General features: G+C 36.6%; 1 protein-coding gene and 4 non-coding genes across 6 annotated transcripts; all 5 read right to left on the bottom strand.

Annotated features, from left to right (window-relative positions):
* Window positions 1-13,991: 13,991 nt before the first annotated feature.
* LOC138692303 (U1 spliceosomal RNA) lies at window positions 13,992-14,153 on the bottom strand. The gene has a single exon (XR_011330056.1). It is a non-coding gene; the product is annotated as a U1 spliceosomal RNA (small nuclear RNA).
* A 30,167-nt stretch (window positions 14,154-44,320) lies between these two features.
* Window positions 44,321-44,482, bottom strand: LOC138692302 (U1 spliceosomal RNA). Its single transcript, XR_011330055.1, has one exon. It is a non-coding gene; the product is annotated as a U1 spliceosomal RNA (small nuclear RNA).
* Window positions 44,483-50,833: 6,351 nt separating this feature from the next.
* LOC138692313 (U1 spliceosomal RNA) lies at window positions 50,834-50,996 on the bottom strand. Its single transcript, XR_011330065.1, has one exon. It is a non-coding gene; the product is annotated as a U1 spliceosomal RNA (small nuclear RNA).
* Window positions 50,997-62,668: 11,672 nt separating this feature from the next.
* Window positions 62,669-62,831, bottom strand: LOC138692308 (U1 spliceosomal RNA). The gene has a single exon (XR_011330060.1). It is a non-coding gene; the product is annotated as a U1 spliceosomal RNA (small nuclear RNA).
* A 7,228-nt stretch (window positions 62,832-70,059) lies between these two features.
* LOC138692268 (ankyrin repeat and protein kinase domain-containing protein 1-like) lies at window positions 70,060-100,931 on the bottom strand. 2 transcript variants are annotated; one of them, XM_069815427.1, is made up of 7 exons: window positions 100,509-100,788; window positions 90,385-90,667; window positions 85,206-85,292; window positions 82,784-82,858; window positions 82,454-82,528; window positions 82,264-82,344; window positions 70,060-72,202 (listed from the first exon to the last, which is right to left on the bottom strand). In XM_069815427.1, the coding sequence occupies exons 2-7, from the start codon at window positions 90,664-90,666 to the stop codon at window positions 71,747-71,749; spliced, it is 1,056 nt and encodes a 351-aa protein (XP_069671528.1). In that variant the 5' UTR covers window position 90,667; window positions 100,509-100,788; the 3' UTR covers window positions 70,060-71,746. The 2 variants fall into 2 exon arrangements, with proteins under 2 accessions (XP_069671528.1, XP_069671529.1); XM_069815428.1 differs by lacking the exon at window positions 82,784-82,858 and having other exon boundaries at window positions 100,509-100,931.
* Window positions 100,932-141,282: the final 40,351 nt, after the last annotated feature.

Raw genomic sequence — 141,282 nt, 5'->3', positions numbered from 1 at the left:
GCCATATTCGAGCGGTTAAAGGAGATAACCAGTGATTAGTAGACCAAGTAAAGCAAAATGGCGGCCAGAGCCACAGGTGATTGTTTCAAAGACGATTATTATTACACAGTACTTGAATTACTTGGATAGAGCGTGAGCGTGAAGTTTCTTTAGTGGAAAGAGAGAATTCTTACGAGGAATTAGGTGTCAGAAAATTTCAGGAGGGATTTCGTTTATCAAAATCTACAAATGGATCACTTGATATAACACAAAAACAGTCATATTTCTCCTATGAATTAGCTGCTTATGTTACGATTCTATGTAACTATTATTTTCTGTATTTTAAGAGGGAATACTCGAATCTTTCTCTATGTCACTGGCTGAAGAAAGAGAAGTTATGGATGGATCTTAGGATAATGCACAATTCCCTGGTGTAAATGGGGTCCTGGATCATACACACATTCCTACTCATCTTTTGCATCCTTTTCCTTTATGGATATTACTTCTTTTTTATATAATATACTTACATCTAGTAAGTAAGTCTATCAATACTTCAACCTCACATTTGGATATAATCATTTTTTCATCCAATTTTCCATTTTGTACGATTTTAACCTAACAACACTGAAAAACAAAGAAATGCAACTCGTAAATATAACAGTGCCGAAAGGCAAACAAATGCAATGCGAAAATGTAGAACGGAGTGAGCGTAGTCGTTTTTAGACGTTGACTATTATCTTTGCAGCGGTATGGATGCTATCCTTCAGTCATTTTGTAGAAACAATGTACCATCATAGACTTTACTCTGGTTAAATGAGGTGTCAGCTAGCCATGTTTAAGTAATCAGTGATTGTGAATGGTGCACAGAAATTACATTTTAACCACGGTTACTGTTTAACCGTCGTTTCGTAATCTATGATTACTGTGTTTTTAACCGATGTTGATGCACTTTGCCATAAGTCCCTTCGGGTGAGCGCGCAGTTCACAACCGTAAACCTCCGTGCGCCGCTTTAGTTCACTCCATAATACAAGGCGCTGATTTGGGCTACCTCCACAGCATGCTTCGAATCTCCGTAGAGAACTTTTTGTTCTTTTCTCTCTTTTATTTTTTACAACTCGTTTTAGTGTAATATAGTCAAATAATTTTGCTTACAGGCTATTCCATCTCAAATCGACCGAAATATAGAGAAAACTGACCTTGAAATTTTTAAATACAATGAAACTTTTTCTGTCCGTTGACAACTGTGATACAATGCTTTGTGCAAAGTCTGAGGCATCAGAACTTCATTGTGTTTACATTAAAAATATTTAAATTTATCGTATTTTCATAAAATTAGCAACTTTAAACTGTTGTGGCTCCGAAACCCTTTCACCCAGTGATCAAAATCATGGTTTATTTTGATGCTGAGAAGTTAAAGTTTATATTGACATCTAAACAGTTTTTCTTACTTTTTATGGAAATGGAGAAATTTCGATTTTTCTTCATTAAGACGCCTTTGCCCACGAAAAAATATTTTTAAAATATATTGTTAGATTCCGCATTGAAAGCACAAATAAACACTTTTTTTTACTGGTGCAACGTTGATAAGAAAGTATCGAAAATATCAAATAAAGAAAATAAATAGTACGCGCGTGAGCTAACCAGCTGACTGTGAGGCGGGAGCTAGCCGAGACAAGCAAGGCCAGGAGACATAAACACGTGATGTTTCGTCTAGTAGCGCATAGCTGGACTAGCTTTATCACACGTTTTCATAAACACAGGAGCAAAATGACGCCCAATGCTCGCTTATCTTCATCTCTCTGCCAGTGCGTGCGGTATTGCGCCGTTCAAGTCCAAGCGTGTGAATATAATTTATTTAATACCCTCGAAACTTATTGCCGAGCCACTAAGCAAACAATGCCGAATCCCTCTTAATAATGAAATGTTTTTTCTCAATATTTTTTACATTTTTACAAATGGGCAAAAAAGCCTAAAAGTAAGTAAAATCAGATTATCTGTCTCTCTGTATACAATAAAAATAAGGATTACTTCTTAACATAACCTACCAAATGCAGCTTCAAAATGAGCTCCCGTTCAATGTTCTGCAGTAAATGGTTCCAGAGTTCTGAGCGCTGAAAGAGGCTTGTTTTGATAAAATACGCTAAATTTGTCGCTCAATAATACGAAAACCGTTTGACTTTCGATAGTAATTATATTTTTGAAAATGCACTCTCCTCAGCACCTTGTATAAATAGGAAAAAAATTAGAGTATTAAAAAAATGCGAGGTTTTTTACTGATCGATTTCATATGGAATAGCCCTTATGTTACTTACAGATAATTACAAAATTGGTGGAAATTTGTGGTTATAATTCCAGGAAATCGGGATATATTTTGTCATCAGAATGATGGTTTTTCTTTTTGTTTACAATTACTACGTTTAGGCCTTGATGATCACGGATTTAGGTTTGAATAATAATCATATTCCCTGTAGCACAACTTGCAAATGAATTATTGCCAATTATTTAACCGTCAACATATTTATTGAATATCCCTTAGGCAAGAGAGTGTAAAGCAGCAGGGATTAATAAAATAATTAACACAGCGTTTTAATATGAAAGCCCTTAATTTATTGTCGTCTTTAGTGTTACTTCCATCTAGCGTCAAAAGTTTCTATTAACACGAAAGAAATAATAAAGCGAAAAGTATTCTAAGGATAAAAAAAATGGCGAAATCCTATTATATTTTCACTGATGCATTTAAAAGGCAAAAAAGAAAAAAAGATTAGTAGTTCCACGAAAACCTGAACTTGCAACCTCACGAACACTTAGCTAACGCTTTACCACTACGCTAATAGTACTACTGCAATAAAAACGGCATTGTAACGAGCAATGGTCATGTTCCACTTGAGAACCTGTTATGCAGTATAATAGTCTTTGTGTTTACAATATTCGCTATTTAAACACTCTAAACGATCGGTCTGTTAAATCTCGTATATGAATTATTATCTCAGAAGATTTTAGTGATTAATAGTTGTGTTCCCCATTATAACTACTAGAAGAATATACGCAATCTTTTGAACAAAGCCTGGCTGTCCCGAGCGCTCACGGAAATACCCGATTCGAACTTAGTCTCTCAGACGTCGACCAGTTTCATTTTGACCAAATGTACAGGTTCTGGGCCTAATATCAGGCGGACATACGGATGTCCAGCGGCGGTTCCTCTATATGGGCACAGGAGCACGTGAACACCTTAAAAACCAACAATAATCATACATATTACTGTATTAATATTATTACATCTATTACTTTCCAATGCACAATGACATTCCTACATTTTTCTCGAGAGAATGTCCCGTTCGTGTGTCGTGTATCTTTAAATCTCCATTGGACAGGTTGACAGCAGCTCGCACAATTTTTCTCTAGCAGGGTGAAATAGCCTGAGGCGAGAATATTTTCTGGTTTGTTACAATGGTTACAATAGCTCTGTTCGCACAGGTCTTAACGTGCTAGTGACAGAGAAACAGAGATACTCCATCTCCCTTGGGCCTGGCATTGTGTTCCTTTCTCCCTCTTTCCTCGTTTTCTCTCTTTACTCTTTCTTTTCAAAATACCGTTACGCACGGGGGCTGATTCTGTTGTCTTTTTGTTCAGCAAAATAAGAAAAATACAAGCTCCATTAGTGCATATTGAAAGTTAAAATAGTAATACTTGAAGTTTGGAGACGGACGTGTGTGAAATTGTGAGTGTATTAAATGAAAAGAGAATTAAAACATTCCTCCGTAACACCATGACAGAAGACAGATTAAGTACATTGACTATGTTGGCAGTGAAAAGAAAAAAAAACTTGTTAACAACATTAGAAACTTCATTAATAGTTATTGATAAGTTTGCATCGTTCGAAACTAGGCCAATGGAGTTTCTCTACAAATAAATCTAGATCTTCAACACCATCTACAACAGCAGTGAAGGTGAGTCCTATGAATTAGTTTTACTCTACTATTGTTTAATGGTTTTAATTTTGGTTTTATATGCGTAGATTTGGTACATGCATATCAGAACTCGTTTATCTCTGTCTGTGACTCAGCTATACGAGAATATATGTGTGTTCATTACTCATATTTTTTTTGTGAACACCCATCCAAGAAAGGCACGAGCCGCCACTGCGGACGTCTCCAATGACGTAGCATCACAAAGACTCGTAACATTTTATTGTGCGAGCATTCTTTATCGTCCGTCGAACGTGGTACATTTTATGTCAGAAATACGGTATTATAATATTGGTAGGTACTTTTTTTTGTATATGAGAAGGTTGTATAGCTGGTCGCACGGCAGTGACGGCTCGTGTTCGACAAATAAGGCAAAGGCTAAAAGAACTCTAGGTAATTTCATAGATTCGATGGGTAACATGACGTCATTGATGACGTCGTGAACATATTTGTAAGCTATATTGCAATATTCGATTGTCTTTATATGCTATCTGGTAGGATGGAAGAGAAGGCCTTGTGGCCTTAATCCTGTCAGATTAAACGGCATCTCCAAAACATTACACACTAAATCGTTTACCTGATGAATTCATGTTTTTATCGTACTAATACACTTGATAACACCTAAACATATTGCTACATTTCTTATCACAAATTAAGTATAGACTAAAAATGAAGTCGTTGGTCAGCTCAGATGCTCGATGTTGAACGTATACCCGCATTATTTGAGATGTAATCACTAATATAGGTGGATAGGTAGGGGTGTGCCAGTTCCATGGCCTTCATGTTCACCTGACTTCAATTCTTTGTATCTGTAAGGACACCTAAAAACCCTTTTTTTTTTTGTAGCGGGCATTGCAAATGTAGAGACGTTTCACAAATCTCATTGCAGGAGCCTGAGAAATCATTCGGAACAGTCTTGGAGTCTTTGAAAGGGTGCGACAGTCATAATCCGACATGTCCATGTGTGTATTAAAGCAGGCGGAAGACATTTTGAACACCGTGAACTAAATAGTTTCAAATTTCATGCCAACTTCTATTATTGAAAAGTAGACTACTCAAGATATTTTAAAGTCTACACAAAACATAATATCCAGTAAATGCTAGCGTCAAGAAATAGAGTTGGGTCGATTCGTGAACGAATCGTTCATTCGAACGACTAATAATAAAGAATCGTAAGAATCGATTCGTGGTATCAACGAATCGTCGTTCAAAAGAATCGTAACGAATCGTCGTTCAAACGAATCGTAACGAATCGTCATTCAAAAGAATATGAAGGAATCGGCATGGTATCGTAACCCACGATTCTATTCGTTGTTTGATGTAACCTGTCAACGGACATTTCCGAACCGTGTCGAATGCTCCGGAGCGAGAGTGAAATCAAAATATGTACTGCATTTGTTAAGTATGGAAAATAATGAACACAAACCTGAAATTTGCATAGTTAAATAGAGATGTAATGCAAAAAATGTACTTCATAATAAGGTTCAGTTGATAAATTATAATTTAGAGACATTATCTTGGGTAATTTTGTAGACTAATGGAGTTCATACTGAATGGTTCCAGCCAATGAGAAAGAGACAATCCAATGTCTCGCCTCTTATGCCATCTATGCGAGAGATGTAGAACGTTTTTGTTCTACGCGTGGTTTACAAAGGAAAGTGTCTTGCGACGATTCAAAAGAATAGTTGGAATCGCAGACTGGGAAGAATCGTGAACTCGTTGACGATTCAAAAGAATAGTTGGAATCGCAGACTGAGAAGAATCGTGAACGAATCGTTAGAATCGATTCGTAATGTGTGATTGAATCGTTGGAATCGACTTCTGAAAAAGAATCGTGTTGCCCAACTCTATCAAGAAATACCGAAATATTTGTGTAATACCCTAAATTTAAATAACATTTAATTTCTTTATACAATTTGTTTTCTTATTTAGTTGCAAAATATTACAGCTTCTCAGCCTGCTCCTATGTTTGTACGACCAAAGATTCTGTTTTCCAAGAAGGAGAAAGCACATTAATGTCGCTTTAGGAGACCTTTGGTCTTTGCTAACTAACTAACCACGTGGCCTGACTGGTGAGACGTTCATCTGAAGTGCGCCAGCAGGCGTTACCGCTGGACGGACCAAGCCGCGCAAGATAGGCCTAGATTAAAAAGTATAGTTTAGTGAGGAATGCCTTTTTTTAATTTATTGATAAAATGTAATTTATTGAAACACGAAAAAGAGGTGAAGGTGATCTTCACCTACTTCGCTTTAATAACCGCCACTGTAATGCATGGATGGTAAGTTTATTTATTTGTATAACTATCTTACTATATACGTTCATATTTAATTTCCTATGGGAGGATAATATTAAAATGGATTTGAGCGAGGTGGGATATGATGATAGAGAGTGGATTAATCTTGCTCAGGATAGGGACCGTTGGTAGGCCTATGTGAGGCCGGCAATGAACCTGCGGGTTCCTTAAAAGCCATTTGTAAGTAAGTAATTTCTTTAACTAATTAAATTTCTTGGAACATGTAATATGATTTAAAAGATTTATCGTTAGGGCTTATAGGACATTATTTTAATACTGCGTGTTCAGTTGAAAGTGTGTCATGGCTCGCTGTATGCCGTCATGTGGCTAGCCGATGAGCCTAGAGAATTCAATCTTCCTACACTTCCACAAAGGCGTATTACCTATGTGCCAGAGAAGTTGCCTGGCAAGTACGGCGTTCATTCTGAAGAGTACGTACCGATACGTACGGTAACGCCGGTAGTGGAAAAAATGTGAACTCTTTGGAAACACGTACTGAGGTGAGTTTTTTCTTACTGTCGGAATATGGGGAGAGGGTTAAGACGATTACTTACGTACAGTATTTGTTGACATTAACTTCGACGGTCAACATGGACACGGAGCATTTGATTTGTATTGTGGAATGTTGCCGTACGCAACCGATGATAACAAATACCCTGCGTACGACTTTCCCGCTCAAAACACAGTTCGAAAGAGGTTATGGTAGCACACAGACCGTACAGACCGCCATCTGTTGCTACGACGTTCAAGTTTTACCGTACACGTTCTCAAGTTCAGATTGAACGCCTTGATTAATAGGCAACTTCTCTGACATAAAAGTTGAAACTCGCTTCAAATCGCTGACTCACAACAGTGACATCATGACACACTTTGAAATGAACACCCGGTATATTAAAAATTACTGTTCTCAATTTATTAAAAAAAATTAAAAATACCCTTTTAAAGTAAATGTACATAATGGCGTACCTATATATTTCAGGTCAATCCAATACAAATGATGAGATGAGATATCTTCTTCAGAGGACGAATATCAAGCGCTGGAAGAAATGCTGAACTCAAACGGCAAGAAGAGCACACGTAATCAGAGAGAATGGATAAGTAATAAAAAGAAGAAAAGTAAGTTAGTTAGTCAGTCAGTTAATTAGTTAGGTTTAAAAAGGATACCGCATCTACTCTGGCTATTTGCGCCCTTATCTAAAATTCTTGAAAAATTAGAAACAAAAACAATGCAACAAGCTGAATGCTAACACTAAAAAAGTTGTCACATTAAAAACAAAATATAAAAAGCGAGAATTAACCAGGTGATTCGTAAAAAAATCATGAAAAAAAAGTTCTCAGATCCTAGTTAGTGTTTGCAAAGACAATAAAATAATAAAACAAACATCACCATAGCCACCATATTGTATATTTCAAGTCGTATTGAATATCTTGCCACCTCTCGTGCCAATAGGCCTCAGAGCCATTCACAGCACCGTCCCTTGCTGCAGCATCCGCGGCTCATTTCCTGGAATTCCCATATGATCTGGAATTCACACTACTCCAGTCTCAGATTCAGAGCTTAGGAGTGTATGGAAAAGTTCCTGGGTTCTCAACACAAGCGGATTATCAGAATTTAAACATTGCAGGGGCTGAATGGCGCTTAAAGAGTCGGAGCAGATAAGGAATCTGCGCCTGGGCTGTCTAATTAAGAACAATAAAGCTCTGTAAAAGGATATAGTTCAATGGCAAAACACTAGTATATTCGCAAAGTTTATGTTTAAATATCTGTTTATTTGCAATGAAAGAACAACCAACACAATTATTTGCCCGTGACCCCTCAGTAAAAACTAATGAGTAATTTGGAAATCGTGATAAAAGGTCACTAAAACGAAATGTACAGGGACATCACTTTATTTTTACAAACATTTTTAACATTAACCTGGCTATACTCGGAAACACTGTTACCCCCCTTCCATTACAGGAGTTTGGTCTTACTAGTGCAATATGTAAACAAATCATTTTACTAGGTATAGGAGGAGAGTAAACTAGTGTATCCACTTATGTTACAGGGAAATACAGTATTACGATTTTCAGTTTGTTTATTAATTTTACGGTATTTTATTAAAATACAGTAGAGTAGTAACACTATTTTTTCACAAACTCAACTCTTCAGGCGGTTGCATTCATTATATAATGGCTACTTTATTCGGCATATTACCGTACTTTCGGTAACTCTAATCTTCACTTCTGCTCGGTCCACACAGATGAGGTTACTCAGTCATGCTACACACCGTACCTGTGCGAAATAAGCTTCAATAATGTAGGCTTTTATCTATAAAAACAACCATATTTCTGAAACACACTATACTCTGTACTGTTTACTTCACTGCTTGAAGACTTCGAATGCAACAGCGGCCGTAAGTTTGTGTGGCTGACGGGAGCAAGGACATTAGTGAAGGTTGAGAGTCAAGTAGGCCTACATTCAGAAACGCAGGTACAATAAAAATGGAAGTAAAAATAAAATGATATTCCGGTATAAACAAAAGCTGCTGTAAAATTCTTAAAACTTCGACTCAGACTTAATATCAAATATAGGACGTCGTATAATCCACGGTGCAGTGGTGGAATATTCCAGTGTGTGAACTGGTGATGGGCGGATTTCAAGCTCAAAGTGCAGTTCACGAAACAGGACACATGCTGGAAGGAGTCCAGTGTTGCCAGGTCTCCGGAAATTTCCGGAGATCTTCGGAATTTTTTAACTTCCCGGAAAAATAGGAAATAATGTTGTAATCTCCGGATTTTTTAATGTAGGAAATTATTTTAGAAAAATCAATCTCTGGCATATATTAAAACTGATAGATGAACATTATATAGTTAAAGTTTTGTTAATATTTTATAACTTGACTATTAAAGTTTCCCTAAATATAAAATATGTAACACGTAAAAATGAACATATCTGGTCTGGAGAAACATCTATGAGGAGAAGGTGGTAACTACTAATCAAATTGGTGATTAAAAAAATTAAAGTAGAAATCTTTTTATTATAGGTTCATGTTTTGTAATAGAAGGTCAAAATAACATTTTATGTGATTTTCGAAAGTGCCTCCGGAAATTGTGGACAAATCTCCGGATTTTTTTCATTACAACGTCCGGAAATATTTTTTAAAGATCTGACAACACTGAAGGAGTCTCCGTGGATTTTCACTGTATCGGCCGTAAAGAGACGAGTGGTGAAATGAGTCGTAAGAATAAACAGCGTATCAGCACAACAAGAAATTACATCGCCGATATAGAGATGGTTCTTCCGCTTCACTATAGCCTACAGCAGTGATGTCAACGAAAGCGCAGGCGTGTCTCATCGCCCGTATTCCCTGTCCAGAGCACGTAGGGCACGCAGGTACAAGTCACTGGTGAACACAAGGGTTGTACATTACACATTGACGATGGAACGGAAGAAGTCGTACAGTAAAGTTTCAGGCTGACTGGACTCTTGAAATATCAAGATCTACTCAGATTTTACAAAGCTTTAAATCCCGAACTATATCCGGCGGTAGGAAAATTTGCGGTGCAAATGATTTCCATATTTCCAGTACGTACGTAAGCAATTTTTCTCTCTTATGAACATCACAAAACCAAGATTGAGATCAGGATTATCAGGTGATAATATGCGGACAATGCTAAGTATTGCTGCAGGAAACAACATTTCGCCGGACATACTAAGAAGATTGGTGTTGGCCAAAAGCAGGAAGAGCGATTCTGAATTAGACGAAAAGTCAGGAATCTAAATTATTTCTGTAAGTGTTATGTAGGCCTACATATAATAAGTAAATGATTATATAACAATTACAGAACAATTAATGAGATAGACTTTATTATCTAAAACTCTTAAGTTAAACAGAATGTATGTTTATTTATTTTAGGCCTATTAAATAATTTTTAGAAATAGTCTATAGAATGTCTTACGATTTCTTTTACATTTGTCCAAGTTTAAAACAGCGAAGCAGGCTTATGTACTAATAAGTACATTATTAGGTAATTACAATAATATAGTATGTAGGCCTAATAATTATTATTTATTTATTAGAGACAACCTGCTGCAAAACATGCTTTGATTTCTTGTTGACTTTTGTGTGAGTATAACACGTTATCTATTAATAATAATAATAATAATAATAATAATAATAATAATAATAATAATAATAATAAAGGAGGAGGAAAAGAATAAGTGCATGATTATGTAACAATTATATAACAATTAATTAGCATAAGTTAAAGATAATTATTTTTATTATTTGTTGTAGGCCTATTATTTAATTTTTACAGGTGCAGAATGTCATATGATTTAGTTTACTTTTATATTAATTTGAAACACAACAACAATGTTTATGCACTAATAATTGCATAATTACATAGGCCTAATCACATAACAATTAATTAGATACTGATTATTATCTGCAACTGTGTAAGTTAAGGCTAGTCTGTGTTTATTATTTATTGTACTATTTTATAATTAATTGTATTTCTTACCGAGGCACCTGCCGAAAAAAAAACATGCTTTGATTTCTTGTTGTCTTTTATGAGTATGACATGTTATCGACTGCTTAATAGAAGCAGTTTCATTCACCTGGCAGTGGAGGCCAATAGAGCTCATTTTGCGCACCCCTTCTTGTTCACCTCTGCTGCCTGCTGAATAGATTCTTTGCAACGAGTCAGCGCTTGATCGCACGTAGAGTCAAGTACGTGCTTTGACCTTGACATCGCTGGCCTACAGGTTCTCTATCCGACTCGTTCGGAAGGCCCCTATAGCGAGTCGTATCCCATGATGGTGAATAGTGTCTAAGAGACGGTAACTTGGATTTACTTGCTGAGCCATAGATAAAACAGCCATAATCCAGCTTTGACCGGATAAGAAAACGATAAAGACGTAAAAGCACTATGCGGTCTGCACACCAGCGAACCTCTGCCAAAAGACGTAAAATATTTAAGGACTTTTCACAACGCCTTCTCAAATCACATGTATGAGTCTCCCACGTTAATTTATAATCAAATATAATGCTCAAAAATCTCGCAGTATCTATATATTGCAACTCCACTCCATTAAGACGCAGTTCAGGGTGTGGATGGAGTCCACGATGGTTGTAGAAGTGGACACACTGCGTTTTCAGATTGGAGAATTTAAATCCATTGCGAAGAGCCCATGCTCATAATACATTATCGACCAGTTTCAATTGTCGACTGATTGAAGGAAGATTGGTTAGTTAGGTTTAAAAAGCGCGTGTCATCTACTATGGATATTTGTATGTATGTATTTATTCACATTGCAAATGGGTATATACCCGGTGGCAGCGGTAACTAATTACACTCAATAATGGCAATTAATAATAAACACAACTAATAAAAATAATAATAATAATAATAATAATAATAATAATAATAATAATAATAATAATAATAATAAAATAATAACAAGGAGCATCCTAAATTAAATGAAGCATGGTCACTTAAAATAGCATTTAAAGTAAATCTAATTTGTACATTTAAAGTAAATCTAATTTGTATCTTAACCCTAAGTTCGAACTAAGACCCACGAGTGTGACAGGTTCATATCTGCACAAGTACCTTTCGGCACTACACTTATTTCGCTGTCAACTCACTCACTGCACTGATTCTATCCTGATTTCACTAACACTTCTAACCATTTCACTGTTCAAATACTTTGCACAGCCACTTCACTGACACCAACACACTTCATTTCCATAATAAACTTCACTGACACAACACACTTCCTCACTGACAGAACACTTCAAATAACAAGGTATCAATTACACCCTTTAAGTAGTGTGTATAATATACTACCGTCTATTAGTAAAGTCCTTAAGCCTATTTTTAAATACATTTTTGGTTATTGGTTAGTAAGTCTGCACGTAAAGCATTCCAGTCCCTGATAGTACGATTGAGAAAAGAAAACTTTCCAGTGTCCGTCCTCTGTCTTCTTTCCCTCAATTTATATGAGTGGTCTTTCCTTGAAGAGTAATTTGGCGGCTGCAACCTATTTTTTATTTCTCTCCAGGCAGGCTCACCTCTGTATGTTTTGAACATTTCGCATAATCGAATTCTCGTTCTCCGGTCCGCCCTTATCTAAAATTCTTCAGAAATCAAAAACACAAACAATACAAGCTCAACGCTAACACGAACTAAAAAAACACAAATGCAGTAGGCCTACTAACAACGTAAAAAATCATAAAGATGAGCAATTCTCACACCGTAGGTAGGGTTTAAAGTGAGTTAGTGAAGTTTAAAAAGAGTGCGTCAGCTCCTATGACTATTTGCGCCCTTATCTAAAATCCTTCAAAATAAAAAATACAAACAATACAACAAGATGAATGCTAACACAAGCTAAAATGCGTTGTCACAATAAAAACGAAGGTGATACGTAAAAAATCTTAAAAATGAACAGCTCTCAGACCCTAGGTAGTGTTTGAAAAGAGATGATAAAATAATAAGACAAACACCACCAAATACAAATTATACGGGGCATTTCAAAACAATAAAATTTTATATAATATTCGGATGTGGATATTTCCGCAAGTGTTACGACTTTAAAAGTTGGTATAGTACTTTGTCTTGTTCTCTAAAACAACCAGAAATATTACGTGCAAAAAAAATGATAATTAGCCAAGAAATAAAAAAAAAAGTTTTTTTTGTATTTTTCTCGAAACTTGTGTAAATGGACTTGAAAATTATTGATCTCACCGCTAAAACAACAAATGAGTAGCCCAGTTGCAAAACCTGCTAACAGTAAAAAAAAAAAAAATAAAATAAAAAAAATAAAATAAAAGTGAGATAGTGGTAACCATAGTTTCAGTTTGTCATTAGCTACGTAATAAGCCATGAATTCGATTGCAAATCCAACTCTAAACCCTTTAAATCTAGTAAATAAAATTGCAAACGGCTGTATTTATTTTGCAAATAATTATTATTATGGTCAGATTAAATGGTAACTTGTCCTTTTTTTTTTACTTTTTTCAACGGGGCCCGAGCCCTACACAGGGGCCCATAAATCCTGTCGGCGGCGATCACAACAATACAAACAATGTATCCCAAAATATATTCAGTAATCATATTACCAGTCAAACAGCAATCTATAAGTACTAAACGTGGAGCCTCTGTTTGCATACACAAAGTTTCCAAAACCAATTCGAATTACAGTTGGGTCGATTCGTGAACGAATCGTTCATCCGAACGACTAATAATAAAGAATCGTAAGAATCGATTTGTCAGCGGACATTTCCGAACCGTGCCGAATGCTCCCGAGCGAGAGTGAAATCAAAATACTGCATTTGTTAAGTGTGAAAAATAATGAACACAAACCTGAAATTTGCATAGTTAAATAGAGATGTAATGCAAAAAATGTACTTCATAATAAGCTTCAGTTGATAAATTATAATTTAGAAACATTATCTTGGATAATTTTGTAGACTAATGGAGGTCATGCTGAATGGTTCCAGCCAACGAGAAAGAGACAATCCAATGTCTCGCCTCTTATGCCATCTATGCGAGAGATGTAGAACGTTTTTGTTCTACGCGTGGTTTGCAAAGAAAAGCGTCCTGCGAGTCGTTCGTTGACGATTCAAAAGAATAGTTGGAATCGCAGACTGGGAAGATTCGTGGACGAATCGTTAGAATAGATTCGTAATGTATGATTGAATCGTTGGAATCGACTTCTGATAAAGAATCGTGTTGCTCAACTCTAATCCGAATGTATGTTTAATTCCGGGACAGCGCGAACGCAGTCCCGACTACCAAAAATTACGCGCCCGAGTTACTCACATTTGGAGCAATCGCAGGGGTCAACCCAACCGCAGTGCAATGGAAGGGTCTCACCCTGGGGGAACCGCCTTCATGATCACGGTAACCCCTACGCCAGGTAAGTATGCCGAGGTATACTCACTCAGCCCTCTTATGTCTACCTTACGTTTAACTACTCACTGGATATCCGTTTACAATTCATTGATATTTAATTAACCGTTATAAATGTAACCAAAAATCCTTCATAAAAGCGTTGTATAAAGTGTAGTTATTGGTTAACGCAATGTACCTTGTCATAATATTTACGCACAGTTCGCGAACTAATTCTTATATCTATAATTTTATATTATTAGTATACATTAAGTAGACACTGCCATCTAGCGGCCAAATACTAGCCTACTGTACGTAGTTTCGAGTTCTACCGCTAGATGTAAAGTCCAAGAAGCGGGAACTGTCCCGGTATTGATCCACTAATCACAGATAGGCCATCTTGTTTACTTGCTGAAAATCTCTAATTGACGTTAGACTCTAAACTTCTGATATTTATTATTATTATTAAATATACTTTTTTCGAAACTAGTCTATTGTCGCTGATCGACAGTTTTCCCGGAGGATAGACTGCCAAGACATGTTGGAATGGATCCCTGAAGGCAGAGGGAAGAGGAGAAGGCCACGGATTATAAGGATGGAGGATATTCATAAAACTGTGCAACAAAGTATTGGGAGAAGGAGACTGGCAAGATAGAGCAGAATGGAAAAGAAAAATTTGGGCATAGGAAGATGGTTAAGCATTGTTAACCTGTTATATACAGGATGTAAGGGGTATAAGTGCCATTATTTAAATTGATTATTCATGTCATAAGGAAAAAAAGTCCTCAATTTTTTTTCTAATTGCAATATTTACTTAATTATAAAAGTTTACAATATTAGACGTTTTGTAACATTTCTGGATGGAGGAGGGGTTTACAAGTACACAGTACAGCTCAAGAGGGTTCAGACATACCGGTACAAAACAGATGCTTTGTTCAGATGTAGGAGCGGACAGGGCAATTGTTTACATAAAACAAGCAGCAAATACAAGCTTAACAATATTTCTCTATTTTTTAATTGTACGTCTAAAAAAGTAAACGGTTGTTTATTGCACAAACTCGCTCTTTTTTTTCTAATGCAACATTTTAATCTCCCCCTTCCGTAAAGTAGTATCATTTTTCAATAAATTCTTGTGTGATTTTCGAAACGGGGTGAGAGACTCCAGTTTCTAATAATCGTTGAGAAACTGCTACAAAAGTTCCCCGATTATGTAACCTTCTTTGCGGTAAACGTTGAAATGACTTGCGATTGAAATCAACAACACAGGCTCGTAGAGAACATCAACCCACGTTGATGTATGTTCATCTAGTGCTTTAGAGTTCAGTAATCAATCGCTGAAATGGAATATTCCTCAGATTTGAACATTTTGAAACTGGCCAACTTTGATGGTCGGTATTAAGAAAATTGTTTTAAGAGTTTGATTATTTTAATCGGAATATGCCTCATTATGCACACCGAGTTTGTTTTTATTTTGCTATAGCCTAGATTTTTTGCAGTAGACAATTGCGGCACTTTAATAATTTTTATTACCAATACAATGGTGCAGGGTAAACTATCTGCGCAGGAATTAGAAATAATTATAATGTCCTGATTTTCACTACGCGTTTGCGCCGTTTATTTCAATCGCAAGTCGTTTTTCCGTGTAGAAAAATTATTTAATTTATTTAGAGTATTAAATATAATTATGCAAAACATGATCTGTATTAGGACTTAATTATGCTACTTCATAATTAAATTATCTAACTAATATTTACAAACCTCACATTCATCCCTGTATGTGTATCATAGCCACAGAAGCGACTAACAAAATCAGTTTATAACCTTACCTACTTTAACACTATATCCTTAGCGTCTTCAATTTTTCCATTTCAAATTCCTTTATCGAGGTGCATCGATGAACAATGCTACCAGAAAGATGGTAAGAAGTGAATATTAAGTGAATGTCTGCTAACTTTCAATCTAAGCAAAGCTTTCCAATTTTAGTTTCATTTTGGAGATGCCGATAAGCTCACTGTATTATAATATCAATTTTTGTTTTCCACCTGTGCTTATCTTAATATTTGGATTTATATTAACGTTTTCGACACTGTCATCTTCAGATATGGGGTCTATGTCATTGTGTTGTGAAGACCTAGCTTCTTAATTATGTTGTGGGTTGTTCACTTGTGTAAGATATCATGAAAGGTCATACACAAGTGAACAACCCACAACATAATTAAGAAGCTAGATCTTCACAACACACAATGACATAGACCCCATATCTGAAGATGACACACACCGAGTGTCGAAAACGTTAATATAAATCCAAATATTAAGATAAGCACAGGTGGAAAACAAAAATTGATATTATTTCCAATTTTACTTAAATCGTGCAATATATCACGGGTAGTTACTTCGTGCTATACGAATTTCAGAAGTCAATACTAGAAATAATTAGTGAAGTGAATCTAGACAGTCTTTTTAATCTTTTATGGGATTTTATTCTCAAAAGACTTCGTATTTATGCATGTTCTATTTCTTATTTATATCTATTAATGAGAATCTTTATCATTAACAAAATTGTATAAAAGCAGCCCAATATTTATAAAGAAATTAAATTTGGAATACATTGTCCATTAGCCTTTCTAATAGTGAGTAGCGAGAACTTTTCATGTTAAGAGACACTCCAATAATAAACTTCCGCATCAAATATTCGAGGGCTTACTGAAAGTAAATTTGTTGTATTGCATTCGCTGCATGTTCGGTTTCTTGTAATTTAACAGACTATCATTTCAAAGGGCCGTATCAAGGACAAGTTTGCTGAAAATATTTTGAAAATTTATTATCACCCTGAATTTTTTTTTAATCTTAGACAAAATTTACTATGAATACTAAAATTTCAGTCCGTTCACATTTATCGTCCAAATGTTCAGACGATAAGTTCCCAAACTAAATTAAATTTGAGCAAGTGGCACGGAGTTCCACAAAAACTCTACACTTTCTTGGGATCTCAATTTTCCAACTTTCATTATCACTGCCAACTCGGCACTCCATTAACATTTGGGCAAGTTCTGCTTATACCAGACTACTGTCCATTTTCAAATGAATTTACTAAATCAGTGTCAACATCGGTTTTCATTTTCCGCACCACATACACAACACTGTCACCGATTTTAGTCGAGATCAGTTTTATCTATAGGAGTTAGAATTTTCAGCAACAGCAGGAAATTGTTTAAGTTTATATATAGATATGAACTTGCCCGAACAGAACGTGGATACCATTAGGGGCTGAAGTCTAATTGATATTACACAAACCAACAATCACGCATTTCATAACAGAACAGGAATTGTCTCGCCTTAGTCAAAGCTAAATCCAGATTCTGGAAAATCTGATAAGTTCAATTTCTACTAGATACATGAATTCATCTGCAAGTGGAATAATTTAAATATGAACTTTTTTATTTTCTTCAAATCACAATATTTACATTGTACGTGAAAATATTACAACATTTTAAGTAATTACATTACAATTGCATGTTCGGTCTTCTTTCCACACTCACGTGAAGAACGTACATGCTGATCTGTCAACTTTCTGACGTTTTGCCTTAAAGCCTGGTCGTTTAGAACTAGCAGCATCGAAAGTTACCTGAAATGGCGTAATATTAGATTACTAATTCGATACATTTCGAAAGTCAAATATTTTCAGATCAAGAAATTATTATATACTAATATAGCCTATAGAAAAACTGAAGTCTATTGTTACATTACGAAATTTCCTATAGCCTTAGGAAGTCTCCTTCCACTGATCTCCACACACATTTTACCTTCTAATTCATCGTGGTTATTTTCAGGAAAGTCAAAATGTTAATCCACACACTTTTGTAGTATTTAAACTCCGCGTACGTTTTAAGCAGTGGCTGCTGATTGACTGAGGCAAGTGAGGCCGGGCCTCAGTCACTTGGCTTAACAGAAATCAAATTTTGTGTTTTTATATAATGTATTAGTTATTTGAAAGAAGCATGTATCGCTGTAGAAGCATTTGAAAACTGATGTATATAGACCTGTTTTGCAGAAAAATTTGTTCCTGAGGCCAGAATCGTTCGTGCCGGGTCTGGCTTAATGCATTTCGTGTCCTTTCGCGGGCTTTGAGTTTACGCTTAAAACGTTGTAGCTGAGGCACAATACGGCTGGCCTGGTCAGGTTTCACTCGTCCCATCCATGGGCCGGCCTCAAGGGTAGAGTGGGGTGGGAATAGCAGTGGTGACTTGTCTTCCTAACTAGGCCATAAATAAAATTCCAGCTCTTTGGCAGGCAGAGACCCACTCGATTCTCTCCCCTTATGTCTCAGTTTATGACATAAGCGAGGGTGTTGTACTATTGTACTTCGTAGTATATACAGTAGTGAATTTGGGCCAATGTTATGTATTTCGGGAAAATATAATCACAAACAAATGAGAGAAATAATGCTGGTGCAGTTAATTCATTGTTAGAGTGTCCTTTTTCGAGAAGAAATAATACTGAAAGAAAGGAAGTTTTAAATAAAGAGAGAGACTACCGAGATACCTACGACATCGCTGATAATTTTTCTGACAATCTTAAAACGCGAGTTTCTATTGCATCCTGGTATGGGCAACATAAATGGTTAAGTGGTAATGTGATGCAAAATAAACTTCTCTTGGCCTTGTTTGTTGCTGTCAAAGGAAAAAATAAAAAGAAAAGAAAGAAAGAGGAATTTCAACACACAATATGGGATGCTTCATCACACTGAAACAATCACTGAAACTCACAGCATAACAGCTTATTTGGCGAGTGAAATTATTATTTTTCATTGATAGTAATAAGAATAGACTAATAATAGTAATAATAATAATAATAATAATAATAATAATAATAATAATAATAATAATAATACAGTAATAATGATATTAATAATATAATAACAATAATAATTAATATCATAAACATTTCCTATCGGAGGCACTTAAACTAGTCGCATCTGGCCTCACCGAGGATTTCGATCACCGGCCGCTACTGAGTTTAAGTCAGCTTACCATGGATAGCAAAGGAGATATTTCAAGTAATGAACATATTGGTTATTGGAGGAACAGTTCGAAGGTATAGTAGTGTATTTCATCGGTAGTTTAGTCTTCAAATTTAGAGGTTCCGGCATTTAATTTAAATGGAAACTTACTCGAAGACGCAGAAAAATGCACATAAGACTAATTTTAAAAAGAGGACATTAATATGAACCGTTTTCCGTGTATTAAATATTGGTGTAAGTGTGAGAGTGGCTAGCCCTGTGAATCAGCGTTACATAGATATGTATTTCATGCTGGAAACAAATGTGTAGCAACGTCAAAACAATATGTACTACTAATTAATATTAAAATATTCCTGAACGCCATAAAGAGGATTTGCCTTCAATTTAGTCTTGAGCGACCATTTAAATATATTTTGAAAAGAAGATTCCTTTATACAAGAAGATAATCTGTTATGAAGTCTTAGTGCAACCGTATCAAAACTGTTTTGATTCGAAAAATCGAAAGAGGAGAATTGGGAGGAAAATTTTAAATTTGCAAGGGGCTGGGGGCTGTACGAAACTAAATATGTTAGCTCCAAGCCTGTTGGCCACTAGTCTCACTCCGGGTTACGCTGCTCCACTGAAGGAGCTCTAGAAAATTTTGAAGGGGAAAACCGAAAATGGACGTAAACTCTTAGGTACCACATACGCGAGGGGGACGGAAATGTGATCAAGTGATCACGGGATGGGGCGAAGAGGAGATGGCTGGTGTTTGCCGTTAGGATGGCAGGTGTTATCTTGCACATTGAAAGGGGCTTAGCCGTTTCGCAGTGCAAGTGGAGTCGTGAAGACTGTCATCTGTTCGATGACAAGGCAACAATTTTACCGTACCTGGGAGCGAACTTACAACCGCTGGAACGAAAGTCAGACATCTTCAACTGGGCCACAAAGCTCAAAGCACGAGGTTGTAGTCAAACGCAGGACCTCATGCACAAGAGATCTGAACGCTAACATTACGCTATCGAATAACACGATTTTGAGTAATACCAAGTTCATTCTTATTAGAATAAATATTTCTATTACGGGTGGAATAATAATGAAGGTAGCAATTAGCGGTTGAATTTGAAACTTTTTTCATGTAAAGGAGGCAGCTCAAAATATAACTGCAAAGTATATCCAACTTGATAAGTGGTTTACGATGCGATATAAAAGGAGATCCACAAATGATCCTTACAGCTCTCTTCTGCAAAATAAGTTTAACATAACATAACAGGGTCCCACAACTAAAGTGACAAAATTATAGTAAATCGTCAAAGTTGAACCAAGACCGTGACTTAATAATCTTAAAATTTCTTCACTAATTTTATTAGCAACAGAATTTATGTGCGTACGCCATTATAAATCAGGATCAATATCAATGCCGAGAAACTAAAGATTTATCAAAATCATACCCTGGACGATTTATGTTGTATTTAATATCAAAGGTTTTCTAATCGTTTAATCTTAACTGATTAGCATTGCACCACTGCAATATTTTACCAGTATAGTCATTAGCGATATACTAGGTTTTCATTAAAAATTCTTTATTCGCACTTCCTAAATTAAAAGTGTCAATTTAAACACGCTTGATAGAATTTTCTCTCATTCATTGATGCAGTTGTCTGATTATTATGCTCATACGAGTAAAGTGTTAGGATATATGCGAATCAAATACTGCATGCAAAGCCAACAAACTAGAGAAGTTAACACGGAACCTAGCCTCTCGGCAGTGGCTGTCGTAGACTACAGGTAGGCACTGCTTACCACCGCTAGTGAAGCAGCCTACTGGCTACGAAGTGCCGATCACACGGGTCTGCTTTACAGTTTCGTGGACCTAAGAAGCTCCACTTTTGCAATCTAATTTTTCAATTTAGCGTAAAACAAGAGAGTGTGTAATGTAATCCCCGCAGCTCGACTTCACGAAATATCAAATTGTCATGTTAGAATTATTACGTTCCATGGCACGGAATGAATTTTGCTAACGAACTTTGAACTTTGAAGACGATTCTGTCCGGCGTCGGGGTTGCATCCGGTGTGGCTTAGTGGATAAAGCATCAGCACGTAGAGCTGAAAACCCGGGTTCAAATCCCGGCGCCGGAGAGAATTTTTCTCCGTTCCATTACTCTTTCATCGTTAAAGATAAAGGCAAAAGACTTACCAAGGTCAACTTGTAAAATTAGACAGCTTGGAAATTTCCTAAACACTTCGAAGTCCTCAGACAACGGGTACAACAGTGCTATGCCAATTCCGGAGATTATTTTAGTCGTAACCGGAGAAAATTATAGTGGTTCAAGGATTACAATCAACAAAGTAATAATTTTGTAAATTTTAAATACAGTGAACGATGAAAAATCACAGACGCGACAAACATTACGAACAAGAAGGCAGACTTTTTCATATCTCAATTTTGCTTATGTATGTCTACTCATGTTCACATATATTTGATATTATATTGTGCTCAAATTAAGGATATTGCATAGCTTGTCAGGTTTCTGTAACCGGAGATTACAAGCCACTCTACCGAAGGGTAAGTTTCTACGGCGCTCCTACTATTCATTCTAATGGAAGCTTTCATTAAAGATTTCAAACTGCAAACTGCATGGAAATAATGTGGGAATGTGAGCCTACTTCCTATACACGAGATTCATGTCAATCTTTCAGTTGATTTATGACGGAACCAGAGAAGTGGGGAAATAGATTCCTCTCAAAATTGCATACATTGTTAGTGGAACCGTTTGAATTTAACTTCATCCTGTCTATTTCACGAAATTTTTCCCCACGCAAAGACACTTGCAAGGAAATTTAAATTCAACTTAATGAACTGTATTATGAAAATCTGTGAGCATTTATAAATGAAGAGGGGAACAATCCAGATTTTGTGGGTGTGCAAGTCCATTCAATTTGTTTAATTCTTATGTATTTTAATAAAGATGAGATTTATTTTCATATAACGAAAGAAAACTCTACGCTAATAGGAACCAACAAAGGAAACCGTATAGTAATAGTGTAAGCCCTCTAAATGTGTGGAGTGACGTAGTAGAAGTAGCTATACCGCAAAATTGGAAGGACGTGAACAAAGCCATAAACCAAGTGACAATTTAAAAAAATCTAATTCCTGAAGCACTAAGACTTACGTTGCAATGATTAAAAATTGAAAAATAAGGACATAGATTTAAGCCAAGGATGCTGCGTAAGTGGGTACGTAGAGTTTCTTCACAACACAGCGTTATTAGACGGTTTATCGTTAGTCACTTCGAATGTGTTTGTAAATAAGCATTCAACTTCGCGGATTTGAAGAATTTTGGTATTTGTGGGCTGAAGATTGAGTAAAGTGTGAAAAATGAACATTTCCAACATTGTTCTGCGAGCTTCATAGAGGAAAGACGGCTAGAAAAGTTTTTGCCCTGAACAGGAACTCCATCAGAAAGGACTGCAAGAAAATGGTTTAGCGTGGTTTGATTTCTTTAACTCCAAACCAGCATTTCTTCAATCTTCCAAACTCCAGCGTTCGCAGAGTTATAGATAATGCTAAATACGAGTATTACTGATTAATTTCGGCCTCTTCGTCTAATAAATACTGTCGCTGCGAAAAAAAAAAAACAGGACCTTTTGCATCAATCCAATACATTAACCGTAGTCAACTCTTAGATCAATGAATTTGGTGAATGAAATGAACTACTAGACCATGCCTGTGCGCGGAACATTTTGCTATGAAACAGCATCTGTAGAAAAAACAATTGCAATGCGCAGTTGTGCCTGAAATTCTATTTTACGATGAGCCACACGTTCCACCCCAAAAAATGAGAATCCGAATACAAACAAGTCGAAAACATTGCTTTCACTAGCATCGCACTTGTAAAGCACTTCAACTCGTTTGCTTACCTTCAATCATGACGTCATTAGGAATGTCGTTATTCAGTACTTAGGACAACAAATGTCAAAGCACGATGTCCAGTACTCACAAGTGGAGACTCCTGGGTAGAAATTTCATCTGCACGTCGTCCATTAAGCCGTTCGAGCAACACCGGTAACCATCTTAAACACGACCTGAAAAGACAACGATACAGATTAAAAAAAATTAATTTCAGTTCTGTAAATTCAAATCAAACTCAATTAGAAGCTACTTAATCACGGCTAGACTACTACTACCATTTCAGGAGCTCACGTTTCTAATCTATTGGCCATGCCCAGTAATAATTCAAACTTCACTACTCTAACAAGGTTTCAAAAACTTTCTCGAGAGCCGAAATAATTCCTCACGAAATAGATAACTCAATCTGAATGACGTTATAAAAGTAAATTTGAATAACCTGATCTTCAATAATATTACAAGGAAAATTATTTCAATGCTACTATACCATTTGAAGCTGAGTGCTATATAATCATTCAACAATTTTGACTTCCGCAACCATTAAAATAATTAAACCTGAGATTTTAGCCACAGGCTGGTTGGAACCTCATAAGTGACACTAATAAGGTATTACTCAAGAGGCAACAGCCAGGAGCTAATGGGGTAGGGAGCCTTTTCTTTCTCCCTTTCCTGCATATACTGTATATCAATGAACAACATTTCAACAATCGTCTCTTGCCGACAACTTCAAGCGAGATACATTGCCCGATAAGATCTGCATCAGTTATAACCTCAAAGATAAGAACGACATTCTTGTAGAAGAGTAGAGTAGCTACTTTTTCACACTGGAAATAGACGCAATGAATAACTGTTTTTGATCGAAATATGAATTTGAAAAATTATTTTTGATACTTTAAAAATTTAATTACTTCTAGTCGCCAACGTTGATCTACTGGAGGATTCTTTATGGTAGCCCATGTTAGGAACTAACTTAGAGGTTCGTCATTGCCCAGTTCATGCTTACATTCTGAGTGGTTATCACGCATGTCCAATGTTCCACAGCATTCCTCAGCTCAAGCTATCTTCAATCTCGAACAAGACAAACACCTGAAATACCCAAATAAGACTCAAATTACCAACAAAATTCCGCAATTGTTAGACAGATCCTGTTTCGCCAAGAAAATGTGCCTCAGAACACGAAAGTTGTACACAACTAGACTAAGGGGTACCATTTTTCTTTCATAATTTCATATTGGGAATAGTTAAAAGTATTAAGCACGTGGTTTTACTTTCCGGCACTCAAATTTTCCACAAAATAACTTTGTATATTTGTTTACATGCACGGTTGCCATGTTGTACGTTTTTCCTGTATTCTTAAGTTTTCTTGATGCTAATGTGGCCTTACGTTTTTATCCCCCCCCCCCCGTACAACATTTTCTTCCTTTATTTAGAATTTCGCGCTGGGTAATAGTAAAATATTGTACAACAGTGCTATTTATTTTATCGCTGCGATTTAGATTTTGAAAATATCTTGACGTTGGTACTAATATTTCCCGACACTCGTTTCATATTGAGCATACCTGGACGGAATGCGTTTGTTTAGAACGAGTGTTTTCAATGATTAACGAATTGACTTGAACACATGCTCACCAGAACTGATAAATTCAGAGCAAGTTAATTTTGACTAACCCTACAAAGATTTTACGTATTAAAAATAAATTACAAACTACTAAATGAAGCTAAATCAAATTCAAACTAAGAAAGTGTTGCTAAAAGATATACTAGAACACAAATGAGTACAATGGTTGTATGTGTAATCCTTTAATACGCAATTTTTCAAACGGTAATTAAGAAAGCATAAATCACTAAGAAATTTCGACAAAATCTTCGTTTCATTTTTATTTTGAAAAGTTGGCAACACTTCATATCAGTCTCAAGAGCTAACGGATCAATTTAAATGTGAATATACATACGACCTCCGACCAAAACAATTATCTCCAGTTACACTAAACGTTCTTGCTGGTACAATCTAGTCCTCCAAAAACACTGTCCAGCAGGAATTTGTACTTCAACCTCTGAAGTACTTCATTACAAGTAAACCAGCACGTGTGATTAGAGGCAATACATTCATTCATTACTACGTGCAAAAGGAATAACTCTAGGTTATTATGTCGAACGTTTTTGGTTCAAGAAAAGGGAAAACACTTCATACCCATCCTTTGGTTCAGTTGTGTACGCAGGATTAACATCTCCTAATCGAGTGTTGTACTTTTACCACATTCATTTTATAATCTCAATGTATGTTATGTATTTAGTTACACCCTAGAGAAAATTTAATACCGTAGTTTAATTCAATTTGACATTTTCATGAAATCCTTTCAGAAATTATTACACGCATCGTTAAGTGTACATTTAAATTCGTGATTCCGGCACATTTCCTTGTTGCCACCCCTTCGACACGTTGAGTCACAGGATCATGAAGGGGAAAGTTAATAATGGTCCGCCACTACTTTCTAGTAATGTTTTAAATTTGGAAGAAATTGGCAATGATGGCTCACGTAGCATCTCCTCACGCCTGAACATGCATCTTCGCACGCCTTCTAACTCTACCTACGGGGGCTGGTTAGCTAAGCGAGAGTCGAAGAACGCGATACAGGCGCGAACACAGATCTCCAGGCCGGAAGATAACTCCGCTCACCGCCCGGCTGCCAGCACACCGGCGAGATCCACAGCAACAGAGCGAGCTGACACGATCGTAAACATGATGTGCACCAGCAATTATCAAACATTGCTTTCTTCATTATTATCAATACTTAATAAAACTACTTCATTACTTTAACATTATACAGTAATTGAATTATATATGAATTCTCAGTTACTTCATTACATTAACATAAGTATATTTCATTTATTATTTAAGTCTGAGTATACTGCAAATATCTTATTCAAGTTAAAGCTTCAATAATTACATTTACTATTAATAATTCACTTTACATTTAATTATGTTCCAATATGTTTACGATCGAAATTTTGCTGCTTCTCTACAAATTGAAGGGGACGAATCCATTGCATGCGTCAATTACACTGTATGGATACCTTCTGTTAATTAATAAATTCATACCACAAATGCCAAGTATTTGTCAGAGTTGCTGATTAATTCGTGTGTAAATTAACCAGATGAATTCTAAGTGTACGTGAAGAGAATTTTGTTTTCAGAAGATATCCAGCTACTCTTAAAATGAACTAGTTAGGTTAGGGTTCAGTGCCATACTCACTCGAGGTCGAATGAAGTGCTTCAGCACCAACCCTACCCCTGACGCATGCCGATAGATTCAGTGAAGAGGTCTTATTTATAGTTTTGCTACTCTTTTCGTCATTAATCATCACAAAGTTCTATTTAATGATTATTACTGTGCAATTACTCATCTCAATACACTTAACTATATACTAGTAAGTGCAAAGTTTTATTAAAGTAACAAACTGATATGGAATAAAAATTTGGAATAAAGTAATGACCTCAAAATGAATTTAATGATATACTAATAAGTGCCGAGTTTGAGTCTGGAAAATCAAATTTATATCAAATTTAAAAAATTTGGAATAAGTTACTGTAGACCTCTTCACTCGATTGCCTCATGTCCGCCTCTGGCTGAACCCGTTGCCAAGTCTCATACAGCCTGCCGATGCGCTGCTCTACCAATGCAACCCAGCACATTGGCACGTCTTACAAGTAACACCCTCAAATAATCGCGAGCCTAACAACCTGACCAACGACGAGAACATCAAACAAAAGCACAACAATGCACTACGGCCTTAATTATGCAGCGACATCTCGAATCAGGCCAGACAACTTGACGCTTACAAACTAAATCCTACAACGGAACTAAAACCACTTTGCCTGGAGTGGTTCGCGAAGATCTGAGGGATTCAGCCAGAGACCCTTACTGAGCATAAGGCAATCAAAAGTGACAACATGTGCAGTCCTACTATTCGTGGAGAACTCTGGAACTGCTGTGGAAACTTCGGGTGAAGTCCAACTTGCGGATGGCAGGCGAAGCTGACCCACCAGCGTTCCTCTGGGCTTGGAGCGATTTTTAAGTCTGCAAAAGAGGCGATAGATACTTTATTCGACAATATTAATCCACATTTCCTTTGAATGTTGCAGATTTGGGGCACAAGTGCTAAGGAGAGTTTGTATTCATTACACGCAAAATAATGGTAAAATAGCCTATCTTCAAGTAATCCTGAAGACAATACTACTTCGCAGCTCATTTTTAGTGATGTCTGTATATATATATCAAGCTTTATAATAAGAAAATGCTTACTTTAGAATGAACTTTTGCCTTATATTTAATTTAAGTAATTTTATAAATTCAATACAATGCCTGATTATGTGCACTATTCGCTTATTATAGCACAATGAATTGAAATATTAGCCACTCACTGCTTATGAATACTAAAACCCTATCAAAATTATTAATGTATCTAATATGGGCTTAGGGCTTATACTAATCTTCAGTCTTTTTTTACGCTGAACATTGCGATAAACCCTATGCCCGTAATATTGCTGATATATTATTAATGTTGGTAGGGTATCTTAGTAATTGTGAGCAGCTTAGTGGCTAAAACTTCAATTCAATGTATGCTATAATAAACAAAAAGAGTGCACCTAATCACAGACGTAGTGAATTTATAAAAAAAAAAAAATTCATGTTTAAATTTAAAAAATATTTTTACGGGGTACATTTACTCTACAGTAACCATTCCTTTTTATTTTGAAATTTAAAGTGTATACACACACACCAACATAATGAATCGGATACATAGTATTACATTTATGACTATAAGATAGGCCATTATTACCATTATTTTACATCCGATAAGCACCAAATCCTCATGTTCTGCATTATTGGAATTTGTATACAGCATTAATTTAACCCGATAATATTTCGGAGACAAATTATTTTACAAGCACGTCTGAATTAAGATGATTTAAGCTTCAGTAAAGCCATGTTATAGAAAGTAGAACCCAACTCACTTCAGAAATCCTCTTCAGAGTTCAGGATCTGTAATAAAGGCTCCATGGAAGTAGAGATCTCTCAGCTTTAGGAAAGACGACTTCCCCATATCCAGAGTCTTGTCAGTTTTCTGAAACAAATGCGATCAAAAGTTGATGAAATAAATTCATTGAGGGCCAAACTTCGATATCTCCCCACAGTACACACGGGACTGAAGTCTGATTTATCTTTTGTTATAGGAGAGTTTGGTTAAAGGAGGAGATAGCTGAATAACGAAGCCGTGGCATGTGAATCTCCCATGTGTAGTGTGTGGTAATACTGAGGTTCAACCACTTCATTGTTCTGGTTTTAACAAATTCTGTTTTAGAGACTACTCATATCTTACCTCAATATTGCAATCTTCTGTTCGATAGTCTCGAGCTCCGAAACGTGCTATGTTCAAACTGCAGGGAGTTCACGGATATATTTGCCGTCAGGATTTATGAACACGAGATATTTAAGTGCTAAGGCCGCAATTTTTAACAAAATTAAAATTAAGAAATTATGTTAAGTTCACCTTCATTGAATTTATATTACGGAGAAGTTAGTTGGCGGTAAGTTACCAATAATTTTAACATTACGTTTCTTAAAAACTTTACGTAAATTCAACACCGATAAAGTTACGCATCTTCTCAAATATACTGTACTTTTGAAATTTCAACATTTCATCGACTTAATACGCATGTTAACTTCAAGTTATTGCGTAGGTCTACGTGTCTTGTACGAATGTTGGATTCATTTTTGTTGAAATTTTGTCAAAACATGTCTAATTTAAAAAAAAAATCATTCAGAATTAGGACAATTTGACCAATATTTAAATGAAACTGCGGTTTTAAAAAGAAATCTGACTAAGTGAAAAATGTATTATTGTAAGCATTATCTGTATGAAATTACGATGTACACATCAAGTAGAGTTTCCTACGTAACCTAAATCTTTGTAGTCAAGTGTAGGTTTGCCATATAAACAAACTCCAATATTTCGAAATGCAGGCAGTGTCAAAAGTACTAGATAAAAAAAAAATAAAGCTTTTTCGACTGCTAGACGAAAGTCTTCTACAGAAATAATGGAATTAATTTTAAATACTTCACGTTCAATGTTCAGTACTTCACCTGTTCAAAATGTCCACCACCAAGTATTATGCGGGTTAAATGCAGTGTGTAATTGAAAACAGATCAACCATTCACCTCAAACTATGCAACTACAGACTAGCAAACTACAAAACTACAACTACTAGACTACTTATAACCAGAGCTACAACACATGGAAGATAGAATTAGTTGTTAGTCTGTGTAAAGTAGTGTCCTTCGTTGAAGTATGAACATGAAACGTGATTTATGTATTTCAAGACTGAAGAATTTCCAGTGGAAGTAAACTGGACTTCATGACCACTAATCGTCTCTCATTCAGAGGAAGTTCAAGTTATAAACTAGAAATCTCAATGATTATTCAAGACATTGCTGAAACCAGAGTAAATTCATTAACAGAAAATTCTTATTGAACGAATTACATCCTACGTGGGTTAATTATGAACAAAGATTCGTTTATACTGTCCGTTACAAATTCACAGACTGAACCATCATATATGGAACGGCTTCTGGTATAATACCTGAAATTTATATTCTAGTTTATAGCCTATTACTGCCAATTATATTAAGTCAAGTAATTGCGAGCAATCTATACTTCGCTTTCATCCAGCGTATTTTAAAGTTAAATTTAAACTGTTTCCGATTTTGTAACTTCCAATTCTTTTTCATTTCGAGACAATTTCAGGAATATTCGTTTTCAATTCCATTAGTTAAATCCAAACTAAGTAAAAATATAAGCATTCATAATATTTTAACTTAATGTTTCATCACAAAAAAGAGACGAAGAAACCCGAAAAAACATTTAATAATTCCTCGTGAAAGTTTTTGTATCGTATCACGGAAATTTTAACATTGCCTTTATGAAGTTCACTTATTTTGTGTCTCTTAACAAGAATACCCAGACAGCAAACATATCGCACTTTGTAGTACCCACACACTGGCTGACTCTTCGTTAGGCTACTCCTTCTCGCTATCGAACTGAACCCTCCAAACTCGAGACCGCAAGTAAACGTACAATACGGACGGCACTGTCCACCTGGACATTATTCGGGTCCCGATGCTCAACTGTCATTATGTCATGTGACTTTCCACCAATCTTAAATGTTCATTGTTTATACAAATTATTTGTAATGTCTTATTTCATGTTTGATAATTGTAAATTAAACTCATTAATTATGCAATGTTATAAATATTAAATATTTGATAACTATAGTTATATACGTCTTCATAAATGTATAAAATATTTAAGCTACTCTTCGCGACAGCAATGCCCTCTGAAGTTACTACGGTACACTACACATTTTTGCTTTCATTTAATTAATGTAATGTTACTGCTGATCATAAATTGAGAAGATTGTGGTTTTATAAGCGAATTTGAAAATTTTGAAGAGAGAGTTTCCTCGTGAATTTCCCCTAATACATTTAATTAAATCGATATAAACAAAATAAACGTCGGGAATATAATGTAACATACAAATATCAACAACATAAGAATTACTGTAGACGTAATAATCTACAGAGTGATTTATATAGAACTGACACATTTCTTTCATTAATTGTTTCAAAACGAATTGTGCTAGCGACAACTTATTATACCTAAAATGTAGAGGAATTTTGGGAGATTAAGTAACCCCATAGAAAGAAGTCCGGCGTTGTCAAATCCGGAGATCTCGGTGGCCACAGGTTCCTGGAAATTATTCGGTCGTCAAAGAAACTTGCAATTACTGTAGTTCCATGGATTCATTTGATGTATGGCATGTAGCGCCATCTTGCTGAAAATATCCTAGACTCAGCTCTACATCGTCCAGTTGCTCAGCAAACTCAAAGACAAACGTCTTAATGATTTTTTGGGTACTGCTCCAGTCGTGCTCTTACGTCAACAACAACTGTGGGAAGCCTAGATGAACGATGCTTGCCCTTTTCACTCACCAGAGATCCAGTTGTTTCCAATTTGTTTACCAGTCCCAGTATTGTGTTTCTTTTGGGAGGATTGCGAACACCAAATTCTCTCTGGTATGCCCTTTGAGTAGCTGTAATTGAATTCGTAATCCAGTATTGCTTCACAAGGAAGAGTCGTTGATTTAATGTGTACTGCATTTTCACGTTGACGCAAAATGTCGAAAACAGCTGCCAACAATAGGAATAAAACATAAACATGTGCGCATCTAGTGCTGCCAACAATAGGAATAAAACATAAACATCTGCGCATCTAGTGATAAGGAATCGAAACTCCAGAACATTCTGCTTAATTTGGTGTTAAAATTGGATCATTGAATGAATTTCCAACGGAATAATTAAAGAAAGAAATGTGTCAGTTCTATATAAATCACTCTGTATTTTAAATTCAATAATTTCTTTAAAATGTAGTCGTGGAACACATAAAATATACAGTAGAGGAGGCGACACCTGTCCTGTGTGTTTATCATGTGCTATGGCTATATTACCAATGGGTATGGAGGGGGAAGATAGGAGCAGATAGAACTTCCTTGTCGGATAGCTCTTTCTGATAGCTCATTCTTTCCCCTCTCACATAGCTCACATGCCAGCCCTCGACTTCTCATCTGTATTATATCGACTGTATGTTGAGATATATCGATAACAATGATAATAATGTATTTATAATTCGTAGTTATTATATAAAACTTTTGTCTCGCACAGTTTTGCATGGTTTAAGATATCATGCATTTGACTATCGTTGCGGAGAGAGCGCTGGTTCGAGTCCCCATTGGGGAAGAATCTTTCTCACATCAGCCAGTGAATAAAGCCGTTGCTTGTGGTGAATTTGGGGAGATACAATAAGTAGCGTTTTTCTAATCCAGTTTTAACGGCTGAGGAGGGAACGTCGTGTTGACCACACATTACTTCTGTACTGGTTGGGTATTGTTTCACCAATGCTTAAGCATGGAACAAGAGTCTTAGTATTCGGCCTTGGCCCTCCATGGGTTACCAGGGCCGTACTCCTTCCTTTTGTGATGACGGAGTTATTGCGTACTTCCGATATGTTAGATATTTTTTCATCGATGACAGGGTGTAAGAAAGTACATCCTCCAAAAAGTAATAAAAAAAATAGTCAATATCTACTGTACATGGAATGACCATGAATAAGCGTTTACTGCGTCAAACACAAAAAATTCCTCCCATATTGAAGTCGAAATCGAAAACTTAATGCATTGTGAGAATATTATGACCTTTAAATACACTACGACAGCCGTGGCGAAAATGTGACTCGCGAGCACATTGTGGCTCGCAATGATAGCTATGCATTTCTCTTGCTTCCTACCTCTCATAACCCCCACCCTCTCACTCACTGGAGTCAAACTCCGTTGCATTTGTATTTGTCTCTGACCTACGAGTGGCGTATCGTCGCATTGTCTCTCTCGAAAACATGTACCTCTTAAAAAAAAAAAACAAAAAAAAAAAACAAAAGGATCGGCGGACGCATATTTTTTTTTTTTTTTTTGCTGCGAATATGATGAGAATATTAAATGTATGATTTTTTCACAAGTATTACGAGTAAAACGGTTGTATAACATAAAACGGCATTATACTACATGTCACCCATGAAACATTAAAAGGTTGTGTTGTTATTATTATTATTATTATTATTATTATTATTATTATTATTATTATTATTATTATCCCTGTACGTCGATCCTTTTTCAGCAGATGTACGAATAATGCGGTTAGATTTTCAATTGAAACGCACAGACTTACAATGTGATGTTTAATGAAAGTTAGATGTAATGATTTAACAAATGTTGAACTTTTCAATTCGTTGCCAAAAAATAAATATCCGAAGCTTCGTTCTTTCGCTTGCTCTGTTGAAGCCATGTTCGCTACAACTTAACATTTGTGAAAAATTACTTTCAACAATGAAAATAGTAAAAACCAAATTTAGATCACGACTGACAGACAAATACCTTCGTGATCAACTACGACTGGCAGTAAGTGACATAATTCTTGATTTTGAAACTCTGTCGCAGAGACATTCTGAAAACAAGTCAATTTTAGGTTGTGATATTGTGTCCTATGTTTTCTTATTCATATCTTTCTTCGTTACACGTATCAAACATTAGTTCGTAGCCTTGTACTGTATAAAATTATATTTAAATGCTTGACGTAAGGAAAATGAAAATCCGTTAATAAGTCAGACAGTTGCTTCACTTCCCCTTCGGGTGTCCGCCTCCCTCCATAGGTGCTATGCACGTTGCAGGTTACACAGCGTTTCGGCGCACGATTACATTTTCGCCCTCGTTTTGGAAATAAGAAAAGATCAGTTATTGCGGTGACGTACAGGACATGATGTCACGAAAATTTTGCTCCACTTTTTTCTCCCTTTATTTCTTACTTCGTCTGCCTTACGTCCACATTTTAATGCTCAGTTACTGTACTATGTCGTTGAAGTGGTATTGCTCTGGATCGATACTAGAGACAGGCTCAAACAACTAGCCTCTCTGGTCGTGTGGTCAGCACGGCATAGGACCAGAGCTGAGTCAACACTGGACAGCATATGAGAAGGAACAAATACGACGGAAGAAGAATCTCTTCCTTTCTCTACGTCATGGATCTAAACCACGGACTGCTTTGAATGCGAAGACGTGTACCTTATCATCAGATCAAAAATGACGGACTCTTTCTCTTTTTGTCATACGTAACTTATTTTATGCTCGACCATGCCGAAATGTAGTAATTATACACCTGGTAGCAGTCCTTTAATGCATGTCATTAAAGTACGCCTATTCATTAAAGTTCAGGCTTCCGATTATCCTCGGATATGCAATCGAAAGACGAGGGAAACGTCACGGAGGCTGGAAATGTAATACTGTCGCAGAAGGTTATGTTCTATTACTATAATAATTAGCGTTAATTGTAAATTATATTGAAATAAATTCAATTTGTCATCTCGTTTTTCAATTCTAAATCAATTTCCAGGTTATACATTCTCTGCATTACATCAAGGTCAATGACATTATTGTTCCTCGGAAAAAATCAATACTTTCGCGTCTGCGCACATCTCACAATTCAAGAGCTATGAACAAGGTCACTTCTGATCTTCTGTCAGATGCAAATAAAATGAATACTTCTGAATAATTTAAAGTTAGAAATATGGTCGAGCATAAAAAGTCGTATGAAACTTGCCTATAATGGTAATTAAGACGCTCGTATGAAAATTATGAAACTCGCTTGCGCTCGTTTCATAAACAAACATACTTGCGTCTTAATTACTATCATTATAGGCTCGTTGCATAATGTACTATTATTATATTTTAGCATTTATAGTAGAGTACAAGAAGAGCTTTCACATTACAATATTATGATCTTAAAATGCGCTACGACATTGTAAATTACGAAGAGTATCCTTATGATAAGGAAGACGAATATAACTAAAAGGGACTAAAATACAGGGACATCATTTTATTTTGACTTCAATTTTTATTGTACCTGAGTTTTTGAATGTACTTCACTCCCACCCCCTCTACTAGTAAACTTCCTATCGTTCTCCGCACAGAAGCAAGGCCGCGTATGCAGTACTGAGTTAGTGAGTATAGTACGTTCCAGAAATATGTTCGCGTTTTCCAGTGACGAAAGAGCTTTCAATATTGAATCATATTTTCGCACAGGTACTGTCGTCCGTTTGCCTACGTCGCATTCCGGTTTCCTCCACATGCTTCTGTTCGCCCCTCTGTAAAGTCTAGTGGCTGGGCTGTCTTAGCTCTTTTCTGAAAACATTATTTCTGTTAGGAATTGGACGTATACGTAATGTTATACAACTGTTTAAAATAACTTAAATAAAAGGGCCTCGTTAAGTAATTAACTGTCACGCGATTTCCCCCCTCCCCTTTCTACGACCCTGCGACAAAACCACTTGAACGGACAGTAGATAGCATTTCTAAGTAATTTTATCTTTTCGGATTGGGCAGAAGTGAAGATTAAATTTACAGTACATAAGGTACTCTTTTATAGAGTAGGTACAGAATTGTTTCAACATGAGTTACTCGTACGAAGGACGAAACTGGTAATTGGAATTAGGTACAATAGTCTATAGTGCGATAATATGCACAAAAGAACTGAAGCGTGTATCGAAATGAACGGCCACCATTTTCAAAAATGTGTTTAAATATCCATATTATGATTATTTTTTAATTTAACTTCATTCTCTAAATTGTACGCTGATGTGCTGTAACAGTACAATATACACTGCATAATGAATATGTCCGAATAAATAGCTCAGTTCGTGAGTAAAAACACTAAGTGTTAATACAGTACTGTATTTTGATTAAACAAAAACCTAATGAAAATTATCAAACTCAAAATTGCGATATTTCCTAGTTTACGTAAATGGATGAACTACTTTTCTTCCCTTCTATACCTAGTAAAGTGATTTGTATTTTACGCCAGTATCATCGAACTCCAGTCTTGGAAGGGGGAGCAAGCGGTGTTTCCGGTTCTAGACCTTAATCCAAAGATATGGCCAGTTAATATTAAAAATGTTAGTAAAAGTAAAATGATGTCCCTGTACAAGTAAAATGGTAAGTACCAGAGATCGTTTCCTACTACTTGATCCATATGAAAACACTCTATAAAAATGGCGGGGATACAGTTACTAGGATCGTTTAAGTGATTGGTGCTCCTGTGTTTTGAGATAATCGTTCGTTACGACTTGTTTTTGATCATCTTAGCATAATGAAACAAAGAATTTTAACTTCTTTTAATGAATATCGTAAACATTTCAAGAACATAAGTACGTATAGCATTTGCTGCTCAAGCGATGTAATACATACAGCATATTATGATCAGACCTCAGTTCAGTGTGTACGAACGCAATGACGACTGTGTTGTGTACATCCAGGGGAATGGGAGGGGAGTGTGCAGCTACACGTTGCCTCAAAATGTATGCATTCAGTCACAGTAGGGCACAAAATAAGTGTTCACTCTTACAGGTATAATATAAAGATTGCATTTCTAGTACAAAAACGAATTGCCTAAAATTATACGTTTCAATTTGCATTGTACTCTACTTGTTTTAACAATCCAAAATGAACATTTTCTGTGTTTGACAATAAAAAAAATATACAGTATATATTTTTTCACAATTCAGTGCATCTAATTACAAGGTACATTCGCAATGTAGCAAAAGAATAGAATCTTCCATAATTCTATTTTTACTCAAAATAAGTTTATATTTAAAGAACCTTCATTCGACGTCACAAGACGTGAGAGGTTCACGAAGACAGAATAGGATATCACAAGAATCTTTTTTCATAGATTCGCATTCACTACTGCACTCCAATAAGACGTCCATTAAGTGTTTCGAAATCAGAGATTTTACAATTTTGATTGCACTACATGCCTCAGAATAAAACGTATTTATTATTATCATTTTATTATTATTATTATTATTATTATTACTATTATTATTATTATTATTATTATTATTATTATTATTATTATTATTATTATAAAGTTATTATTATTTCAAAGAGATGTTCTATGTTCCTGCATCTCAGTACGCCCTGGACAGAATTGCCTAAAATTATACGTTTCAATTTGCATTGTACTCTACTTGTTTTAACAATCCAAAATGAACATTTTCAGTGTTTGAAAATAAAAGAGAAAAGTATACACTAGATAAAATACATTTCACAATTCATTGCAATGAATTACAAGGCCATTCGCAATGTAGGAAAAGAATAGAATCTTCTATTTTCACTCAAAATAAGTTTATATTTAGAGAAACTTCATTCGACGTCACAAGACGTGAGAGGTACATGAAGACAGAATGGGATATCACAAGAATCTATTTTCATAGATTCGCATTCACTACTGCACTCCAATAAGTGAATTCTTAAGTGAGTTTTAAATAATGCCTTTTAGAAACATTTGATAAGTATTAAAAAATTCTGAAAAAAAAAAAATATATATATATATATATTTTGTGTCCCATGATACTGTCGGAATGTCTATCAATATATGCAATTAAAATGTCCTTCCCATTTCGAAATAAATAAAGAAAGACTGAAAAGTGGTACGATATAGGCAACCTTTCCCTATGTAAATTTCTCTCTTAACCGAGTCACAGAAGTATCCTTTTAAATGCTATGGAAGTGTTTGAAGGTATGGTGATACAACTCTGTAAGCTTCAATTGCGTTTTAGTTTGGTACTTTGTTAGCTATCCTACTACCACTCCGAGATTGAACTCAGTGTCTTCCACGCCGTTGCTGGTTACTCTGTCTACTGAACTAATGGACCGCCATTTGCATAGTAAGTAAATCGTGGCATAACAGCCTATGGAGGGCCAAGGCCGACCAGCCACCCACTCCCACATGTCTCAGTAGAAGTGAGCGATTATTTAATCAGTACGGGGGTTAACGTGTGGTCAGTACGATGATCCCCTCAGTCGTTACAGCTCGTTTCCGTAACCGGATTTCTATACCTATCGTAGCACCCCAAATTCATCTCTGTTATAATCGAAATTAGAGACATACTGTAAAAACAAAATGCACGTTAGAGAGATTTCCTTTTCATTCAAAATAAAAGCCAACTCGTAAACCATCCAAATGACTACTTTTAACTTCTGTCAACCATCATCATAACTTAATGTATACTTTATTATATTACAGATTTATTAATTTGTCCTACAGAATAATATCTGTAATATTGACAATTAATATTTGATGAGAAAAATTCGCTCCGGAGCCGGGGATCGAACCCGGGTCCTTGGTTCTACGTACCAAGCGCTCTGACCACTGAGCTACGCCGAATTCAATCCACAGTTGTAGGACAAATTAATAAATCTATAATATTCTCATAGCTAGCAGTGCATATGTCTGTACAGATTACTGTGCACTTAACTGCGGAATCCCGGCCAAACAAGTCACTCAGTTGAGTGCGCTCCTAGTATAATGGCAGTTGACATTGGACATATACGTCAACATATATGCCTAACTTGGAGTCAGGCCACAAAGGGGAACATTGAAGGAGGAGGATTCGGCCCTGGATTGAATTCGGCATAGCTCAGTGGTCAGAGCGCTTGGTACGTACTACGTAGAACCAAGGACCCGGGTTCGATCCCCGGCGCAGGAGAGAGTTTTATATGATAAAAGGATCACCCGAATGGATATTAGTTATTCTTCGCTGTATTCAGAGATCGATTTTGTTCTTGCACGGCACTCTGTGATGTGATATTGTTTGCATCTCTGCCCACACAACTCACACACGCATTCGGCGTTTGGGGTATGGAATGTCTTGTTTCTGCATATTTTGTGGTGAGAGCCGTGTATGACTAGTCTTGTAATGGTATGTCTCTGCTCCTGATTCTCTCTGGTCCAGTTGCGGTCAATCATTGCAGTCGTCCCGTAGAAGTCGATATCTATCTCCGCTCTCTTCGCTCTTCTTCGATCCAGTAATTTGGTGCTGGCTCCAGTAGATGGCAGATTGAGCCTTAGATCTTCCAGAGCAGTGTATATTAGAGAGTACCGCATTCTCGGCGGCGGCAGCCATATTTACTCCTGGCTCGGCACAGATGCATAAGCAGTAATGCTAGAAGGAAGGTCATTAAAGGCGATATCATACATGTTGTTGTGGTTTACTGAATACGGGAGACGAGGATTAATAAACATTATTGTCATAGTGGGATGACTGATTAGAGATAACACTTTATTATTTATATAATGTCCATTTCCATAGGGATAACATCAGCAATTTTCTATGCAGTTCTCGTACCAACACTTCGACTGCCACCATTTAGCAGATTGTTGTAGCGCATTTGCTATAACAGACAATTTTCTTAACAATAAATAGGCCTACATTCTAGTTCTAAAATACAGTGATAAGACTTTTTCAAAAATATTATGACAAGCTGGGAACGTATGAGTTGAAGTGTTAATAATTAAAGACTTCAAATCCTTTACTGTAAACTCATTTTCTACCAACGTTACACATTTTTCTACATTTACAGATTTACAAGGGTATACAAGTGACATATCCTTGTACGACTTGAGAGTCCCTAATGTGCTAATAAAATTTACAGATTCATCCCTGTTATCAGTAATTACTATTAGAGATGAAAAACAGTTTTCACAAATACGATATGCCTATAACTTATTTTGTTTTATTTTGAACAAAACTGATCCCAACAAGTAGTAAAGAGTTTGTTGTTCACTCAAGTTAATATTTCTGTTTTCAATTAAATTACAATTTAGCCTATATCAATTTCCTTTTGCTCACATTCATCTTCACTAGACCTTTCTGCTTCGGGTTTACTTACATCTGTACTTAGAAACTCAACTAATTGTTCAGAATCGCAAACTGCGTAATATCCATGCTCCGTTTATGAGAAAAATTGAGAAATCGTAATGCAGTTTTGAATTATTTTGCATCCGGGATTGGATTTATGGAATGGAAAGTAGAAAATAAATTTTCTAACGCATCCTGCGTGATCTATCTAGCATAAGATATTTGAAGTTCGCTTTATTATGACAACTTACTTGAGAATCAAGAACTATTTTTTGTTACCAGTATTATACCAGTTTGGAATGGTTTCCAAAGTCCGCTTTTGCCCACCTTGATGTTTTCAATTATAAATATTATGTCATTACTTACGGCTTTTAAGGAACTCGGAGGTTCATCGCCGCCCTCACATAAGCTCCACATCGGTCCCTATTCTGTGCAAGAATAATCCAGTCTCTATCATCATATGCCACCTCCCTCAAATCCATTTTAATATTATCCTCCTATCTACGTCTCGGCCTTCCCAAAGATCTTTCCCCTCCGGCTTCCCAACTAACACTCTATAGGCTATGCATTTCTGGATTCGCCCATACGTGCTACATGTCCTGTCCATCTCAAACGTCTGAATTTAATGTTGCTAATTATGTCAGGTGAAGAATACAATGCGTGAAGTTCTCCGTTGTGTAACTTTCTCCATTCTCCTGTAACTTCATTCCTCTTAGCCCCAAATATTTTCCTAATTACCTTATTCTCAAACAACCATATCCTCTGTTCCTCTCTCAAAGTGAGAGTCCAAGTTTCACACCCATACAGAACAACCGGAAATATAAGATTTTTTGACAGCAGACTAGGTGACAAAATATTCTCAACCGAATAATAACAGGCATTTCCCATGCTAATTCTGCGTTTAATTTCCTCCCGAATGTCATTTATATTTGTTACTGGTGCTCCAAAGTTATTTGAATTTTTCTACCTCTTCGAAGGATAAATTTCTAATTTTTATATTGTATTTTCATTTCGAATAATATTCTGGTCACGAGATATAATCATATACTTTGTCTTTTCGGGATTTACTTCCAAACCTATCGCTTTACTTGCTTCAATTCCCGTGTTTTCCCTAATCGTTTGTGGATTTTCTCTAACACATTCATGTCATCCGCATATACAAGAAGCAGTAATCCGTTCAATTCCAAATCCTCTCTGCTATACTGAATTTACCGAATGGCATATTCTAGAGCGAAGTTAAAATGTAAAGGTGATAGTGCATCTCCTTTCTTTAGCCCGCAGTGAAAATATTATGTCGTTGAGAAATTAATCATTGAAGTATATTCCTCCTCTTCTTTGTGACTAAGTGCTAATTTTGTACATCGACAATTTATTACACATTGATTAACTGCACGACAACACGGCATACTTCAAGATAACAATGAAATATCGCACTAGAAACCTCTGTTCCTACGCAAGTCTTGCGTTGTACAGTCTCTCCGCAGGAGTAAATATGGCTGCCGCGGCGGCATTTTTCGGATCAAAAGAATGCGGTACTCTCCAATATACACTGCTCTGTAGATCTTCTATGTAAAAAGTTTCCTTGGCCAATTCGTATGCTAATCTTGATGGTGCATACTTTCCCACTCTGAGGGCACACTTTAGGAACCGTGCTTTCACTTTCTCAATGCATTCTAAGTCATTGACTGTCAGTTTTTCCCATATTAAATCCAGTCCATACGTGACTATTGGGGATATTGCCGTGTCGAAAAGGCTAGTGGCTGTCTTTAGAGATAGTGATGCAATGTTCTTTATCCTATATATGGCTTTCGTGGCGTCTGCTGTCCTCTCCCGGATGTGGCACCTGAACGAGTTCCCTGTCGTTTGTAGGGTTACGCCTAAATATTTGAAACTGTTGACCGTTGTTAAGGGCTCGCTGTGTAGCATCACTATGTCCTTTGTTGAAGTTCTCCCTCCCTTCCTGAATGTCATCAGGCAGGTCTTTTGCATGTTGATGCTCAGTTGGTTTTCCTCTGCCCATCTATCTAGTTCCAGAAGGGTTTCTTGTAGCTCTTCTCGGTTAGGAGATCCTAAGGCCATGTCGTCTGCATACATGATTAATGTGATTGAAGTTTTTCTTTCGAGTATCTCCACAATATCTGCCGTCATTATATTAAACAGTAGCGGGCTTATGGGGTCGCCCTGTAGGACTCCATTTGTCTGTATGATGGTCTTTGATCTGCTGACTCCATCGTCTATTTCGATGTAGTTGTGTTGGAGAGCGTCTTCTATTATGCTGACGAGTGGGTGTTCCGTGCCGATCATGGTCCTTATTTTTTGCATCACTAGTTTTCTATTCAGGGAGTCGAATGCCTTGGTGTAATCTATAAACACAGTGAAATATTTTCCTTTGGGTTTACGTAGGGCTTCTTCTATTTCTCCCATTAGGCACCTGACGGCCTGTATGTGTTTCTGCCTCGAGTGAATCCAAATTGACATTCAGGAATTGTGACTTCTGCTTCTAGCCTGTTCGTAACTATCTTCATATATAGCTTGAAGAGGTTGTTCTCGAGTGCCACACCTCTGTAAGCGTTGGGGTCACTTGTGTCGTTCTTTCCTTTGTAAAGCACTTTAATGATAGATCTCCTCCAGCTGTTTGGTATACCTGAGGTTAGGCATCTGTTGAAGATATTGGTCCATAATGGAAGCAGTACGCTGAGGGACTCTTTGATGTGTTCTGTGCAGACTTGATCCGGGCCTGGTGCTTTTTTTATTTTTTGGCTTTCGTATAATGTCCTCTATTTCCTCTGGGGTTGTCGTGATTATCTTTGTGCCTTGTTATCGTTTCCTCTTTGTTCCTGGTGCAAGCGATGTCTATGTTGTTTCTGTTTAGTAGGTTTTGAAAGTGTGACTCCCATTTACCCATTGGTATTTCTTTGGCTCTTGTAACTGTTTTTTTCCTCAGTGCTATGAAAGGGTCATTCTTCGCTTCTTCGGCCATCTTCTTGGCCTCTTGTTCTATGAAGCTATCTTTCTTCCTCCGTAGAAGCAGCTTGTATTCCTTTCTGTGGTGTGCATATATCTGGTGTTCCCTCTCTGTTTGTGCTATCCTCACTCTGTGTAATGCTGCTAGAGTTTCTTTTCTCTTTTTATAGCACTCTGAATCAAACCACCTTTGTGCTCTTCTGTGTGGTTTTTTCATGGCTGCGTCTAGTATCATTTTCGTGGTGAGTTCGAGGGCTTCGTCTGCTTTTCCTTCCTTGACAAGCTCTTCTGCTTTTGCGGTATTCCATGTCGTTAGTTTCTCCATGTCTAATCTCCGTGATATCCTTGTGTCGCTGGGTTTCGGCAGGAGCCTCAAACATTAATTAATATAATACTTAAACACACGCTCTACTACCACAAAGTAAATGCCCTACCCAATGACATACACAAAATAAAATGCATAGGTTTGAAACTAGAGATGGGTAAAAAATAACACAACAGTTATTTTGGAACTGTTCCGGTCTCGGAACTGTTGCAAAAATGAACAGTAGGTCGGAACCTGCTGTTCCGAAATAACAGTGTTCCGACTCCGAGCTGCTCACTTACCAACTGTTGCGGGCTCGCAGTACCGCGTGGCACAAGGTATGTTCCGACTCCCTCGGAACTGTTGCAAAAATGAACAGTAGGTCGGAACCTCCTGTTCCGAAATAACAGTGTTCCGACTCCGAGCTGCTCACTTGCCCAGCTGTTGCGTTGCACAAGGTATGTTCCGACTCCGAGATAACAGTCGGAACGTCGGAGCTTGTTCCGATGAACCAACGACAGCTGCAGTTACACTGTACTTGAAACTCTCACGTGGTTGGAGGGGGGCGCATGGACATTGAAATCCTTGCGGTGGCGCGAACTTTAATATCAACATTTGTAAGACTGGCCAATCATCTGTAATGTTATAGTAAGTATTCAATAATCTGTAATATTGATTCCCGCTTTATGGTTTATTTCACCATTAGTTGACTAATTCTGTTTTATAAACATTCTACAAAGTCATAAAGTACGCATACTATTATTAATTCATTGATCAGCTGATTCTATACAAAGGTTAAAGACGTAAATGGTAATGAGTGGTTTAGTTACAATGTCTGTATGTCGTTTGTTGAGGTTAAGTCTGACAAGCACAAGTTTTTGTGCTATCTTCTCTGTTATCAAAGAACGACAAAAATGTTGTAGCATTATTTGTTGGAAACTACCCATATAAGTACTGATTTGGAGAGCGAGGTTTAATGCGAAGTTTAAATTACACTTTGGTAAAGATGCGATTCCAACATTTTACTAAACCACTGCGGGGTTTCCAGGTTTCAGTATTGCCAATATATATCTTTTTTATTTATGAAATTGTAATATTTATTATTATTATTATTATAACTGTGCATTAAGAAAAGTAAAAATAAAAATTAATGATTTGTTTTTTTTTATTATGTAATAGAGAGAACAGAAATTACATACCATATGTTTTAAATGTTGTGTTATTTTTTTTTTCGTTGGCTACCATGTCTTTATAACTTTATGTACGAAAACAAAGTGTTGTATTCTGTCCTTGTAGTCAACAGCTGTGTAATTACTAACATTAAGCTTTTGAGTTCTATCCGCATGCACAGCAATTTTCCAAAATCGATTCGAATGTGCATTGCAGTGCCATCTATAGATAAGAATGTGTACTATGTCATGCCTATGAATGCTCCAGTGTGAGCTGCATGGTGTTATTTGTCTATTGTGAAGAGCGAGGGTACTGTACCGCTCGTTTGAACGACTCAACGACTCCGACCACTGGTGACTGTTATTTCGGAACTGTTATTTGGAACATAGTATTTTTTCGGAACCGGAACCGTTGGAACTGTTCCGGGAAAAGAACAACTTCGCCCATCACTATTTGAAACCCTTTCACACACACACCACACTCATCAAAAATCAATCCCGGGACAGCGCGAACGCAGTCCCGACTACCAAAAATTACGCGCCCGAGTTACTCACATTTGGAGCAATCGCAGGGGTCAACCCAACCGCAGTGCAATGGAAGGGTCTCACCCTGGGGGAACCGCCTTCATGATCACGGTAACCCCTACGCCAGGTAAGTATGCCGAGCTATCCTCACTCAGCCCTCTTATGTCTGCCCTACGTTCAACTACTCACTGGATATCAGTTTACAATTCATTCATATTTAATTAACTGTTATAAATGTAACAGAAAGCCCTCAATAAAAGCGTTGTATAAAGTGTAGTTATTGGTTAACGCAATGTAGCTTGTCATAATATTTATGCAGAGTTTGCAATAAAATTGTTACATCTAAACTTTTATGTTATTAGTATGAATTAAATATACACTGCCATCTAGCGGCCTATACTGCTAGCATAGTTTCGTCTCTACCGTTAGATGTGAACATGCGTCCCGGGGTTCGTAAGTGGTAAGGACTGCCCCTGTATTGATCCCAGCTCCCAACTCATCAAAATCTTCCCTCCCAGTATTTTGAATAAGTACCGTAGTTAAAATATCAATCAAGGGTTATATTATGCCGTTACTGAAATTATATGTTTTCCCTAGGATTGGTATTTAATTATATTTTGGGTTAATTAGTCAGAATTGTCCAAATAATTGTGTAAAATTCCCAAAGAGTTTTTCATAACCTGTAAGGTTATCTGCTGTAAAATATTGAAGTTATGTTAAAATCTTCTTAACCCTCTGAATCGTTCCAAGGGCACCAAGATATTTAATATTTTTGTCATTGCTAATAAGTTTTTGATAAAAAAAAATTGTCATTGATGGTGCTGTGTCATAATGTGAACTATACATAGGCCTAGATACCGCAATTACCCTGAATTTAATGTCGTCATAATGAGGAGATGCAGGGAATCTACATTTTAAGTTTTAAAGAGGAGGAAGTTTCAATTTTATGTATAACGAATATAAGCATTTCAGTTTTGTTTTAGGCCTACATGTATATTTGAGAGACATCGTTTCAAAACATGTTTTCTTCATTCTTAAAAAAAAGTTGAACATGTACCATTTTTTTTTTTTCATATTTTATTAACGTAGAATTCAAATCTGCAATGATGACTTAACAAAACGAGTTTTCTCACAACTGAATACTGTATGGTGTTAAAAAAGTGTTGGTACGAGCAGATGTATGTTTTTCACGTCACAAAAAAAAAAGAAATACTAAAACGCGTAAAACTTCCTTTAAAACGAAGCTCCTCTTCTAGCAATGTAGGAATATTGTAATGTTACCGCAGTAGTCAGTCTAAAGTGAATGTATTCCATGCAGAAACACTTAAGTTAGTGTAAAGACAGTTGATACAATGATTGTGAATAAATTATTTAATTGTCTTGTTACCCATGTAAGGAATGTGTCAATGAAAGTTGAGAAATTCCGAATTCTGACATAAATAATTCCAAGTAACTTATAAATATACTAGTTTAACCCGACCAAACTGCATCTCCACAAAATTTCCTTATAAGTGCAACGATTTTCACGTCCGAAATCGCCGAAACTTCTTCAGCCCTAGTTTCACCATCTTATAATAAACGATGTCGTGATTAGAGGATTTAAATAATAACACCATTGGTTACCAGTACTTTATCTTGTGTAAAATCCTGTCTGAACAACTGTTTTTCCGAATACTTATGTTTCGTTAATTTTTATTCTATGACTCAATATTATAATATTATTGCACGACTTAAAATAATTTATCCATTATATTACATACAATAAAAAGGATAACTTTTTAAAATGATTAAGATAATCACATAACCTCAATTTCTCCGTACCCAACCAATGTAACCTCTTAGTACATGTTCAGTTATGTAAGTAATTATTTGTTAATGGTAAATGTACATAATTTCTTTGTTGGATTTTCCCATTTTCACACTGATGTGTGGCGTGTATTGAGAAATCGTATTCACATTTCACTGCTCTTCAATATTTTCTGTTATAATCTGTATATATGTATATATATATATATATATATATATTCTGTTAATTTTTATCGGTGCAAATCAAGCATATTGCGCTCACTTATCGATATAAAAATACGGGTGTGACAAAATCACGATAAAATTCACATTGTCACAATCGTTTTATCTTCTCTCTACCTACCTCACTAACCCTAACATCTAGTGTTGGCTACTGAGTCAATGTTTCGAAACAGTGTGTCGACACACTGAGATGTTCTGTGATTCGACAAACTTGGACTTGAATGTTTCGATACAGTAACTGTTTCGGTTTCGCCAAGGTTTGTCACTGTGTATCGATTGTACTCTACTGTATCGAAAGTCGAGTGTAAGAGAAGAGAACCAATGAAACAGTTAATGTTTCGAAACATTGGTTGAAAGCGAACAAATAAACCGCTTCGCGAAAGGAAGTTTGCCGACATACAGTACTTTCAAATCAAGCCGAGTAGCTATATACGAAGAAATAATAATATTAATAATAATAATAATAATAATAATAATAATAATAATAATATTTGTTCTATATATTGAAATAATTTTAATAATCTGAATATTACTTCCTGCATGAATTGTCTAGGTTTCTCATTTCATAATATATCAACAATGTTATTTAATTTTATGTTATTTTCTCGACGGCCCTGTGAAATTCGATGTTGAATATAACAGAAATAACCAGCATTTGACTGTGGAAGAGGCATTTTAATATTATAGCTGCATGTTTGATAGTATTTATTTTATTGTTTTTTTATATAATTTAACGTCCATTTGTCTAATGTTAATGTAGCCTATGTTTTCCTCCTGGTTGTGAAGGATTAATGTATAAACTTTGATAAATATCGGTCAAAGAGTGTGAATTTGTATAGTTACGACTTATGAGCAAATACATAATGTACATATTAATTATAAACTTATAATCATCGCATTTATTCTGTACTGTTACATTAAACTCATGACTACATTTGGAATCTGATAGTTACTTCAAGATGACGTGTCAGTAGTAGGTATATTTTTAAAGTAGACGTGATTACTAATAATAAAAGTTCCTACTTAAGCTCGAAACATCAAGTACTGTACCGCAAGTTTGTCATGTGTCGTGTATTGTGTACAGAGTTTCCAATCAGCGCATCTGACAGCAAACGAAGCTGCAACACAGAGCCAGTCGGTCTTAGCCTCCCAGTAGATATGTCGTGATTCGACACAGTGTTTCAAAACATTTCACTAAATCGTTCCGAATGTTTCCAAACAACTCGATGTGTTGCTTTTCCCATGTCTAATGTCTACTGTCTACTAGAGTTGGGTCGATTCGTGAACGAATCGTTCATTCGAACGACTAACAATAAAGAATCGTAAGAATCGATTCGTGGTATCAACGAATCGTCGTTCAAACGAATCGTCATTCAAAAGAATATGAAGGAATCGGCATGGTATCGTAACCCACGATTCCATTCGTTGTTTGATGTATCCTGTCAACGGACATTTCCGAACCGTGTCGAATGCTCCCGAGCGAGAGTGAAATCAAAATATGTACTGCATTTGTTAAGTATGGAAAATAATGAACACAAACCTGAAATTTGCATAGTTAAATAGAGATGTAATGCAAAAAATGTACTTCATAATAAGGTTCAGTTGATAAATTATAATTTAGAGACATTACCTTGGGTAATTTTGTAGACTAATGGATGGTTCCAGCCAATGAGAAAGAGACAATCCAATGTCTCGCCTCTTATGCCATCTATGAGAGAGATGTAGAACGTTTTTGTTCTACGCGTGGTTTGCAAAGGAAAGACAGTGTTTTGCGACGATTCAAAAGAATAGTTGGAATCGCAAACTGGGAAGAATCGTGAACTCAACGATTCAAAAGAATAGTTGGAATCGCAGACTGAAAAGAATCGTGAACGAATCGTTGGAATCGACTTCTGAAAAAGAATCGCGTTGCCCGACTCTACTGTCTACTATAGTGGAACACAGGGTTCTGAAGTGTTCAAGGTCGTACGTAGTTTCGCTCGCTTACCCACCCTCCTCATGTACTGTTCCCTTTAGAAGTTACGCTGCAAAAAATATTTTACAAGTGTTGCTCATAGGCAGGTGAATTTATTTAACATAATTTTGTTTTTGACCACCTCTGTGGTGGAGGGGTCAGCATGTTCGTCTCTTACGCACAGGGCCCGGGTTCGATTCCCGGTCGGGTTGAATTTCCTGGTTGAGGTTCTTCAGGGTTTTCCTTCAATCGTAAGGAAAATACCAGGAAATTCGGGCCAAAACATCCCTGAATATCACCGGCCTCATTCACACCAAAAATCATATTCGTAACAAATCAGTAATATATCTACAGACGCCATGTAGTTCACAACAATAGAACCAGTCTCAACAATAGTACACAATAGTTGGATTTCACCCAAAAGATTAACTCGCGATATGATCAGAGATGTTAAAGCGAATACGCGTAACAGCGAAAAAAAAAACAGTTTTAATAGTTAATATTTTGTTTTAATGTGTAATATAATATGTTTAATGTATTTAATAGTGTTTGGATATTATTCTTTTGTTTTTATTTTTATTTCCTATAATTTAAATTGTAAATTTCTTATGCTTTTGTTAAATACGTTATAATATTTAAATAACGATTGTGAACATGAGTGAGATTGAATTTAAATTTAGTAGATAAATAGGCTAATTGCGTCTTTTTAAAAACAAAAAAGAAAAAAAACATGTAGGCCTATTACTTTGAATTTATATTAGTGGTATGACAGAAAATGACTTACGATCTCGTCCTAGACCATTGCTTCTATTCCATCTTCGCGTTCTGCTTCTTCTTCCTCGTCGGTATCCGCACTGCCATCTGATTCACTGCTGTCTGTAAGTGTTACTATAATGCTCTCGAGAACATTGTCTCGTAAGCCTTCTTTCAAGAAATCCTCTTCTTGCAAACGTTCAGCATGTTGCACGCATTTTCTCCAGTTGTCAACACTTACTTTGTCCAGTGCTTCGTGAAGTAATTGTTCAACGTTTGATAACAGGAAAGAACTATTTCCATTAGCTACTTCTTTTTTCACTTGCGCCCATATTAACTCGGCCGGATTATATTGGCAATGGTAGGGTGGAAGTCGAATTACTTCATGGCCCAGCTCTGCAGATATTTTATCCAATTCGTATGTTCTGTACTTCTGCTTATGAAGTCGTACAAGAGCCAATAATTCGTTCCTGGTTTTAGAATTGTCATGAGGAATGGACTTCTCCTCGAGCCACTTTTCTATTTCAGCTTTCCTAGTGTTTGAGGAAGGGGGCTTTTCTGTAAGCACAGAATGGTAGCTTGCGTTATCCATCACTATTACGCATCCTTCCTCCAAACTGTGCAACATGTTAACATACCACTGTTTGAAAACATCGTACGTCATTTCACTGTGATAGTCGTTGTTGCTTGATCCGGATCTAAATACCAGTTTGGCGCCAGAAATGAAACCGAACTTAGCAGATCCCGCATGGTAAACAATAAGACGACCTCCTTTACCCAGAGGAACTTTAAACCACCACAACGATTTTTATCTTGCCAAATGAACGATTTTGTGTGGTTCTGATTAACCCACGTTTCATCTAGATAAACGATAGGTCTTGTGTCTTTATTCACTCTTAAAGAGTGCATCTTTCTTAAAAATGCAATCATAGCCGCAACAATGTCTGATCTCTCCATCAAGAATTTACGACCGTCGTTACATTTCTTGAATGAGAAACCAAGAGATCTTAACAATCTTCGAGTAGACTCTCCCGAACCACTGTAACCTATTTTGTCTCTTAATGCCTCTGAAATCTTAGCACACGTCGGGAACTGTCCAGCATCGTAAAATTCGTGCACTGTTCGACGTAAAATGTCCTTATTAAAATCATCCATACCAGTCACTGGCTTTTTATTGGAAGTTTTCTTCTTCTGGGGAGAACGAAAATATGGGCGTGGTTCATCTTCTTCTAGGGAGGCCGATTCATTCGCTTCAATGCAGATATTTCTTACGGTGTTTAAACTCACACCACAAGCTTTCGCCGTAACTTCTTGTGTTTTACTAAAAATTGAAGAAATAGCAGGCGCCTCACTGGTAGAAAGATGTTTGAAGTATTTGTAAACGTTAAAAATAATCTCTTTTGTCTGGCTGCGTATATTTCGACTGTGAGGCATACTTGAAGTATGTACACATAAAACACAGAATAGGACAATATAAGTTTAGACAAGGCACTTAACTGTGTACGTAGCTGTGCATAAAACGCAGACGAGCACAATGTAAGTTTAGATAGGCACTTAACTATTTACGTATCTAACAAGGAAGAGCGCTGCACAAGGTTAGACAAGACACTGAATTTTGGCTTTTTCTTTATAGTGTAGGAACCTTAGAATTTTACAGTAGAACCGGTCCCCAACCCCTCGCGGTGGCAGGAGGGTGAGTAAGATAGCAGTGAAAAGTGAGTGACCTTGGCAACCATAAATCCTTGTGAACGACTATAACAGCGCGAACGCAGTCCCGACTACCAAAAATTACACGCCCGAGTTACTCACATTTGGAGCAATCGCAGGGGTCAACCCAACCGCAGTGCAATGGAGGGGTCTCACCCTGGGGGAACCGCCTTCATGATCACGGTAACCCCTACGCCAGGTAAGTATGCCGAGGAATCCTCACTCAGCCCTCTTATGACTACCCTACGTTCAACTACTCACAGGATGTCTCTTTACAATTCATTGATATTTAATTAACTGTTATAAATGTAACCGAAAGCCCTCCATAAAAGCGTTGTATAAAGTGTAGTTATTGGTTATCGCAATGTAGCTTGTCATAATATTTACGCAGAGTTCCCAATAAAATTGTTATATCTACATTTTCATATTATTAGTATGAATTAAATAGACACTGCCATCTAGCGGCCACCTAGTTTCGAGTTCTACCGTTAGAAGTGAAGTTGGCCCAAGAGGGGATGACCGCACCGGTATTGATCCACTAATCAGATGTCTACTTGCTGAAAATCTCCAATTCAAGTTAGGTTCTAAGCTTCTGACAGTATTATTATTATTATTATTATTATTATTATTATTATTATTATTATTATTATTATTATTATTATTTAGGAATATTAAATCTAGACATTTGAGATGGGCAGAGCATGTAGCACGTATGGGCGAATCCAGAAATGCATATATAGTGTTAGCTGGAAGGCTGGAGGGAAAAAGACCTTTGGGGAGGGCGAGACGTATATGGAAGGATAATATTAAAATGGATGAGGGAGGTGGGATATGATGGTAGAGACTGGATTAATCTTGCACAGGATAGGGACCGATGGCGGGCTTATGTGAGGGCGGCAATGAACCTCCGGGTCCCTTAAAAGCCATTTATAAGTAAGTATTTTTTCAGTAGGTTATTTTACGACGCTTTATCAACAGCTCAGGTTATTTAGCGTCTGAATGAGATGAAGGTGATAATGCCGGTGAAATGAGTCCGGAGTCCAGCACCGAAAGTTACCCAGCATTTGCTCATATTGGGTTGAGGGAAAACCCCGGAAAAAAACCTCAACCAGGTAACTTGCCCCGACCGGGAATCGAACCCGGGCCACCTGGTTTCGCGGCCAGACGCGCTAGCCGTTACTCCACAGACGTGGATAAAGTATTATTATTATTATTATTATTATTATTATTATTATTATTATTATTATTATTGAATAATTTCGAGGGAAAAATTGTTCCGGAGCCGGGTATCGAACCCGGGACCTTTGGTTTAACGTACCAACGCTCCACCACTGAGCTACCCGGGAACTCTAACCGACACCGATCCAATTTTTCCCTCTATATCCACAGACCTCAAAGTGGGCTGACAACCGTCAAGCAACCAACTTCGAGTGCACACTAACTCTGTGTGACTTAAATTGTGGTTTTCTGTTAACGAACCCGGCTCCGGAACAATTTTTCCCTCGAAATTATTCAAATCAACTTTACAGGGAGTTATACCTGAAATCTTGATTTGTATTATTATTATTATTATTATTATTATTATTATTATTATTATTATTATTATTATTCATCCTTTACGATGTCTTGCCAACGTTTTAACGGTCTGCCCAAGGATCTCTTGCCCACAGGATAGTATTTTAAAATTTGGCGTGGAATTCTAGAACGAGGCATTCTGATGACATGTGATCTCCAGTTTTGTCTGTATTTCTGTAGGTATTCCGTAATAGGCTCAATCTGCAGTTCTTTCATAATGTCAAAATTTCTAATGTGATCCATTCTCGTGAATCCCGCTGTACGACGCATAATCTCATTTCTGCCGCCGTTAATCTTTGTGAATCAATATTACGAATCGTCCAAGCTTCACTACCAAAACAGAGTATAGGTTTGGCCAATGTTTTATAAATTCTGGTGCGCGTGTGTTTTTGTAGTAAGGTTGGTTTGAAAATCTGATTAATTATCCCCATTGCTCTGTTGAATTTAATAATTTTATCATTCAAATCTTTTTCTTCTTCACGTGAAATTTGGTAACCGAGATAACTAAAATTTTTAACTTGTTCGATGATCTTATTATTGATGCATATTTTGCTACGGACTGGTTCCTTTCCTAAAAAAAAGCCATCACTTTAGATTTGTCAGTTGAAATTTCCATATTGAAACTTTCTGCCATTTGATTAAAGTTGTTTTTATTATTATTATTGTTATTAATATTATTATTATTATTATTATTATTATTTATTTTTATTTGTCTTCATTAAATTTACGAGTAGTTAACCTTGTTCATTTTATATCTTTATTAATATTATACTATTCACACTGTTTTATTTGTATTACTATACTTAATGTTATTATCGTATTACTGTGCTTGACCATAATTGGCCAACGGCTGTTGAGTAACACATACATATCAATAAATAAATATCATTATCAAAATTATTATTATTAATATTATTATTCATTATTATTATTATCACAATCTCTACCATTATCCATCATCACCATTATCATTATTGTTATCATTATCATTATTATTTTAATTATCGCCACCATTTATAGTGCCTAGAATTTTCTTTGCCCGATGTCACAGAACGTGACGTTCACTTGTATGTCAAATATCTGGGTATCATTATTGATCAGAATTTAAAATGGCCTCATCACATTACTTATCTTTGTAAGAGGCTTCGTAAAACAATTTATACAATTCGTTAATCTTCGATGCTACTTACCTATTAGAGTTCTACGAAATGTTTATTTGGCCATTATTCAGTCTATCATTCAATATGGTATAATTGTTTGGGTGGATGTACAAAAATTAATCTTAGTCCGTTAAATTTACTACAAAATCGAATAATTAAAATTTGTTTGAAGAAACGTTTCGATTATCCAACTAAATTAATTTATTCTGAATTTAATGTATTTAATATTGAACAAATTTATAAGTATACGCTGTTAAAATTTTATCATAAAAATCGTAATAAGTTTGTATTACAGACACACAATTATGACACAAGACGAAATATTAATTCAACATTAGTAGAACCTAAATGTCTCACATCTGCTGGTCTAAACCATAGCATAAATTTTGGCCCTCGGTTGTACAATGCTTTAACTAAATTACACCCAGAACTTCTAACATGTAACCCACTAACAAGAAAATTAGAAACGTGTTAATATCTTCAATTTGATTAAATAAATTTATAGCCTATGTGTATGAATTAATCAACCTATATTATATTTGTATTCTATAATTTTGAAATATATATTAGTCCTACTTTTCACGTGCGATATTATTCTTGTCTAGTGTTAATATTATATTATATAATTCCATTGCCGCTGTAATTATATTTTAGTTCCTGTTTTATTTTACTTATTTATTTATATTATTATTATTTTTTTATTTTAATATTATATCTGAACTGCGACCGAGCACGAGCGCTGCTCGTTCGGTCTCAAATTTTGTTAATACTACTGTATCTTTTTTTTATATTGCTTGTATTATTTTATTTATATTTCTCTTTGTTTGTTTTGTAATTATATTTCTTTATTCTGTATATTTGAATTTAAATAAATAAATAAATACTTGTAATAGATTTAGCATAGTTCTTTTGGGGATATCTTAATCCTACTAATCAAAAGCATATTTTTTATAGTACTTATAATTTAACAAATAAGTTCAGTTTCCATTGCGACTATAGAGATTACCTCCATAAACACAACTTTATATATTATTTTCTCTTGTGTATTATATTGAAAGTGAAACGTTTCAGTATTGTTGTAAGTAGTTCTAGGCCAAAAGTATCTGCATGTTGGAACATATATAATTATATCCAGTGGCGATTTCTCTTAAGGAGCACAGGAGCAGTGCACCACCTCTTCAAATAACACATGTTTTTAAAGTTATATCAATGAGCTGCAGTAGACTATGTGAGTGACATAATTCTTTATTATAATATTACGTGGTACAGTCATTAAGTTCTAATACTGAGCGCATAGTGGCGTTGTGGTGCACTATAGCGCATAGGTGGCGCCATGGTATGATACCTTGTCAGTTAGTCTCTCGACCCAACAAGAGACAGTTGAGTGCATGCACTGTAAGCAGAACTACGGTCTTTGTTGTGACGGTGATTTGAATGCGCGCGTCGGAACTCGAGTATGTTGCAGTTTGAGCAACGGGCAAACGTCACGTTCTGTCAGAAATTAGGCGAAACTGCTATAACCGATCATAACTGGAGACGAAACATGGTGTTTCCTTTACGATCCGCAACTGAAGCGACAATCCGCCACCTGGAAAACGCCATTATTTCCACGACAGAAAAATCCGCAACAAGACAGGTCAAAAGGCAAGGTGATGCTTTCACAGTTTTTTTTTTATTCAAATGGAATTGTTCACATACAATTCATCCCACAAGGTGCAACTGTAGACAAGATCCTCTACAAAGAGATTCTTGGCCGTTTAAGCAATTCAATTCGTCGTAAGCGTCCTGAGCTTTGGCATAGGAAGAATTGGCTGTTGCTACACGACAACGCCCCTGCACATCGCCCCATCCTTGTCCGAGAGGAACTTGCAAGGCAACAGGTCGCTGTTTTGCCACATCCTCCGTACTCACCTGATCTCGCACCATGCGATTTTTTTCTCTTTCCCCTCATGAAATCAATCCTAGGAGGGCGTAATTTTTATGCGGCCGAAAAGGTCATGACTGCCACAAGAGAAGCCGTACGGCATCTTCCTGCCAACATCTTTCAGCGGTGCTTCCAGCAGCTACACCAACGTTGGCAGACGTGCATAGCGGCCAACGGCGACTATATTGAGGGAGGATGTCGATCTGTTTAAGTGTACGCCGTATCACGCGGCATCTTCTGAGACATCCAGATTCTTGTGGGTGCCTACCCTTCAGGCGTCAGTGTCAGAACTTAATGACTGTACCACGTATGTAAAAATAACGCTGCACTTATACTGTTGACGCCTGGGACTTACGTTTAACGCTCGACACTTGCGGCACACTGTTCCAGTCGAGCATGCGCAGTAATACTGTTTCACGGCAGGCTTTGGAGCATGGTTGGGAGGCAGTACAGTGTGCGTAGGAGGGATTAGGAGCACTTTCAGATGTGTTCTCAAGCTCGTCCCATCATAAATGTTAAATGAATAGTGCGCAAAATCTTTTAAATGTGTAATCTATACTAATAATAAATCTGTAGCCGAAATTTTTCTAGTAATTTTCGATTTTCCAAAAATAATTGGTGTTAACATGTATAATTAACAATCCTGAAACCAAAAATCGCATTTTTCAAATTTTTGTTTGTATGTCTGTCTGTATGTTTGTTACCTTTTCACGCGATAATGGATGAACCGATTTATATGAAAATTGGAATATAAATTAAGTTCGTTGTAACTTAGATTTTAGGCTATATGGCATTCAAAATACTTTATTTAAAATGGGGGTTATAAGGAGGCCTGAATTAAATAAATCAAAATATCTCGCTTATTATTGATTTTTGTGAAAAACGTTACATAACAACAGTTTCCTTAAAAATGATTTCCGATAAGTTTTATTCTTTACAAAATTTTGATAGGACTGATATTTAATGAGATAAATGAGTTTTAATATTAAAATAACGCCACCTAAGACGTTGCAATGAATTAAGAACAAATGATTTCGTCTATAAGGGGCCTTGGACAACAACAATCGAAAGCTAATATCGGAAGCTAAATTAACCGATTTGTATAATTAATTATTATTTCACCATTGGAAAGTGTAGTTTCTCTAGATGTACATAATGCTATAATGTTATTACAGTAACTTCTGAGTAAATCGAGGACAGGTAAGATTAAAATAGCTTCTTATGCAGAGAAAATTTGATAGGCTATTTTGTACATTCGTTTTCTGTATTTCTTAAAATAATATTTATGTACACTCATTTTAATCTCAGAGAATTAACGAACAACGAGAGTGTATTGATTTAGTATGCAGTAATAGTACGTTAGCTTAGCAATCCATTATTTTATAATTCAGATTTTAACTATGCTCAATTGAATCGTGTTAAAATACATAAAATATATATGCAATAAATGCAATGCAAAAAAAAATTGGGTAATAAGCGAAGCAGATTATCTTGCGCTGTTGTAAAAGTTTTTGCCTGGATCAAACGTCCTATTTTAATTATGTAATTACTTTATATTTATTTCTAACAGGTGCAGCGGAGCGCACGGGCACGGCTAATTTTCTATAAGATCTTTACACGAAAAGATCAAAATAAAGAAGACGGGTAGACCTACACATGAATTAAAATTGTAAGTGACGAAGAATAGTAATAGAGAAGTGACAAGAAAATTCAACAGTCGGACTTAACGAAAAATGCAATATGTGGCTGCAATATAAAAGACGCTGTATTTTGTTTTCCTTGCCTATTGTTCGGCGGCGAACATTCATTGACAAAAATGAGTACGTTTTATGAATTTTATTTATTTTTCTGTTTGAATTTAGGGCTGTGCGTAGTAGGTAACTAAATAATTTTGGTTATCGTTCTGCAGATATGATTTATTTGAAGCACATGAATGAAAGAATTAAAAAACACGATTCTTGAGCTGCACACATCAACAATAATGTTAAATAGCAGTGTTGGGTCAAACAAACATACAGACACAATTAGATTCAATTGGATTGTTGCACTTTACAATGATAAAGTTACCAAGAACAGATATGTGCGTGCGGTTTTATGGAACTTTGAGTTGGCTTTAAGAGGTCACGAAGATGGAAACTCATCTTTAAACGCTAGTATTTTTCTTGGCCTCATCAATTTCAGTTCTGAATTAGTCGCACTCTTAAGGAACATTTGGAAAGAGGAACAGTGTTTAAGAGCACATCAAACACTATACAGAACGAAGTCCTTCAAGCCATTTTGATGTATGCCATGATGAGATTTCAAAGAAATAAAGAAAGCTGCTGACTTTTTAGCAGTTAAGTCTGATGAGACGACACACGTATCGAATGCTTGTGAACGTGTGAAATGTGTTATAAAACGCAATATAGCGAAAACAATATTATTTACGAATCTTGTAATTACCATTAATATATTAAATTTGATACTACATATTTTTACATATTTATCCCACATTACATATTATGGCTTGGTATTACATAAACCTACATATATAGGGGTTTTTATTCATTTTTACTTCTCTGAAAGGAAAAAAAAAACTTCTTCTGGAGAAGTTTACAATTTTAAATACAAAGATTTAACAGCCTTTTTACTTACCCAAGAACGGATATATTTCGGGACGAAACATAACGTCTTAATTCCAGGATCAGAAAGTAGCGTTGCCTTCATGCGGTGGAGTGGGACGAGGAGACATGATTTGTCTCGAACTATAATTGTTCTGCACACGTCTTAACAAGCCGTTCCTATGCAATTTGCAACCTTACCTACCCTCGGAAAACCCGTGTCAAGTCTGACATGAGCCGCAATAAAGTAGCCGACTTTTGAAAAGAAGCTGGAGTAAAGGAACGAACTGGAAAAATGTTGAAAGATTAAAATAAATAGCTTTCCAGGTTATTGCTTGACCTCTTAACTTTAAATTTAGTAGACCTATACGGAAATGAGATTTTCAGAGCAATTAGAAAATATGGTTCTCGGCTGGAATAATCCTACCCTTCTGAATGAGACAGAAATGTCACTTTTCAATAGGTATTGGTACTTCGTTTCTTACAGGGTGCAGCTAAAATGCATGTGTCCCACATCTCCTCTTATTTTCTCCTAATCCAGTAAAGCGAAACAGTGCTTGCAGTACTGTTGTGTCATTCATTTCACTCAGTTCTCCACTTTTAGTACTTACAGTATAAAGTGCGAGTGAGTTTATCTGCTGCTTTTAATTAACTAAAATAGCCCCTGTATCTTTAACTCTAACGACAAAAATAAAATCATGGATTGCGATGGACGAAGCTTTCACTACAGATGGAAAAATAGTAATGTGTCAAGTATGCGGTAAAAAAGTCGGGTGTTCTATGGCATACCTGCACAAACAGCGCTCAACGAGCGCGCGCGCTCTTTCGGAGCGGGAGAGCTGTGTTTACCGCTCGCCGAAACGGAGAGGAAGATACGTCAGAATGACATAGCCTTGCTAAGGTAGAGGAGAGGGAAACGACCACTCAGCTATCTAGTGGAGTGCAGTGTGTATTCTCAGTAACTGTTTCTCGTTGTTCTACTGCTACAGTACGGTATGGAGGAATCTAAAAGACGGAAAAGTAGTGATCAGGCAAATTCTTTCAATGTTGCATGGGAAAATGCTTATTTTTTCATAGCTGCTGGAGTAAATACTCAGTGCTTTATCTGACATTTTGAAAGGTAGAAAGAAACATAACATAATGCGTCATTACGAGTCCAGACATAAAGATACTAAAGATATTAATCTTCAACAATTTAAATATCTCTCTTCAGGGAAAAGGCCAGCTCAGTGTTGATATGTTGAATAAATTACGGGATTTCAGTCGCAAACTTACACTTTTCGTAAGTCAGTTTCGGGAAGGTAATATGGCTTACTTTCGAACGATAGAAACTGCTCGTGATGAAGCCATGTGAAACGATTATGTGCAAATATTAATTGAAATTCAAAATGAATTTAATTCTAGGTTCCAAGATCTTGTCTTAAGGTCCACACCTGTCGAGTAACGGTTAGGCGACTAGCCGCGAAAACCAGGTGGCCCGGGTTCGATTCCCGGTCGGGTCAAGTTACCTGGTTGAGGTTTTTCCGGAGTTTTCCTCATCTCAGTATGAGCAAACGCTGAGTAACTTTCGGTGTTGGACCCCGGACTCATTTCACCGGCATTATCACCTTCTTCTCATTCAGACGCTAAATAGCATAGCTAAGCTGTTTATAAAGCGTCGTAAAATAACCTACTACAAATCTTGTCTTAATTGGAAAGAAGTTTAAAGCTATCATAATAAATTCTTCAACACCAGCTGAAACAATGTCATGTAAGTTACAGGTGGGCCTGGTTGGCGCAGTTGTATAGCGCTGGCCTTCTATGCCCGAGGTTGCGGGTTCGATTCCGGGCCAGGTCGACTGCATTTAAATGTGCTCATATAACCTCGGCAGTTGCGAGCGTCGTTAAATAAAAAATAACATTTAACGATTTACAGCTCGGATTTATTGATCTTCAATGTGGCCTAAGGGCTAAAGATCGTTTGAATAATACTACTAGCCTGGTTGAGTTTTACAAGACTAAACATTAGCAATAATATCCACGACTACACAGGCTGGCTGTGAAAATGATTGCTATGTTTGGCTCAACATTTATATTTGTGAGCAACTGTTTTCTATAATCAGCTTTAATAAAGGCAGACATCGAACATCTGTAACTGATGTTTCATTACGATCAGTAGGCTACTGTTCCTTTCAGCTGCCAACAGCATAACACATCGTTTTCATGTACTGATAAATAAAAATATAACAAAATGATATTGTACATTTAAGTAGGTATAAAATTTCTATTATTTCTGTAAAATAAATATTTCTGTATTAATTAATAATAGTCCAAGATAGTTTTCCAAACACTGAACGGGAATTCATTTCATAAACACTCGTACTAGTACTTCCTTTTGTGTATATTTTGTACGAGATCATCCCTTCTTCCAGTCCACCCTATACAGAGCGCAGCTAATATCTGCATTCCGCTCATGTGCTGTGAGCCGGCTCGGAGAGCGCAAACCTTGTGCAGGCCTGCTCTATGGAATCACAACTGGAGAGTTTTACCTATCCTATACAGCCAGATATTGATATGCCAATTAAATATTTTCATGATTTTACATATTTTGGTACATATTCAGCTTATTTTTCTTACATAAATATGTACATATTTCACACCTTGATATTACATAACAATCCGGTCTCTAGCTATGATACAGCGAGACTGGACAAATGCCGGCTACGATACAAGATGGCTGACCACAGGGCTAGCGACGCACGGATATCATCACAGACTGTGTGCAACTAAGAGATACCACTCCGCAAGCGAAATGTGTATCTGTGAACTGTACGGGGACCAATGCGGGAGAAATCACATTCTCGAGTGTAGAAGGCGTGTGAAATCTATCAGGGAAGCAATACAAGGAATAGAAGAACCGTATCTATACTGTTTTCGCTGTAAGAAAAATCCTAATGTAAACATAAGCACGTTGCTGTCATACCCGTGATTGGCTCCCAGTCGAAACACTTACATGACGCAGGAAAATATAGTTCGTATTTGGAAACCATAATCTTGTATTATTTAGAAATAAAAAATTGAATTCTAGTTGTTAATTATGATGAAACATTTAACTTCACTCATGTGTAAAACGCTGTGTAAAAGAAAAGCTACTTTTATATTTTGTTATGTACTATGAACGCGGATGAATACCAACAGTAATACCGAGGTAGTCTGTTCTTGTAACAAGCTGGCGTCACTTGAGCTCGTAGATGCTGACGTAAGCACGTAGTACCGAAGTATGGCTTCTGTATCCTCAACTGTCCATTGTGAAAACATAAGACTTGAAAATAATTTAATTGCAGTAATTATAAAGTAAATGTTTCCTCAGCAAACGAATGCGTAGTAGTGAGGTTAGGCCTACTTGACGAATAACGGGAAATGTTTAACATGAAACAGAATGTACAACAGTGGGCGAGAACATGTACTGAGAATCTATGGCGCCAAACAGCGGCCAATGAAGCCTCACTTCAATCACGTGCTATTGTTTACATTAGGATTTTTCTTACAGCGAAAAGATTATATGCACAGAGTGTGCGTAATCCCAAACTATTTTTATTCTTCCACAGTGCGCGATTTTCTTATTATCAATTTAAATAAAAAAAATTACGAATGTGCAAAAATATTGGACTTTTAAAACTCCATAATATCCTATAACACAGAGGTCTCCAAAACGCATATAGTCAGTCGTGATCCCGATGCTGCCCGCCGAACACAGTGTGCTGTAGAGAAGGGGGAGAGAGTCGTACCTCAACAGATGGGAGCGGTCTCTCTTATGTTTACAAATAATATCAAAAGGATAAGAAATATCATACATTTGTATATTATTTTGACATACTAGGAAGCTTCTACTTTTGATTGGGGAATATTCAATAATTCATTTCGCATTACATCTAGAAGACATTCTGTATGAACGATTTTACAAATGCTCATTCTGTAAAGGGCTTCATTGATTTTCCAATATTCCAAATTAGAACATAGCTAACAAGAAGTATTTTTTTTTTTAAGACGTGTGTGATTTGTATTTTATTGTTTCAAATTTATCAAAATATTTGTATGTATTTGACCTAAAATGAAGCGAAAACTGTAAGTATATCTTGCGAAACTGAGTGTAAACGTATCGTAATATACTTTATGTAACCAACAGTTATACAGAAGTCCCAAAATAAATTATTCTCACATGTTGAATTCTAACACACTCTTAAGATTTTTCGAACAAATTAAAGATTTCATATTCTTCCCACTAACACGAAAATACTTTTCTCTTCCCTTTAATCCTTGAATGTACTACGTCCATGATCAGAAGACATTGTGAAACGGTGGAACACTCCGACCAACACAATGATAATGGCAGTCCGCCACTGCTCTTTGTTTGCGCATGAACACAAGAGTATACAGTACAGGTGGGGATGGGTGAGGCAGAGCGCGCTCATTACGTACTGGCTTCGGTTCCATTCAGTGGCTTACTCGCGAGTATGCTTTTGGAGACGTCGCAGTATAACATGCTAATTTCTCTACCACGATTACACTAGACCTACTAATACCAAAATTAAAAGCATTCTACTATTACAAGTCATAAACAACTCTCATCTACAAAAAATTACCGGGACAGCGCGAACGCAGTCCCAACTACCAAAAATTACGCGCCCGAGTTACTCACATTTGGAGCAATCGCAGGGGTCAACCCAACCGCAGTGCAATGGAAGGGTCTCACCCTGGGGGAACCGCCTTCATGATCACGGTAACCCCTACGCCAGGTAAGTATGCCGAGGTATCCTCACTCAGCCCTCTTATGTCTACCCTACGTTCAACTACTCACAGGATGTCTCTTCATAATTAATTGATATTTAATTGACTTTTATAAATACAATCGAAAATCCTTATGCATGCTTTGTGTGAAAGTATCTCTTGTTGAACGTAATGTAGGTTGTCATAATTTGCTTACAATTCTCGGCTATTATGATTAAACGTTTATAATATTCATATGAATTAAATAGACACTGCCATCTAGCGGCTAGTTCTGTGGTCTAGTTTTCAGTATTATTCTTAGCTCCGTCACGGCTGTCCCGTTATTGATCCAGCAATCACACAAACGAAAAACCTCAATTTATATCATTATTAATATTATTATTATTATTATTATTATTATTATTATTTGCATTTGATCAATTATTCATGTAGACTATTATATTGTTTGTACTTCATCTCACTGCCATTTTCTGTCATTCATTCTCATCATCATTTGTTGTTTTGTTCTGTTCTGTATCGTGCTAAACTGTAATTGGCCTTGTGCTGTTGTTTTGCACGTTAATATTCTAAATAAATAAATAAATAAAAATAAATTATTATTATTATTATTATTATTATTATTATTACTACAAAACATGTATAGGCCTACTACACTGAACGGCATATGTTAAGTTCTAGATATGGTTTTTGTACTTGGTTATTTAACGATTCGCGAGATGAGGCCGAGGATTCGCCATAGATTGCCCGACATCCACCTTATGAGATTGAAATTAACAATAATGAAGACAGACATTTACGAATATTATTTTGCCGCTATTTCTGAGAAGATATCGGCAATCGAAGACGAGTGGCCACAGAGATTGATGATTATGTAGAATTCAATGGCTGTTAATGAACCTCCCGAGTGAATTTGATTATGGTTCACTCGAAATGTACGGTACGTGCCTATTATCAACTCAATATTGCATAACTCGCGCTAAAAGAAATCAAACGAGTGGTTTCACAGGTCTATAGCTCCTCTCAATGCCGAGATATTACTGAGAGAGACAGCAAGGCAGGCTAATATCATACGCAATTTCGACGCGCGCATGTCCGTAACGAGGGGCTGTAGAGTCATTGGGCGTAGCCGTACAAATTTTATTGGTTCAATGCCTGACTATTAATAACATTAGCATTCAGTTGCGGCTCATAGTGTTGTCACTGTAGGAATTTGGAATTCTGCTACTTTTTTTTGTTTCACCACCGATTTTGGAACGGATGCCCATACTCGGTGCGGGGAAAGATGTATTCAACGGTCCACACCTGTGGCGTAACGGTTAGCGCGTCTGGCCGCGAAACCAGGTGGCCCGGGTTCGATTCCCGGTTGGGGTAAATTACCTGATTGAGGTTTTATCCGGGGTTTTCCCTCAACCCAATATGAGCAAATGCTGGGTAACTTTCGGTTCTGACCCCGGACTCATTTCACCGGCATTATCACCTTCATCTCATTCAGGCGCTAAATAACTTAAGATGTTGATAAAGCGTCGTAAAATAACCTAGCCTACAGATACAAAGTCTATGCCCACAGACAGACAGAGGATCATGTGAATGATTTTGACTCAATTGCTCTTGTTTCTACTGAAATATGTGGTGTCAGTGAAACGTTTCCAATGCTCTCTCCATCCTCCTAACGCCTTAACTTCTGACGATGACTTTCTCAATCCTGCAACTTCACCCTCCACTGCAGAAGATGTGAATGATTCTTTCCATATAATCCATCACATGATTTTTATAAACACCGTATTTACTCGCGTTATCTCCCCTCAACATTATTAGGACGAATCTCTCGATTTTTTTTTCGTGCAATTTCCTCATCTTACATTAAAATACGAACACACACTTCCTCTACAAGAGCGTCTTTTGTGAATGTTAAGCCGAAGTCATTATCTATCCCTTTTACAGTGAAAAATGTAAATTATTCCTGTGATGATACGGAAGATGATCTGTATTTGTTCTCTCATGGAAGTATTAGAACGTAAAATATGTGTATGTTTATTTTCATATGTAATTAATAAGTTAATTTTCGTAGGAATATTTTACGCTCGAAATTTAACACCATGATTCGTGGTTATTCGGGATCAGGCTACCGACATTACAACTGACATACAACTGTAAAAAAAAAAGCTGTAAAAGTCTTCTTAATTACTCGAATTGAATAGCCGCCCAGAACAAGGTTGTAACCCTCATTTTCCATAACTTGACTTTTTCGTGAATAATGGTCGTTAACTCTACTCTACGTTAACTCCGTACGTAGATGAAATTATTGGGGATCATCAGTGCGGTTTTCGGCGTAATAGATCGACTATTGATCAGATTTTTTGTATTCGGCAGATAATGGAGAAAAAATGGGAGTATAAGGGTACAGTACATCAGTTATTCATAGATTTCAAAAAGGCATATGACTCGGTTAAGAGGGAAGTATTATATGATATTCTTATTGAATTTGGTATTCCCAAGAAACTAGTTCGATTAATTAAAATGTGTCTCAGTGAAACATACAGCAGAGTCCGTATAGGTCAGTTTCTATCTGATCCTTTTCCAATTCACTGCGGGCTAAAGCAGGGAGATGCACTATCACCTTTACTTTTTAACTTCGCTTTAGAATATGCCATTAGGAAAGTTCAGGATAACAGGCAGGGTTTGGAATTGAACGGGCTACATCAGCTTCTTGTCTATGCAGATGACGTGAATATGTTAGGAGAATATACACAAACGATTAGGGAAAACACGGAAATTTTGCTTGAAGCAAGTAAAGCGATCGGTTTGGAAGTAAATCCCGAAAAAGACAAAGTATATGATTATGTCTCGTGACGGGAATATTGTACGAAATGGAAATATAAATATTGGAGATTTATCCTTCGAAGAGGTGGAAAAATTCAAATATCTTGGAGCAACAGTAACAAATGTAAATGACACTCGGGAGAAAATTAAACGCAGAATAAATATGGGAAATGCGTGTTATTATTCGGTTGAGAAGCTCTTATCATCCAGTCTGCTGTCCAAAAATCTGAAAGTTAGAATTTATAAAACAGTTATATTACCGGTTCTTCTATATGGCTGTGAAACTTGGACTCTCACTCTGAGAGAGGAACATAGGTTAAGGGTGTTTGAGAATAAGGTGCTTAGGAAAATATTTGGGGCTAAGCGGGATGAAGTTACAGGAGAATGGAGAAAGTTACACAACACAGAACTGCACGCATTGTATTCTTCACCTGACATAATTAGGAACTTGAAATCCAGACGTTTGAGATGGGCAGGGCATGTAGCACGTATGGGCGAATCCAGAAATGCATATAGAGTGTTAGTTGGGAGACCGGAGGGAAAAAGACCTTTAGGGAGGCCGAGACGTAGATGGGAGGATAATATTAAAATGGATTTGAGGGAGGTGGGGTATGATGATAGAGACTGGCTTAATCTTGCACAGGATAGGGACCGATGGCGGGCTTATGTGAGGGCGGCAATGAACCTTCGGGTTCCTTAAAAGCCATTTGTAAGTAAGTAAATGGTCGTTAATGATGCGCTATGCGTAATGCTTGTGCTCGTGTTAAAATCAGCGCACATGTCTGATTGTCAACCTTGTTCTAAAAAATTAAAACTATGTACAGCACAATGTGTTTTTCCACATTTTTTAAGAATTTCAAATTTGCTGGTTACAACCTCGTTCTGGGCGGCTATTCAGTTGTAAATTGTTTAGTGGTACGTATTAATTTAATTAATTGATAAATTGTTAAACTTTATGACTAGTTTATTCCCGACATTTTATACTAATCGTATAACGTCCTCCCATAAATTATTCGCCTCCGAATTTTTACAAAGAAGATGGAAATTAACCCGATTAAATACGGTAATGATATGAAGAGTTCGCGGGAATGTCACATTTCTGTTAAGGATTAGATAATGATCTAATTGAGTCTATAGCTGCAAGATGTAGTGCTGTTTCTATAGCAAATAAAGGAAAGGATTACTGTATTCGTGGTGATAATTCTCCTTTTTACCATTTTTCATAAGAACAACATTAAATTTCGTAGTGATCCATTGAATTAGATAATGACATCAACCTTAAAAAAACTGTGACATTCATCGTTTTTCCCGCGAACTCTTCATATGTTACTATGAAAAAAAAAATGTTTAAAAAAGTTGGTGTAAAAAGTTTTGACAGAGGTGTTTAGTTTGTTGACTTTCTTAATTTCTTCACTTGTTTGCTGATATGGAACCATAACTGAATCTGATTATTTCTCAATTCTTAAATTTACTTTAAAACAATCTTTCGCCTGTACAGTTCATCACGTTTACAGGAAAAGGTCTGAGAAGAAAAGAGGAAAGCAAGTGAAGCAGATTTTCACTAAATTAATACCGTATTGCTTAAAAGACAGTAAGTCTGAATGAATTCTTTGCCCTTTGTCGAGTAATTATTATAGCTATATTCCAATTAAGTTAATATGTTCCTGTTGTTTAGTCAACTGTCCGAAGATATATCTGAACCTCACAACCGATACCAACAAGGCACCACTTACGAGGTAACTAGGCCAGGAGATAATGGAGTAAGGTGACCAGTTTTTTCCCCCTCCATTGCATACATCGTCGACCACCTACATACTACACTAGTCAAACTTCAAATCGTTCAAACAATTGGACGAATATATATTATTTCAATGTACCGAAGTACATATGATATTTCCATGCAGATATTCTGCGCTATCATACGATGAAAGAGTAATGGAACGGAGAAAAACTCTCTCCGGCGCCGGGATTTGAACCCGGGTTTTCAGCTCTACGTGCTGATGCTTTATCCACTAAGCCACACCGGATAAAACCCCGGCGTCGGACAGAATTGTCTCTGATTGAGTTCCAACTCTTGGGTTCCCTCTAGTGGCCGCCCTCTGCACTACGTCATAGATGTCTATGAACGTAGGACTGAAGTCCACACATGTGCTAAGGTGCACTCGTTATGAGTGACTAGTTGGCCGGGATCCGACGGAATAAGCGCCGTCTTAAATCACGAAGTGATTTACGCATATAATATATATTATTTCAATGTACCGAAGTACATATGATATTTCCATGCAGATATTCTGCGTCATCATACGATGAAAGAGTAATGGAACGGAGAAAAATTCTCTCCGGCGCCGGGGTTGTATCCGGTGTGGCTTAGTGGATAAAGCATCAGCACGTAGAGCTGAAAACCCGGGTTCAAATCCCGGCGCCGGAGAGAATTTTTCTCCGTTCCATTACTCTTTCATCGTATGACCGGGGTTGTATCCGGTGTGGCTTAGTGGATAAAGCATCAGCACGTAGAGCTGAAAACCCGGGTTCAAATCCCGGCGCCGGAGAGAATTTTTCTCCGTTCCATTACTCTTTCATCGTATAATTGGACGAAGTTACGGAATAATAAATGAACCGACAATTTGAAGAAAAAATGAGATATTTGCACAAATCTGTTGATGGCAGGCTAATTTAACTCGGAAGAAATCAAGAATGCGATATCTGAATCTTGCTGCTATTTAAAAGGAAAAATTCGTTTATTGCATAAAATTCATTTATTTATTTTGCTTTGAAATATTAATTCAACTGCTGGTGTCTTATTAAAAATCGGTTAGCCTTTTTTTGGTATTATTTGTGCTATTTTTTGTAATAGTATGAATGTTATAATACTTCTTGCATAAAATGTTTTATAAAAAAACATTTATTTCAATGGCCAATATCTCGAAAACAGGTTTTTGGCGCTTGGTCTATTATTGCGTAACTCCGTCGAATTGTTCTTCCTCTGACACATATCGTCAAGTGAGGTGTACTGCCTGATAATAGATGTACATATCAGCCAGAACCTCAATAAGAGGATATATGTTGCTAATAGGTAGTAGGTAAAAATTAGTGGTTTTAGATGTGGTACAGAAAACTCATCTTATTTCAACTATAAGCTGGCATGTCTAATTATAAAAAAAACTACAGAATTATCTAGACAGATGAGAAGTAAATACTTTGTAAAATCCAAGGAACTGAAAGTTTTCAGAATATTTTCCTAACTTTATTACGAGTTTAAGAACTACTTATTGAAGATTTCATATCCGACTGTAAATTGTAACATGTAGTGTACAATATGTTTGGTAGTTTTGTATTTTTTTCCCTATATGTGCAAGTTTTTGTTCCGTGTATTTTCATCCATTACAAGTATTGTAATGCTGGATGTGTTTAATTGCAGTGTATTGTTGTATTCGGTTGATGCAAAAGTTCGTAGCTCTTTTTTTTCGCTGTGACAAAAGGTTTTGAGATGAATAGAAGACAAATTAATCAGTAATATGTTCTCCTACATTATCTATACTCTCTGCCAACGCTGGGATAGTTTTTCGGTTCCGCGCCTGAAGATATCTGCTGGTTTGGAGTTAAAGAAGTCGTCAAGCAAATATATTAAAGGATATTCGTTATCAAAAGAGTTCCCTTGAAGATTTTTGGATAGAGAATGCAAAAGGTGGAAATCTGAGGGCTCAAGATCGGAAGAATATGCGGGATGTGAAATCACCTGCCAACCAAACTCCTAGAGAGCTGCTTTCGTCATCTTAGAGGAGTGCGGGCGTGCAATGTCGTGTTGCTGCAGCACTTGATGTAGTCTTCCCGGTCGTTTTCCTTCAATTTTTGTCGCAAGACGTCAGCAGTTATGGTTACTTTCCTGGGAAGTAATTCGTACCACACGACGCCTTCTTTATCCCACCAGATGCATAACATCATCTTCTGTGGATGGACACTAATTTTGATATCGGGTGTTGTGTGTTGAAACGAAAGATCAATTTTCTTGCAGAGCTTTCTCCGATGACATTCTCCCCGTTAACGGCACAAATGTTTCGAGCCGTCTCCGCTACCTTTACACCTCTATTAAACTCAAACAGAAGAATACGTCGGAAGCGTTCAGTTCGTATCTTTCCACTTGAAACTCCATCTTCTTCAGTCCACAAATAGCATAATCTTTCTTAAAATCCGCAAAATTCAAGGCGTATTGTAAGTACAACACGCCAAATAACAAATGACAAACGATAAACAATCTCCCAGCAACGCAGCGTTGTGATGAAAAAAAAAACTAGCTAATATTGCTGAATATATATCGGTCATTCTTTTATTTAATATGTAATTATGCATGTCTTTTGTTTTAAATCTTCTTATGAAAAAAATTCGCTTTTGAGTGCTTATATAAACTGATGTTTCTTACACAGACCTTAGCAACATAAACAATAACTTTATTTACAGCAATGAATTAAAAGTGTTTAATTTTTTTGTGCATTACAATTTCTAAATCACTCTCTCCTTGACAAACAAACACATTAGCAACAATAAAATACATTCATTCACTTATAATTTCTTCGCAAACAACACATTACAAAGAAAAGGCCTACATTTGTGAAATGTTTTTGAAGTGTTAGTGAAATCAGGATAGAATCAGTGAAATGTGTCGTAGTTCCAGTGCAGTGAGTGAGTTGACAGCGAAATGAGTGTAATGTTGAAAGGTACTTGTGCAGATATGAACATAGCATACTCGTGGGTTTTAGTTCGAACTTAGGTTTAAGATACAAATTAGACTTATTTCAAATGTTATTTTAAGTGATCGTTTAATTTAATTTAGGATATTCCCTGTTGTTGTTGTTTTTGTTGTTGTTATTATTATTATTATTATTATTATTATTATTAATTATTGTTAGTATTAATTATTAGTATTATTATTAATTGTATTTTTCATTTTAAGTTTGTTATTATCATTATTGAGTGTAATTAGATACCACTGCCACCGGGTATATATCCATTGCAGTGTGAATAAATACCAGTGGCGTAGCATGAAATTTTGAGCAGGGAGGGGAAGCTAATTCAAGTTGTCTTTCATGCAATATGAGAAAACGTATTGCAAAAACATAGTCTTAAAATAAATAGTAGTCAATGTCAAGTCAGCAGTCGAAGATTGGTTGGAACCTCGTAAGTAACACAAATAAGGCATGACCTCAAATGGTACGTAGTAAAATATGATTTCACGGTTTACACATATCTCTTAACAAATAGACACGTATACGTATAACATTAGCTCACTCCCTGTCATAGTTAGAGAAATCACAATATTAGTATCATTACGTAAGTATGCGTCTGTCTTTTGGTTGTGTCCTTCATTGACAGCAAGGGAGTCGGTCATTTGTTTTTAGATCACACTTTTGTTCGTAAGTCAGTCTTGATAATAGAATTGTCCTAAAAATTCAAGTAAATTAGTGTCAGGAACTGTTATTTCACTCGTTATTTATTATATCAGCCACAATGCACACTAACACTTCAACTGAACACAACTCATGAAAAGGGATAACTCGAAAACTACTTATTTTCAATGTAAAAGCTAGCTTCTTGATAGCCTTGCGACCAAGATAGTTTAGTTAGAAAGGGATGGAAAATCTGCGGGTTGGGTTACACAGAAGAATGAGTGTAAGAAACCAGTCTGCTTGGAAGCTGGTGTGTGTAGGCTTCTTGTTTACTGCTGCATCACAAATCATCCTGAGCTGCCGCATCACAATATTTAACGCGTAAATATAGATTCTATTAAGATTAATAAATAATTTTGTCCATAGACTGAATGTTTATTATGAAATTATTATTAACTGCGGAAGCTGAGCTTTTTAGCTTACATTGACGCTACGCCACTGATAAATACATACACATACATACAATTTAAAATCAAATTTAGATAACAGTAATGGATAAAATATTGTACAGCACACTAAATAATAAATAGATTTTACTCTCTTATACTATAAATTACTAAATTATTCCTGCTTCTTGTCCTTTACTTGATCACCACGACGATTTTATTTTGGTCTCTTAAGATATGGCGGACGCTCATTCAATTGGATTCAAGTATGCCGGCCCAACAACTCATTCGTTGTGGGTGACTCTGGAATACAGCAAGGACTCCACTTCTCTGTTCCCGCACTCCCGAGCCAGATCTAGGGCAGTCCGTCCCTGCTGATCCCTCAACCCCCTCTCAGCGCCATGCTGTAGCAACAGCTGCACCACTGGGGCGTGGCCCCACCATGCTGCACGGTGCAGTGGAGTCCAGCCAAGTGATCGTGCCTTCAAATCCGGCCGCGCCCCGGCAGCCAACAGCGCCCTGCACGCATCCTGGTGGCTTCGCTGTGCTGCCAGGTACAAGGGTGTGCAGCCGGCGGAGTCCACGGCGTTCACGGCGCTTCCTGCGTCCAGAAGGACCTGCACGGCGTCCGCGCTTCCTTGGTCCGCTGCCCGATGCAGCAGAGTCCTCCCGGAGCAGTCCGCCCTTTCCAGGTCGGCCCCGACCTCTCGCAGGAGCCGCAAAACTACAGCTCTACAATCCTGCAGCAGACAAAACAATCTGGAGTTAGACAGCGAAGTGAAAGTTGGACTAGGCCGTAAGAAGGAGAGGATATAGCGCATGGTGTCACCACAGTCTAATACATACAGTCGCGCAACTTCAACACTTTTTTTGCCAACATTCGCGACACTAGCGCCCAAGCGGCAGGCAAGGCACTGGTCATAGGGTTGATACAGCCAGCACGTGCTTTAAAGGGATGCGAGATGTTATAATAACGTTTTAATCATGCGTCGGAATAAAGGCAATGTGTGCAATGACGAAAATTGCAGTAACAACAAGTTTAAATCTCCGAATTTGTCGTTCTTCAGATTCCCTAAAGACCAAGAGAAAATCATAACTCAGTCATAACCTATAATCCACGCTGTAGGTAGCCTACGTATTGTGTTCTATAAAACATTATTACTTATCAGTTACCTATTTGTATGTCAGGAAGGAGTGTTTAAATAAAAACAAAGTAAATACCTGTTACAGTATAGTGTATTATTGTTTTGCAGAGATCATGTGTAAATGTGTAACCATTCCGATTTTGGATAATATATCTACAGTTTTTAATGCAAGTAATTCCATAACTTTTGTATTCGTGTTTTTTTTTTCTTTATATTTTTCAGAAGTTGAATGTTATGTTGCATTCAAGTAGGAATTATGGTGTTAAAGTTTCAAGAATTCATGGCGTATTATAATCCTTTTGCAAAATATTCACTTCTTGAATAAATCCAGACTGTGTCGATAAATTTCTGATGTGTTGGTGTAGATTCATGTGGCAGACGTATTAAGTTCTCAAGAAATAAAAGAGCCTTTTTAAATTTAATATAAAAAGCAATCTTTTCTGTAATAATTTGCATGATTGTTATTGGTGTTGATTTTACATTCCCAGTGATTATTTGAGCCGTTCAGAGCAGAAGTGGTGTAAGTCAAAATTAGGTAATGAGGTTTAAAGTAAAAATTATGTAAAATACAGCGCAAAGTAGCAATTAATATATCCTTATTGCTATTCACTGACTACTAATAGTTTAAATAAATTCAATATTAACTGCTACTTTGCGCTGTATTTTAGAGAATGTTTACTTTAACCCTCATTACCCATTTTTGACTTACACCACTTCTGCTCTGAAAATAAAATTAGGCCTACATTTTCTGAGTTAATTGAAGTTACAATTTTTTCAACAAACTTGTGTATTCATTTATTCTCACCTACGTCATAATAACAGTAAATGCATGTAAATTACGTATTATAAACGTAGGGTAAGTTAAAATTAAGCTTATGTGTGAAAACTGGAAATGTAATGTAAAATGCGGTAAAGTTTCCATAAAAATTTAAACCATAATATCAGCACTATTAGCGACTCAAAATAATAATAAAAAAATGAAAAAATAATGAACTTCATAAATCAATGTCTGTCAAATTAAGGTTTAAATCTTCCCCTTTTTTATTTTTAAGTTTACCTCAGCGGCCGAGTTTACCCCAATTTGCGGTATGGAAAATAGTTAATTTCTCAGGAAATAGGGAGAGGAGTTCACCATGCGATGTACCCTACGAGATATGCCCTACAATTTTGACTCTTGTCACAGGAAATATAGAGTTCCAATGGTTTATAAATAGATTTAGGAATGAATAGAATTAACCGTCCACGTACAAACAATTATATTATTTTAAACCATGATACGTGATCAGGGGCATGATTCAGTTGTAAGGAGCAGAAAGAATTACGTTTATTCCCAGCTTCTGAAACTTGTAGATTAACTGCGTGTGAAATTCTTCTAGGATTCTGAAGTAAAATTAATAAGAACCATATACACTTACTGTATAGCATAAAAATATAAAATAAATTACGCAAAACCCGTTTTCTGATGTGTTATCATATGTCGTGTGCACACTTTTAACTTGCCTGCCGCTAGAGGGCTACTGTCGCGCCAGCTGTCAAATGTTGGCATATTTTATACGTATGAGTTGCGCGACTGTAAGTATTAGACTGTGGTTAGACAGCGAATTGAAAGTTGGACTAGTATGTAAGAAGGAGAGGATATAGCGCACGGTGTCATCCAGTTATCAGCACGAGGTAGGAATGACAGCAGCAGCAGATTGGTAGTAACAATAAAACTGTCAGTAGTAACTAAAAATGACAATAAATGAATACCCCCTCGGGAATAAGGATATATGGTGCATGGTTTGCAAGGGGTATTAAATCCAGTAATAATGGCAAAACAGGTGACAGTATCATTGGCAGTAATATCAATATTACCTAATGACAGTAACACTGCAAATGGCAGTAACGATAATTGCAGCAATGTTACTACTAATGATAGTAGCACTGCAGTTAGTGGAGTTTTAAAAAAAGGGTTCGTCAGCTACTATGACTATTTGCGCCCTTATCTAAAATTCTTTAAGGGGAGATGATAGTATTTTTTAAAGCTTTTTTTCCTAATTGATGTAAAATATTAATTTTTTGTATGTAGAGAGCTCATAGCTGTAGGAACTCAACCAAATATAAATATTTTGAAAAAAAAAAATTATTTGGGGGCCCAAATTTGAAAGAAAATATATACCCAATGCAGGATTGTACTAAAACCGATATATATCTAAACCGTTTTTAAAGGCAGATTCAAACTTTTTTTTGCAATGTATTTGCAAAAGCATGTTCTACAAACTGTCTGTAACAGAATTTTGATATTAGTCCCTACGTTTGTAAAATAAACAATTAAAATTTAATAACAATTTTCTGATTTCTTTTCTTGCAAACAAAGGGACGTATTTTTAAAATGAAATCAATTAACAAAATTCTGTTACAGAGAAACGTTTCCTAATAATCTAAAGAATGTGTGTTCTAAATTTCATGTATGTATCTTTCATAGTTCAGAAATTATATCCAATTTTGTCTGGCAATGTAGCAAAAAAAAATGAAGTTACTGGAAACCGATAAAAGTGGGCGTGTGATTTGAAAATCTATACCGCAGGAAGTTTAAAAATGACGTCTCAACATCCGATAAGGGCACAAACACCCACAAAATGTTATGGTATGCATTCCACACATATCACAGAGTATTTTAAAGAATTTTTTTTTTTTTTTGTTTTTGAAAATTTCTAATTTTTCACAAAAAAAATACCATCCTCTCCCCTTAAAAAAACACAAACGATACAATAAACTGAATACTAACACGAACTAAAATCGTTGTCACATTAAAATCAGCTACACAAATGCATTACTAACAAGATGATTGTTAAAAAATTATAAAAGAGCAATTATTATTATTGAACACAGGACTAACTTTAAAAAGCAACCATAAAATGATAACAAGAAATGCCACCAGACACAAATAAACTATAAATTTAACAACAAATAACGCTATATAATATTCGGATGTGGATGGTTCGATACGTCAAGTAAAGTAAAACAAAATAACATCCGGATGTAAAGGGTCCGGAGGTTAAACAAACAGCTGGTGAAATAAAATCTAAATCACCTTGTCAAGACCTGTATAGGATAAAAGCTCAGAACTGCATTTGCAGAATTAAAATCATTTCCAAGAGCGTCACATCAATTCGGCCGAATTGTGTATTGACGACAGACACGGTCATATTTCATACAATGGAATAAAATATGTTCAATCCATGCTGGTAGATGGCAAACATCAGTCCGGCTGAGGCTCACCAAGTAGGAGATGGCCATGTGTCAAACGATAGTGGCCAATTCTCAACCGGATAAGTAAAACTTCATGTTGTGACGCTCTTGTGGACGAATCCCAAATTCAGACTGTATTCTTTATGTTTCCCAATTTATTTTCGTCTAGCGCAGACCATTCTCTTTCCCATTGCCACCATTCTGATAACACGCTGATGACCAGTTGCAACTGTCGACCGATAGATGGAAGATATCGGGAGCTGTAACACAAACTAAGTCATCATCGTGCAACAGAGAAGATGCTCGTCCACTAACACAGTGAGCAACTCCATTGATCGTAATGCAGAAAAGAAGAACGCTTAATACAGACCCCTGCGGAATGCCGTTTTCTTGAAGATGTTCGTTAGAAAGTGTGGTGCCTACTCGAACTCAGGCATAGCGCTCTACTATGAACTTCACAATAAAAGTCGGTAGACTGCCACGAAATCTGGGTTGCGGTCTCATTTCGCTTCCCAGTTATACTTGCAAGAGGTGGTGTTTGCGTGGAAGCATCAATCCCTTCTGTTGACATTTGCAGTACTGATGCATACGACTTTTCTGTCGTCTTCTTTTGTTGATCAAAAATACGCTTACGCGTCTCGAAATACGTAATATTTTCTCGAACTCGGAGCTCTTGAATATCCTTCTCTGCATGGAACTATAAAAGTTGGAGATTTATCTTTCGAAGAGGTGGAAAAATTCAAATATCTTGGAGCAACAGTAACAAATATAAATGATACTCGGGAGGAAATTAAACGCAGAATAAATATGGGAAATGCGTATTATTATTCGGTTGAGAAGCTTTTATCATCCAGTCTTCTGTCAAAAAATCTGAAAGTTGGAATTTATAAAACAGTTATATTACCGGTTGTTCTGTATGGTTGTGAAACTTGGACTCTCACTCTGAGAGAGGAACATAGGTTAAGGGTGTTTGAGAATAAGGTTCTTAGGAAAATATTTGGGGCTAAGAGGGATGAAGTTGCAGGAGAATGGAGAAAGTTACACAACACAGAACTGCACGCATTGTATTCTTCACCTGACATAATTTGGAACATAAAATCCAGACGTTTGAGATGGGCACAGGGCATGTAGCACGTATGGGCGAATCCAGAAATGCATATAGAGTGTTAGTTGGGAGGCCGGAGGAAAAAAAACCTTTGGGGGAGGCCGAGACGTAGGTGGGAAGATAATATTAAAATGGATTTGAGGGAGGCGGGATATGATGGTAGAGACTGGATTGATCTTGCTCAAGATAGGGACCAATGGCGGGCTTATGTGAGGGCGGCAATGAACCTCCGGGTTCCTTAAAAGCTAGTAAGTAAGTAAGTATCCATCTGAAGTCTGATTAGTGGAATATGTAGATAATCGGCAATTATGCTTTGGAGGAGGAAAGGAACTGAACACCATACTCCATTATCTTCTGGCCTAGTCACCTCATGAGTGATGTCTTATTGGTGTTAGTTATGAGGTTGAAACCTGTCTTCGGACAGTTGACTAAACAACCATATATTTCGGGCAATTTTTAAATTTTTATAATTTGCGGTGCGGTCCCCAGAACAATCCACACAGTGCTCGGCGTAGTAACGTGGGGAGTCCCCATATATCGTCCAGACAATCCGTATGAACTATTCCCCGAGTGGTGTTCAGCAACTTCGCTTTCAACAGCGTCTCACTCTGTTTGGAGATGTAGTCTCGATGAGGAGACTACTGTTGCGTAGTGAGTTGCATTTTTTACTTCCCAACGAGTCCGTCGAGTGCGTGTCTCACGTAAGACAGACTGATGTTTTTCATTGTTTTATCCGGTTCATCCATTGATATGCTCATAAATTTCGGAGGCGACACTTTCTCAGGGTCCAGATCCATAGCAGTATTTGTCATATGGCCACCAGTCGTGTTTTTTGCCAACTTCTGTTTCTTATTCACTTGTTCATCTAAGGGAGGGGGAGAAGAGCGCGAAAGAGGTAATTTTGATCGGAACCGTTGGCGTCAGCCTCTCTCCTGGGGGGGGGCGGCGAAAGAAAAAGACACCTAAAAATTATTCACGGTCTATGACGGCTCGGTATGACATAGTTGCGCCCCGCGGTCAATTGGGAGGCCTAGACATGGCATAATCGCGCCCAGTAGAAATCAGGAGCAGATGGGACATGGCATAGTTGCGCCCCGAAGAAATCAGGTAGCAGATGGGACATGGCATAGTTGCGCCCCGATGAGCATAGTACACACGAAAGTGATTGTCATAAAATAAATAAATTACTTAAAATATTGCAGTGATAGCTGCATTGAAATCAGGTAGGCCTAGCGTATGATCAATTTTGCTATTTAAAATAACACTTTTTTATCGATCACACACAATAAATGAACTGCATTTTTTGTTTCTACATCAACCCTACGGTACAGGGTTTCGAAAATTAAAACTCAGAACTATTATCAATTATTAACTCTTCACCCTTTTCACTAAACTTAACATTCATTTTAAATTAACCTCACAATACGCCACAGACGGTGTGAAAATCACTAATAAAATGTCAAGACTGCTAAGGCCCCATATTCCAACGGCTCACTCATTTGAATATGTCAGTTAATAAAGTACTGCCAACTTCATGGTGTTCATTTTAACGGTAGGTTATTGATGATCACTGCATAAACAGTATAAAAACAGTCAATAAAGTACTGCCAACTTCATGGTGTTCATTTTAACGGTAGGCTATCGATAATCACTGCATGAACAGTAGAAAAACAGTTAATAAAATACTGCAAACTTCATGGTGTTCATTTTAACGGTATCGATAATGAATATAAATGGAATAAGAAATCAATAAGGTTGGTTGATTACAAGGCTCGAGTTTCCGTAGTGTCTTTTTCTCTACCTATTTCATCGGGGCGCAACTTTTCTCTACCTGAAGGGAACGGGGCGCAACTATGCCATGCCTTTTTCTCTACCTGATGGGAACGGGGCGCAACTATGCCCACAAAACAGGGACCCTTTTTTTATATGCTGCATTTTATCTGACCGTGTGGCGCAACTACGCCCTGCCCTGACGGCTGTGTAGACCCTCCTTAGCCCGATCCGAAACAACCCAGCTCACGGAAGTTATCCTACAAACTGGTCGTTACACACCTAACGACAAGTCCTACACTAGAAGCAAGTCATAACCGTCCGTGGTTCCCCACTGAACACTAACAATAGTAGAACTACACGGCTAACACCAACCGACTAGTAAAAGCTCGCCGACCATAAGCCGAATAATCCATGGTGGCAGCTTCAGGGGACTTGTCGTTGATCACAGTACGACCCCGATCAGTCTGCGGTTACACCTCGCAGTGATATGCCCCGGGGTGCCTAAATCGCTCCGGGCCTCCATAGAGTGGCTGTATGACTGTATATGACCACTGATCCGGGCTCCGTACCCGGACTTGCATATAGGGGCAATGTGAAGGTCCACTATCGCTTCGTTGCTGGGCGCCCTGTCGGGCCACACAATTCGGAAGAACTCGCTCGAAACCGTGAGGCAGAACCACGGGATAGGAAAGATGCCCGTTAGTGAGACAGAAGTTATAAGCGTAGGAAACTTATATTAGGAATATTTTTCAGTCACTGACTTTACTGCAATATATGTAAGGTACAAAACCTTTACGTTACATGTTTTAAAAATCGTATGAACGTTTTCGTTGGATTATGCCAACATCATCAGATACGACATTCATTTTAGCAATATCATTAGTCTCTACAAATACAATACATATTAAATAGTATACAGAGTAATAAAAAGATATTAAAAACCAACATAATTAGGATACAAAATGTTATTCTTGTGTGACTGGCCTTATTATCAAGTAGTTAAAAGTACACGTGTGAATTGCAATAATTATATATGTGTTTGCAAGTCTTCACAAGTAAAATAATAAAAAATAGAATAAACTGCATATTGTAAAATGTGAAGAGATACAATTACAGTATAAGAACACTTAGTTTACACTTGGTAAGTTTTACACACTTGTTTTCCAACTGTTTTCTATTAGATAATATAATTAATAAAATTTGATTTATGCATCCACAAAATTAAAATTCTGTTATTATTTAATAACTTACGTAACTAATCCATCTTCGTAATTTATTCAATTACCCAAACTAACAGCACTGATTTTTTTTTGACATTTATCATTTTGTTCTTAATTTAAATCATATGATACAAATTCATGAAACTTGTTTTATCAATGTTATTAAAATTAATTATTTAACATTTGATCTTATTTCAGTTAAACCTAATAGCTGACTTGCACCTTACTACATATGTTAGCATAACTACAGTATTTGGATACCGACCATAAAATAAATTAACCATGTAAGTTTTTATCCATTCAATACGTTACACAGAATTAAAATTCTCAAAATCTTCATCTAAAGTTGGGTCATTAACTTATTGATAGTATATTTTATTTAATTTGATCACTTCTAGCTTGGATGAATAGCATCACCGTCTAATTAAGCACATACTGCTAATCACCATAAAACAACCTATCATTGAAATATATCGTCGGACTCAAAGACATCCATAATAATTTTGAACAAGCACTCAAGGCAAACCTACAAGATACACACCACGATGCACACATATCTGGACAGTAGAAAGACTGCAGCAATAAGAATATATATAAACAAATTCGCTAATATAGTTCAAATACTGTAATTGCATCTCTTCACAATTTACAATATGCAGTTTATTCTATTTTCATTTTTTATTATTTTACTTGTGAAGACTTGCAAACACATATATAAATATTGTAATTCACACGTGTACTTTTAACTATTTGATAACAAGGGCAGTCACACAAGAATGACATTTGTATCGTAATTATGTTGCTTTTTAGTATGGTTTCATTACTTTCTATGTTATTTAATATGTATTGTATTTGTAGAAACTAATGATATTCCTAGAATGAATGTCGTATCTGATGATGTTGGCATAATCCAACGAAAACGTTCATACGATTTTTAAAACATGTAACGTGAAGGTTTTGTACCTTACTTATATTACAGTAAAGTCAGTGACTGAAAAATAAATATTCCTAATATATATTACAGACTTCTCTGAAAATCAATCAAAATGAATTACAAAACTAGGAAACTTAACCTAAAAATCAATATAAATAAATTAGAAGAGGAAGAAGAATATAGCCCCTCAGGCATTCTTAACAAATCCCGTCATGTAGGCGGACGTGACAAGAACAAAGCAGCGAGGATGGGAGGTGAAAATGACTGATGATGTGGTGGGCGTTTCGCATACAATGGTGGCCAGCAGGGAGAAATACAGTGATGAAAAAGAAGAGAGAACGAAAAGGGGCAGGATGGTGATAAGTCGGTACATGGACGAAAAGAAGAGCACGAGAGCCACCATTGCATCCTTCGGTCACCACCTTGGAGGAATCCACCTCGACCAGAAGACTAGTGTATTACCTATGAGCCAGAGAAGTTGCCTAGCAAGTACGGCGTTCATTCTGAAGAGTACGTACCGATACGTACGGTAACGCCGGTAGTGGCAGGAATGTGAACTGTTTGGAAACAAGTAATAATAAGAAAGAATTGCGGACAAATGTGCATAGATGTCACTGTAGCACAAATTACTTAATCTGACACATTGGTGTTGCCGTTCACTCACTACAGAATTGTGTCGTGATTCTTTCCTTTGTCTGCACGTAAGTACATGGTATCTGTCACAGAAACACTCGCAAAGGTCACATATACACATGGAGTTTGGATCATGGTAGCTTTTGGTTTTGCATAGCTTGAAGTTTGGAAACACGTACTGTCGGGATATGGGGAGAGGGTTAAGACGATTACTTACGTATTTGTTGACATTAACTTCGACGGTCAACATGGACACGGAGCATTTGATTTGTATTGTGGAATGTTGCCGTACGCAACCGATGATAACAAATACCCTGCGTACGACATGCCCGCGCAAAATACAGTTCGAAAGAGGTTATGGTAGCACACAGACCGTACAGACCGCCATCTGTTGCTACGACGTTCAAGTTATACCGTACACGTTTTCAAGTTCAGACTGAAGAACGCCTTGAATAATGGGCAACTTCTCTGACATATAAGCCGAAACTCGCTTCAAATCGGTGACTCAACAACAGTGACGTCATGACACTTTGAAATGAACACCCAGTATTGTTCTACCAAGCATAGAATTGTTCCTTTTCTGCTCTCCCTCCCAGAACCCGTCAGTCGTCTACTGTCAGTGTCTGCGACTTTGCAACTTTTATTCTTGTGGCTTGTGTTAAGCAGGTTATGGTTGAGTCGGAACATGTTATTTCTCTCCGATCTGGAGTCCTTCATTATTGAAAACCATCTCGTAACTGTAACCATGGTAGAAGCTCACATTTACGGCCTCCTGTTGACGCTGCAATTGGAACTTGACTTCTAGTTCTTGTCTCAGTTTTTCCAGCTCTTCAATCTTACTCTACAACAAAAAATAAAACTTGGTCAGAGAATGATCAGCAGAAGTACGGAGCGAGTGGTCCTCCGAAAGTTTCTCGTGGTTGTAACCATAGCAACAAAGTATCACTTACAACTTCCTGTTGGCGCAGCAACCGACGCTCTGCTTCTAGTTGTGCTCTGAGGTTTCTCAATTCTTCCTCTCTACTCTGTAACAAATAAAAACCTCGGTCAGCGGAATTTCGGTTAGTCACGTGATATTTTGAGAAAAGGAAAAATTGTATAAAAGAAATTAGGCAACAATAACTGATGTATAAGAACTGAGTTCGTCTACATCACATCTATGAAATGCCCTAGTAACACAAAAAATAAATCTTGATCAGATAATGATAAAAACACACGGACTGAGTGAACCTTCAAAATTTTCATCGTAACTGTAACCATGGCAACAAAGCATCACTTACAACTTCCTGCTGACGCAACAACCGGCGCTGGGTGTCTACTAGTTCCCTGAGGTTTTTCAGCTCTTCCTCTTTAGTCTATAACAAAAAAATTATGTTAGAGGAATTTCAGTTGTTCTTCACTACAGCCCACGGTGGACCTTCGACTTCTCAATGGTTCTCCTCCATTCATCTCTATCTGCCGACAGCTCTTTTCATCTGTGTAATCCAGATCTTCCTAGATCCCGCTGAACACAACCCCTAGGTCTATTCCTTGGTCTGGATACTGCCGGATGTGTACAAAGAAAGTTTAAGATCCATTCCCAAATCCCAGACCATCACATTTCCTGTATGGCACATATATCCATTTTATACGCGGTCATTTGCTCAACAAATTCTCTCATCATCCCTGGTTTATATAAGGAACGAACGTTCTACGTGCCACAATTTATATTCTTTATCCTTTGCCATTGCTGTGATCGAATTTCTATACAGCATCCTTTCCGAAGCCATTTTGGTCTCTTAACAATGGTATTTTTACGGGGTATGTTGTCAGCCATACACCCAACTCCCAACCCGGACTATCAAGGATACTTGATTTTGAATACATGACTCCTATGGGATTGCAATCATCTTGGATAAGGGTGCTTCTAGCCCCTACAATAAGTCACCTAACCGGACCTTGGGTGTTGTTGTTGACCTAGGGACTCCTCCGTCACCTATCCAGATATGAACCCTGCTGCAAATCCATAACATCCTGGCACACCTAATCTCAGGTTAACCTTAAGCAGCCCTCCCAGAACCTCCCCCTCCTGTTTGTTTACTGACCCAGTCCTCCGAAGCAATTGGTTACCACAAACTTAGACTGGATTATTGAGTTTAACAGAGTCCACCATGTACGAGACAGTGGAGTTGGAGAGGAGAAGCTATGTTACTTCACTTGATGAGTTCATGTTAGATGTATCACTGTCCCTTGCACCCTGAAATTTCATTTAAATTATATATTTTTGGAAAAAGGAAGGTTGTACAAAAGAAGTTAGGAAATAATAACTAAAACGACGTTTATGTACAGGGTGTCCGGGACAAAATTTACCAATAAGAAAGTTTAATAACTCACCAAATAATTGATGGATGAAAATGCTGTTTGCGGGAATTGACAAAGGGACTTCCAAAGTTTCGAATGGCCACTAATAAACTTCTATGTGTGCACCTGTTTTAGCACGACAGATGTCCAGGCGATATTCAAGTTCTTGCAATGTGTTTCGTAACATCTCTGGAGTGACAGTTGCACAAGCAGCGACAATTCTCCGACGCAGATCCTCCAAATCTGCCACTACAGTCGTGTACACAATGTCTTTTATGTATCCCCAAAAAAAGAAGTCCAGTGAGGTTAGGTCTAGGGATCTGGGAGGCCATGCTGTAGGTCCACCTCGACCAATCCATCGCTGAGGAAAGCATTCATTCAAGTGATCTGTAACATGTAATGCATAATGAGGTGGAGCTCCGTCTTGTTGGAAAACATATCCCTGTGAGATTTGAGGAATGGCGTAATTTTGCAGCATATCAAGATACGCATTTCCATTGATAGTGTTTTCCACAAAAAAGAACGGTCCAATCACAGTTTCATGTGTAAGTCCGCACCAAACATTAATCTTAGGGCTGTCTCTTTCCAATTCCCTCACTACATGCGGATTTTCTGATCCCCAGATGCGACAATTATGCCTGTTGACGATCCCACAGACGTGGAAGGTGGACTCATCACTAAACACGACCTTCTGCAGATATCCATTTTCAATATCAATTTTCAACAGCATGTCACTAGCGAAATCATATCGTGCAGGCAAGTCGTTTGGTTTCAACTTTTGAACCAATTGAATCTTGTATGCATGCAGACGTAACCTCTTGTGCAGAACATCGTGGATAGTTGACTTTGGAATTGCAAGTTCCCTGCTGGCACGGCGAACAGACTTACACGGGCTCCGTTGGAATTCTGTCGACTTGCGCTTCTGTCACTTTCTTCCCGCGTGGTGTTTTCTCTACAAGAGAACCGGTCTCAAGAAGCTTTCTATGCCAAGTTGTTATTGTGTGCCTATCTGGTGGTTGCTTCTCAGGCCACTGTTGTCTAAATCTTCTCTCCACTATCTTCGGATACTTGAATTCGGCAAGCCAATAGCAGCATTGAACTTTTTGTTGCACTGTGAACGCCATTTTAATTACAGCTATGTCAACAACAATGACCAAATGTTTCCAATATCACACATAAAACTTAAAATGTCCCTCTTTCATTTGCCGCAAATTTCATTTTCCTATCTCCATTATTACGCGAGTTATTCAACTTTCTTATTGGTAAATTTTGTCCCGGACACAGTATATTTCAAGTCGTATCGTGTACAATACACCTAGAACTATGAAATGATTGTAACCATGGTAACAGCTCACTACTTACGTCACTTTTGCCTACATAATCATGATGGAGCCGCAACAGTTGCCATTTTTCGTATTTCTTTGTCATCTCCTGCAGTAATTCTTTCCCCTGTGAATAAAAACAAATCAAAACAAAACTCAATCAATTTCAAAACCATGTTGGGTCCGATAAGCTGTGCCTTAACATTCAAATTTATTGTTAAAACCAACAAAATTTATCAATATATAAATGTGGTTAAAAACACAGATGTTATTTGCACATATTAAGAGATAAACGTGTTCGGTTCGAAGGAGCCATCTTCGAATCAAATAGGTACACCTACAGAGTGCATTGTGTAAAGTAAACAAGCTGTGAAATATCTATTATGTGAGGAGTTTACATAATCGACGACAATAAGGTATATAAATGTCACTGATTAAAATAGAATAAAAACATAAAACACTAACAATTATAACAATAAAAATATATCAGTGTATGTGTGGTAGTAAATAAAACTACGTGTTGGCAGAATATAATAGAGATAATCAATGAAAACGTGTACGTAGGAAGGAACTATAAGCCATGCATGGACAATATATGGCGATATCACGAAACATAAGTTCGTAAGATTACAAATAGCAAACAAAATTGTGTTTAGAAATAAAATGGAATTGTAAAATGGTAACAGCATATACGAAAAATCAGTTCTTGTGGGTGGTTGCAAGAGAACGTTAGGTTGATCTCATTGCCAACTAAATTACATGTATTCTTACTTCGAAGAAGGGAGGAACGTTCGTAACAGATTGTGTCTCGAAAATCTGAAAATAAATAGGTATGTGAAGTTTTTTTAGTAGGCTATTTTACGACCCTTTATCAACATCTTAAGTTATTTAGCGTCTGAATGAGATGAAGATGATAATGCTAGTCAAATGAGTCCTAAGTCCAGCACCGAAAGCGACCCAGCATTTGCTCGTATTGGGTTGAGGGAAAACCCCGGAAAAAACCTCAACCAGGCAACTTGCCCCGACTTGCTGTTAAAGCAGGATATTTTGCTTTTTCGAAAGCATTGTTGTATAAAATGGTTTATCACTTTGGGGGAATGGTGCTTACATTGACAAAGTGTTTCTTATTCAAAAAAGAGCCATCAGATTACTAACAAATTGTAAGTTGACTGTTCTCTGGAGGTCATTATTTATTACAGCAGAAATTATGACCGCAACTAATCTTTATATTATGGAACTATTAATGTATGCAAATGGCAACTTAAAATTTAATGAAGCATATTGCTGTGCGACCGTCAATTAGGTCGCACTGTTCGCCAGCCGGATGGCTACTGGGTTCGACTTCTGCTCCTTCTCATCAGGATTTCTGACACCACCATTTTACTCAACAATGGAAAACTAATTTTCTGGAAGAGCTGGAGCTCTTAGGATCAGTGGCGGCTCGTGAACTTGTGGATTGGGAGAGCTGCAGTACATTTCGGTAGATACAAATTTCACTTCTTGATACCATTACTAATAAGTATAGGACAAAAATAAATGCACTACATATCGAAAAACCAAAACTTCCTGACTTAGTTGGGAGATGTCTGTGGGACCATTTGCTAATCCCTAAGAAAAACTAATACCATCGATTTGAGTCTGAATTTCAGATCGGCAGACACTGAACTTACAATCTACCAGTTCATTCTGAATTGTCTTAGAATAACCTTAAACAGTGACATGTTCCAAATGATTTTTGAGAGGCTCGTTTAGATTACTCACGAACTGTAGCAACCCACGAAACACATCAGGGTTCTTCGAATCGTTTTTTTTCATCATGTCCCCTAAGGGGAAGTTCATATTGGCCACAAAATTTGATACAATCAATTTTTTTTAAATAATTTCACGATTTTTTTTCTCACTTCTTGATTATGTTTGAGAATGTTTGTTCTGTTCGTTTCACTTAATTGCACAGCAGTATGAGTTGCGTAACATAGCCAATGAAACAACGTTTTTCAGGTGAGACTGCGAAGATTCGTGCATTTTGCTTTTTAGGAGCAAATGTCCTAAATCTGTCACACCACTCCTAGTCCATGCAGCATCACCACCGAAGAGGAGGCAAGGAAAACAAAATACAGATTATTTTTGTTCACATCCACGTAACCACAAATGCTTAGCGTAAATTTCATTGTTATACTTCCTTACATATATGCACTATTTCGGCTGGATGAAGCTTAAGTAAGATTTAAGTCGGGTAACGGACGACCCTTTAATTTCACTTCATTACATCAATATTTTCCGCAATGGAAAAATAAAATTAATATTCTGTAATTCACACATACTCATGCTTGCACATTTGCACTGGTTAAGTTACGGTATTAAGACGTCACACCAAAGCAACACTCAGATATACTGATGGTCAACAATTTTCTAAAACTGGAAAAGAAGTCTTTTTCGTGTTTTACGTGCTATATCAAAAGGATTCTACTCGTGCAATCATTTTGAGTTAAGGCAAATATTAGGTTCTGCTGGAGGCTGGATGTATACGTAATAATAAGGCAAAAGATAATATTAATTTCGTTATATTAACTCGATAAGATTCGACAACAATAAGTATGTGAAAAGAAAATAAAAATTTTGTCTTTAAGTTTCAAGGGAATAGAGAATCCATTTGACGCAGCATTACAATAGCGGTGTGGGAGGAGAGGAAAGATCCCTTGTTGCCTGGCTCTGCAACTACTGCAGCGAAATATGGGTTTTAAACAGCTGCAGTTTTCCTCTGCTCCCCTTCACCTCTCTACCCCCTGACCAAGCAAGAGAGACTCTCTATGAGCTGACCACCCTGCAGATCCCAGGACGAGTTTGAATGCAGTGTCAATTCCAGTACAGTCGACGCGCAAAAATATTATGCATAAGATAATAGTACATATTCCCAGCCAGGTGAAATATAAAGCAATTTACCAATAAAAGCTGTAACAATTCTTCTAAAAATTAAAATAAATATTATTTTTATTTTCCTGTCAAAGCAGGGAGTGCTGCAGCTCCGCAGCTCTTATGGACGAGGCGCCCCTGCTCAGGATACTATAGTAAAACTACATGATTACTAAACTTAGTCTGAAATGATTGCAATCTTGAAAACTCTACCTGATTTATTATATATTTACAAATGTACAACAAAACTACTTACAGGGTATAATCATTTTCCTCGGCCGACGCCATCACCGCTACCGTTTCTTCTGTGACAAAAAAATAGATTCGATATACGCTCTCCGTCAATCTCCACTAACTGCCGCGTCTCCTCACCAACACTTTTTATGTTTCGTTATCCGTTTCCCGCCCGGGGTACCGACCACGCCATCCACCAGGTGAGATGGGCTTAAGAACACTTTTCATTTCACGTACTTACAAATGTCGTTTTCATCAAACATCTCTTACATTTAATTTTGATTCAGTGCATTATAGTGATAAGTCGCTATAATGAAACTACGCGCAAGAAAAGAGTTCGAACAATGCGTGATATAATTTTAACCAATTAAAATACATTCCTTGTTCTACTGGACTAATGCGATTAGTCCAGCAATGATCTGAGGCGTAAGAATACTTTCATTGTAGGCAGTGATTTACCACACGCCCGACAAAACTCTATAACGCTGGCTAAGCATCTTAAGACCATGTATTCCGCTGACACTGTTCCTGTTTCAAATTTAATACTCCACAGGAAATCATGCTACAGGGCGTTCTTTAGCCCTGGGGCATAACAATACTAAAGAAATTCATGACTATATCACTAGGAATAATGAAAAATTGTACATACCTAAATGCAGACTCTCCAGGTAACAACCATCACATTATGGCCATTAAATCATACGACCATCTATCAGTTCGTGTAACAAGTTTGCATAGACATAATTTAAGAAAATTATACATAAGTGGTTGATAGAAGGAGCATTTTATAACAGTGGTGAGACTTTAAGATTCATTTCACATTTTTAGTTTTAATTTAGAGATAGGGACTATGGCATTGCAATTTATTTGCTAATCTATACTAATAATAAATCTGTAGCCGAAATCTTTCTGGTAATTTTCGATTTTCCAAAAATAATTGGTCCTAACATATATAATTAACCACCCTGAAACCGAAAATCGCTTTTTCGGCATTTTTGTTTGTATGTCTGTCTGTATGTTTGTTACCTTTTCACGCGATAATGGATGAACGGATTTCGATGAAAATTGGAATATAAATTAAGTTCGTTGTAACTTAGATTTTAGGCTATATGGCATTCAAAATACATTATTTAAAAGGGGGGGTTATAAGGGGGCCTGAATTAAGTAAATCGAAATATCTCGCTTATTATTGATTTTTGTGAAAAATGTTACATAACAAAAGTTTCTTTAGAAATAATTTGCGATAAGTTTTATTCCTTGAAAAATTTTGATAGGACTGAAATTTAATGAGATAAATGAGTTTTAAAATTAAAATAACTGCCATCTAAGGCCGTGTAATGAATTAAAAAACAAATGACTTCGTCTATAAGGGGCCTTAGACAGCAACAATCGAAAGCTATGAAAGATAGCCTACAGAGAATGTTTCTGTGTTTGTATGAAGTAATATCGGAAGCTAAATTAACCGATTTGTATAATTAATTATTGTTTCACCATTGGAAAGTATAGTTTCTCTAGATGGACATAATGCTACAATGTTATTACAGTAACTTCTGAAATATAATATAATATATAATATAATGTAATATTATATAATATAATTTAAGTTATTTGAAGGGTTCAGAACCATAGTGGGCCAAGCGCCATTTACTGAATACGTAGAAAACAAGGGTTAAAATTAAGTTATTACCATAATTCAATGGAAACCTATAACAAGTAAAATAAAATATACACATTAAATCTAAATGATGTCATTCTTCATTAAACTATGGTTGTATGTAATAAAAATTAAGAAACAGGTTAAAGGAATTGTCATTGCACCAAATGAGTGTCTCTGGACCAAAATGATCGCATTTTAATTATTTGGATGCAATTTAAATTAAGTAACATATTAAAAGATTTATCCTTCTATCAAACACGAATGTTCCCTGGATCAAATGTCCTATTTTAATTATGTAATTACTTTATATTTATTTCTAACGGGTGCAGCGGAGCGCACGGGTACGGCTAGTACACAAATAAATATCAATATCAAAACATTCTAATAATTGTAACTATGGCAAGAACAGATTCCATACCTTTTCTAATTCTTCTTCCTGCTTAATTAGTTCTCGTTCCTTCTCTTCTAATTCCTTCTGTTTCGATTTAAGACTCTCCTGCAACATCCCCAGACTCTCAGTGTCGTCCTTCCCCTTCACTTCGTCTTCACTCCTTGCTTCAGTGCTATGTATAGACAGAGCATCTAACCTCTCCTTGAGGATTTTAATCTCTGCAAGGAGTGGCACCTGTGGCTGTCGCACCTGTCCCTCCAGGGCCTTGACTCTCCGCTGCAGATCAGGAATGGGGTTAGGTTTCGCCATCCTGCACAACCAAAGGAAACAATCCTGCTCGAGAACCACAATGCAAACTTCAAATAAGAAAGTTGTAAGAAAACACCCAAGCCATAGCTACACACGGTTCTATTGCTCTGCACATTAATATGAATACAAACAACTTATCATCGGATTGCAGTTTATTCCATTAGACCGATTACGGGCAAAACACATCCCTTCTGTTCAACAACTCGTGTATGATGATTAGACTCTCATGATGTTATACGAGGGCATTGAACATTTTACGAGAATTCCAATTGCTCCACGAAATTAGCTATACATGCTTTATGACTCCACATGTGATAATATTAGATTTTAATTTGTATAGTTTTAGTATTTTAATGATTTGATTGACAACACAATACATCTGAGATACCATACAAGAGATCTACTTAGCATGGCTAAGCACATTCACATTGTTTTAAAATGAATTCGTTTTTAATTTTGACAGGACAATTAATGTTGATATAGATAATATAGTCATACTTTATTCTAGTCAAGGCAGTTTTAAATGTAAGCTTGTATTGTAATTGATTTTAGATGATACTTATATTTGTACCTGAAGATGCTCCATTAGGGGCGAAAACGTTTGTATCAAGATAACATAGGATGTAACATCAATATTTTTTTTCATGTGTTTTTTCTTTCATATGTAATGCAATGCTTAAGCCATATTGACTGAAATAATAATTAATCATATTTTGATATTTGTTATTAACACGAGGCTTAGCTGAACATTTTCCAACATGAACTGTAAAACATTTTCAAATAATCCGCATATATAAGTGAATCAGTTGGGAGCTTCTAACAACAAAACGCATTGCATTTTTCTTAAATATAATGTGAATAATGCGTGACTATAGCTCTGAAGAAGGCTACATGTCTCGTAGGATGGATTTCCGCCCTCGGCAGCGTTTCTCTGGAAGATTCGCAACAATGTGATCCTTCGACGATAACCAGCGAACTGTATTATGTTCTGCTGAATATAAGGAGCGTACACTGACGCTCAAAGATATCGATAGTGATCGATAATTTGTTGGTGTAAGCACAGTTTACTATATACTGTTGCGAAGCTTGAGGTGTTTTTTTGCAAATCTCGTGATAAAGCGCTCCAAGCGGTTAGCAACTAGAAACAATAGACTGTCCATGGTCGACTTTGAACTGTGTCGTATTTCTATCGAGTGCTAGCTCGTTGCGTATTTCACATTGATGCTTGTGAAATGTTCGTTATTGGTTATAATGAAAATGTTAATGGCTAAAATATAATAATTGGAATAATAATATGGGATAAGGAGGAGACTTTGTAGTGCTATAAATTGTAGCAACAATAAGAGAAAGAGGCCAAAGTTATCCTTTTTCCGATTTCCGAAAGATTCAGAAAGGTTCCTGGGTTTCCACAAGAATGCCGTGCAGAAACAAAACTGTTAATTTGAAGTTCTTTGTGACTGTTAGAATACATTATATCCTTAAATTTCACAATGAAATGTTTCAGTCTAACCGAAAGGACATTAGATACCGGTTAAAGTTCTGTCACTTAGGCTGCTAAATTTCCAGAGAAATAAAGGTTAGGTCTACTTTTTTTTCAGAGGATATATTTTTAATTGTAGCTATTAATTTTGTTATTATTTTTATGTGTTATTTTACTAAAGACGTAGAAAAATTAAGTTTGTTTTAAAGAAATTTATTGATCACGTTTTATTTTCAATTCTGGTGGGATTATTATTGCTTAGGCCTACTTTTTTCTTCAAAGGATATGTTTTTAATTATAGCTGTTAATTTTGTTGTTATTTTTATTTGTTGCTTTACTAGAGACGTAGAAAAAGTCTGTTACAATAAAATTTATTGATCACGTTTTTTTTCCAATTCTGGTGTGATTATTATTGCTTAACCTCAACTACGTAAGCCTACACTACAAGTACCGGTACACGTAAGTTACTCCATTAATTCATATTTCCATTATTATTGTTGTAAAGAGAAATGCAAATTAATATTTATTGGTTTCATAGTTAATTATCGCTATAATCTTGAATGAGTGAAGCTATTATAGTAAATTTCAGTTCGTTTTGCACAAACAAAAATTATATTAACTTATTTCTTGCAGGTATCTTCGAGTTTATGGTGGAATTTAATATACTTCATTAAAATAATAAATTAACTTTATGCATTTAATATTTCAATAATGGAAGGAAGGTGTTAATTTTTCTAAAAGAACACGACAACGAAAGTATAACATATTTTGTCGGCTGCTAGGAGAGAGATCTGAGATGATGAGGCGATAGTAGCGATCCTAGTGGTGGGCAACTACCCATGTTTGCATTTTTACTACATATTGAGCTTCGCGACTGTATATAGTAGACTGTGGTGTAAGTGTGGTTTCTTTAGTTATTACTTCTTTGAATAGATGCACTGCCGTCGTGATCTAATACAGGCCGTAAGGCAGACCACGTGACTCGCTTAACAGCTGATCGCTAAGGGCGGTCTTTCAACCATATCAATTAGTTGCAGTACATGAAAAATAACATATATTTCTCTGAAATGCAGTGTAATTGCGTCAGTAAAATTTTAAACAGTGACTGTGAGACACTTGAGACACAATTCACTTGCAACGTAAGGTATAATATTATTTTTGGTGTGAAAATTACGTTGTTGCAGGCAAAGTTCGTATGTGTGATACCTGCCTTTATTTCGATTAAATATTGCGCCCTTATGTGGTTAAGTGAATTTTTGGTGTTATAAACAGTAAATATGTGTAATAATATACACGTGAAAGTGAAACATTGACTGGGATGTAAAGTAAATTATGATTAGGCCTAAGTGCAACGTTACTGATGTTACTCTTGTCTAATCCATTTTTGTTAGTTCACCGTATTTGTTTTATTAAATTTAAATTATTGCGCCCTTCTTATGTGTGAATAATTTACATTATAAATAATAGCGTTTGAAATATACACAATTTGAACTAAAAGCAAGATACATATAGTATATTATGAAAAATTATACCTTATACTTTTCATTACTGTTACAGTATCTAGTATTGTAATTAATTGAAATAAAGCACGCTCGCTTCATTACGAAATTCTTGCACATTCATTTAAGCACGTTTCAACAATTTTCAGTTGTATCGCACGCATATTTTGATGTGTTGACATTATAGGTTATGTTTACTCTATCAGTACTTGCCTTATATCTGTATTCGCAATTATGCATAATAATTAAGATAACGCTACGTATAACTTGTAAATGCAATTTGTCTACACTTCAATTGTATTTATTCGTTTCATACGGTACTCCAGTCTGATTAGTTTAATATGTTACCAGGGCTAAACTAGCGCTGAGGTAGTTCCCTTCGTATTCATACACCTTGCATATACTAATTAGTTCGGTTAGTTCAGGCTATTATTATGCCTTGCTTAGAGGATGAAATGCGTCTCCACAAAAAATAAATTCAACTGTTTTCAGTTCAGAAGTTACCGGAATTATATCTCAGCGCTCGTTTAACCCTAGTTAAGTAATATAACCGTATGTACATTTCATAGGAGGGACTGTGGTGAATTTTCTACCTATAAGTAAGGAAGATAACCGTGTTCTGAAGTTTATCCTAAATATATTTCTCTTTACTAAATCTCACAATAGCTTTCGTTCTCAACTTAAAATATTGGCGCAAATAGGTTATGTTGACATGGTGAATTCTCTTCACATAACAATAACACAGTTTTATAATTATTCCTGCCACATTATGCAACAAATAAATGGAACTAGCCGGAACTTATGCACACATTACATTGAATAACAATTTAATTGTATTATTTATTTGTTCCCTACTATACTGGGTCGTACTGAATTCTATTTATCTAACCTACCAGATGAAGTAACACACAACCGTACGTACCAACACTAATTTCATAGGAGGGACTGTGGTAAATTTTCTACCTACAAGTAAGGAAGATAGATGTGCTAAATTAAAATCACAATATAAATAATTCTTCTTTATTAAATCTCAAAATAGCTTCCATTCCAAACTTACAATGTTGATGCAAGCAGGTTATGTTAACATGTAAAACTCCGTTCACATTAAAATAACACAGTTTTGTAATTATTTCTGCAACATATAATGCAGTAAGAAGTGAACGTATCTTATACACACATTACACTAAATAAAATTGAGCACCGACACGCATTAAAGTAATATATTTCACTCAGCTCCGTATACTCAAATAGAAAAGCCCGACCCATCGAGTGACGTCACACATCCTGCATTACGGCCTGGTTTAGATCACGATGGCAGTGATAGATGGCGAAGATAATAGTCAGTGTTGCCAATTGTACACTGACATTCAAAGATAGCTGACCCCACTAATCGATAATGTTCGATAACTTGTTCGTGTAAGTATCGCTTCTTTACTAATTACTTAAGCCTAGTTCAGACGGTGCGTATTTCTGTGATGGATTGCAAGGTGGCTGCGCGGATGGGTAGCCTGCGTGCTCACTGGCTGGCTCCCATGTTGCCTACGGTGATGGAAGTTGTTCACACGGAGCTGGCTCTTTTCACAGTTCAAATTTGAAAATCATCTGCTGTTTCATCTGTTGCCAACACTCATGGTCAAAAAGAAACTAAACCGTGAATGGAAAACAACTAAAGTCCTACATTAACAGTAGTAAATGTCGTAATAAAGTAATTAAGCCATAAGTGCAAAACATCTAAAGTCCGATATTTAATTGTTGTTTCTTAGAAACTAAAGAATATAGAAAAAACAGGTTTAGTTGGAAAACAACGAACATGGCGACATGGTCTCAGTGGTAATATTATATGATCACCTTTGGTTTCCAGCAAACCATCACGAAAAATAGCAAGCTAGCCATGCACGGAGCCACCAGAGCGCATTACTTCCGGTGAGTGACCACGCAGGCGACCCATCCGCGCAGCCACCTTGGAATCCATCACAGAAACACGCACCGTTTGAACCGGGCTTAAGTTTCCATGAACACATGACCGCACATATAGAATAAGCGAGCGATATGGATATCCGAAGTGCAAAACAGAGATTGACAAATAAAACGCGAGAAACTAATGACTATGTACATCAGAAGGCCACATTGCATATTTTTGTATCCATAATGTAAAATATACATGCATTCTCATTGTCGCTAACGTGGTATAAAATCTCGTTCACTTAATACCCAGCTGCTAGCAAAGCGGATGTTTTTCTTTAAAGATATAAGACAAGAGTTTGTTTACTGATTAGGCCTTGTCAGATGCCGCTACAATCGAAAGAAGCGATAACATGTCTACCAATGATGCGTCAAATGCAGGGGCGGTTATTCAGGTGAAGTACTACCACAGTCTAATATATACCGTCGCGCAACTTCAACACTTTTTTTTGCCAACATTCGCGACACTAGCGCCCAAGCGGCAGGCAAGGCACTGGTCATAGGGTTGATACACCCAGCACGTGCTTTAAAGGGATGCGAGATGTTATAATAACGTTTTAATCATGCGTCGGAATAAAGGCAATGTGTGCAATGACGAAAATTGCAGTAACTACAAGTTTAAATCTCCGAATTTTTCGTTCTTCAGATTCCCTTAAAGACCAAGAGAAAATCATAACCCAGTCATAACCAATAATCCACGTTGTAGGTAGCCTACGTATTGTGTTCTATAAAACATTTATTACTTATCAGTTACCTATTTGTATGTAAGGAAGGACAGTTTAAATAAAAACAAAGTAAATACCTGTTGCAGTATATTATTTTTTTGCAGAGATCATATGTGTAAATGTGTAACCATTCCGATTTTGGATAATATATCTACAGTTTTTAATGCAAGTAATTCCATAATTTTTGTATTCCTGTTTTTTTCTTTATATTTTTCAAGAATGTTATATAGCATTCAAGTAGGTATCATGGTGTTAATTTTGCAAGAATTCATGGAGTATTGTAATCCTTTTGCAAAATATTCACTTCTTGAATAAATCCAGACTGCGTCGATAAATTTCTGATGTGTTGGTGTAGATTCATGTGGCAGACGTATTAAGTTCTCAAGAAATAAAAGAGCCTTTTTAAATTTAATATAAAAAGCAATCTTTTCTGTAATAATTTGCATGACTGTTATTGGTGTCGATTTTACATTCCCAGTGATTATTTGAGCCGTTCAGTGCAGAAGTGGTGTAAGTCAAAATCAGGTAATGAGGTTTAAAGTAAAAATTATGTAAAATACAGCGCAAAGTAGCAATTAATATATCCTTCGTGCTATTCACTGACAATTAATAGTTTAAATACATTCAATATTAACTGCCACTTTGCGCTCTATTTTACAGAATATTTACTTTAACCCCTCATTACCCATTTTTGACTTACACCACTTCTGCTCTGAAAATAAAATTAGGCCTATATTTTCTGAGTTGATTGAAGTTACAATTTTTTCAACAAAATTGTGTTCATTTATTTGTTCTCACCTACGTCACATTAACAGTAAGTGCATGTAAATTACGTATTATATAGGTAGGATAAATTAAAATTAGGCATTATGTGTGAAAACTGTAAATGTAATGTAAAATGCGGTAAACTTGCCATGAAAATTTAAACCATAACATCAGCACTATTTGTGACTCAAAATAATAAAGGAAATACCGGTTCTTAAGAAATGGAAAAATAATGAACTTCATATTAATGTTTAAATTCTCCCTTTTTTTTATTTTCAAGTTTACCTCAGCGGCCGAGTTTACCCCAATTTGCGGTATGCAAAATCGTTAATTTCTCAGGAAATAGGGAGAGGAGTTCACCACGCTATGTACCCTACGAGATATGCCCTACAATTTTGAAGCTACTAATTTTTACTCTTCTCACAGGAAATACAAAGTTCCAATGATTCATAAATATATTTAGGAATGAATTGAATTAACCGACCACGCACGAACAATTATATTATTTCAAACCATGATACGTGATCAGGGCCATGATTCAGTTGTAAGGAGCAGAAAGAATTACGTTTATTCCCAGCTTCTGAAACTTGTAGATTAACTGCATGTGAAATTCTTCCAGGGTTCTAAAGTAGAATTAATAAGAACCATATACACTTATTGTATAGCATAAACATATAAAATAAATTACGCAAAACCCGTTTTCTGATGTGTTATCATATGTCGTGTGCACACTTTTAACTTGCCTGCCGCTAGAGGGCTACTGTCGCGCCAGCTGTCAAATGTTGGCATATTTTACACGTATGAGTTGCGTGACTGTATCTATTAGACTGTGGTACTACTTCATCTATTTATGTGTAAAACGCAATTTTATCTCGTATTAATAATTAATTCTAGTTATTACCGGTACCGTATTTCTAAAATAAAAGAAGTTTTTTTTTTTTTTTTCACTCGTTCTGAACAGTGTTTAGTTGTATAAATAGTACCTGTAACCGTCCACTGAATAGAATAATGTCAACTGTTACTAGCGCCGTGCGGTGTCTATTAGAACTTACAATACTGTAGAGGTGAAATTATTTGGGCTCCCATTCTCATACAGTACATGGTTTCCATGGTAACGTGACTTACGCACTAACGAAAGATTGTATGAGTGAAGTGCGTTTCTGAGTCTTTCAGTTACGGAGAACTGTCAGATTTGTAGGTGGAGTAACCAGTTTGCAGATCTAACGGTACTAATAATAGAGAAGGGTTGAAGATGGTCTCCAAGGCCGAGAGCTATTGTTCAAGGGCTGTGAAATTTTACAGTATGTACTACCTGACTCGAGAATAGTATTCTTATTCTCTGTGTTTAGCAGCCACCCCTGCAGTGGTAAATTAGCTGGCTTTATGTTATTTTATCAGGAATACACCCCACACACATTAGCAAAGTTTAAAAGTTGTTTTTAGCGGCGTGTATTATTCCTTCTCATGAGCTCGCCAGTTTTGTTCAAGGTCTTGTATTTGAAAGTTTAACGCGCGCGTAAATGTACACATGTAGTTTAATACTGTGTACGTATATATTAACTTATTTAATATATTTAGATTATATTAGTGATAAGTGTATATTGTTTATTAATCCTACATCTGAGTATATAGGCTATTATACGTTTAATCACTATAGCTATTATACAAATACGAGTACTTAGGTACCAGTACATAGAAAATGTTGATAAATGAGTGCGAAATACTTATCCCGAAAATGATATAGTTTGTATTATTAGAAATGTCGATTTGTAGACTTAAATATGAGGATAAAAAGATGTTTTAAATTCTTGACTATCTACAGTTCCATTTGTTCTTTGTTTTAAAATAAAATAGAGAAGTTGTGTAAAATAACTTTAAAAATTCTTCCGATTAAAGAAGTTTTTCTGTTTGAAAATTTCACTCGGAATGCTACATCACAGGAGAGACTTTCATTATTAGCCCATAGCTTTGCATAGAGATATACTGTCCACTCTCAGTTAAACTCAGACATTTTATGAAGACATCATCGACAGGTTTGCTGCTTTAGAAGATAGGAGAATTGACTTGGTATGCAAGAAACTGGGTGAGTCCTGAAATAAATTAGTTTTCCTGTTTGCATGTGTTCTAGAACTATTAAAATTGCACGTAGTACGCGAATAGTAGGCCCACTCATTATATTGGTAAAACTGTTCATTGCAAAATAATCCAGACCTAAGCAATCTACACATTCTTAAGTTTAAAAATAAAGTGAAAATGTTTGTATGATATTTGATTAATTTCATTATTATTTTAAGTGTTACTAGCATTATATGTTACTAATATTTATTGTATTTATCTGATGCATGTACCCTATAAGATAAAACATTGTAATAAATGTAAATAGATCGTTTCCTTAATTAATAACAGTGTATATCTCCAATAAATGATTTCTTAGCATCGCCACAGATACACTTGATTGTACTTGTCACTATCTCTCTCACTAGAGAGTTATCGAAATTTATATTTTCCCCGCCATTCATAAAATATTTTGATATGATACCTCTTGCACAAAAGTGGAGATCTATAACTGAAACTTGATTAATATATTTCAGTATTATTTGTATTTATCCTGGTAATAATGAACAGTTTGACTCTTAGACATTTTGTTTTTCAGCACTGACTTCCCATGATTGTACGAGAAGATTCGAAGAGAACGGCAGTTACGTAGACCTTCGGCTCCCCCCTACTACCAATAATGCATAGCACAATGTCAATACGGCGGTTGCTGTCGTCTGCGATATATCGAACTTTTCTGTTGATTTTCGAGTTTGTCATTTTTTTTTCTGGTTATTATATGCTTATTTAAGTTGTGTTAACTCTCGCTAGTGGTTTTATATTTTATTTTATCCGTGTTAGTATTTATTTTATTATTGTAAATATTTTTCTTTATTATTATTATTATTATTATTTATTATTAATGAATTAATTTGTATTACTATCTTTGTATCATCTCCGTCACGGATATTCTATTATTATTATTATTATTATTATCATTATTATTATTATTATTGTTATTGTTACTATTATTTCTATCATAAACATTATTATTGATCTCTGTAAAATTTATGTAGACTACTGGACTGAACCCGAGCACGAGCATATGCTCATTTCGGGTATATATTCATATGTATCATTTCAAATGTAAATTGTGGATAAATTTGAATTTGAAATTGAATTTGAATATTACAGATACAGTGAAAGTTTATAAATTAGCATTTGTTTATGTGAACAGCACTTCACCTATTTTCTCGACGGCGAGCCGCTGCTGGTCAAATGATGTGTTCATATCGACTGCACGGTAGGCTATAAAACAAAGCTGTCGTATCTGGAGTTGCGTGTAACTATGAAAAAAAGCTGTTTGCCATAACTTACCTTCAATAATTGAAAATAAAGTTATGTTGACACTCGGCGAAACGATGGACGGTGCTACCAACAATGGTGGAATTCTTATCAATTCTGAACACAATCGTCCACAAACTTTGTACACGGAGAGGAAAGTGAAGAACTATGAAATGAAAACCACTTTCTTGGAAACGAGAATGAGTAGTGATGGAGCCCTGCTTCTGTGGAGTTACAATAGTGCCTTATCTACCGATTAACAAGTAACCAGATAAATCTGAGAGATAAGAGACAGGCAGCTCACACAAGCTTTGAAGCAGTAGCGGACGGTGGGTTTGAAAGTTGGGGAGGCCAAGACGTGAATGATGAGAATATAAAAATATAAGGCCTGTGACTTACCTCATTACCAGGCACAGAAGTTATAGGTTTTAAGAAATTAAAATTAGGTTTTCCAATTTATGTTTTAGGATTTTAAATCTTATGTTTAGGAATTTATATGATTTTACGGGGGGAGGGGGGGAAATAAATAAACATACTATTAATATATTACAACTGCTTGGTAAAGATTGCCTCTCTTTAGGACATTCCAAGTCCTAAGCTACGAATTAGGTCTTTTTAGGTCATATTGAATTTAAGAATATTACTCTTTGCTACATAAAACCAATAAGAAAAGCAATATTTCGAGAGTAAGTAGATAGCAACAAAATTGATTCGAACCTAAGAATCCGGGGCTTGCTCATTACCATTACATAGCCTAATTTTACAGCAAATTAACTCGATGTTCCTCTTTCTTCGCAAACCGATCAAATAGGTCACAACATACTGAATAACTGCTACTAGAAGAAGCTAGAGACAAATCTGCATTTGTTTCTAAACTCTCGATATATTTAAAATACTGAAAAAGTAAATACATCTCGTAACACAAAAGAATAACCTAGATGTTGATACAGCATTGTAAAATAACCCAATAAAATAAATAAACAAAAAAGAATAAAATAACAAGAACACCCGCAAACAAGAGAAAATCTAACAACATAAATGAAAACTTTTACGCAGGGAGAGAAAACTAACAACACGTAACTCAATTTTCTAAAACGAAGAGGAGAGAAAGAGAGAGAGCTTCCCAATACAGCCGAAACCAGCCGCGACTGCTACAGTTGTCAGCGGTGGGTAGGACGTCTCCAAATCGGCTCCCTTCGCGCGTTCTATCAAGTTTAAACGCTCTTCTAACCAGCTATCTTATTGGTTGAACTGCTGTTGTCATGGTTACCGGGGAGTAGCGTCATGTAGCCGACTCCTCTCTCCCGCTCTCGCATTGACACTGCAGGCTGCTAGATGTCGACTATACAGGTTACAGCGCTATCTGTTATTTTTCAGTACGAATTAGGCTATTTGTACTATCTAAGTATAGCGAGCGGGCATCACCAACTGGATGTGGTCGACTTTACGTAACTTACATCTTAGTCGTAGTGAATAGTAAAATTAATATAAAAGGAAAAATGTTCGTCATTTGCTGTAACTTGTCTGTGATCTTAATTCAGCTGAAATTATTACTGCCATATTGTGTTCTGGTAAAATATTAGGGGAGGCACGGCCTCCCTTGCCTCCCCTGAAAATCCGCCGCTGCTTTGAAGAAGAGATGACACGAGAGGTGTTTGAAGACAATAAATAGAATAATGGCTTATTAATTACTTAATATGGTTGAAAATGTAATGATAAGGTAATGCGATAACTTTTATTTTAAAATAAGATATCAGTTGAGATAAATCACGTCAGTGGTACCACAAGTCAAGTGTTTGTTATCGTGATCATAGAGCTTGCGCAAGAATCCACTCATGTGATAAGCGTCCTGTTTTTCTTCACTCCTACACCAGTGACAGATTTGTAAATGGACCCACAGCACCCGAGTCCAGCACGCAACATTTTGGGAGGCGCAAGAGGCATATTTTGTATTACTAATTAATACTAGACATTACGGAAAATTAGCGGCAATACTGACGCCATGTGCACTAAATTCTAGAGGTGATCTAGAATATGGCCTCTTCATTGTCCCTATGTTTATAATTCACCGAAACAGTTGCACTTTTTCTTCTCTTGTTTGAAGACTCAGGATGTTGAAAACATGCTAAGGAAATACGAAATTGCTCTTCTGTGGGTGGAGCGGAGCTCCGGCACTGTTTTGAAATTTTAAAATCTGTTTTGACATCACAATACTCTCCCAGCTAACGATATCTTAGTTAATGTCAGAATATTTAATGATTATATTTTCTATGCTTCCTTTAGAAAACAGTGGCGTAGCACGAAATTTTGAGCACGGGAAGCTAACTCAAGTTGTCTTTCATGCAATATGAGAAAACTTATTACAAAAATACAGTCTTAAAATAAATAGTAGTCAATGTCAAGTCAGCAGTCGAAGATTGGTTGGAACCTCGTAACACCAATAACGCATGACCTCAAATGATACGTAATAAAATGTGATTTCACGGTTTACACATATCTCTTAACAAATACACACGTATACGTATAACATTAGCTCACTCCCTGTGATACTTAGAGAAATCACAATATTAGTATAATTACGTAAGTATGCGTCTGTCTTTTGGTTGTGTCCTTCATTGACAGCAAGGGAGTCGGTCATTTGTTTTTTAAATTACACTTTTGTTCGTAAGTCAGTCTTGATAATAAAACTGCCCTAAAAGAATTCAAGTAAGTTAATGTCAGGAACTGTTATTTCGCTCATTATTTATTATATCAGCCACAATGCACACTAACACTTCAACTGAACACAACTGACGAAAAGGGATAACTCGGAAACTACTTATTTTAAATGTCAAAGCTAGCTTCTTGCGAGCCTTGCGACTAGGGTAGTTTAGTTAGAAAGGGATGGATAATCTGCGGGGTGGATTACACAGAAGAAACCAGTCTGCTTGGAAGCTGGTGTGTGCAGGCTTCTTGTTTACTGCTGCATCACAAATCATCCTGAGCTGCCGCATCACAATATTTAACGCGTAAATATAAATTCTATTAAAATTAATAAATAATTTTCTCCATAAACTGCAGGTTTATTATGAAATTATTATTAACTGGGGAAGCTAAGCTTTTTAGCTTACATTGACGCTACGCCACTATTAGAAAATTGGAACAAGTTCGGAAGTAGAGGGTCGCAAGAACACTAGGAGCGTAGACGGGTTGTGTGATGAGAAATGGGGGAAGAATCAGTGACAGGACAACCACCAAACTAAACTTTAGTGCGCCTGCGTGAAATGCTCACATTCCTAATTCACTTTCGTTTCGTATCGTATTTCGTTAGTTTTCGCTTCTGTGTACGATACAGGAGATTGTCTATGGTGTTACTTACCGAAATGTGTTTTGTTCGTTTCCCAGTTATTTTGCGAAGTGAATTTTAAACAGTTAATTTACTGCCTGTAACGTGACTGAAAGACTGCTTGAAACTTCTATTTTTATCTACTGCCCTTCAGTAAATATGAAACAAAATAAACATAGACAAAAAACATTAACTTCTCTCTTTTCTCGTGCCATTGCTGTTACTAGTGGAGTTACAAAAGCTTCCTCTCCTGATATTGTTCATATCCCAAGCCCATCGCTTCTATTTGATGAACCTAGTAATTCAACCAGAGATACTGTTATAGAAGATACAGTTCCAGTATGACTGTGAAGAAAATTCAACGTCATAATGTTGAAAATAGTGAAAGCCAAAAAGTCGGCTTGCAAAGTGAGTGGTCGAATGTATGGAGTGAAGAAAATATGTGGTCAAGAAAAAAAAAAAGGCTTGTCCGTGGATTGATTGTAAGCAATGTAAGCTAGGCTGTAAAGTGTGTCATGAAGTAACGACATTAGTTGTATTAAAAAAAAGAGTGTAGTTCTGCATCTAATGAATGGCGCTCATATTCAATAAATTACTACGGATCGAACAGATCAGATCAGCTGAAGTCACTACGAAAAAAATAATTGAACACAAGAAATCCAATGCTCATAATATAACACAAAAAATTATTGACACGTATGAAAAGCAATCAATTGAAAATGTTGGCGAATAAACGAGTGCAGCCCTCGTGAAGCAACAAAAGCAAAATTTATATCAGCGTATTACATTGCGCAGAATGATCACCCTTACAATGATCATTTCGGTTTACTTGAGCTTCAGAAGCTAAATGGAGTAGGTACTGATATTCTCCTTACAGTCTTACTTTATTGCACTTCTTTCTTTGTCTTATTATTATTTTTTTTTTGCATCCAAACCTTCCTCCTTCCCCAAGGTTAAAAACATAAAGAGCTCCGGCTCTGTGAAGTTTGGGACTGCAACCCTGGTGGAATGACATGTTGGGAAGGGTTGATAAAACTAACAACATCTTTTAAAAAACATTTCATTTGTTTCACAACAATTCAGATTCTGCAGTACTATTTACAAAAAGAAAGACATAGCTTTCAACAGTTTGAGGAAGAGGCATTGAAACTCAGTGTGACTGTGAAACTCCAAGCTATCCAAGGATCCACAAACGCAATGTCCTTACTGAGGAACACTATAGAAAAGAAGTAACTCTTGATGACAGAATATTTCAGAATTGGCGTGTTCATCAGATCCATTGACCCATTACTGCTAATTTACGAAGAAGGAAAGAGGTTTATGACACATTTTAATATTTTGTCAATGTTAGCATCGCCCGAGGGACAAGAAAAGAAATTGAGGCAAGCAAGTCTGTCAACTGTTAGCGAGAAGATAATGGTTATAGTTTTGCCGATGAGTGTCTTAATTTCAAGTCTACATTGAACTGGAAAGCTTTAAAATTATACCACAGTGCTACTCCTACCTCCAGAGCACACAATGTCCAAACCACGAAACTGTATTGACAATGTTTCTTTCCTTGCCGGTGATAAATTACACAGCAGAAAGAGATTTTTCTCTTCTCAAAGCAGTGAAAAAATATGGACGTTACTTTTGGGAAATGAAATACGGTATTCAATTGTCTGAATAAGCTGCATTGTGAAAGAAACATTACTTCGAAACGGACATTTCAGAGATTACAGACAAATTTGTTCAGGAGAAAGTTATGAAAAGCCTTCGCTTTGAATTCATATACTTGACACGCTTAATTTTTATTTCTCTTATGTACCCACTTTAATAATGATTTGTCCACACCTGTGGAGTAACGGTCAGCGCGTCTGGCCGCGAAACCAGGTGGCCCGGGTTCGAATCCCAGTCGGGGCAAGTTACCTGGTTGAGGTTTTTTCCGGGGTTTTCCCTCAACCCTATATGAGCAAATGCTGGGTAACTTTCGGTGCTGGACTCCGGACTCATTTCACCGGCTTTATCACCTTCATGTCATTCAGACGCTAAATAACCTAGATGTTGATACAGCGTCGTAAAATAATCCAATAAAATAAAAATAATTAATAATGATTTGATGGCCATTTTATTATTTCTTCACTTCATAGTTAATACTGTATTTCAAAATATTAGGCATAACCAGTTTTGTAAATATAATTGTAAAAAACAATAAATAATGTAATTTTATGATATAATTTTTTTACATTACTTTTACCGGTGCCATAGTATTTCGGCTTATTTACTGTGCTCTGGGTGCCTAGAAGCCTAAATCCGGGTCTGTCCTACATGAAATCCTCATTTATCTGAATAAATTTTCCTTCAAGAGTTGAAAATGATCTTGCAGCGAAACTTAATTCTGATATTCAATGAAGAAAAATAACACACCCATCCCATGGGATTTCTTAGCTGTTTTCGCCATCGCATCCTCGTATTTCTTCTTATTTCAAGACTATGGTAATGTGATGGTGTCAGATCAGGAATGTACTGTATATTTGATAGCAGAGAACTTTTCATCTATTTCTCTGTAATTTTTCGGATGGAGACATGTGAAATACCAGATCATACTTCGTCAAAAGGGAAGGACTTAAGACTTGATTGTTGCTCCGAAAATGAATATTTACAGAATTTCTTTTTCCAGATAAAGAGCTTTCACTGTAATTCCGCTTAGAAGCTGTGTAATCAAAGTTGAGGAGTGATTCAAAGTGAAGGAATTCACAAAGCTCTTCGAAAGTGTCAAGTACTACTGCTTCCAACAGGAAGCTAATTTTACTGTTGTTTATAGGTTTGGAAGTAAATCCCGAAAAGACAAAGTATATGAAGAGTTCGCGGGAAAAACGATGAATGTCACAGTTTTCTTAAGGTTGATGTCATTATCTAATTCAATGGATCAGTGCGAAATTTAATGTTGTTCTTAAGAGAAATGGTAAAAAGGAGAATTATCACCACGAATACAGTAATCCTTTCCTTTATTTTTTATAGAAACAGCACTACATCTTGCAGTTATAGACTCAATTAGATCATTATCTAATCCTTAACAGAAATGTGACATTCATCGTTTTTCCCGCAAGCTCTTCATATGATTATGTCTCGTGACCAGAATACTGTACGAAATGGAAATATAAAAATTGGAAATTTATCCTTCGAAGAGGTGGAAAAATTCAAATACCTGGGAGCAACAGTAACAAACATAAATGGTACTCGGGAGGAAATTAAACACAGAATAAATGTGGGAAATGCCTGTTATTATTCAGTTGATGAGCTCTTATCATCAAGTCTGCTGTCAAAAAATCTGAAAGTTAGAATTTATAAAACAGTTATATTACCGGTTGTTCTGTATGGTTGTGAAACTTGGACTCCCACTTTGAGAGAGGAACATAGGTTAAGGGTATTTGAGAATGAGGTGCTTAGGAAAATATTTGGGGCTAAGAGGGATGAAGTTACAGGAGAATGGAGAAAGTTACACAACGCAGAACTGCACGCATTGTATTCTTCACCTGACATAATTAGGAACATTAAATCCAGATGTTTGAGATGGGCAGGGCATGTAGCACGTATGGGCGAATCCAGAAATGCATATAGAGTGTTAGTTGGGAGGCCAAAGGGAAAATGACCTTTTGGGAGGCAGAGACGTAGATGGGAAGATAAAATTAAAATGGATTTGAGGGGGGTGGGATATGATGATAGAGAATGGATTAATCTTGCTCAGGATAGGGACCAATGGCGGGCTTATGTGAGGGCGGCAATGAACCTCGGTTCCTTAAAAGCCAGTAAGTAGTAAGTAAGAAAAAATAAATAATTTTTAAGTTATCATTTATACGAGTATTGTTATCGTTCTTTAGCGATATAAATAATATAAATTTAACGTTGGATTTGAAATAATACAGTTACATAATACTAGTGTTAGTTTTGTTTACTATCCTAAAATACGTCCATACCTGTGGGGTAACGGTTAGCGCTTCTGGCCGCGATGCCAGGTGGCCCGGGTTCGAATCTCGGACCTCAAATCTCCCTCAACCTAATTTGAACAAATGCTGTGTAACTTTCGGTGCTGGACCCCGGACTTATTTCACCGGCATTATCACCTTCATTTCATTCAGACGCTAAATAACCTAAGATGTTGATACAGCGTCGTAAAATAACGTACTTCTCGTCCTAAAATACAATAAAATGAAAAGGAATGACGAGAATTTTAACCTGATACATTAACATCTAAATTCCAACGTTTTTCCAACTGAACTAAGGAGGAGAGTTCGGTCCGGTGCTGTGGATTGAATTCGGCGTAGCTCAGTGGTCAGAGCGCTTGGTACGTAGAACCAAGGACCCGGGTTCGATCCCCGGCGCCGGAGCGAATTTTTCTCTTCAAATATTAAAATATATTAAGTTTCTTTCATTATTTCCGAAAAGATATGGTGTATGAATTGAACAACAGGAAAGTGGTAGTGCCTTAGTTGAGTTAGTTTATATGTAATACGTAATATCTTTTAATATCAAGAATGACAGCAATTTATTTTGATATAATTGAAATTACGTCTATTTGTCATAAAATATTGTACGAATCATTTACATTTAATTAGCAACGGTGAGTCCTTTAAATGCTCCATGTGTTTTTATGTCTGAGAACCACACCTGCTGTTAGTTAGCGAGTCCATATGACATTGCCGGGAGGATTGTCAGACAACTCCACCGACCATATCCCCGCCTTACCGCTTAGGAGACATTTATGCATGCCATGACAGGTCAGCATGTTAAAATGGCATTTCCTCCATTTTTGATGGAACAGTTATACCGCTGTGACTCGGTCCCCAGAGCCTCGTTTGTTAAAATCAGGTTGCACCACGGGAAGGTGAGGATGGGATTTGAGTAGGAGAGGTTATGTAATGTACGTCACTACTCCTTGCAACCCATATCACATATGTATAGGCACTATAATATACACTGTGTAAATGAAGGTGTTTACAAGAAAGTGTTTGTGGAGAAATTTAACTTAGACTTTCATCACCTAAAAAATAACATTTAATGGAAAATGTGACAATTTGAAGTTCTTCTCAACACATCAACAAATGAAGAAAAATTGTCACAGAACAAGACTGAAATGGACATTTAGATTTAACTGAGACTTCATATGAAAAGGGAATTATAGACGTAGAGAAAAGCAAACAAAATTCATAGAGACAAGCAAACAAAATCCCAAAATAGCCTTCTTCTGTTAGTTAGTGGGGTTTAAAAGGGTGCATCAGCTACTATAGCTATTTGCGCCTTATGCCTTCAGTTTTCACTTTAAAAAAATTCCTGCGAACTCCGGTGCTTGTGAATGGTATTTAATTGGTTTCCATTAAAGATGCCCTTGGATCTTAAATTTAACAATTTATTCGATCTTCGATAAAAAAAAATATTACGTGACATGTTATCTCTGGGATAGAAGTTCTTGGACGAGGTCTTGTCTTACAAAACACTTAATATTCATTACCAGTAGGTCTACCTCATGAAACTGAAAAGGTAAATATGTTCAGTGACTCTTCTACTGGACAAAACAGGGTCATTTTTGTGACTATGATATGAGTTAGTGGGGTTTAAAAAGGGCGCGTCAGCTACTATGGCTATTTGCGCCCTTATCTAAAATCTTTTACTAAACACAAACACAATATAATAACCAGAATACTTAAAAGAACTAAAAAGCGTTGCAACGGTTAAAATGAGGCAAACAAATGCAGTTTCAAACGGGCGATGCATAAAAAACACAACAGTGAGCAGTTCAAAGAACTTAGCTGGTATTTAAAAAGAAACAATACAATAATAAAACATATGCCGCCAGAAATAAATTATCTGGCGCATTTCTAAAATGCTCGGATGTAAAAGGTCCAAATGTCAAGTGTCTTAAAAAACATATAATAAACAAGAAATGTAACCTCCAGATGTAAAGAGTCCGGAGGATAAGTAAAACGGGTCAATAAAAAACTACATCACCCTGTCAAGTCCTGTATCCGATAAAAATCTCAGAATTGCATTTGTACAAATAAAATAGTTTCCAAGGGCGTCACGGAGAGTCAGCTGAATTCCATACTGTCGACGGACACGGTCGTATTTTCTACACTGTAATAAAAAATGTTCCACCGTAAGTAGAACACGGCATAGATCACACTCCAGCTGAGGCTCGCCACGTAGGAGATGGCCATGTGTCAGATGACAGTGGGCAATCCTCAACCGGATGAGTAAAACTTCTTCGTGTTGTGACGCTCTTGTGGACGAAACTCAAACACGAACATTATTCTTTATTCTTCGTAACTTATTTCCCTCTTGTGCAGAGCATTGTCCTTCCCATTGCCACCATATTGTGCGTTTGAGGTAATTTTGAATATCCTGCCACCTCTCACGCCAATACACCTCACACCCATTTATAGCACCAGCCTTTGCTGCAGCATCCGCTGCCTCGTTACCAGGAATGTCAACATAACCCGGAGTCCACACTACTCCAATCTCATAATCAGAGGTTAGGAGAGTGTGGAAAAGTTCCTGGGTTCTCAACACCAACGAATCATCGGAATTCAAACGCTGCAGGGACTGAATGGTGCTTAAGGAGTCTGAGGGTTGTCTAATTAAAAATAACAGAGCTCTATAAAAAGCATATATTTCTGGGGTAAAAACACTAGTGTATTGGCTCAACTTATATTTAAATGTCTGTCCATTTGCAACAAAGGAACAACCAACACAATCGTTTACTCGGGATCCATCAGTAACTATGATATGATATATGATTGATATATTTATTCATCTATCATATATCTGTAAGACAGACCTGTTACAATTCTATATTATCCCAGATCTGTCTTACTTTACAATTTTAATACTAAGCTTATGCCAAGTCTTACAACTAAAAAAAAAAAAAAAAAGAAACAAAAAAACACACATACACACACTACAAGATCAATTTAATACTTTTGTGGCTATAATGGTGGCACACATTCTCCCTGTCACAAGAATCAGGAAAAAAAAATATTAACCCAGACATATTCATATGGAAGCTGACACTACACATGCTGTTATTGAAAATTAAAAAAAGTAACAACTAAGATTGAGATCCCAAGACAGTGGGCCAATCATATGAGATTGATCACAACCAATCCTGAACTTACAATAGTAGAACTTGAAACAAAAACTCCCTAAATTTCAGTTCACTGATGTTCTGGCTGATATATACATCTATTATCAGGCGGTACATCTCACTTGACGATGTGTGTCAGAGGCAGAACAACTGATTGTATACGAGGTGTGTTCTTAAAGTAAGTTCCGTTTTCAATTATAGCTGTCGCATCGCTGCAATCGTTATTTTGTGCATACATGTTTTCTTCTTCAGTCCTCAGGCAAGCTGTGCAAGCAGTTTCAGAGCTTCAGTCCGTGTGTGTGGTTAGTTGTGATCAGTTGAAATGTTTAAAGTGATCGAGCACCCCACCGACTGTGAGATGCGGTCTGTTATCCGTTTTTTGAATGCGAGAAACATCAAACCAGCTGACATTCATCTCAACTTTGTGAGATGTATGGTGATGATGCCATTATTGATGGAATGGTCAGGAGATGGCCACACACAGCTCGTGACACCCAAAATCTCATCTCAAAATTTGGCTGGGAACAAATTGACCATTCCCCCCTACACCCAGATTTGGCTCTGAGTGACTTTCACCTCTTCCTGCACCTCAAGAAGTTCCTCGGTGGTCAACATTTTGATGGCGACGATGAAGTGAAAACAGCAGTGCAGGAGTGGTTCGCATCGCAGGCGGGCGAATTCTACAAAAAGGGGATAAATGCCTCAATAATGGTGGAGATTATGTTGAGAAGTAATTGAAGTGTGGGGAATACAATGCAACAAAAATGGTTTGTAAATATCTTCCCGTTTACTTACTACACCCTTTTGGAACTTACTTCAAGAACGCGCCTCGTACATCTGAAGTCTGATTAGTGTAATATGTAACTAGTCAGCAATATACGCAGTGGAGAGGGAAAGGAACTGGCCACTCTACCTCATTATCTCCTGGCCTAGTTGCCTCATGAGTGATGCCTTGGTATCACTTGTGGGGTCCAGACCTGTCTTCAGACAGTTAACTAAACAACAACTGAAGAAATGCTATGTTCATAAGAAAACCAAAATAACTGGTAAACCTGTACCTTGGATGAAAATTTAATGGCTGCAGTATAGGAAAAATTGTCCTGGTCAAGTTTAATACAAAATGTCATTGAAACTTAAATAAGATTTTCAGGTTTTAAACTTATTGAGGATAAATTCCGTTAACTGCTACAAGGTAAAATCTTATAAGAGAATTCAGCTTTTCAACGCCACCTATGCTTCACGTAAGACCACTTCCACAATCTACCCAAAAGATGCTGCAATTTTCATCCTGTAAGTAGAAAGTACTGTGAAGCTATGACTTCAGAATCAGAATGCGACGATTTCTCACCTGCAAATGATCACAGTGATGATGGATGTGTGTTAGGTATGGGATATTATGATCTTTCGCAATTATCTGTATTTGCCATGTTTTATTTTTTTAGGGATAAAAGCTTTTAAACTTCCGTTAATTTGTTTCTGTAACATGTTTAATCAGCTGAAGCAATATAAGACAACAAGGAGTAATAATCAATAAGCGTAACTTTTAATGTATAAATGTTCATTTAGTATGCCATAGGGCTATGCCATGTGTTATTCAAAACAATGATGAATTCTGCAATATGCTCATTATCCAGATAACGAGAAATAGATTCTCTTGTTACTACCATCAATATAGGCTGACCAGATTTTTATGGTCCAACAGGGGACATCGGCAATTTCAAGAAAAACCTCTCTCCATTGAAATGAAGAAAATACGTATGTAACAGTAGATACAATGATGGAACTTTGCACACTAAATTTTTAGAGTATCTTAATTTTTGTAACTAAATGCATAAACACACGTAACTCCTATATATAATTATAGCCACTAAGAATTCAATTCCAGTACTGACGCATGCATATTAGTCTTTCACATAATATTGTACACACTGAACTCTAACACACACATTTTACAAGTACTGGTCTGAAGAATATATCTTTTTAAGGATCTGTTCATTCCCATACAGCTTCACACTAAGTTCTTCACATGAGAAATGAAAGTTTGTTTTCACTTATAACAAAGCTGTAACTGTTTCAACGTTCAATCTTGACTTTTGATCAGACCAGATTGAGTTCATTGTGGAGAAAAATCTTTCAGCAGATTAATTACTGCCTGAAAGACACATGATTAATGACACTATTTTGAGAAGATTTTCAAATTGAATATAATTTTTTTTTAATGTTGAAAAACATACCACTTTTCACCTGTTGGTTTGACACAAAATTCCTATTTTTTTTTTAATTACTTAAAATGGATGCTGCGGCAGTTCTAATGCTTCCATGCAATGCGAATGCTAAGATGACCAAAGACAAAGATGCTATGTTCTTCTCAAAGAGTTCATAATATCTCACACTGTGCTGGCTGGTTTTTCTATCTCATACTGAGAACCGTTCAGAAATGTGCATGATTTGCAGCAGATCCAGTAACATATTATTGAAACAAAATCATAGCTTCTGGGGACAAAATTAATTTCTGGTGACAAAAATGGGGACATTTGCTCCCGGGAACAGCAGCTTAAAACCGGGGAGTCCCTGGAAATTGGGGACGTCTGGTCAGCCTACATCAATACACAAATTCATAAACTTAATATAATTAAACCAAAAGTAATTATATCACAACCAAATAAATAATCAAGTTACCAGAACAAGATATATTAGACATAGACAATACAAATAAAAAAACATTACAAAAATAGTATTTGGTAAAAATAACAATTCAAGTGTTATTAATATGAAACTTCTAACAAAAATGTTTTTATGCGAGTTCATTTCTCACACATATGCGGAAGCTACTAGTAAAATATTGTAAAAGAAGTTATGATACCGCACCTCATAGCATTGAAGTCTAAACCTTTAATATGCTCTCCTGTAAAATTTTGTCCGTTTGGCTTAGGATTATATCATTCTCACCCTTCATACGTAAACATGCATTTATTTATTTATTTATTTATTTATTTAACCTGGTAGAGATAAGGCCATCAGGTCTTCTCTTCCCCTCTACCAGGGGATTACAACTACAATATTAAGAATACAATTACAATTAATATTAAATTTACAGATACAATAAAACTCAAACTACTAAAAGATTAACTGATTAATAAAAGCTAGACAGTTTATTGTAGAAGTTAAGAAGCGAGAAGCATTTCTTTTATTAATTAAGTAAAAATTAAACCTACTCTACGCAGTAAGAAAATGCTTAATAAGCTTGCTTTTGAACGCTACTAAATTCCGACAGTCTCTGATGTCACTGGGTAGGGTATTCCACAAACGCAAGAGTGAGATTGTGTATGATGATGAATACGATGATGTCTTATGTGTTGGTATGGCTAGTATGCGGCTATTTTGTGTGCGTGTGAAGAGATTATGATATGATGACAGGTAACTGAAACAGGAGGCAAGGTAGGTAGGTAGTGAAGGACTTGGAAAAGGAGAACAAGAGAATGAAAATTTCTACGTTCGTTAAGCCGTAGCCAGTTTAGAGTTTGGAAGGATGGGGTAATGTGGTCAGCTCGACGGACATCGCAGACGAAGCGAACACAAGAATTATGAACACGTTGTAATTTTTGCGACTGGTTGACATTGAGGTCAGTCAGTAGAAAATCACAATAATCGAAGTGGGGCATTACTAGTGTTTCCACTAGTATTTTCTTGAGTGATAGCGGAAGGAATTTTCGAATGCTGTTTAAGGAATGTAATATGGAAAACACTTTTTTGGTAATATGGGTTACTTGGTTATTCCAGTTTAAATGCGTAACAAAGTAAACTCCAAGGTTTTTAACACGGGAAGCAAAAGGGATTATTGTGTCGTTTAACTTGACTGGAAGAGCAGGAGTAATATTGCATAATAGACGTTGATGTCCCACTAGGATTGCTTGTGCTTATATTACACAATCATAGTCAAAACTTCTTAAAATGTCTTCAGTACAACAGACCTAGAAAGCTGTAACCCCACTCATTCCTCCCAGTTTCCATAAGATAGATGAAGTATGTAGCTGTGAACAGAAGAGGGTCACTAGTGACTTCTGAATACTATCTGAAGGTTTCACTGAGGTTCTTGCTTTCTGGTGTGCAGAATGGCAAAACCCAATCCAATTCCTGACCTAAAGCAGCAAGTAAAGACCTTGGAGGGACAGGTTAGACTGCTCCTTCCTCTCATAGATGAGGTCAGGGTCCTCAAGAAGATGAATTCACGGTCCTTGCATGGTGTGAAGAGCAATGACCCGATGAACTGAAGGAGACATTGATGTCGAAAGAGAGAGAATTACAAGAATAGAGAGAAGAATTGGAAAGGATAATAGTTTTGCTGTTGCCATATTTACATTTTACTACTGATCACCTTAGATTAGGTCAGAGTTAAAGCTTTATTCCACAGAATTATTTGCTCATACCAGGCATTCACAAAATGGGTAACGAGGGGAAACTGAAAAAGAATTAAGACCAATTTGTAACCATGTACAAAATGCGAAGATAGAATTAGAAATGTCGTGTTGTTTAATTCAATATATTCAGTAGTTGGTTGTGTGTTATTCTGTTTCCCATCGTACTGCCACCTTACTGACTGGGCTAAGTCTGACCCTGATTCCTTTGTGGTTATGGATGAGGCAAACTTATGAGAGAGAGCACCAGCTGCGGCTGCAACTGGAAGAGGTAAGCGATGAACTGTTACCACGGTTATAGATAGGCTCCCTATTCCAGCTACAGTGAACAGTGTTTTTCAACTAAAACAAACACAATTTCTTCTAAATTAAAAAAAAAAATAAAACCCTGGATTACTACTGGCAGCAAGTAGAGCGATCGGTTTGGAAGTAAATCCCGAAAAAAAAAGTATATGATTATGTCTCGTGACCAGAATATTGTACGAAATGGAAATATAAAAATTGGAGATTTATCCTTCGAAGAGGTGGAAAAATTAAAATATCTTGGAGCAACAGTAACTAATATAAATGACACTCGGGAGGAAATTAAACGCAGAATAAATATGGGAAATGCGTGTTATTATTCGGTTGAGAAGCTCTTATCATCCAGTCTGCTGTCCAAAAATCTGAAAGTTAGAATTTATAAAACAGTTATATTACCGATTCTTCTGTATGGGTGTGAAACTTGGACTCTCACTCTGAGAGAGGAACATAGGTTCAGGGTGTTTGAGAATAAGGTGCTAAGGAAAATATTTGGGGCTAAGCGGGATGAAGTTACAGGAGAATGGAGAAAGTTACACAACACAGAACTGCACGCATTGTATTCTTCACCTGACATAATTAGGAACATTAAATCCAGACATTTGAGATGGGCAGGGCATGTAGCACGTATGGGCGAATCCAGAAATGCATATAGAGTGTTAGTTGGGAGACCAGAGGGAAAAAGACCTTTAGGGAGGCCGAGACGTAGATGGGAGGATAATATTAAAATGGATCTGACGGAGGTGGGGTATGATGATAGAGACTGGATTAATCTTGCACAGGATAGGGACCGCTGGCGGGCTTATGTGAGGGCGGCAATGAACCTTCGGGTTCCTTAAAAGCCATTTGTAAGTAAGTATTACTACTGGCATTGTAAAATCACTTCGAGTATGAGATAAGTTAGGATATAGAGTAAGAAAAGAACTTATAAATACCAGCCTATTAAATAATTATAAGAAATATAGAAATATTTTAACCTCAGTCATACGAAATCCAAAAATTAAATATTATGAAGAAAAATTTGTATGACCCAAAAAGGTTTAGACAAACAGTGAATGAAGCCACAGGTACAATAAAAGGGCAAAAAATAAGCATTGACGAGATTAAAATGCTATACTTGTTTTTTTGAAAGATTTTTCTAAACTATACATGTTGTACAGTGAAACGTCTCATTTACGGACATCGCAGGGACGTAAAAATCTGTCCGCATCTGGGAGGTGTCCTTTATTGGGAGGGAGGCTCCCCAATCTAACAGAAAATTTATAATATGCATTATGTATCCCTTCACGCTTTAAATGAAATGTATTACTGTACATAGTTTAATTCTAAATACAGTATACTACAGTAAATTCTTTGCAACTCTGAACTATAGTAGATAAAACAGAAAAAGGAAAATACAGTACTGTGCCATGCAATTTTATTCTAGGTCTACAGTTATGCAGTACTGTAATTTACAGTTTTCAACTTAACCTTTATGTTCAGATGCCATGTCTCTCGAAACAGAACAACTGATTGAAGTGAAGAGAATAATCCTACTAACCCTATCATGTGTCGAATACAATTTCACGATCGCGGGAACCTTGGACCCATCAGACTTTGTTTATCCACCCGCTTTCAGCTAACAAGGGGTAGCCTGCTGGTCTAGTGGTAGAGTACGAGACTCTTACTATCTTCTTTCATGTTAAGGAATTTCTATACAGTTCTCAAAACTAAATTTTCTATTTTTGTAACAAGTTTCGTCTGCAGTCAGAAGGAAAGGAAGCTTTAGGACTGTGAAACAGCTGTCCTTGTCCGTGTCTGAGAGTGTCCGTAAACGAGAGTTAAATTTATCATTATTTCTATATTATTTCAGTTGGGACATAAAAATCTGTCCGTATATGAGGAGTGTCCGTATCTTGGAGGTGTCCGTAAGGAGAGGTTTCACTGTAATCAGTGTGTTAAAGGAAGATTAGAACTAAAAACAAAAATACACGTTGGACTAACTGCTAAAATGGAACTGAAGTGTACAATGTGTGAATTCAATAAGTTATTTTGTAGTTCTCCTGTGTCTGAAAGGGAAGGTGAGTGCGCTAATCCAAAATTATACGACATTAATTTACGCCTGGTGTATGGCTTACGAGCAATTGGTAGGGACCAGCAGCAAGTAATGTCCTCTGTGGAATATTGAATTTACCTCCTCCTCCAGCAAAATTTTCAAAATATAATGTTGAAATTGTGGATATAGTTGAGGATGCTGCTATGGAATCAATGAAGCAAGCAACTGAAGAAGCAGTGGGAGAAAATAACAATGTTCGAGACCTGTCAGTTGCTTTCGATGGTTCCTGGCAAAAGAGAGTCCACACTTCCTTGAATGGCATAGTTAGCTGTACCAGTATAGACAATGGTAAAATATTAGATATCGCAATCATGTCTAAAGATGCAGATGCCCTAATAAAACTAAAAATGATCACTTGCAAGACTGCCAGGCCAATTACAGTGGAAGCAGCGGAGGAATGGAAGTGGCTGGAGTTGTAAAATTATTCCAGCGTTCTGAAACATGTAGTAAGGTAAGGTATGTTCATTATATGGGTGATGGAGATTCAAAAGCATACAAAACTGTAAATGAATTGAAACCTTATGGTGAAAATGTATCTGTCACAAAACTAGAATGCATAGGACATGTGCAGAAGTGGATGGGTACCAGACTGCGGAGGTTGAAAATGACATGTAAAGGGAAAAAATTAGCTGATGGAAAGGGTTGGATGGAAGAAATCGACTGACAAGCAGTGATTGATAAAATACAAAATTATTATGGTTCAGCTATAAGGCAGAACACCCATAGTGTTGAGGCAATGATACCGCAGTGTGGTGTATATTATTTCACATGTCTTCGAGTGACGAAAGTCAAAATCATGGACTATGCCCTAAAGGAGGTGACTCTATGTGTAAGTACAGTGAAACCTGTTCAAGACGGAAGTGACATGGTCCTAATTTTTTTTCCGTTGTGGACAAGTTTCCGTATTATTCAGGTGTGACATTAAAATGGAATATTTTGTCATTCATATACATGAAAAACAAAATGGCATGCCGCAAACTGCAAGAAGTACAAAATATTCCATTTAACACTAATCACATTAAATCATCTTTCTGTCGCTTATTACGTTGGTGAATCAACTTGATTAAAATCTCATTTTCTGTATAAATATTATCGTAACTCACTCATTAGTCATTAAACATTACTAAAGTTTACTAATCTCATTCTATTTAATATCTAACACTATTCTCTAATACTGTACTGCATATCACTGCACATTATTAATTAATTGGACTAAGAGCCATCTATTAGAAGCCTTGAATTCTGGTTTATTTAATTTCTTTCCCAGTTCAATAGCTTGCTTTGCAGAATAGATCCAGAAATTGGCTTGTTCTTTGAAAGGTCATGAAGAACTCACTCCCACAACAGTTAATTTATTTCCACATAAACAGTTGCTTTCTGATTCCTTTTGTGTCACCAATATTGGCCGCACGCCACTCACTCATTATGATCTTTAATTTTTAAAGTGTCACACCTGAGTTTTCCACAACTGAACTTCAACATTAATTCACATAGACTTTGTTTCTAATTTTCCTTTATCTCGATAACTTTTACTTCATCACTTAATGTTAATGCCACATTTTATGCTACTTTTTTTTTTACCTAGAAATCACTACACTTGCGCTCTATTTAGCTATGACAGTATACGGGTGTGAAGCATTGACAATCTTTGAAGGGACTCGTCTGCCTAGTCAACAGAGTAATAAAATTTATGACCGACAGGCCAACACACCCTCGTACCCTCTAGAATTTTGCAAAGAAAACTTGTTTTTATCTTAGTGACCTACATATTTCGTATATTCCTTGAAATTACACGCTGTTTCAAAATATAATTACGAAATATAATGTGTCCAAAATATTGTTTCCGTTTTGAACAGTAGCAGACAGTTTCCGTTTCCGGGTTGGACAGTTTCCGTTTTATTCAGGAAAAATTACACATAATACATACAAATTTCGCCAGGATCAATAAATTGTTCCGAAATAGACAGGATTCCGGATTATTCAGGTTCCGATTTGAACAGGTTTCACTGTACCAAAAAGCTAAGGAATCTGGACAGCCTTTCAGTTACAAAAACAGTTTACCTTATATAATAGTAGAAGAAATCAAACCAATATTCAGAATTCTCACAAATATTGAGTGTTAACAGTATCATTGGGCACGACTACCAAAGACAGTGTTTGTTTCAATCGGCACACTTCACTTTAGAGTGTATGATGCTGCAATTACTTTCAATGATGGCAACATGTCTAGGTGTAAAGTATTACAGCGCTTGTTCAAAACCGTCGGACTTTAGACAGTGAAAGCCATGTACAAGATGGACAAAGAAAGATTCAGAGCTGCTGATAAGTATGCAAGGGACATTGAAATGAAAGCTAGACAACATAGAAGATCTGCAAAAAGGAATCTAGTGGAAAACCCATCATATGGACCAGGAATGTATTGAGAAACTTCAGCAGCCATTTCCCGTAAGTTGTATTTTTTTCTATAAACTGTACCTTTTCTCAGGTTCTACTAGTCAAAATGAGTTCAAATTTTCAAGGATTATTAATCATGAACACGTCAGTAATTTAACACGAGCTTTTTGAGATTTTCAAATTTTTATATGATTTATAGCTAAAAATATGATAAAAAATGTTGTTCACACGCACACTGAAGAGAGAAAATAATTAATTAATATACTATATGAAATAAATGGAAAAGATCGTGTTAAATTGTCCACAAGTGCCCCAAGAACAAGTCCACAAAATTTCATAGTTCTACTCCAAGTAAATCCTGAGAAAAAGTACACTTTAAATCAGTAATTTAACATTGGTAAGATAGAGCATGCTGGAGTGCCTTAAATCAACTCAACAACTTGTCTTACATTCTGAAAAAAAAAAAAAATTAGTGTTCATACAACTGTAATATATAATTTTTTACGTTTCTTATGAAAATATTACATTTTCCACTTTTAAAACAAAATATGAACAGGACATACTTGCAAGATCTTCTGACGATAGAATCTATAAAACATAAAGACGAACCCAAGGCTTGGCCAAATAACTTTGAATATTATATCAAAGTAGGATCAGATAGGAAAAGAGTATGCAAGAGAGCTTTCATAGTCTACATGGCATTACTGAGAAGAGGATTAGAAGGATCGCATCCCCATTACAAGCTGAAACAATTCCATATGACAAACGAGACGAAGTCAATTTGTATCAGCAAACATTATTCCAGCAGACATTTGTGCAAAGATAAGAGAACATACTGATTCTTTCCCTAAAAAGGAGGCTCACTACAGAGGAAATTGCCACCAATACCTTGATTCTAAACTTAATGTAAAAATTATGGATGATCTTTTCATGTTCAAATACCCAGATCTGTCAGTTAAGTACAGTGGACACTTTTTAATTCGAACTCAAAGGGGAATGCAAAAAACTTCGAATTATCGAAACTTCGAATTAACAAAAAAACACTTTATTTTGCAAAATAGTGTGCCATGAAATAAATTTATTTCATACAAATACTATAATTACCATTAGTTTCATTTTGGAGATGCCGATAAGCTTAATGTTTTACAATGTCAATTTTTTATTTTCCACCTTTGCTTATCTTATTGTTTTTGGATTTATATTAACGTTTTCGATACTCAGTGTGTATCATCTTCAGATATGTATGTCAATATGTGTTGTGAAGACCTAGCCTCTTATTGTGTAGTGGGTTATTCACGTGCGTGTGACCCATCACAATTTCTTAATTTAGCTAAAATTACTATAAATGTACTAAATAAAAAAGACTTCACTACACTCCAACCCGCAAAAATAAAAAACAATGGCACAGTTTGACTTTCTACAGGAAAATATCAAACAAACTCTGTAATTTTTTCAAAAAACAAAACATCAATATAGCCCCCAGCACCAACAATAAACTAAACAATATAATTCCGAACAAAACCAACAACAACGAACCATTACTAAACAGCGGAATATAGCAATTGAAATGTAAAAATTGCCCCAAAACATACATAGGTCGGACTCGACATAACTTCAAAATTAGATACCGTGAACACACCTCCGATTTCATTTACAATAGGAACAAATCCAAATTTGCACAGCACCTCATCGAGGAAAATCATGAATTAACAAATATAAATGACACATTAAAAATATTAAAAATCATAAATAACTCCACAATAGAAACCGCGGAACAATTCCACATTATAAAAGAATTTAACTCAGGAAAACCCCTTCTCAACGAACAAATAGCCAATACAAATAACCCACTTTTTAACTTATTTAAATTATTCCCGCCAAAACAAACATACACAACAACCACACAGGTCCCACCAATACCCCCTCCACTTCCTATTCCAGATCACGTACATTAAGAAAATACTGTAATTGAGCCCGCCATTCTAGTCTCAGCCATGCACCACACAGGAACACCCCGACATCAGCTATAATTGTAAGTATTTTCCATGCATCAGTTTTACGCGAGATAAATTTCAACTTAACAATAAAACAAAATCGTCTTATTTCAATCTATTAATACAATGTAAATTGTTGCAGACACGCACGGCTGTACTAGATAAACGGACTCAACATAAATATCTTGTACCAAATACGTCTAAGTACTTACATACAGTAACAGCATCAATGATTTTCACAGTAGTCAACCTGAACAACAAAATTTAAAAAACAATAAACCTACAAAAAACTCCAACAACATACAATATCATACTACAGATAATCAGTGAAAGTGCGTCAGAAAGACAGTGTTTTTAACCAAGAACAGTAATAACAACCCAATTTTACGACATAACAGCCAATCATAAATATGATAAAAGTGTTATAGTGTTTACAGTGTTTTATAGTGTTTTTATAGTGTATATTTTACTTGTTTATATTTATGTGTCATAATGTTTTAACATAATTTCCTATTTTCCTATGTGTGCTTTCAATAGAAAGAATTTTAACAGAATCATAACAAGCAACCACACACTGCAACAAGTACATTTATAGTAATTTTAGCTAAATTAAGAAATCATGATGGGTCACACGCACGTGAATAACCCACTACACAATAAGAGGCTAGGTCTTCACAACACGTATTGACATACATATCTGAAGATGATACACACTGGGTATCGAAAACGTTAATATAAATCCAAAAACAATAAGATAAGCAAAGGTGGAAAATAAAAAATTGACATTGTAAAGACATTGTATAATTACCATGCAATGCAACTCACCCTTTTAATTTCCATATTTTATCCATAAAAAGTGTAGTCCTAGTAGCGTGACACGGTGTTTAAAGCACTTGAGTACAAGACAAACAACCAGTAGAAAATAAAAGCATAAATCTATCACTAGAAAAACTGGTGTACACTCCACGTTTTGACATTGTACATAAAACGAGTCACTGAAACATTCCTATCAACTGAAGGTTTTAAGTTCACTGAATTTTGTACTGCACGTACTGTGAAAGTAAGGGAGGGTACTGTACTTTGTTATTTCCAGTTATTGGGCGATGAGGGAGGGGTGGGTGTCCACCTGAAGATACAAAGCACTGGACAATAAGGTAGAGTTCGTTTGCCAGTAGTCACAGTCTAAAGGAAATTCAACAATAAGCAACTAGGAATGCGGAAACTAGAAGATGGATTCTTGGAAATTTTAACTGAGATGTACACGAACCATATTTCGACTTTTATAAAATTCAGAATACTTTTTTTCATAATGAAAAAATTAAATTGTTCCTTCGAATTATCCAAATGGTGGCTTCAAAACATCGAATTAAACGTAAATTTTTTACGTTATTTTAAATAGGAGTTTCAAGGGGATTGTACTTTTATTCGAATTGCCCAATAATTCGAATTATCGAATGTCGAATTAACCAGTGTCCACTGTATGAGTTTTACAACAGATATTTAAGGAGAACTTTACTTTGGGTTAATTCCAAGACATCAATTTATGAAGTATGATGTATCAGAATAATTTTCATACTGTATGATCCCGAAACATTCTAGCTTTCAGAACATGTTGAAAATGTTTGTTATTTATCACAGGTTGGCAGCAGTGAATGATCTAAAATGGCTGCCACATGTTAAGATAAGCATGCGTAATACCACTATTTTTCAAATGTAGATATTGTCAAAAGCAGAGCAAAGTAGGAGTTGAAATTTTTTCAGGTAATTATCCTTACTCTATTGAATGTATATGAAGCCTCCAATCCCAAAACTGTCTCCATCCATTCTTAACAGTTTTCAGGAAACGCCAAACACTGATAACTTTTTTCCTAATTGTTTGCAGTGTTCGTCACATTTGAAGCTTATTTATGGAAGGAAAGAGGGAATTTAGGCACAACATTCATTAGAAAATTGCTAGAGACATTTAGGTAGATGACGAAACCGCCATTATCTCAATTAAAAAAAAATGGATTCAGACAGTTTTGGAATTGCACGCTTCATATATATAATTGGTGAAGCGGCAAGGATAAAATGGAGATGGGGAGGACATGTGGTGAGGCTGCAGGGGAATAGATGGGCGCAAATAACAACTACTTGGGACCCCTACCAAGGAAAGAGAAGACCGGGAAGGCCGAGAGTCAGATGGGCTGACTCCTTCAGAAAGCAGATCAGAACACACTGGAGTAGAGTAGCACAATGTAGAAGAGGATGGAAGGAGCTAGGACGACGGCTAGTTGAGTAGAGACAACGCATCCCAAGGACAAAGTGATACATATCCTAGTAAGGCATTTAAGAGTAATTCCTCTTTTGGAAAAGCAATGGCAAAGGTGAAAAGAAATTTACCAAACTGCCCAAGAAAACGAGAATCTTTGGTTAAGAAACTTGCCATACAGTTTTCACCTCACATCTTAAAAACAGTTACAAAGAAAAGGTCAAACACTGCAATATCCCCTGAAGTAAAGGATTTTGTCATTTTATATTATGAGCAGGATAATGTGTCTCATTCATGTCCTGGTATGAGAGATTTTATCATTATTCGAGAAGGCAAAAAATGAAATTAATGTCATTATTATTGACATGAGTGGGCACAATCAGGCATTATGGAGAGAATGCGGGATACATATAGGGAGATATAGCAAAATTGTTAATTATTGCATTCATCCCTGTGAAAAAGATAGGAAATTATACTTCATGCCAGATGGACCTCATGTTTTTAAGAACATACGCAATCATCTGGTGCAAGAACAAACCATAACTTTACCAGATGCGGTTTGCAAGAAACACAATCTACCATGCAACTCTGTGTCCATCAAGCCTATTGCGGACCTACTGAAGATTGATAACTAATTAGATTTGAAACTAGCACCTAGGCTGCGAGAAAGTTGTCTATATCCTAGTCATTATGACAAAATGGGATAAATTACGGTGGTCAAACATAGTAACTGTCATGAATTTCATAGCAAGTTTTATGGACAGCACCATGTATATGCAAGTCCTTGACGAACAATACGCGTTAGCAAATAAGACGCCGGCATGTGGACTCGCATTGTCAAGCTAGTGCGATGTCAGCTTTTCTCAACTTTATCTCCCACGCGCTACGACGCGTGCGTGATTAGATTGTTCCATAGCTCTCTCTTGCTTTGAGACCCATATGGCAGGAAAACCCATGATTTTCCTATATGTTAAATTAACGCAAATCCAGCATTTGCATCGAGAGTAAGACTGGCGTATATGAAGTACATCTCAGTAGTAGCCATGCCTTTTCTCACGGCCCGGATGGCGTCATGGCACTACCGATGTCATAAAACCGAACATCTCTGTGGGCGCGGCCCCTCTTTCGAGTGCTAGCTTCGAACAGATCAGTCAGTTTCGTTGCCGCAAGATAGAAGAGAACGAGAAGCATGTAAGTCAACCAACTGAAGCCGGGACCATGGCGTCCGTCATCGTCAACACTACTTTCGCCTTATGAACTGTAAGTTATAATATTTCATCTTATACCAATTGCTACTAATGTCGAGAGAGATATATACTAAATGCTACTAGTGTCAGAGTAATTTACCACATAGAATATCCTGACGTAAACAATAACAAACTGGTGTCAGAAATACCTTGACAAAAGTAATGCTCAGTAGGGCCGAACCACAACATAATAATTTGGTGTCAGAATTTAATCATAACATAACCGTGACCGATAGCATCGGCCACGACAATCTTGTGTCCAACAACAAACAGGTACAACAGTTGGATTAGCGTTAGCTTTATTGAACCATGACGTAGCAGCATGAGTATCTCGTGGACCAAGGAAAGCTCAGCAGAACTGCACTCACCACTGCATGGTTCCTAAAGACTGTCCACAGATGGTTCCAGTTATTGACGTCAAGAACGAGAAAAAATGCTCTTAGCTTTTCACATGAAGATAAATTTGAATTAGCAGTAGCATTTCTCAAAGAGTATATGGAACTATTTGAAACCATCTGCATCGGGGATAAAAGACAATTTAAACCTGTTCAGAAAGGTGTCATACTTGCTACAAAGACGGCTCTTGACGTATCAGAAGTTTTCTTAAATGATAAAGACACAAATTTGTGCTGTTTTCAAGATTAAGACAGGACACTTTGGAAAATTTATTCTCTGTAATACGATCAAAAAATGCAATACTGAGAGCAAAGGATTTTATTACCATGTCACAATTTTTTCAAGGATGTGTACGTGGAAGTTATCATGTTGACGAAGTTGAGCTTTCGGCAGATTTCCTCAAGTCGAGAGAAAATTGTACTGCTGAAACTGGTACAGACGATGACCAAAATGAAGCCAGTATTCAAGAAGAAGGTGAAGATCCAAACTACGGACAAGAGTCTATAGTCGACAGTATATCTGCAGATGAAGTACAATCACTGTACTATTTATGTCGCCAAACCATGAAAAGAGTAAAACAGAAATATAAATTAAAATGCAGGAATTATTTATCAGCATTGTAATCTAATGAAAAGAATATCCTAGTAGATTAAAGTAAATTAGTAAAACTGAAATCATATGTCCCTGGTGACGTCGAAGGACTGATTTATGCATCAGAGGCTGTTTTTGATGTACTATTCAAGGCTGAGTTACTTCTGCGTTCGAATGAAGACGCTCTTATATCATCTTTTACAAGTCTTGATGATTTATTGGTGACAGCAATGACGTCTATTAAATCTAGCAGTCTTCCTTTGTGTCATGAGCTGAAGAAAAAACTACTTCAAACATTTATATCATGCAGAATGCACTTTGTACTGAGGAAATACAATTCAAAGAACGTGTTGAGTAGAAGTGTGGTAGTAGAATTGTTGGAATGAGACAGGCAGTTCGAACTTTGAAGTAATTTAGGTCCCATTATAAAGATTACAATGTTAAAATTGACAATATGGATGGAAGAACTCCCTAAGTCAGGTTACGTACTTATTTCAGATAATTACTGCAGAATATGATTCTCTGGTGCCTGTAGAATGTAACAATAGTTCGAACTAAGTCATAAACCTTGATATTACACTATTTTATTAAAAACAAGCATCTGAAACTGGAATAAGGACGTAACTCAAGAAAATGAGAAACCATAGGCCTAATAATAAAATTAGGTCACTAAACCATCTTTCACTGTTGCTACTTCTCGTCACTGGAATTCTCTGCCACATGAAGCCAAGAGCTGCCGAACTTTATTTTCTTTTAAATGTAAATTAGAAAAATATCTTATGATGAGTTGCCAGACCTAATGCGTTGCAAATATTTAATGTAATGTATTCCACTGTATTTATTTTTATTTTTTGTTTCTTATTTTTATTGTGTAATCATTTAAATCGTGTTTATTTATCACTTAACACGACAGTGGATGTTTGGCAGCCGTAGCAAAAGGTTGCGGCGAGGAGCTTAGCTGGTCTCTACGGTTAGAATACATCAGTGAGTGTATACTTTAGTAAGGACAATGAATAATATAGCCAAGCCCACCTGTATGAATGCACTACAAGTGGCGTTTAATAAAGAAGATCCAAGACCATCGGCTGTGGAAATTCATACTTGGATAGATGAGAAGCTCAAGGTACGTGAAAGTGATATACAAACTTTGCAATTAGTTGCGAAGCAGTATGCTGTTTATATAAAATTTAAGTCTGCGATCCTTTACGAACAATATGTACAACAACACAGTGGTGAATCTAACTTCGAACTCATGAATGGTTCAACAGTGCAAGTTAATATCGGTCCAGCAGAACTAGATTGTGTGACAGTGTGGGTAATGAATGTGCCTCCAGAAATATCTAACGGTCGAATCAAAAATGTACTTACAAATTATGGCAAAATACACAATATTGAAAATGAAAGATGGTCTTCACGGTATAGATTTCAAGTTGAAACCAGAATTAGAATAGCGAAAATGTCAAAAGGACAAACATATTCCAGTTACATTACTGATTAAGCATATACAGTAGAACTTGGTTATAGTGACATCCAAGGGACCTTAAAAATTATGTTGTTATAAATGAGTGTCGTAGTAACCGAGATTCACATTATCAATCTAGTTTGGTGGAAAATGAAAAATAACAAACTTGATTAGGCTTATTTTAGATTTATGTAAAGTCTATCATGAACATAATAAAATACACGTAGGCCTACAATTATAAATACGTACAGTATTCTGTATTAAAACAGTTTGTTCAGTACTCACAAAACTACTTTACTTAGAAGTGAAATAATCAGTCATTTTACTCTGTTGTCTTCTACTTGTCCAATACACACTTTCTAGGACTAAATTACGTTCTGTGTTCATAATTTCAGTTGCAATTTCACTGCTCCCTTCCCTAGCTTCATAGAACATGTTTTAAAGCGTCACTCACTTCTTTTAGTGGCCATAATGTGTTAGAATGCGTGCACTTAGTGAAAACTTCCTATCGAAACTGATCTAATACTGCATGAATTCGGGCAGGCTACAATGGGGTGGGGAATCCGCCTGCATTCAGAGGTCTATGACAGAAGGAGACTGTAAAGAATTTGTCAGGGTCAGATTTCAACAAAATATTTCTTAAAATACTTTGGTTCTTAGAAAATCTTATTCCAAACTGAGGTTGAAAATGACGTTATATGCGAGGTAGACACACATACGTTTGTCGTATTAAGCAAGGTAGGAAAGCATATGTCTTATGGGGAATTAGTTGGGACCACAGAATATTTGACGTTATAGGCGAGGTGTCGCACAAAACGAGGTCGCTATAACCAAGTTCTACTGTATATCGTATCATGGACAATAACAGACGTACTTTCTATGTGGTAGTACTGAGCATTTAAAATACAACTGTTCAAGTCATTTTGTAAGAAACATTCCGACAGCACCGCATACGCGATTGCTGATGAGCGACTTATTCCAAGAGCCACATGCTTCGTCGAAAAATCGTAACACGAAGTCTTCGATGTCAACAACCAACGCTGATGTCAACACACAGGTAGTGCAACCAATACAAGTAATAACTAATATTGACACTGTGAACAATGCTTGTGGAAAACATATTTTACAGAAGAGCACAATGCAGGTTCCGGCCGGTAATGAGAAAGTAGATGTCATTGATGGAACTGATGAACGGGATAAAAGTACGCCGCTAAAAACGGTCTGTGATTCTGAAGTCAGTAATGTTCCGAATAGCAAGAGGGAAGATTAACAGCAGCAGCAATCTCAAACAATATCTAAGAAATCCAATTTGGTTTCTGATTCGGAAACTGAAACAGATGAATCGGTTTTCCATCAATAACAAAGTAATGATACACCTCCGAATATATAGGACTGCGTCACTTACGTGTGTACTGGATATTATGGTGTTAGTAGTTATTGTTAACCTTTTGTTATTCTACGGAACCTACGAAAATTGCAGCATTCCAAACTTATCTGTTATGCTAAGATACTGATGTACTCTGTTTAGAAGAAGTTTCCATTATAGGGTTTTCTGTTAAAAACAACTATAATACACATGTGAATACAGGAGGGAACAACTTAGGTCTTGCCACTTTTACAAAAAGTCTAATATTATGTATGTTCTTTTTTGTACTATGAATATTATTTTTGTTTTGTCATGTTAAAAACATATGCTGTGGCCACGGTAAATCTAAATGGTAATGTGTCTCCTGTGATGATATTATTGTTCATATGAGTGACAGGTTTTCCTTCTCCAATCATTTGCAGGCTTCAAAATTACTTCAGATAGATTCATTTGCAAACTTTTCGCAAAATTTTCCTGAAGGAGAACTCGATGTTCCCGTAGACAGCTATCCGCGATTAATTAAAACACAACTGAAAACAGAACTGGAAGTTTTGTACAGCAGACAAGATTTCAAAAATGCTGATAGAGCAATATCTATGTTCCAGTTCATATTACAGAATGGCCTTCAAGAAGAAACTTTTCCACAGCTGAGTGATATTAGAATTATCATCACCATCCCTATGACAACAGCAGAACCAGAAAGATGTTTCCCAACGCTAAAAAGAATTAAGACGTTCCTCAGAAATACAATGACTGAAGACAGACTCTCGGCTCTGGCAATGCTTGCCATAAAAAAGAAATTAGTAAACAACATCAAAGACTTACCGAGAGATACCATATTAACAGAAGAGAGTGAAAAGATCTTAAGAAAATGGCAAGAGCAGTGGACTATCTCAACTAAAGGCGCAATAAGGAAATCATTCTTCCCATCAATTAAAGACAGACTGAAGATAAATTTACCTGTCGGGGCAGAATTTACTTCTATTGTGACAGGTCATGGCTTCACAAGATCGTACCTTCACATATTCAAGATTATTCCAACTCCAACATGCCCTCGCAGACTGAAAGAAGATCAGACAGTCAACCATATAATATTAAGATGTGCCACACTGATAAAAGAAAGACGAGTTCTACGAGCTAGTATAATACGCACAGGTCAAACCTGGCCTCCACCTTTTGATCAGTTCACAACAACGTACCTCAAAAGCTTCAGAAAATTTATAAAATCCATAGAATTTGGCAAAATTAACAGTAATTGAAATTAGAAATAATACTAACATGTTTTTTTCCTAAGGCTATATGAAAATCTAAAAATGATGGGAGCAGGTGAAGGTGAAAATGCATGATAGCCACAGACACTCTCGAAAAGTTAGAAATTGAAGGGAGACTGAGGAAGAGAACAAATCCCAGTAAGCAAAGTGGGGACTCACATAGCAAGAAATCATGTGTAAGGAAGAAAATCATGATGAACTCAAGTGAGGATGAAGAGAATGTGCTGATGTAGAAGAATCAGATGACTGGATTGAGTCCAGTAATATGAATGAAGAAAATGGAATCTGGGAATTGAACGAAGATGAAGAAATAGTTATTGATGACTTTGTTTTGGTAAAATTCACAACAAAAACTCAGATCATCTATTATGTTGGTAGAATTGAAGAAGTACACAACTGTTTTGTGTATGAAGTCTCCTTCTACAGGCATAAACAAATTTCATCTTCCAGATGTTGATGTATATACTGTCGAGCGAAAAGATCTAGCAGCTAAGTTACCACGTCCTTCTCAGCTCGGTAGGACCCAAAGAGTGCAAGATATAGAACATTTCCTGTGGACTTCAATAATTTCAACATAAAATGATATTGTTGTGTAGGCCATAAACGGGCCATGATGAAAACTCTAATCAACAGGGCCAGGTGGGTAGCCGAGCCACAACACCTCCAATGGGAGCTGAGCCATGTATCGACAGCAATCATGGCCAATGGCTACTCAAAGTCAGAGACAAAGAGAGCCATACAACCTAAAGTAACACTGACTATGCAGTCTCAAGAACAAGCGACCAAGAAGGGCAGGGTTTTCCTACCGTATTTAAAGAATGTGACAGACCATATCAGCAGGGTACTGAAACGACATGAAGTGGAAATGACCTTCCTGCCAACTAAGCAAATCCGGAGATGCTGAGGTCATCCAAGGACAAACGAGATAAGCTGCTGTCCGCCGGAGTTTATAGGATTCCTTGTTCGTGTGGGAAGGTCTACAGCGGAGCGTCAGTACGAGATTGACAGAACAAACAGGAATTGCTGCCCAGGACAGATCGACAAATCGGCAGTGGCAGCACATGCCTACCAAGAGGGCGATCATAACATACGATTTAAGGACACGGACATCTTGAGCATGACGACACACTTCTTCCCCCATCTACATAGAGAAGCGATCAAAATCTATAAGCATGACAACAATTTTAATCGCAAGGAAGAAGGCGTAAAGCTAAACAAGTGTTGGTACCCGGTCCTAAAGAGAACATACAAGATGCCACAACAGAATGACAGAACCCAGAACAGGAGCAGCGAACTAACCAGCGCAGACTGCAGCGACAACAGGCCCCGGCCCACTAGATGCACTATAAATACGTCCACACAACCAGCCACAGGATCAGTTGCCTCAGGTACGCCGAGCAGAGTTTTGCAGCCTCGAATATCACGCCACTGATGATGTCTGCCGCAGGAGCAGACGAAACGTCTGGTAGAAAATCAACCAACAGACCATGGCCTCTCAGCCCAAAAAACGAATCTAGATCTATAAAATTATTTTATAAAAAATCTCTTTACTAAATAATGTGTGTCCAAAGTCACTCCATACCAAGGGAGACTTTGGACACAAATCTTCTCATCAGTTTTTTAATGTATCACTTGTAATTACAAGTGTCATGATTCCATTATACAGGGTGATTCAGAAAGATGGAAACACTTTTAATTTGCTATATTTCCTGAACTATGTGTTGTATTTTAATTCTGTCGAGTATATTTGAAAGAGGAAGGTGTAAAGTTTCGAATACTACCACTAGAGCACCCCACTGCACTGTACTGTCAGCTGTTTCGAATACGCTGCACTGTACAGTACCACGTCAGTTGTAATCGAGATGGCTACTATGGAACGTAAGATTTTTTGCGTTCGTGAATTCAGTAAAAGCGAGTCTGTGACTGCTGTGCAGCGTGCATTTCGGCGTAAGTTTAATGTTACACCTCCAACGAGGTGATTATAATTGTTCAAAATGAGCAGCAGGAAAATGTCGTGGCACAAAATTTATATAGAAATACAAGATGTAATAGGCGAAAGGGATAAGTGGCCTTTGTACATCAGAAGAATACTATGGACCAGCGACTTAAAATACAAAGACCGTTTGCCTTTAACAGTTTTTTCTTCGGAAATGGCTGCCCTATGGATTTGCTCCTAGAATTTATTGGAAGTATCAGACCACAAACGATAACCCGTAAAAAGATAGCCAAGTTTCAGGGATTGTGGCAGTGGCTACAGCGATGCATCGAAGAGAAAAGAATGGACATTTTAAAGAAAAGGAGTTACTTCGACATGATTTTGGAAAGAGTTGTAGACTTATGCCCGGAAGACCCTTGACGTTTGACAGTGGTCCAGGGTGTATTTTTTTATTTTAAAGAAATAAATTATTTAAATAGCTTACGAACTTTGCATTATATTATTTTAATAGGCAATTTTGGTGTATGCATATAATAGAACTGTAGGCTATTACTTACGTTATCGTTCAAAAATATATTGGCTCATGTTCCTGTATGTCTCCTCCGCAGTTCTCCCATCCCAAATAGCTGTCACTTTTTCTTATCAATCTCATGTCTTGTAAAGTTCTTAATGTATTCTCATTGCCTCTTGAAAAGGTTTGGATAATATCCAATATACCTCTAACATCCATGATTGTCTGAAAATTGATGTTGAAAGTTCCGCGCTTGTCATCTGTTACGTATTAATGCACGTGAGCCTTTAATGCCAAGAATGTACTTCTATGACGTCATCCCAATGCAATGAGAAATAGTGCAACTCTTTTTCTTTATAAATGTCTTATTTGTGGATAATCCGCAAATTTTTTTGTTGATTTTTTTTATGAGACAATACTAATTGACTACACCCCACCTCTGGCTACTAGCAACAGGCATCTATAATGAACACTGATCAAAATACCCCTCATTTCTCAACTGAATAGACTACAGTGGACTATAGTGGACTTTATGTTGTCAGCAAACAGCTGGATAAATTATGAAGATTGATGAGACAATACTAGTCTTAATTTCAAAACAAGGTTTAGTGTAAAATAGTGATAACCAATTTCTACGCCTGACCCAAATTATCTTTTAAAGTAGCATGAATGTGAACAGTTTTTGATGTTATTAGACATAATTTTCGTCTTACAAAATGGCTATGTGCACGACAATGCCGTGGCCAATCACTGTATTAAATATGAGCTGATTTTTAGTGATTGGCGATATGGTTAATCACTGTCATATCCAATAGCCAATTACTGTATGAACTGAATGCAGGTGCAGAAATATTATTCAAGATGCCTAAACAACCTATAAAGCCTTATGACAGGGATGCGATGGAGAAAGTCATTAATGAAGTCCAGATTAATGGCCTAGCTGTTCGTGCTGCAATAAAATTGTATAGCGTTCCTCGTACCAGTCTTCAGTTTCAACTGCAACATCCAGGACATGAAGTCACAAAGAAGCAAGCGACAGCATTGACAACAGATGAGGAAACAACTCTTGTGATTAATTAAAATGTTTAATGAATATTGTGTCTTTTACACCATTGTAATATTTTTAAAACTCTGTTCACTTGTTTAAATTGCAGATGGAGTTTGGAATTATCTAGGAAAGTTCCCAAGGAAGAAAGATGACTTGAAGACTAGTGTTCAAGAATTCTTGATCAATCACCCACGCCCAAATCCATTTAAGAATAATCGGCCAGGACACGGTTGGATAAAAGTATATGTGCTAGGCCTACTTTCATGGCTACTCAGATAAAAAAAATAATAGCCTATTAAAATTAATTTAATTTTAATAATGTTACAGGCTTTCCTGAGACGCCATCCCGTACTTGTTGAAAGAAAAAGTGAGGCAGTGACATCAGCAAGCTCTTGTGTGAGCGAGAAAGATATTAGAAGTTGGTTCAGTGAAGACCTGGAGTACATCCATGACAACAACTTGCAAGAAGTCACATCTGACCCAAGCAGAATTTTTAATGCTGACGAGCCCAATTTCCAATTCTGCCCTACCACAGGGAAAGTACTTGCACATAAAGGGCCGATTGCAGAAACGATGACCGATTTTAAGTCTTAGACACTGTTTAACTAAACAACATCTAAGTTACGTACGAATTTCCATTGCTTAAACAATGTTCAGCCGGTGTTTAGTAAGATACCGTTTTAGTTACGGTTTTAGCTGGGAAGGAGAAGTGTGGAGTATCTTGCATTTAGATTCTTTGCCGATCAACAATGGCGGAGCCAATGGAAACGTTTCATTAACGCGGGCGCCAAATGGAAATCAGCTGATTCACAACAGGCATAATGGCGAAACGTTTTTCGAACTTTTCTAAGGAAGAAAAGACCGTGTTGTCGGACATAATAAGAAATTATGATGTTGTAGAAAATAAATCCTACAACAGTGAAACTTTGGAGAAGAAGGTGGCGTGGAGGAAAATAACAGATGTTTTTAACAGCAGTTTTCCTCAGAACCCGCCACGTGATACAAATACGTTAATGGGTAAGTTAAAAGTAATTTTGCTATTTTATTCACAAAAATAACAGTTACACCTTTCAATGTGAAATGCGAAAAATTAATGAACATGTGTGTGCTAAATTACGTCTGGTATATTCATAGGCCTATGGCGTTGATTAAAGCTGCAAGCCAAATGCAGCTTGGACAAAAAAAGAAACATCAACAAAGGAACAGGAGGTGGACCTCCAGGAAGCCCGATTACCACTATAGAAGAAAACGTAATAGCGGTATTGGGTGATTCTGCCGAACCACTAGAAAACCCCTACGACGATGAGGGAGGATATGCTGAAGAGATACCAGTATGTGAAATGTATACTATAAACAATCCTATATTCTTGGTGTCTTATAATAGTAAAAAAATATATATGGCATGACGTGAGTTTTATTTGTTCCCTGTGAAAACAGATTCCTATGGAAGAAACACTGACATTGGATGTTCCCGTACTCTGTTTACCCGAACTGAACGACACCGCAGGCGTGAATCCTTCACCTCAAACTCCACGGTAAGCAACAATCAGCAGTAGTGAATTGTGTTGTGTCTACTGGATGCATAGTACAGTATTTCATAACAGGAAAAATTAGTCGTTTTTTTTTCTCTGTACTTAATCCATGTTTTGTGAATTTCCAGAGTAAAGTCCAATAAAAGGAGGAGCCAGGAAGTGGACGAGGCAGATGAAATGATGAGAGAAATTCACGCTAAACAGCTGTGGGTGTTAGAATTGCAAGAAAGGAAGGCGCTATTGGAAATTTATTTAGTTGAAAAAGAAATTTTAAAGAAAGGTATGTTAGTGACTGGTAAATCTGACCCTAGGACTTGGAGAAGTTAGGGGTGAAAATTGCTCCCCACCCACCACACACTTCAGTAGCGAGAGTTTGTCAGTCAGTTTATGGTTGTCAGGTGGTCAGGTCCTCAGTCTTGCCTGCCTGCCTATCTGTGTGCTGTACGTGTTGAAAACTTTTGGTCTGGTGATCTTTCGCTTTCGCGTCCTGTAATATATTACTAGGTCTTTAGTTTAGTTTTTGTTATAACAATTTAGTTTAGTTAGTGTGTTCTTTTTTATAATTTTTTCAAGTTTTTAGTAATAATAAATGTTTAATAGATTACAAGATCCGTGTGTATAAAGAAGAATGTCGCCGCCAAGAAAGAATAAAACTATACATTCTGAGGGACGTGAGTTTATATGCACAGTGATTGAGAAGTGCGACTTGGAGTCCAAAAGTAAGGAATTGGCTATTCCTCTTCAGCAGGATACCAAACGGGCTGCATTCTACACCGGAGTGAGAGTCACAACTATTAAGAAAATAAGAAAAGAAAGTAAAGAAAGGAACGAGATGTGTCCCGATGACCCTCTTTCTACACCAGGAAAAACGAGAATTCGACCTCAACACAATCGCATGACTGTGGATGATTTTGACAGACGTGTGATAAAGAACACCGTTAATGAACTTTATGTTCGTGAGAAAAAAGTTCCGACTGTACCCAAGCTTCTACCCATAAGAAGCAAAATCACTTTCCCTTGGGGTTGCAGATCTTTAAATAGATTATTGAAGGTCATGGGCTACAAATGGAAGAAGTGCCAGTCAAAAAGAAAAATTCTTCTTGAAAGGGCTGATATTGTCAGTTGGCGGCAAAAATACCTTACCAGAATAAAATATTTTCATGAAGCCAGACACAATATTGTGTACATGGACGAAAGTTGGGTTGACAGCAACCTAACATTTTCTAAGTGTTGGCAAAGCGATGACGAATTTGGTATTCAAGCCAACACCAGTTCTGGAAACAGACTGATTGTAGTGAATGCTGGAAGTGTAAATGGATGGATTCCTGAAGCACAACTCGTTTATAAAGCTGGCACTACATCTGGAGATCATCATGGACAGATGAATAGTGGTAATTTCGAGAAATGGGTAAATGAAAAACTCTTATCTAATCTTCCCGAGCAGTCTGTAATTATAATGGACAACACCCCCTATCACTGCATTGAAGTCGACAAGCCTCCTAACAAATATGCAACCAATGCTACACATGATTGAATGGCTAGAAAGGAATAATTGATGAACTAGTGGACTTACTCGTGTTAAATATGTAATATTTTTCCGGCTTACAGCTGTTTCAGTGCATCACGCACCATCATCAGAGCCTACTATATCTCGACGTCATCTCGAACTTCTCTGTCTGTTAGGAGGGTGTGTTTTATTGTTGGAATGTCTTGGATTGTGTGGTCGAATAGTGTGTGTGTACTGAAATTGATCTGTGTGTTGAGGATTTGATCGGGGTGTGTTTTAGTGTGTTTGTATATTTCGTACTGTTCTAGTGTGTTGAGTTTTTGGTTCTTGGGTTGTGTGTGTAGGATTTCCATGTCCGTGTTTATGTTATTGTATGTATGGTTGGCATTGGTTATGTGATCGGCGTATGTAGATGTATTGTGTCCTCTGGTTATAGCTTTAATGTGTTCTTTGTAGCGAGTTTGGAATGATCTGCCTGTCTGTCCTATGTAGAACTTGTCGCAACTATTACATGTGAGTTTGTATACACCTGTGTGGTCGTATTTATTTGTTTGTGTTTTTTGTGTGTTGAGATGACTTTGTATTGTGTTTTCTGTTCTGTATGTTATGTTGCATTTCTGTTTTCTGAATGAAGATGCGATCTTATGTGCGCTTTTGTTTTCATATGTTAGTGTGATGTATTTCTTGTGTTCTTGTGTTTGTGTTGTGTTTTGTGTATTCATGTGTTTGTTAAGTTTTTGTTTTGTCTTCCTTATGATGTTGTCTATTATGTTTGGATTGCATCCATTTTCTTGTGCTATGAATTTGATTGTGTTCACTTCTTCATTGTAGTGTTGTTGGTTCATGGGTATGTTGAGTAATCTGTGTACCATTGTCCTGAATGCAGCATGTTTGTGTTTTATGGGGTGGTTAGATGTGTTGTGTATGTGTGTGGTGGTGGTGGTTGGTTTTCTGTATATTTTGAATGTGTGTTTGTTGTCGATTTTTGTTATGGTGATGTCTAGGAAATTTATGGAGTTATTGTTTTCAAGTTCTAGTGTGTATTGAAGTTTTGGGTGTAATTTGTGTATTTGTCTTTTGTTTCCTTTGTATAGTATGAGTATATCGTCTACATATCTGTGCCAGTATATTATGTTGTCTGCATACTTGTTGCGTTCATTGTTGAGTATGTATGTTTGTTCTATGTTGTGTAAAAATATCTCTGCTAGTATGCTGGATATGGGTGATCCCATTGGCAATCCTTCTGTTTGGGTGTAGTACTTGTTGTTGTGTGTGAAATAGTTTTGCTTTGTTATTATGTCTGTAATTTTGATGATTTCTTCGATGTATTCTTGTGGTGTGTTGTTATCTGTGAGCATTTGTTTTAGTATCTGTAATGTGTCCTGTATTGGTATATTAGTGTATAAGTTGGTGATATCGAATGATGCTAGTGTTGCACTGTGTGGTATGTGTTGTTTTGTTTTGTTGACGAGGTCTATAGTGTTCTTTATTGTTGTCTGTTCTCTGAATGTTATGTTGTTTCTGATGATTTTGTCCATGTGTGTGGCTAGTTCATGTGCTGGTGCCTGTCTGTAGTTGATTAGGGTTCTGATAGGTATGTTTTCTTTGTGTATTTTGGGTAATGCATTGAGTTTAGGTGCTGCTGGTTTGATTGGTTTGAGTTGGTGTTTTATGTTGTGTGGTTTTACGTTTTTGCTTTTGTTGATTGTGTTTTTTATTGTGTTGTGGTATTGTGTGGTGGGGTCTTTTTCGAGTTCTGTGATGTTGTTTTGTTTGAAGTATGTTTCTATTTTGTTGTGTAAGTCTTGTTTGTGTAGTATCACTGTGCAATTGCCTTTGTCTGCTTTAGTGAAAATGAGGTTATGTTGTTGTTGTTTTGCTTTTAGTGTTTTTATTGTTATCTGTTCTCTTTTGTTTGTGTTGGGTTCGTGTATTTTGTTTGCGTGTCTTATGATGTCTTGTCTGATGTATTCTTGGTGTTCTGTTTTTGTGTTTTGTATTGCTGTTTCTGTGTTGATGATTGTCTGTATTTTTTGTTTTGGTCCTGTGTTGTTGTGTGGTATGTTATGTTTTAATCCTTTTTCCAGAAGGCATTCAAGTTGATCCAAACGCATATGTATGGAAAGGCTGTATAATAGAGTAATAAGAGTACAGTACATTATTTGTGTACTTGTGTTCTTGAGTTTTGTAATTACGTGTGAGTTTCTCAATGTCTGTTATCCTTAGAATGCTATCGTCATTGAGTGGTACTGTATTTGCTACTATTATTACAAATTGTGTAATAGGTGAAAAAATTGTTTTTGAGCTCTATGTCAGTTTCAGAATGTAATATTTCTTCTCTTCTCTCTTTGTAATTTTATTTGTTTAGGTTTCCTTTTTGTTTCAAATCTTTATTTTAAGAAAATAAGCAAAGGTGAAATATAAAATCATATAGACCTAACTACAAGAAAATTTTTCTGATTATAATTGTCTTTGGTTTCTTTACTCTTTTTGTTTTTGTTTCTAATTTCCATTCATATTGAATAAATTGACAGGAAAAAAAAGTAATAAATCTACCTACAAGAAAATATTTGTGAATATAATTTAATTGCTTTCCTTATTTTATTTATTTGGTTCCTTTGTTTGGCTGTGTTAGCGGTCACATCTCGGAAGCGTTAGTGTGGGCGTACAGTCGCGCTAAGGACGTACTACACCACCACTGTCTTGTCTGTTGGAATTTAGTGTTTGTTACGTACGTTTCATCTAGTTACTTAAATAGTTGTAGTGATTTTGTTTAGTATTGTTTAGTGTGTAGTATTTATTGTCTAGATTCAGTGCTATTTTCTGTTTGTGAAAATGCCGCCTGTTACAAGCAAACTGAAAGATCGGGTATTGCATTCTCAGTCGCGAGAAGTTGTGAGCAACATGTATCGTTTTATGAAGAAAGCATCGGAAGAAAAAACTGTAATAGACTTAACAAATGTTGGAAAACCTGTAGCAGAGGTTACCGGTGTGTCCGAGAGCAGTGCTGGCAAATAATAAGGGAGACTAAAAACATTGATTCCAGAGCTTCAACTTCCTTCACTACTCCACGCAAAGAAAGACATCGATCGGCGCCAAAATCAACTGTGGACAACTTTAATGAAGCTGTCATAAGACGAACCATACACGAGTTCTACATTTCACAGAAATAGTAGCCCACACTTAACAAAATATTATTGAAATTGAAAGACTCTATAGACTTTCTGGGAGGTATCTCCACTTTGAGAAAAGTTATTTTAAAATTAGGATTTCATTGGAAAAAAACACGAAATAATCGACAAATTCTAGTGGAGCAGCATAGCATTGGGGCCAAAAGACTGCAGTACTTGAGGCAAATAAAAAAGTACAGAGAGGAAGGCTACCCCATCATTTACATGGATGAGACTTACATTCATACATCCCATACGACGCCATATGCCTGGAGTGACGATTCAGTCCAAGGGCTTTTTTCTCCAGTTTCCAAAGGCCAGCGTCTTATAATTATTCATGGAGGAGGTGAGAATGGCTTCGTTCCGAATGCACATGTCAGATTCAGGTCACAACAAAAATCGGGGGACTATCATTCAGATATGAACTTTGCAAATTATGAAAAATGGCTCAAAGAGCGCCTCATCCCCAACCTGCCCCAAAATTCCGTTCTAGTAGTAGATAACGCTCCCTATCATGTTCAGATGAACAGGGCTCCAACATCAAATTCAAGGAGGAATGTGATGATATCCTGGCTAGAAATGCACCTCACTGAAGAACAATTCAAAAGAATCAACTTTTCTTCTCTGCGCAACCCAGACATATATGAAATCATACTACCGCTCAAACCCAAACACATTTCATACAAAACTGATCATTTGCTCAGCGAACACAATCATTCCATCCTTAGACTTCCTCCCTATCATCCTGAACTCAACCCCATTGAATTAATTTGGGCCAGTGTAAAAAATTGGGTTGCAGAGAGAAACGTTAGTTTCAAAATTGACGATGTATTGAAGCTCACTGATGAAAAATTTGCCTCTATTACTGCCCAAGAA

This window comes from Periplaneta americana, chromosome 16 (genome assembly GCF_040183065.1).
Source record: "Periplaneta americana isolate PAMFEO1 chromosome 16, P.americana_PAMFEO1_priV1, whole genome shotgun sequence".
Lineage (NCBI taxonomy): Eukaryota > Metazoa > Arthropoda > Insecta > Blattodea > Blattidae > Periplaneta > Periplaneta americana.
This window is presented reverse-complemented; position numbering and strand designations above follow the sequence as displayed.

What these genes read in the sequence shown, in the direction of transcription:
- LOC138692268 (XM_069815427.1), bottom strand. Translation starts at nt 90,666, where the DNA reads ATGGCGAAACCTAACCCCATTCCTGATCTGCAGCGGAGAGTCAAGGCC. An exon ending in ATTATGTAGGCAAAAGTGAC is followed by an intron (nt 82,859 to 85,205) that starts GTAAGTAGTGAG and finishes TTTTTGTTATAG; the next exon opens with ACTAAAGAGGAAGAGCTGAA. An exon ending in TGCTGCGCCAACAGGAAGTT is followed by an intron (nt 82,345 to 82,453) that starts GTAAGTGATACT and finishes TTTTTGTTGTAG; the next exon opens with AGTAAGATTGAAGAGCTGGA.